This window comes from Leopardus geoffroyi, chromosome X (assembly GCF_018350155.1).
Source record: "Leopardus geoffroyi isolate Oge1 chromosome X, O.geoffroyi_Oge1_pat1.0, whole genome shotgun sequence".
In the NCBI taxonomy this organism is placed as follows: domain Eukaryota; kingdom Metazoa; phylum Chordata; class Mammalia; order Carnivora; family Felidae; genus Leopardus; species Leopardus geoffroyi.
The window spans coordinates 128,821,540-128,930,408 of NC_059343.1; the positions used below are offsets into that span (position 1 = coordinate 128,821,540).

Genomic DNA, 108,869 nt, shown 5'->3' on the forward strand with positions numbered 1-108,869 from the left:
TTCTAATTTAATTATTGGACAATTCTTATATATATATATATATATAAGGAGAAAAGAATTCCTTTTCTCCTTCTTATTTCTTCCCTTCTCTAGTCTGGTATTCTGGTTGTTGGCTTGTTTAAGCAGACATATATAATCTATTCTTTTTATACATATTCTATGTCTCCTTTATTTTCCTCTCTCTCTCTCTGATTTAAGCCATGTAGTTTCTCTGCCTGGTCAATTCTCTTTTCTTTTCTTTTCCCTGCCCCTGTCATTTCTCTCTTGGTAAGGGATAAGGCCTCTTTCATCAACACCACCGTCACCCCGTTGTTTTTTGTAGATGGTGTTTTTGGGTTTTCTGGTTTGTTTGCGGGTTGGTTTTTTTTTGTTTGTTTCATTGTTTCGTTTTGTTTGTTTTTGGCTTTTGTTTGTGTTTTTTTGTTTGTTTTCTTTCCAGGGTTACTTCAATGAACAAATCAAAGCACAGCTGGTGGAGGGTCCAAACATCACTACAAGTAGGGAGATAAAGCAACCAAAGTCACAACAACAAAGAGCAAGTAACACACTCCAAAAAACACCTCCTGAAGGGTCAGGCCCTGGGCAGTGCATGACTCCTCTCTAATATAGTAGTGCTCGCAGGTGCAGGACACACAATGAGCTTTTAAAACACATAAGGGACAGAAAAGTAGCCAAAATGATGAAAAGAATAATTCTACTCGAAAGAAGTTCTGGGAAGAAATGACAGCTAAAGAATTGATCAAAACAGATACAAACAATATAACTGAACAAGAATTTAGCATAATAGCCATAAGATTAATTGCTGGGCTTGAAAAAAGCTTGGAAGACAGCAGGGAATATATTGCTGCAGAGATCAAGGAACCAAAAAATAGTCATGATAAATTTAAAAATGCTGTAATTGAGGTGCAAAATAAACTAGAGGTGGTGATAGTGAGGATTTAAGAGGCAGCGGGGATAATAAGTGAAATAGAAAATTAAATTATGGAAAAAGATGAAGCTGAGAAAAAGAGAGATAAAAAAATTCTAGACCATGAGGGGAGAATTAGAGAACTGAGTCAATGAAATGTAATAACCGTATCATAGGAGTTCCAGAAGAAGAAGAGAGAGAGAAAGGGGCTGAAGGTGTACTTGAACAAATCATAGCTGAGAACTTCCACAATCTGGGGAAGGAAGCAGACATTAAAATCCAGGAGACACAGAGAACTCCTTTCAGACATAACAGGAATCAATCTTTTGCACGACAATATCATAGTGAAACTGGCAAAATACAAAGATAAAGAGAGAAATCTGAAAGCAGCTAGGGACAAATGGGCCTTAACCTACAAGGATAGACATAACAGGAGTAGCAGACCTATCTACTGGAACTTGACAGGCCAGAAGGGAGTGTCAGGAAATATTCAATGTGCTGAATGGCAAAATATGAAGGCAAGAATCCTTTATCCAGCAAGCTTGTCATTCAGAATAGGAGAGATAAAGGTTTTCTCAGACAAACAAAAACTGAAGGAGTTCATCACCACTAAAGCAGCCCTACAAGAGATCCTAAGGGGGACTCTGTGAGTGGAATGTTGCAAAGACCACAAATGACCAGAGACATCACTACAAGCATGAAAGCTACAGATAACCCAATGACTCTAAATCCATAGCTTTCAATAATAACACTGAATGTAAATGGACTAAATTGCTCCAATCAAAAGACATAGGGTATCAGAATGGATAAAAAGACAAGACCCATCTATTTGCTGTCTACAAGAGACCCATTTTAGACCTGAGGACACCTTCAGATTGAAAGTAAGGGGATGGAGAACCATCTATCATGCTACTCAAAGTCAAAAGAAAGCTGGAGTGGCCATGCTTATATCAGACAAGCTGGATTTTAAACTAAAGGCTGTTGGGGCGCCTGGGTGGCGCAGTCGGTTAAGCATCCGACTTCAGCCAGGTCACGATCTTGCAGTCTGTGAGTTCGAGCCCTGCGTCAGGCTCTGGGCTGATGGCTCAGAGCCTGGAGCCTGTTTCCGATTCTGTGTCTCCCTCTCTCTCTGCCCCTCCCCCGTTCATGCTCTGTCTCTCTCTGTCCCAAAAGTAAATAAACGTTGGAAAAAAAAATTTTTTTTAAATAAATAAACTAAAGGCTGTAATAATAAATGGAGAAGGGCATTATATCATAATTATGGGGTATATCCATAAAGAAGAGCTAAAAATTACAAATGTTTATGCACCCAATGCTAACAATTATAAATGTTTTTTCACCCAATTTGGAAGCACCAAATATATAAAACAATCAAAAACATAAGCAATCTTATTGGTAAGAATATGGTAGTTGCAGGAGACTTTAATACTCCACTTACAACAATGGACAGATCATCTAGGCAGAAAATCAATAAAGAAACAATGGCCCTGGATGATACACTGGACCAGATGGACTTGGTGTATATATTCAAAACTTTTCATCCTAAAGCAGCAGAATACACATTCTTCTCTGGTGCACATGGAATATTCTCCAAGATAGATCACATTTTGGGTCACAAAACAGCCTTCAATAAATATAAAATAATTGAGATCATACCATGCACACTTTCAGATCACAATGCTATGAAGCCTGACATCAACCACAGGAAAAAGTTTGGAAAACCTCCAAATGCATGGAGGTTAAAGAACATCTTACTAAACAATGAATGGGTCAACCAGGCAATTAAAGAAGAAATTAAGAAATATATGAAAATAAATGAAAAAGAAAACATGACAGTCAAACCCTTTGGGATGCAGCAAAGGCAGTTCTTAGAGGAAAATACATTGCAGTCTGGGCCTATCTCAAGCAACGAGAAAAATCCCAAATACAAAATCTAACAGCACACCTAAAGGCATTAGAAGCAAAACAGCAAAGAAATCCCAAGGTCAGCAGAAGAAGAGAAATAATAAATATCAGAGCAGAAATAAACAATACAGAATAAAAAAAACAGTAGAACAGATCAATTAAACTAAGAGCTGTTTTTTTTAAATAAATAAATAAACAAAATTGATAAACTCCTATCCAGACTTTTCAAAAAGGAAAGAGATAGGACCCAAATAGATAAAATCACAAACTAAAATGGACTTATCACAACCAATCCTTCAGAAATACAAACTATTATCAGAGAATACTATGGAAAATTATATGCCAACAAACAGGACAATCTGGAAGAAATGGACAAATTCCTACACACCCACACACTACTGAAACTCAAACAGGAAGAAATAGAAAACAGACCCACAACTAGTGGAAGAAATTGAATCAGTTATCAAATATCTCCCAACAAATAAGAGCCCTGGGCCAGATGGCTTCCCAGGGGAATTCTACCAGACATTTAAAGCAGAGTTAATACCCATCCTTCTCAAGCTGTTCCAAAAAATAGAAACGGAAGGAAACCTTCCAGACTCATTCTATGAAGCCAGCATTACTTTGATTCCCAAACCAGACAGAGACCCCACAAAAAGGAGAATTACAGGCCAATATCTCTGATGAACATGGATGCAAAGATTCTCAATAAAATACTAGAAAATTGAATTCAGCAGCATATAAAAATAATTATTCACCATGATCAAGTGGGATTCATTCCTGGGCTGCAGGGCTGGTTCAATATTCACAAATCAATCAGTGTGACACATCACATTAATAAAAGAAAGGATAAGAACCATATGATCCTGTCAATAGATGCAGAAAAAGCATTTGACAAAATACAGCATCCTTTCTTAAAAAACCCTCAAGAAAGTCAGGATAGAAGGAACATACCTAAACATCATAAAAGCCATATATGAAAAGCCCACATCTAATATCATCCTCAATGGGGAAAAACTGAAAGCTTTCCCCCTGATATCAGGAACACGACAGGGATGTCCACTCTCACCACTGTTGTTTAACATAGTGTTGGAAGTCCTAGCATCAGCAATCAGACAACAAAATGAAATCAAAGGCATCAAAATTGGCAAAGAAGAAAAACTTTCACTTTTCATAGACGACATGATACTCTACATGGAAAACCCAAAAGACTCCACCAAAAGGCTGCTGGAACTGATACATGAATTCAGCAAAGTCACAGGGTACAAAATCAATGCATAGAAATCGGTTGCATTTCCAGACACCAATAATGAAGCAACAGAAAGAGAAATTAAGAAACTGATCCAATTTACAACTGCACCAAGGACCATAAAGTACCTAGGAATAAACCTAACTTAAGATGTAAAAGATCTGTATGCTGAAAACTATAGAAAGCTTATGAAGGAAATTGAAGGAGACACAAAGAAATAGAAAAACATTCCATGCTCATGGATTGGAAGAATATTGTTAAAATGTCAATACTACCCAAAGCAGTCTACACATTCAGTGCAGTCCCAATAAAAATTGCACCAGCATTCTTCTCAAAGCTAGAACAAACAATCCAAAAATTTGTATGGAACCACAAAGGACCCCAAATAGCCAAAGTAATGCTGAAAAAAGAAAAACAAAGGAGGAGGTATCACAATCCCAGACGTTAGATTCTATTACAAAACTGTAATCATCAAGAAAGTATGGTTTTAGCACAAAAACAGACCAATGGAATGGAATAAAGAACGCAAAATTGGACCCACAAATATATGGCCAACTAATCTTTGACAAAACAGGAAAGAGTATCCAATAGAAAAAAGACAGTCCCTTTAGCAAATGGTGCTGGGAGAGCTGGACAGCAACATGCAGAAGAATGAAACTAGACCACTTTCTTAGACCATACACACACACAAAAAAAAAACTCAAAATGGATGAAAGGCCTGAATGTGAGACAGGAAACCATCAAAACCCTAGAGGAGAAAGCAGGCAACAATCTTTTTTACCTCAGCCGCAGCAATTTCTTGCTCAACACATCTCCAAATTCAAGGGAATTAAAAGCAAAAATGAACTATTTGGACCTCATCAAGATAAAAAGCTTCTGTACTGCAAAGGAAACAATCAACAAAACTAAAAGGCAACTGATGGAATGGGAAAAGATATTTGCAAATGACCTTTTGGAAAAGAGTTACTATCCAAAATCTATAAAGAACTCATCAAACTCAACACCTGGAAAACAAATAATCTAGTGAAGAAATGAGCAGAAGACATGAATAGACATTTTTCCAAAGAATACATCCAGATGGCCAGAAGACACATGAAAATATGCTCAACATCACTCATCATCAGGAAAGTAAGAATCAAAACCACACTGAGATACCACCTTGCACCAGTCAGAATGGCTAAAATTAACAACTCAGGAAACGACAGATGCTGGCAAGGATGCGGAGAAACGGGAATCTTCTTGCACTGTTGGTGGGAATGCAAACTATTGCATCCACTCTGGTAAGCAGTGTGGAGGTTCCTCAAAAAATTAAAAATAGAGCTACCCTATGACCCAGCAATATCACTACTAGGAATTTATCCAAAGGATACAGGAGTGCTGATTCATAGGGGCACAATGTACTCCACTGTTTATAGCAGCACTTTCAACAATAGCCAAATTATGGAAAGAGCCTAAATGTCCATCAACTGATGAATGGATAAAGAAGATGTAGTTTATATATACAACGGAGTACTACTTGGCAATGAGAAAGAATGAAATCCTGCCATTTGCAGCTATGTGGATGGAACTGGAAGGTATCATGCTAAGTGAAATAACCCAGTCAGAGAAAGACATATGTCATATGTTTTCATTCATATGTGGATCTTGAAAAACTTAACAGAAGACCATGGGGGAAGGGAAGGGGAAAAAATAGTTACAGAGAGGGAGGGAAGCAAACCGTAAGAGACTCTTAAATATAGAGAACAAACTGAGGATTGACAGGGGTGAGTGGGGGAGAGGGAAAATGGATGATGGGCATTGAGGAAGGCACTTGTTGGGATGAGCACTGGGTGTTGTATGTAAGCAATGAACCATAGGAATCTACCCCCAAAACCAAGAGCACACTGTACATACTGTATGTTAGCCAATTTGAAAATAAATTATATTTTAAAAAGACAAATAAATAAATAAATACATAAATAAATAAAGGATGAATGAATGAATGGGTTAACTGGGAAATTAAAGAAGGAAAAAAAAAACATGGAAGCAACTGAAAGTGAAAACACAACAGTCCAAAGCCTTGGGGTGCAACAAAAGCAGCCATAAGAGGGAAGTACATACCAGTATAAGCCTACTTCAAGAAGGAAGAAAATTCCCAAACACAAAACCAAACTTACACCTAAAGGAGTTAGAAGAGGAAATTTTCTAGGAAATTTCCAAGAATTTTTCAGGAAATTTTAATTCAAAGAAGAATTAATAGTCTATTAACTCTATTCTTCTCAAACTCTTTCAAAAAAATGGAAATGGAAGGAAAACTTCCAAACTCATCCTACAAGGTCAGCATTACCTTGATTCCAAAACCACACAAAGACCCCACTAAAAAGGAGAATTATAGGCCAATCTGCCTGATGAACATGGGTGCAAAAATTCTCAACCAAGATACTAGCAAACTGAACCCAGAAGTATATTAAAAAATTATTCACCATGGTCAAGTGGTATTTATTCCTGGGCCGCAAGGAATAAAAGATGGTTCAATATTCATAAAATCAATCAACATAAATCACCACATTAATAAAAGAAAGGATAAGAACAAAATGATCCTCTCAATAGATGCAGAAAAAGCATTTGATAAAGTAAAGCATGCATTCTTGATAAAAACCCTCAACAAAGTAAGGATACAGGGAACATGCCTCAACATCATAAAGGCCACACACAAAAGACCACAGCTAATGTCATTCTCAGTGAGGAAAAAGAGCTTTCCCTCTATGGTCAGGAACAAGACAGGGATGTCGCCTCTCACCATTGCTACTTAATATAGTACTGAAAGTCCTAGCCTCAGCAGACAACAAAAGAAATAAAAGGCATCCAAATTGGCAAGGAAGAAGTCAAACATTCACTTTTTGCAAATGACATGATACTCTATGTAGAAAACCTGAAAGAATCCACCAAAATATTGGTAGAACTGATACACAAATTCAGCAAAATCACAGGACACAAAAATCAATGTGCAAAAATCTGTTGCATTTCTTTCTATACACAAATAATGAAGCAGCAGGAAGATTAATCAAGGAACAGATCCCATTTACAATTGAACCAAAACCCATAAGATATCTAGGCATAAACCTAACCAAAGAGTCTAAAGACTTGTACTCTGAAAACTATAGAACACTTATGAAAGACGTTGAATATGACACAAAGAAATTGAGCATATTCCATGCTTATGGATTGGAAGAAAACATATTGTTAAAATGTCAATACTACCCAAAGCAATCTACACATTTAATGCAATCCTTGTCAAAATACTAGCCACATTTTTCACAGAGCTGGAACAAACAATCCTAAAATTTGTGTGGAACCAGAAAAGACTCCGAATAGCCAAAGCAATCCTGAAACAGAAAAGCAAAGTTGGAGGCATCACAATTTTGGACTTCAAGTTATATTACAAAGCTGTATTGATCAAGACAGTATGATACTGGAGCAAAAACGGACACAAAGATCAGTGGAACAGAAAAGCGAACCCAAAAATGGACCCACAACCATATAATCAATGAATCTTCAACAAAACAGGAAAAAGTATCCAATGGAAAAAAGACAGTCTCTTTAACAAATGGCGTTGTGGGGGCGCCTGGGTGGCGCAGTCGGTTAAGCGTCCGACTTCAGCCAGGTCACGATCTCGCGGTCCGTGAGTTCGAGCCCCGCGTCAGGCTGTGGGCTGATGGCTCAGACCCTGGAGCCTGCTTCCGATTCTGTGTCTCCCTCTCTCTCTGCCCCTCCCCCGTTCATGCTCTGTCTCTCTCTGTCCCAAAAATAAATAAACGTTGAAAAACAAAAACAAAACAAAACAAAAAAAAAAACAAATGGCGTTGTGAAAGGACAGCAGCATGCGGAAGAATGAACCTGGACCACTTTCTTACACCATACACAACAATAAACTCAAAATGACTGAAAGACCTAAATTTGAGACAGGAAACCACCAAACATCAAAATACTAGAGGAGAACCTCTTTTACATCAGCCATGACAACTTCTTACTAGACACATCTCCAGAGGCCAGGGAAACAAAAACAATGAACTTTTTGAGCCTCGTCAAAATAAAAAGCTTCTGCACATTGAAGGAAATAATCAAGAAAACGAAATGGCAACCTATGAAATTGGAGAAGATATTTGCAAATGACATATCTGATGAAGAGTTAGTATCCAAAATCAATAACTTATCAAACTCAACACCCAAGAAACAAATAATCCAGTTAAGAATTGGGCAGAAGACATGAATAGACATTTTTTCCAAAGAAGACATCCAGATGGCTAACAGATACATGAAAGGATGTTCAACATCACTCATCATCAGAGAAATACAAATCAAAACCATGATGAGTTACTACTTCACACCTGGCAGATGGCTAAAATTAACAACACAGGAAACAACCGATTTGACAAGGATGCAGAGAAAGGGGAACTCTCTTGCACTGTTGGTGGGAATGCAAACTGGTGCAGCCAGTCTGAAAACAGTATGTAGGTTCCTCAAAAGTTAGAACTACCGTAAAACCCAGAAATTGCACTAGGTATTTGCCCAAAGGATAAAAAATACAGATGTGAAGGCACATGCCCCCCAATGTTTATAGCAGCATTATGTACAATAGGCAAACTATGAGAGAGCCCAAATGTCCATCAACTGATGAATGGATAAAGAAGATGTGGGGTGTGTGTGTGTGTGTGTGTGTGTGTGTGTATAACAGAATGTTACTCAGCCATCAAAAACTGAAATCTTGCCATTTGCAATGACACAGATGGAGCTAGAGTGTAGTATGCTAAGGGAAAGAAATAAGTTAGAGGAAGACAAATACCATATGATTTCACTCATATATGGAATTTAATAAACAAAGCAGATGAACATAGGGGAAGGGGGAGGGAAAAAAGAGGGAAAAATACCATAAGAAACTCTTAATTATAGAGAAGAAACTGAGGGTTAATCGAGGGAAGGTGGCAGGGAATGGGCTAAAGGGTTATGGGTATTAAGGAAGACAGTTGTGATGAGTATAGGGTGTCTGCTGTATGTAAGTGATGAATCACTAAATTCTACTTTTTAAAAAAATTTTTTTTAACGTTTATTTATTTTTGAGACAGAGAGAGACAGAGAATGAACAGGGGAGGGTCAGAGAGAGAGGAAGACACAGAATCCGAAGCAGGCTCCAGGCTCTGAGCTGTCAGCACAGAACCCTACGTGGGGCTTGAACTCACGGACCGTGAGATCATGACCTGAGCCGAAGTCGGACGCTTAACCAAGCGAGCCACCCAGGTGCCCCGCTAAGTTCTACTTCTGAAACCAATATTACACTAACTAGAATTTAAATAAAAACTTGAAACAAAGAAGAAGAAATGTGACCTGGAAACTTTCAATAAAGGGCATTGTCTCAGCTATGTTTTGTTTCTTCAAAATGAAAAGACACAGAAAAAGTTTTAAAAAATGTATATGTATACCATACTGAAACCAGTGAAAGATACTGAAATGACCACACAACCTCTGCAAATATCATCCTTAAACCATGGTTGAGACATAATCGAAAACAAAAACAAAAACAGGGATTTTAATCTAATTCAACATAATTCTGAAAAAATCTTTCTATCTAAAGTTGCATGATTGGCTCTGAATGAGATGGCTCAAAGAAAGGCAAAAGGTGGTGGGAGACAATCATTCGTTATGACAGACAGGGATAGCTAAACAGAAAAAAAGAAGGGCCAAGATCAAATGTACAAGAAGTTTGGCCACAACAAAACAATAATCAGCTATTTGAACCTAGGTAACAAGTCAGGAATGGTAGAATTTTGTTTGTTTTTTTAGACTAAGGCAACTCTAAACAACCCATTTAACTTTTCCCCAGGCCTCCTCTAGGTTTCAACTGAAGTATTCCATCCCTAATCAGACATTTACAGAAAAAAATCATGGCTATTTATTTGGCTATTAACAGAGAAAGAAGTGGCACAAAATAACTCTTTCTTTGTGCTTCAAACCCTTGACTGTAAGGCCAAATGTTGCCACAATCCATATGTTTCCTTCCGAATTAGTGGATATGGCTTACATCAGATAATGGTTCCTCCTTGCTTAACTCTGCTAGTACCTATCTTTCCTAGCCTTGAGATAGATAAAGAAATTGGATTGCTTCTTAGAGTATCTTGAAGGTTGTAACAAAAATAATAGCAGCATTAGACTTTACTACAGTATTCTACATTAGAAGCAGGTCTGTTACTGACTGCTCCATCTTTTTAAGAATAAAAATGAGGTGGGGTGGTGGTGGTGGTGGTGGTGGCGGTGGTGATGGTTGATCTATGAGTCAATTTGAATTCAGTGAGGAAAACTGAATCAAGACAATTAAAGAAGCAGGGGGTTTAATACAGGATTTAAGCTTATACAAGTGTCTAAAAAACTGGGAAGGGAAGATCTGGAAGGGAGGCGCAAGGGAACCAGAGGAATAGTACTAAGCGTTTCTACTTGAAGCATTAGCACTAGTGGGCAGGTTGAAGCTTGCTGGAAAACCTGAGAATCCCTACATATCTTTTTGACAAAGCAACTGTGTGAAGAGGATGGTGTGGAAAGATTTATGGAAGCTACAGCCTCAGGAAGCTTGATGTGAAGTACTTGGCTTGGGGTCCCATTTGGTCAGCAGGATCAGCAGACAGGAGGATGAAGTGGATATGGACTGGAAGAGAATGAGAAAAAGCTGGGGCACACCAGGCACTTTATCATCTTTGTGTCTGACTGCCCTGACCTTCAGAAAGTATTGGCCTCTACTTCCTTTCTGCTTTCCAAGTCTCACATGAGTTCATTTCACTGGCAAAATATAATCCTAAAAGTATATAGGTAAAGAAGTTTCTATAAAGTTCCCAGCTTCTGGGAAGATCAGTGGTTCCAGTTAGGACAGCTAATTTCCTCCTAGATTCATTTGTAATATCAATTCAACTGCTTTACCTTATGGAGAAAGACCTTTTGGGCAAGTTAAAACATTCTTTTGGTTAGGGTACATTGTGCAAAATTATGCTGGATTCATGCTGCTTATTAAACCAAAACATTACCTAAATCTGAGCTATGTTGTGATTTTTTACATCTCTTTTCCAAAGAGAAGGAAAACAATGGCAATACTCTATATGAGAAAATTCATATGCACAGGCTGACACCCTGATATACCTTTTTATTCCCATTCCAATTTTGTAACAGCATAAAGAAAAAATTTAAAGGTCTCATGCACACAGACAGAACATTAAATTCAGTAGTGCCCCTTACAGATTTCACTTCTAGGCAAGATGGAGTAACAGGAGGACTGTAATTATCCTCTGTTTTGAAATAACCCCACAGAGGAAAATAATATATATATGAAACAACAGTTTTTAAGACACTGGACTCTAGGCAATGTAAGGCAGTGATACTTCAAAGAGGTGAACACAGCAACTGCCAGACAATTATACAGTGAGGAGGAACCCAGGAAGAGCCTGGAAGATTCCCTAAGTAGAGACGTGACTGAGATTTTCATGGAGATCAAGACACATAGTCTTTGTAGACTTGGGTATTGGAGAGGAGAGCCCTGGAGAGAGGACTCTAGAGATCTTAGGAAACTACTCAAATGCCTGAGAAAGAATCCACAAAAGATTACAGTGAACAGTATCCTACACTCACACAGGGCAAGGGATTTTTCCTGTACCTACCAGACAGACTGGAAAATCTCATGATTCACAGGCGATTTGGAAGAATACTCAGAAGGGTCTTGCCTAGACCAGGATTTCTCACCCTTGGCACTGTTGGCATTTGAGGCTAAATATTCAGGATTAAGGTTTAGGTTTGGGCTGGGTGGGGTAGTGGGTTAGGGGTTAGGTTCTGGGTTTCCTTTCTATTTCCCCATTCTTTATACTGAGTTCCCCATAATAAATGTCACACAAATGTCACAATAGAGTATGCATTTCAAAGCCTTAGCAAAGAAATCAAATATTTCAAGAAACTTTGATATGAAAAGAGATATTTCTTCATTTTACTGTCAGAACCCCTCAGTGATTTCTTTTTTCCAGCTCTCTCCCAGTTTATTTCCTATCACAGTTAAAGATCATAGCTACCTCCTGCTTCACTGCAATTTTAGTGCCAAAAAGTAGAATTTGTCTTTTCTTCACTTTCCCTTCCCTTCCCACTAACCTCCCCCAAATGCTTTGGGGACTCAAGATTTACTTATGTTAGGGATTAGGGTTAGAGGATCAGGATTGGTGACCAGAAGTCTGGGTTAGAGGTATAGGTCAGGGGTTAGGGAGTTACATTTAGAGGTTAGAGGATTAGGGTCAGTGGGTTAGGGTTAGGATTATAGTTAGTCATAACTAGCCTTCTTCCCCCTTCTCTCTCTCCATCTCTCTGGGCCTCCGGGATGGACAGAACTCACCCAGGGTCACACATGAGGCAGGGATTGGGCTGGGCCATTGGCTGTATTCTCCCTAGTACTGGGCTCTTTTAGAAGAAAAATGAAATGCCTGTCTGGACACTGCCTATTTCAAATATAACACAACCTCAAGTGTTGTAGAAGGGTCAAGGATTGTAGAAGGCCTCAAAAGTCATGCAGGGTTTCCTCCTACCCTCCCTCCAAGAAAGGGTGCTGCTGCCACACTCTGGGCATCTCCAGGTTCCAGTACAGCCTTAACACATGAGGGCACTAAGTAGACATGTTGATTTATACAGGACAGAGTGCAGCAAACTTCCAGCCCCCACATGCAGACTTCTTGAGGGCTGGTGGGGCCATCCTGGGACTGGCTGGGTCCTTCATCCCATATGAGTAGGCAGCAGTACTCAGGCTTCAGACAGGACAGTATTTGGTCTCTGGCCATCCAGGCAGGCATCTGTGGTCCTCCAGCTTGGGCCAGCCAGGGTCTTGACAACCGCCATGGCCAATTACTGAGCGGCTGTGCTCCCGGCAATTTAACAGGCCCATGGGCAGTGTAGACAGCCCTTCAAGATATTTCCATTCCTAAATCTGTGAGGTTGAGAAAAACACCTCCTCTATCCTTCTCAGGCCTTCTAGCCTGCCAAGAGAGATAATAATCCTTCAAATGCTGAATGTGGCCCTGACCACAACAGCCATAAAGCAGAATGGCCCTGCAGTCCTTTGGCCTCCCGATTGTAATGTAAACCTTTAACATGCATACTCATTAAGAATCAAGGATATGGGAGCAATTGTGTCTCCCAGTGAGCAGTTTCTCACTGAAGCTGCATGGTCTCAGAGAACCACTTGCATGACCCAGGGCCTGTGGCCTGCCAAGTGTGGATTTGTGTTGTGGAATAGTCCTTGGGTTTCCCACTGCTTCACTGAGCAATAATTTCCTTACCATCCTCACATTTGATCTCTGGTCTTAGTAAAGGAGAGAGAAGAGACTGTAAAATGGGCCACTTTGTTTTTTGACGATGGGTGATTAATGTGGCTGGGGAGCAGTTGTGACTCCTGGGCTCCCTCCTCCCAGGGACACAACTGAGGTCTGTGTGCCTTCCAGTATCTGATGTGAGGACCCAATGCCCAAGGCAGGAGCCTTGAGTTTGTCACCAACAGTAAAGTTGCTTTTTCAGCAAGTGGAAGAGTGTCTTGCCATTGTGGGAGGACAAGAGCACTGGATGGGCAGCTGCAGCCCCTGACTCTAAATGAAACCCTTTCTTCCTTGGTCTTCAGATTCTACAACCGTGCAGTGGGCCCTTAAGGGTGTGGAATCTGTTGCTTTCCTTGCCCCAACATCTGTTCTCATGCCTAAGTCCAGCACTATGGCTTTCCTTTAGGAACTGTATCTCCCCCTGCCTCCCATCCAAGCAGCTCCAGAGGGCAGCCCCCAGATTCCACCCACCTTGAAGATGGGCATAGTATCCAAATCTAGCCAAACCCATGCTCCAGCCTTTGGGTGCTCTGATAGATTCAAGGATGAGAATGTGGCCAAAGACATTTAAAGCCATGACTTTTCATGGAACCCAAGGGAAAAAGAATCCCTTTCCAGTAGAATGGACAGTGAGTGAGTGTCAGCGTGGAGTTGCTGGAGGCCCCAGATGCAGTGAGAGAGACTGTGCCTGTGAATGGCACCTCCCCAAAGGCACTTAGCAGGATGGAGAGTTTTGAGCCCCTGGGTCTGCCAGATCCAAATGAGACTGTGAGCCCCTGGATCTGCCAAATCCAAATCCACTCTTGCCACTTGCAAGCATTAATTTTTTCCACCATTTAAAAATATTAACTTATTTTACTGCAGTTAAGTGTGTCCAGTCCCTTGCAATCCAAAATCTTGACACATGGGGATCAACAGTCCCTGAGACTCCCTGTGCACAGTGGCCATAGCTGGGGAGAGGACAGTAGGTGGCATTAGGTCTCAAGGGGACTTCCATTACAGCTCTGTTCCTGTTCCTTCTCTGTCCCTGGAGAGGAAAACTCCAGAAAAGTGGAAGGAGAACCAGCAAGGGGAAGAAAGAGGTCCCTGGATGGTTAATTGGTCTGCTTGTTTCTTCCTTATGTTAGGGAACATATACATTTTGTAAACATGTATATTTACTATGAATCCACCCATTTCCTCTAGGTGTCCAGTGTGATGCAATACATTTCTTTTATTTGACCTTTAATATCTACTCTCTTTATAGTTTTCTACAGAATTGTCACAATTAACGAATAAATGTTGATATGTTATTATTTACTAAAGTCCATACTTGATTCAGGTTCCCTCTGCTCTACATTTTCCTGCTCCAGGATCCCATGCAGGGAACCACATGACATGTGGTCATCATGTCTCTTTAGGCTCTTCTTGGCTGTGACAGTCCCTCAGACTTGTCTTGTTTCAGTGACCTTGGAAGTTTCTAGGAGATCTGCTCAGGTATTTGGTAGAAAGTCCCACAGTGGGATTTAGATGGTGTTTTCCTCATGATTAGACTGGGGTTATGGGTTTTGAGGAAGCAGATCACAGAGGTAAAGTGCTCTGTCATCACTTTATATCAAGGGAATACACTCTAGAGGCCACTTACCACTGTGTTCACTATGGTCACCTGGCTGAGGCAGTGTTTTTCAGACTTCTTCACCATGAATTACTCTTTCCCATGTGTGTATGATGAGTCTTCTTGAGCAGGAATACACTATGTGGAGCCTATACTGTAGGAGAGGGGAGTTAGCTTTGCCTCCTTGATGGATGGCTGAATGTCTACACCTATTACATGGAATTTTATAGGAGAGGTCTATTCAACCCATTTGTAAAACAAACCTGTGTAATCTGTTGATAAAAATGCAACTGAGTAATTTAAAAGATCCCATTGGCTTCATCGAACAATTAATGAAGCAGGCAGCATCCCATCTAGCAAACAAAAAGGAACTCCTTTGAGCTACAGGGAAGGAAAGGTTTTTAAAGGCAGTGGGAGAATTGAAAAAAGGAAATTATTAGCAAAGGATGCATTGTTTTAGGCAAGGCCACCATCCTAAGGGAACCAGAAGAGGCTATTCAGTACATTTTCCAGGTTACCTGGGGCATGTGTGTGAAACTGCAGTTAGTTTAGATAGTACATCTTGGTTTGCTGACCTGGGTCTCTGAACATAAGTGAGTCCACTTTGAGGCCTGTGGTTTGTTTTTTAACTAACCATTTATTTTTACCAGTGTGGACACCTGGGTAGTCACTTTAAGCTGTTGTATACTCCAGCAGTATAGTGTTTGCTCCTTGGTTCATTCCTGCTTAGCCACTGAGAGCACTTTCCATTGGCTCATGTTTTCATTTGACATATTTTCATCTTTGTGGGGTTTTCCTTGGTACTTCCTTACTTTCTAATATTCAAGATTATCATGGCTCCTATATTGTCTCAGTCTTGGTGTCAGCAATTTCTTCAAGGAGCCCTTGTTCCTTTCATTAGGGACTGGTATGAAAAAAAACTTAAATGTGGGAACTAAATGTGCTCAGTGGACAATGCAAAGAAATGTATGCATGCATTCTAACCTATATATACACACCTAATTATAAAGGTTTCTATGTGGAACTGTCTGTACCTATATTAAATTAAAGATGAGTTTATACTGATGTCCCCAAACTCTCCATCATCACATGGACATTGTGATTTTCTGCCTTTGCTAGTCTGTAACTCCCCACTCCTGTGGTGAGATACCTGGCTCCCACCGCCTGCCATTTCTATAATTCATTGCTCCTTTCCAGATTACAGATGTGGGATTTTCAGACCCACCCAGATGGGAAAAAATCTTATAGAGCCCACTGTTTATGTTAAGTACATTTTTCCTTTAGTTTAGAGATTCCATTAATTTCTGAAGTTACTTAGGTCAGAACATTTTGCCACACAATCTATGTTACAGCAAATACTCAGCGCCCAGGAAGAGACAAGCAACAAGCACTCGGGCAATCAGAAAAGACTGTTCGTTTCACACTGGTGCCAGCCCTGCAGAGTCACCTCGAAAGACTGAGCATCTGGCTCAGGTTTTACTGATCTTTTATACATATGTGCTTCTGGGTTGGATAGGACTGGTATAGTCAAACTTCTGGTTCCTGGATGCTGGCTGATGCAAAAGGCAAGTAAAACTGCAGAAGCCGAAAGCATGTAAGGGGAGTATCCGGCCTTGGACATCTGGCTGGCCCTTTTTATTTTGCGTTTATCAGCTTTCCTCCTCATTCCCCACTCTTGATTCTCAAGTTGTTGTAGTAGTCTTAGAGAAAATCAGTTTGTGAGGGCCAGGGAAACCTTTGCTGCCACGGGAGGTGGGGCGAAGACCGTTCTGTCTTCTTCCTGCTAGACAGGGATGTCGAAGGGAGGAATGTGACAACTAGGGTTTTTCACCATTTAAAGGACAATAGCTACAGCTAGAATGGTCCAACTGGAGCATCAGCTGGAGTATTATAGCTTCCAGGCTAGAAGAAACAAATCTGGTTAGCATATTAAGAATATAAGGACCAAACAGGAGAGCTATGAAAAGTATTAGGAGAGGACCAGCTAAAGGGAGGAGCCAGGATGCCCAGTTTTATATATTGCTCCAAGAGTTCCATAAGTCTGCTAATTTCTGCTTCCGTTTGTTGATTTGTTTTCTAACCCAGTGGTGTAAGGTGGTTAAGGTAGAGCCAAGGGCCCACAACTGTTGCCTTAGGGTTAGATTGTCTACTTTTATTTATATCCCACCCTTATGCCCTTGATAATGGGGGGAGGGTACCCATAAAGGATTTTATAAAGGGAGAACCCCATCTGCTGCTTTAGCTTCCCATTTGTAGCTGAAGTCTGCATTTCTGAAGGTCCCTTGTCTTTTCCTGCCTAATGTTAACTATTTCTCTATCCATATTTCCCCCTGGAAGAGGGCCCGTAATTGCTGTTAGGGAACAGGGATGATAACCTTTCTGGCTTCTTTAGGCTGATAAGGGATGGTGTTGGGGGGTACAGCAGTTAGAGTCTACCCAAGGGTCAGTCGAGAGGCCCACGGTATGGTTCTACAGGAAGGCTGGCAGGCATGAGGTGGCATAAACATTAGCAGACACAAAGAGAAAAACATAAAAATTATACTGACCAAAAAGATGGCAACTTAAGATAATGTTCTTAGGGGCTCCTGGGTGGCTAAGTTGGTTGGGTGTCTGACTTTGGCTCAGGTCATGATATCATGTTTCATGAGTTTGAGCCCCACGTCAGACTCTGTGCTGACAGCCTAGAGCCTGGAGTCTGCTTCGGATTCTGTGTCTCTCTCTCTCTCTGCCCCTTCCCTGTTCATGTTTCTCTCTCTCTCTCTCTCTCTCTCTCTCTCTCTCTCTCAAATATAAATAAACATTTAAAAATATTAAAAAAGATAATGTTCCTAGTTCCCAAACCAGTCAAACAATCTAGGAGGGACCCTAACTTTGTCCAATTATGCCCAAATGTCATCTATCAGTTCTAAGACTCTGTGAGAATTACTGGTTATATTAAAACAACATATGTCAGGGAATCTGTCATATCCCAGGTGATGGACAAGCAGTAAGTAATCAATGATGGCCCTATTCTCCAAGAGTTTGGCCCTAACTTTATTTAATTTTTTTAAAGCATCTAATGCTTGTGAGGTGTTATTTATAGCTTTGCTGAGTATAAGCAGACAGTTTGTTTTCTTTTGAGGTGTAAAACTTTTCCAGGAGCTGGGAGTCCTAATTAGAGAAAGAGTCAAGGCAGTCATTTATCATATCTTAGAGGTTGATACTATGTGGTGAACTGTCCTTGACAAATTTTTTAGTAAACATCCTTTGCGCTATTGGATAAGTTTTATCCCTCCCTAAATGAAGGGCCTGAGGCAGTGTTTTAATGATTTTTTTAGCTCTGTTAGCTCAGCAACAGTAATTACCCTTGCTCTGTTCATAAACATCCCAAGGGCTGGAGTCAGTATCCATTAGTTAGACCCCAGTTTATTTCCTTGGGAGAGTAGGTGGGATTGAGTCTCCTTTAATAGTTGATATAGTGGCACAAAAACAGACACATAGACCAATGGAATAGAATAGAAACCCCAGAACTAGACCCACAAACGTATGGTCAACTAATCTTTGACAAAGCAGGAAAGAACATCCAATGGAAAAAGTCTCTTTAACAAATGGTGCTGGGAGAACTGGACAGCAACATGCAGAAGATTGAAACTAGACCACTTTCTCACACCATTCACAAAAATAAACTCAAAATGGATAAAGGACCTGAATGTGAGACCGGAAACCATCAAAACCCTAGAGGAGAAAGCCGGAAAAGACCTCTCTGACCTCAGCCGTAGCAATCTCTTACTTGACACATCCCCAAAGGCAAGGGAATTAAAAGCAAAAATGAACTACTGGGACCTTATGAAGATAAAAAGTTTCTGCACTACAAAGAAAACAACCAATAAAACTAAAAGGCAACTAACGGGGGGTGCCTGGGTGGCTCAGTCGGTTAAGCGTCCGACTTCTGCTCAGGTCATGATCTCATGGTCTGAGAGTTCGGGTCCCGCGTCGGGCTCTGTGCTGACAGCTCAGAGCCTGGAGCCTGCTTCAGATTCTGTGTCTTCCTCTCTCTCTGACCCTCCCCTGTTCATTCTCTGTCTCTCTCTGTCTCAAAAATAAATAAATGTTTAAAAAAAATAAAAATAAAAGGCAACCAATGGAATGGGAAAAGATATTTGCAAATGACATATCGGACAAAGGGCTAGTATCCAAAATCTATAAAGAGCTCACCAAACTCCACACCCGAAAAACAAATAACCCAGTGAAGAAATGGGCAGAAAACATGAATAGACACTTCTCTAAAGAAGACATCCAGATGGCCATCAGGCACATGAAAAGATGCTCAACGTCGCTCCTCATCAGGGAAATACAAATCAAAACCACACTCAGATATCACCTCACGCCAGTCAGGGTGGCCAAAATGAACAAATCAGGAGACTATAGATGCTGGCGAGGATGTGGAGAAACAGGAACCCTCTTGCACTGTTGGTGGGAATGCAAATTGGTGCAGCCACCCTGGAAAACAGTGTGGAGGTTCCTCAAAAAATTAAAAATAGACCTACCCTATGACCCAGCAATAGCACTGCTAGGAATTTACCCAAGGGATACAGGAGTACTGATGCATAGGGGCACTTGTACCCCAATGTTCATAGCAGCACTCTCAACAATAGCCAAATTATGGAAAGAGCCTAAATGTCCATCAACTGATGAATGGATAAAGAAATTGTGGTTTATATACACAATGGAGTACTACATGGCAATGGGAAAGAACGAAATATGGCCCTTTGTAGCAACGTGGATGGAACTGAAGAGTGTGATGCTAAGTGAAATAAGCCATACAGAGAAAGACAGATACCATATGTTTTCACTCTTATGTGGATCCTGAGAAACTTAACAGAAACCCATGGGGGAGGGGAGGGGAAAAAAAAAAAAAAGAGGTTAGAGTGGGAGAGAGCCAAAGCATAAGAGACTCTTAAAAACTGAGAACAAACTGAGGGTTGATGGGGGTGGGAGGGAGGGGAGGGTGGGTGATGGGTATTGAGGAGGGCACCTTTTGGGATGAGCACTGGGTGTTGTATGGAAACCAATTTGACAATAAATTTCATATATTGAAAAAAAATAAAAAATAAAAAAATAAAAAATAAATGAAAAAAATAATAATAAAAAAATAAACGTCTGGTAGAACTCCCCTGGGGGGGGGGGGGTCGGAAATAGTTGATATAGCAGGAGAGCTATTTTCTGAACCCTGGTATCCACAGCCTACAATATCCAGTAATTTCCCAACTCACATAATTGTTTATCTGTCCTGGAGTTTGTAGCACTATAGTCTCTAATTTAGTTATAATGTCCTTTTTTGCAAGGGAGTAAGGCTCTCTGTCATTATGAGGAATGAATGAGAAAAAATTAGGTTTTCCCTCATACATCCCAGGGGCTGAGAAAAATATTTAGTTAGAAGTTTTCCAGAGATGCCTCTAATTGTAATTCTGGCATTTGGACAGTTGGCCTGGAGTGGAAAGGGGGTCAGAAAAGGTGGCTCCAGTATCAAGAAGAAACTGAACCGGCTTCCTAGTTACCTGAATTTTCCAGAGTTACCTGAGGCTCTGGGCTTCCAATAGACAATTGGTTCTGGGAGCCATCCCGAAGAGCCCAGACCCCATCAATCCCTTCCAGGGACACTGGTTTTCTGAGCCCTTGCAGATAGAGGTCCCTGGGGGCATTCAGGCTTCTGGTGATTGTCTCCACACAAGGAGCATGGCTTACAGGGCTTTGACTTCGTTGTCTCTTCTGAGGGCAGTCTTATTTCCAGGGCCCTCTATGGCCACATACATGGCATTTGGTGCCGGGACCTCTGGAAGTCTAGTATTACATAGTACTGACATGGTACATAAGGCCATGACCAAGGCCTCAAGATTCTTTTTTTTTTTTAAATCTTGGTTGTAATATACCCAATTGGTAGCTCGTAAGAGCTCCTTCAGTGTCCCTTCCAGACCAACAGCCAATTTTTGCATTTCCTCTGAATATCTTGGGCTGAGTGACAACTTTGTCCTTTAAAATCATCTCAGCCTTAGAGGTGTCGGGGGAGATACCCATATATTTAATGAGAGATTCCCTCAACGTCTCCAGGAAGGCCATCAGGCTCTCATTTTGTGTTTGTAAAATAGTGGCTAATTTAGCATACTTTAAGGGCTTAATCTTAGATTTCTTTAATTTTTCCAAAACATAAGCTTGGAGGTGGAGCAATATCATTCCCCATTGGGATGGTCATGGTCCCAATTAGGATCTTGGGGTGGAACTGCCTGAGCTCCAGTAGTAGGGAGCTGAAAGTTCCCTATAGGACCTCCAGTCCCATGGTAATTAATGAGTTGCTCATCTCCATATCTCTTAGCTGCTACCTGAACCCCACATTTTTCTGTCTTAAGAGTCTGATTTAACAAAAGCATTATATTTTTCCAGGTCAACTTAAAAACATACGCAATATTCTGAAAAGCCTGTACATTTTTATCCGATCAGAAAATTTACCTAGATCTCTTTTTATCTGTCTTAAATCTTATAATGTAATGGTTTCCCCTTCTGGCATTCTAGCTTCTTGTAAGGGAAACATGCCTGGATAAGGTGGGTAGCAGGGAGCAGAGTTGAATTTTTTTATATAGATTGAGGACCCGAGGAGGAGGAGGTCGAGGCGGAAGACTTTCCGTCCTCCTTCTCTAGGTCTGCTTTGGACACAGGTAAGGGGCCCTTAATTGTTTCCCCTCTTGATTGCTGGGCTTTAGAAAGGTTTGCCATTAAATCAGGATCCACCTGACATTGCTTACATATATTTTGATTTAAGGCCCCAAAACAATGAACATAGGGAGATTCTCCCCATTTTTCTTTACATTTGCAAAACAAGTTCGATTGTAGGATAGTATTATCATTGATATTTTCCTTCTGAAGCCATGTTTTCTCCTCCAATTTGTATTGGGGCCGAGGCTTTGTGCAATAGGAAATGAATCATAATGCATTCCAAAGGAATAATGGCCTTGGTTGGGGAATTATACATCTATAAGAAAAAGGAAGAAAGGCATCCCTTATCTCAATTTCCTATAGCTGGCCAGGAGAAACCTGAGCTTCTGACCCCGTGTTTTGGCTGGCTATGTGACTGGCAGCCAAGAGCCCTGTCAGTCTTGTGAGGTGCTGGGAGTAGCCACTCTTACCCAGGCTTGACCTTACCCCTGAGAGCTGACCTTTTCTTCCCCAATTTCTCCTACCCCTCCGTTTCCTGCCTGCAGGACCTTGGGGGTATGGACTGTGACCAAGCGAGACTTCCCTGGTTGTCATAGAATGCACTAATTTTATTTTTGCCCAACAGGAACTTACATATTGATCACCCACCATTGAGGGAGGGGATTAAAGGGCCAAAGTCAAGGTCTATTTCCCTGCCTTTTTTAGCAATGCCCACACACATATGTTCCAGCCATGTGGATATCAATTTTGGCATACAACGGGCTAAGTTTAGTAAGATGGCTCCCATATATCTCAGTAAAAGCCCTTTATATATCATCCATTCCTCATATGGCAGAGGCATCCATTCTCTGCTAAACAGAAACAACACAAATTTGGAGAATTTGGAGGCCGACACCAAAGGTATTGCTATTATTTTCCAAGCCTTTGGATCAAAGGAGGAGGAATTGAATCTTAACACAGTGCAATTTACAATCCATTTATTTTTTTAAAAATTTTTAATGTTTATTTATTTTTGAGAAGGGGAGGAGGGGAGGACATAGAGGGAGACACAGAATCCAAAGCAGGTTCCAGGCTCTGAGCTGTCAGCACAGAGCCCGATGCAGGGCTCGAACTCACGAACCGTGAGATCATGACTTGATCTGAAGTCGGATGCTCAACTGACTGAGCCACCCAGGTGCCCCGAAAATCCAATTATTTTAACTTTAGCCCATCCTGACTACACATAAAATTCCTTTCCAAAGATTTCCCCACATAGACCTTCTACGACTTTCCTTTCCATTTAGATTTTCTCCCAAGCCATTTCTTTTAAAATAACCAGTCTCATTTAGGACAAGATTACTTTCTTTTACCTTCAACAAAAATATATTTCAATTTTTTAAATCTTTATTTCATATCTCCTACTTCTCTACAGAGTTCCTTTTCTTATTTCCATCAGTATTAACTACATTTAGCAGAATTTTAACTCTTAGAAATCTTAGTCTCCACTGAAAACTAAGTAGTAACCATTTGTGAACTCTACGTTACAGCAGAATCTCTTTAGATGACAAACTTATGAATCTATTAAGCATGTTTCCTCACATATCCAAATATCCTTTGTTTCTCTGCAACAAGTCAGAAGCACAAACCTACATTTAGTAATTAGTAATTAGCCTCTTATCTCGCCTGATATCCAATTAATTCAATCTCAATTCTCAATTTATCATGCAAGCAAAACTTTAACGTTTTAGGTTACCAAAAACTTTGAAAGCTATCGTAAAAATTACCCATGAAAACTTTGAGACAGACAAAATTAACCATCATTATAAGTCACCTTTTTTGCTGACAAATTGTAACAGAGATAACAAGACCTTATTTGACCTTCAGAAAACATTAGGTAGAAAAAAATTTTATGGGGGCGCCTGGGTGGCTCAGTCAGTTAAGCATCTGACTTCGGCTCAGGTTATTATCTCACAGCTTGTGGTTTTGAGTCCCATGTTGAGCTCTGTGCTGACAGCTCAGAGCCTGGAGCCTGCTTCGGATTCTGTGCCTCCCTCTTTCTCTCTGCCCCTCCCCCGCTCACACTCTGTCTCACCCTCAAAAAATAAACATTAAAATTTTTTTTAAATAAAAAAAGTTTTATTTACTTAATGATAACTTTAAAGACATGTCTATCTTAAACCAACAAACTTAATACGTTTAAATATCAAATCCCTTTCAATATCAAATATGTTCCATCTGTGTTCATTTAACACAGATGTTCATTTAAAACACAGATGTTCGGGGTGCCTGGGTGGCTCAGTCGGTTAAGGGTCTGACTTCAGCTCAGGTCATGATCTCACAGTCCATGAGTGAGAGCCCTATGTCGGGTTTTGTGCTGACAGCTCAGAGCCTGGAGCCTGCTTTGGATTCTGTGTCTCCCTCTCTCTCTGCCCCTCCTCTGCTCATGCTCTGTCTCTCTTTGTCTCAAAAATAAATAAAAACATTTAAAAACATTAAAACACAGATGTTCAATCTGTGTTCATTCATTAATTTGTTCCCAATTGTCTATTTCTACCTGGGGCACCAGTGGGGAAACTTGAAACGGGTTAGGGTTGAAGTTAGGGATAGGTGTAGGGTTAGGGTAGGTGTAGGGTTAGGGTTAGGGTTAGGTATAGGTTAAGGCTGCCGGTCAGGCTTAGATTTTGGCTTCCAGAGCCAGCCTCTTGTGTGGGCCACTCTTCAGCAGGGCGTCAGGAGCCCCGTCGTGCAAATCCAATTGAGCTTTGGAAATGACATGGTGATTTTCCACATTCCCTCAGATTGATCATGCACGCTACTGGGACCCATGTACATGGTGTTTTCAGAGTTAGGAATGGGTCCTCATCAGGAGACAGCCTTAGCTTCAGTGAGGGTTCGGTCCAGAGACGTCACCAGGGATGAAATGACTCCAGTCTCATGATTTCCCTCGAGGGCTGAAGTGAGGGCCCATGAAGGGTGCAGGTCAAGTGTAGGTAAGGGATAGAGTTAGGGTTAGGGTGAGGGTTAGTTAGGGTTAGGGTTACAGTTAGGGTTAGGTTTAGGTTCAAGGAGGCTCCAGGCTCTGAACCCAGAGCAGTGCAGTTGTCTCCCTGAAGGGCTGAGTGGACTGCACAAGGGAGGGTGCCTGTCAGGATTAGTCCTTGTGTTCCAAAGCCGAACAAATGTATGTGCCACTTTTTGGGTAGGGTCAGGAATCCTCTCCTGCAGCTGCAGTCACGCTTGGGAAATGACATGATGTTCCACGTTCCATGCCGAGTATTTCTACACTGATTCTAGAACCCGTGTGTTTGTTTTTGTCAGACTTTGGAATTGGGTCCCCATGGGGAGAGAGCCTTAGCTAGGGTTAGGGTTTGGTCCAGGGACATCGCCAGGGCCGAAGCGACATCAGTTTCGTGATCTCTCTTGAGGGCTGAAGTGAGGGCATATGGGAGGGTACGGATCAAGTGTAGGGTTAGGGTTTGAGACAGGGTTAGGGTTAGGGTGAGGGTTATGGTTAGGGTTACAGTTAGGGTTAGGGTTGGGTCCCAGGAGGCTCCAGCTGCTGAACCCAGGGCAGTGCAGTTGTCTCCCCGACGGGCTGAGTGGAGTACACATGGGAAGGTCCCGGTCAGGATTAGTCTTTGGGTTCCAAGGCCACACAAATATATGGGCCACTGGTCGGGTTGGCAACAGGAATCCTCTTGGGCAGCTTCTGCCGGGCCTTGGAAATGACATGTTGATGTTCCAGGTTCTGTGCCAAGTGATCCTGCACCGCTCTTGGACCCCATGTGCATGGTATTGTCAGATTTTGGTTGGGTCCCCATGAGGTGAGAGCCTTAGCTAGGTTAGGGTTTGGTCCAGGAATGCCGCCAGGGCCGAAGCTACTCTAGGCTGGTGATCTCCCTGGAGGGCTGAAATGAGGGCCCATGGGATGGTGCAGGTCAAGCATAGGTTTAGGTTTGGAGATAGGGTTAGGTTTCGGTTGAGGGTTATGGTTAGGGTTTCAGTTATATTTAGGGTTAGGTCCCAGGAGGCTCCAGGGACTGAACCTACAACAGTGCAGTTGTTGACCAAAAGGGCTGAGTGGAGTGCATAAGGGAGGGTGCCTGTCCGGATTAGTTTTTGGGTTCCAGGCCAGACAAATGTATGGGCAACCCTCCAAGGCAGGATGTGGGATCCCCCAGGGCAGTACTAGACCTGCAAGGTAGAATTCCGGACCCCCCAAAAAGGTCTCAGACCCCCAAGGCAAGATGTGGGAAACCTGGAGGAGCACTTGGACCCCCCAAGGCAGTATGTAGGACCCCCCAAGGGGTGCCTTCACACCCCTAAGCAGGGTGTGGGAACCCTGGGGGAGCACTCTGAGCCTCAAGTCTGATGTGTGCCCCCCGCGGCCTCACTCGGACCCCAAGGCAGGATGTGGAGACCCCCCCCCCCGGGGCAGCACTCGGACCCCCAATGCAGGATGTGGGACCGCTGAGGGAGCACTCCTATCTCCAAGGCTGGATGTGGGACCCCCGAGGGAGCTCCTCTAACCCCAAGGCTGGATGTGTACCCCCGCGGCCTCACTCGGACCCCCGCGGCAGGATTTGGAGGCACCCCCACCCCCGGGGCAGCCTCGTACCTCCTGGCAGTATGTGGGACCTCTGGGGGAGCAGTCAGGCCTCCAGGACCAAACCACCGGTCCCGCTCAGAAGCCGGATAGGGACAGGTGTGGGGAAGCGCCCGCCCAGGGTCGGATGCCCGCGCCTGCCCCGCTGGTGGCACTACCGATGCGGGCATACACCCCGAGCAGGATCCGCGGAAGCGAAGCTAATCCCCGGCGGCGGCGTAGTTCCAAATTTTGCCTGCCCAGGACCACTCGCGTCAATCAAGCGGCGACGAGCATGTTAAGTCCGGCGGCCAATGGGGAGTTCGCATGGGAACACGCCCCACCCCAAGCCCCGCCCCATAGCGTTCCGGTGAGCGCGGGAAGTAGGCCCTGCGGGCCGCCATCCGCCCGGGGGCCCGGCTGTCTCGCGTGGTTCTTTGCCACCGGGCTCCGAGACCCGCGCCGCCGCTGCTGTTCTGCCCTGAGCGCGCGCTCGCCACCTTCGGGCCCGGGGGCCTCAAGGGGCGAGGGGGCGGAGGACGGGGCCCACCGGCTGATGGCCCGAGAAGCCGAACGGGAGAGGTGGAGGAACCAGAAGATGCCGAGGACGAGGAAGAAGAGGAGGAGGAGCTGCTGAGGAGGGACCCTTTGCTGCCGGTGGGGACCCAGTGTGTGTGCCTGGTTCACCCTGAGGTCAAGTGGGGACCCGGGAAGCCGCAGCGGACCCGAGGTGCGCAGGAACTGCGCCGCGGGCGGAGCCGGGGACTCAGAGGCGGGGCTTCCAGGGGGCGGAGACTCGGGAGAATCGGGCTGGAGCTCAGTGGGGGTTCGGGGCTTGGGGGGCGTGGTTGTAGGCGCTTGAACTCCGGAGTGGAGGCTGGGGGCGGGGCTTTCAGGGCTGGCGCTGGGGGCGGAGATTGGGATGGGCGGGGCTTCCAAGTCCAGAGCTCCGGGGTGGCGCTCTGGGGGCGGAGAGTGGGAGGGGCGGGGCATCGGGGGCGGAGACTCGGAGGGCTTGGGCTGAGGGGGCGGGGCGCCAAGCGCAGCACTGAAATGCCAGCACCCATCCCCCTTAAACCTGCTGGAGGCAGCACCAGCTCCCCGCTGCCTGGCCCTATCCCCTCTCAGCCTGCTTCCTGGTTAAGCCCTCCTCTCCCCTGCATTGTGTGTTGTGTCCTACCCGTTCTTTTGTAAAGAATCTAACAAAAGTCTAGAGCCAGTGTGCCCCGTCTGTGTGTGTTTGTGAGTGTGTGTGTGTGAGACGGATCCTTAAGTACCTTACTGTGCAGCATTTTCGTTTATGTAACCACTGAATACGAAAGATTGCGCAAGAAGACGGTTATAGTACATGCACTTTATACCCGGAACCGCAAACCCTTGTCTGCCTGCCCTCTCCAGGGCAGCTGCCTGGGACCACCACCGTTCCCCCCAGTAGCTAACAGCCAGTGCTGTGCCTGTGCTGATGGAGGCTCGGGGCACAGCATGCACTCACGGCAGAGAGCTACCTCCTGGGCCCACGTGCTTCGGGTGGGCGAAAACGTGGTTCGAGGGTCTCAGCAGGGCGATCCTGAATGGCTTGGGAAGACCAGACCCCACAGTGGAAAGGGGCAGGCACAGAGATGTGAGGACAGTCTCCAGAGAGGGGTCCTCCAGGGAGCACGGCCTGTGACCCCCGGCAGGCTGGCTGGGTGGCTTTGGGGAGGTGGGGGCACTTACAGTGGAGTCCCTGGGTGTCTAACACACACTGATGTGGGCTGTAAGTGCTGGGGTTGTCACGAGTACTCTGCATTGAGCAGGAGGGTGACCTGATACAGTGGGTTCTTTTAATTCCCCTCTTCCCCTTAGACCTTTATTAACATGTCATTCGTGGGGCGCCTGGGTGGCGCAGTCGGTTAAGCGTCCGACTTCAGCCAGGTCACGATCTCGCGGTCCGTGAGTTCGAGCCCCGCGTCAGGCTCTGGGCTGATGGCTCAGAGCCTGGAGCCTGTTTCTGATTCTGTGTCTCCCTCTCTCTCTGCCCCTCCCCCGTTCATGCTCTGTCTCTCTCTGTCCCAAAAATAAATAAACGTTGAAAAAAAAAAAATTAACATGTCATTCGTACAATTAGCCGTCTGCTGGGCACAGTTCAGTAGCATTTAGCACATTGCAGCCAGCCCCTCTGTGTGGTTCATATCACCACAGGAGGCCCTGTCCCCTTAATACCAGCCACTTTGCATCGCATCCCCATCCCGTCCCTCACAGCCACGAATCTGCTCTCTGTTCCTGTGAACTTTCCTGTTCAAGAACATTCCATCTCAGTGCTATGTTCCTTGTTTTCTCTTTTAAATCCTTTTAGAGTAGTGTTAGTTGCACAGGAAACTTGAGAAGACAGTACGGAGGGTTCCCCGTACCTCCTGTCCCACCTGGTTAGCCTCGTGTGTTACCAGCATCCACACCAGAGCAGGACACGTATTACGATCCAGGAACCTACGTGAACATGGAATCACCCAGAGTCCATGGTTTACAGTACGATTCACTCTCAGTGTTTCACGCTCTGTGGGTCTAGACAATGTACAATGTTACGGGTCCATCATTACAGGATTCTGCAGAGGGTTTCACTGCCCCTCCTGTTCATGCTTCACCCCACCCCCTTCCTGGCAACTGCAGATATTTTTACTATGTGCCTCGTTCTGCCTTTTCCAGAACATCATAGGGTTAGAACCATCCACTACGCAGCCTTTTCAGACCGGCTCCTGTCGCTCAATCACATGCATCTAAGGCTCCTGCGTGAGTTTCTGTGGCCGTACAGCTCATTTGTTTCTGGTGGTGCTAAGACCCTATTGTCTGGATGGCCCCCAGTGTATTTATTCATCCACCTGCGGAGGGACATCAAGGTTGCTTCCAAGCTGCTGTAAACATCCACGTGCAGCTTTGTGTGGACCTAAGTTTCTGTTCACTTGTGTAAATACCAGGGAGCATTCTGCTGGACCCTCTGGTAAGAGCACATTTGGTTTTATAAGAAAGCACCAAACTGCTTTGCCAGCGGCTGCACCACTTTGGGTTCCCATCGGCGACGAAGGAGGGTTCTTGCTGCACCCGTGTCACCAGTGTCAGGTGTTGTCCGCGTTCTGCGTCTGGGCCAGCCTCACAGGTGTGCGTGGCTCTCGAGGTAACGTGCATTCATTTCCCCAACCACATATGGTACAGAGCGTCTCTCCCCAGCTTCTGTGGTCAAGTGTGTGTTAGGTCTTCAGCCCAGCTTTTGTTTTTTTATATTTTTGTTATAAATTTTTTTAAAGTTTATTTCTCAGAGAGCGGGAGCGGGAGAGGTGAAGAGAGAGGGGGCAGAGGGCCCCAAGCCAACTCCCACTGACAGCCCCGCGCAGAGCTCGATCTCACAAACCATAAGATTGTGACCTGAGCCAAAGTCAGACCCTCAACCGACCGAGCCACTGAGGCGTCCTGTTTGACCCAGCTTTTGATCAAGTTTTTTTTTTTTTATTTTTTTTTTAAACGTTTATTCATCTTTGAGAGACAGAGACAGAGCATGAGCAGGGAAGGGGCAGAGAGAGAGAGACACAGAATCCAAAGCAGGCTCCAGGCTCTGAGCTCTCAGCACAGAGCCCGATGCGGGACTCGAACTCACAAGCCGCGAGATCATGCCCTGAGCCGAAGTTGGACACTCGACCCACTGAGCCACCCAGGGGCCCCTTAAAATACATTTTTTAATGTTTATTCACTTTTTGAGAGACAGAGACAGAGTGCCAGCAGGGCAAGGACAGAAGGAGAGAGACACACAGAATCCGAAGCAGGCTCCGGGCTCCGAGCTGTCAGCACAGAGCCCGACGTGGGGCTCGAAGTCACGAACCGCGAGATCATGACCTGAGCCAAGGTCAGACGCTCGACCAACTGAGCCCTCAGGCGCCCCTCAAGTTCTTCTTTTATTGCTAAGTTTTAAGAGTTCTTCTGGATAATAGCCCTTTCACAGATGTTTTTTACAAATATTTTCTTCTAGTTTGTGGCTTGACTTTTCAGTTTCTCTACGTCATTCACAGTCGGAATTTCTTCATCACGACTCTTGTCCTGTCTTCAAGCTTAGAGATTCATTCCTTGGCCTTGCCCGGCCCACTCATAAGCCTATTAGCGGATTCTTCCTTTTCCTTGGAGTGTTTGTGACAGCCAGCATTTCTGTTTGGCTCTTTCTTCAAATTTCCATCTGTCTGCTTACGTTGCCCATCTGTCCTTGCTTGCCGGCTCCTTTATCTGTCAGAGCCCTTAGCATATGAATCATAGTTGTTGTAAGTTCCTGGTCCGATAATTCCAGCATTCCTGCCATATTCCACTGGCTCTGACGCTGCTCTGTGTCTTTACATCACGTTTGTCACCTGTCAGTACACCCTGTAATTTTCTCCTAATGGCCGGATGTGATAGATGGGGTACAAGGAAGTGGTGTCAACTGGTCTTCAGTGGTGTGGTGCCGAGGTGTGAGGCAGGGGAGGGGAGGTGTGGGGCGGGGGTGGGGAGCTGTGGTGCAGGGGTAGGGAGTTGTGGTGCAGGGGTGGGGAGGTGAGGGGTGGGGGAAGCCTCCGTAGTCCTGCGAGCAGGGCCCAGTTGTGAGTGAGCCCGTGCATGTGAACTGTGAATACACAAGTGTCCTGAGGTTTCATCCCCACCTGGTGGATCCCCGAGCATTAGCGTTGGGGGTCCCACGTGGCACTTCGACCAGACCCCCAGGCCGGTGGCTGTGGGAGTGGCCACAGGAGCAGGACCGCCAGGGGGGTTGTGGGAAGCTGCACGGTGATCCATGGTTGAGTGGGGACGTGGCCCCCCACGGAGGTCAGGAAAGACCGCGTCTGTGGGGGTTGCCGATGCCCCACGTGTGACGGTTAAGGAGGGAAGTCAGGGGACCCCACCCAGAGGGGCGAGGTGAGGAGGACCAGCGGGGTCCCTCAGGGGAACCTGAGGACTCTGTGCTCCAAGGCGGCCGCCGGGAGAGGGCGGACCGCACTGGGGCACAGCGGGCGCTTAGGACAAGTGTCACAGGGGTGGGACCCAGCACGCTGGCCTCCGTGTCACAGAGCCCCGAGCCCCCCTCGGCCCTGTCGGCAGCAGCCAGGACTCCAAGCCCCAGGACCCACCGGCACCAGCGCCCCACTCCCTGCCTAAGCGGGGGCTCACAGCCCACCCTGCAGGCGATGAATGTAGCCAGTTCCTGGGCTCCGTCCCGAGACCCGCTGTCCGCTGGGTCACGACAGACCGCGGGGGCCTCACCGAGCCCACGTCCCGTTATCTGCCCAGCCCCCGGCGTCCAGCGTGAGCGGGGGCCGCAACGGTCTGGGGCTGGAGGCACACAGCCGTGTTTCGGACCAGGCGCCTGCCTGGGTGCTGCGTCCGGACCTCTGTGCCGCCGTGCGGGCAGCCATCCGAGCTGGGGAGCACGGGGCCCCGGGGCTGACCTCGCAGGGGTGTGTCCCTCACCCTGGCCCCGTGTCTCCCCGAAGCTGACCGGCAGGTGGTGGAGGCGGAATCTCTGGTCCACACGCTGGACGGCTGGTCGGTGGTGGAAAGGATGGTGGTGCCCGCCAGAACAGCCGACGGGAAGGTCGCGTTCGGCAGAGGGACCCTGCGGCACCTGACAGGTGGGCCCTGCTCCTTGGCTCTCTTCCTCCTGGAGCAGGAACGGTGGGGCTCGCCGTCTGGGCCGAGTAGAGGCGTCCTCACGGGAACTTGGACCAGACGTCAAAAATGCCTCCGTGCCCCAATCGCAATCTGAACTGTGCCCGATGGGGCCGTCGGGGCAATTTAGAGTCCGGTGGAAACCGGCCCCGGGACCCCAGCCCGGCCCTCCCCGCAGACAGGGTGCTGTGTGTGAACCCTGCCTTCCAGGGACCCCCGGGGGTGTCACACTTCAGAGCGGCGAGCCCTGCGGATACGCTGAGGGGGTGCTCACCGCCCGGCTCTGTCACCACAGGTCATGGAGCCATTCAGACCCCGTGGGGTCGTGTCACCTGAGTGTGCAAGACCCCCGACCCCCGAAGGGACCCCGGTCCTCCCCTCCCCTGCCTCACACACCCGACTTCCCAAATACGCACTCAGGGAGTCGAGGGGTACCCGGTGACCACAGCCAGCCTGAGCCCAGGGTCGGCCCCACGACAGACCCCATGGAGCCCTGACGTCCGACCGAACCTTCTCTTTTCCTCAGAGAAAATCAGAGCGTTGCCAGAAATCACCGCGGTCTTTCTGAATGTGGAGAGGATGGCCCCGCCCACCAAGGTACGCGGGAGTCTCAGGGCGCTTCCCACGCTCCGGGCTGAGGGAATCGGGTCGGACGGAGGAGGCCCTGGGATTGCCGACGCCGTCTCGGAGGCCCCCTTCACCCGAGACACCGCTGCAGATGCCCTCACTCCCTCCCTCCGTTTCCAGAAAGAACTGGAGGCCGCCTGGGGCGTGCAGGTGTTTGACCGATTCACCGTTGTTCTTTCCATTTTCCGCTGCAACGCCCGGACGAAGGAGGCCCGGCTGCAGGTGGCGCTGGCTGAGCTCCCCCTTCTCAGGTTCGGGGCACACCCCAGCTCTCGCGGCTCGCGTAGTCGCGTGTCCGACCCGTTGCCTGGGGTGCGGTGAAGACGGAAGGCAGGGCTGGCCGTGCCCTCCCGGACGAGGCCTGTCAGGCTCCTGTCCAAGCAGCGTGCCTACCCGGACAGGTCACCCCGCTGTGGGGCCCCCCCCCTTCCGTGACGGTGAAGATCCAGGCAGGAGGAAAGACCCCCTGCCTCGCTCTCTCCACCCAGAGTTCTCATCTCACCCTCGCGTCTGTGTGCTGTCACCTGGTGCGCTCCCCCTAGATGGGCACGGACGTGTCACCCCGTCTACTGAGACGCCCCCTTTCCACGGCAGGTCCCACCTGAGTAGCAGCACCGCCTGCCTGGATGGGCGGGGAGGAGGCTCACGCTACATCATGGGGTCAGGTAATGTAAGGTCTTGTCACCGCGTGCTCAGAAGGGGGTATGCCACGGCAGCCACCCTTAGGAAGGGGACAGCAGCGCTGAAAGATCCCAGTGGGGCTGCATGTGACCTTGTGCATGGTCCCGTTCACACAAACTAGGATATCTACGTGGTCTGCTGGGGTGGCTGCAATGAAGGACCACAAGCCAGAGCCTTAAAACCTCAGGAATCTACTCTGTCAGCTCTGGAGACCAGAAGTCTGAGATCTGGGGGGTGGGGTGGGGGCAGGGCCGCTGAGATCGGGTCGGGGGGGGGGGGGGCAGGGCCACTGAGATCCAAGTGGGCAGGGCTGTGTTCCCTCCAGAGGCTCCAGGGGAGGGTCCTTCCTGCCTCTTGCAGCTTCTGGGGCTCCAGGCGTCCCTGGGCGCGTGGCTGCGTCCCTCCCACATGGGTCTTCACGTCTTCACACGGCTTCTCCTCTGTCTTCTCTTATGTTATGCAGACATTTGTCTTTGGATTTAGGGCCACGCTGATCCAGGATGACCCCCTCAGATCCCTGTCCAGTTATATGCGCCCAGACCATATTCCGAAATGAGTTCCCGTTCACAGGTCCCAGGGGTCAGGATGTAGATGTGTCTTTGGGGCACCGCTCAGGTGGCTCTGGATATCATGGGGGCTGTCCTTCTGAGGCTCTCCCTTACTCCCAAATAAAGGGGAGCCCAGGTGACCTCAGAGGGCAGAAGTCCGGAGGCGAGGCCACCCTCCACTGGGTGAAGCCATCTGTCAGACAGGAAGGTGCCCAGGGCAGTGTGGAAGAGCAGGCCGGCGGGGGGGGGGGAGGGTCCCAGCGGCAGAATGCCTGTCCACAACGCACACGGGGACCCGCGTGGCTCACCCTGCTCTTACGTCTCTGCGAGTGTGCTCACCGACTCGCCGTGTTGGGTGTTTGCAGGAGAATCGCTCGTGCAGGTGCAACGGCGCCTGCTGAAGGACAAGGAGCTGAAGATTCGGAAGGCCCTGGACAGACTTCGGGAGAAAAGGCGTCTCCTGGGAAGGCAGCGCAGACGGCGGGAGTTTCCTGTGGTCTCCATGGTGGGATACACAAACTGCGGTGAGAGAAGTTCTGGGGGCTTCTGGGGGGTCCACCGTCCCCCCACCACCCTGCTAGTGCATTTGGGGAGAAACCGCTCACAAATGCAACAAGGCCCTGGGATTCAGAGGGCCGATGGATGATGAGAACAGGTGGAAAGCATGGCTCATGTCCCCGGGGCATTTGCAGGGCCCACGGTGGGTGCCCCATCAGGTCACTAGCGTGGTCATCGAGTGCTGGACAGCGGACTGCACTCCCCTCTCTTACAGGTGTGTTGAGACTCAGAGAGACAGAAGGGTGACGGTGTTAAGACCATTCATGGTGGGCAGGCCCCTAGAAGGATAAAAGTGGTTCAGACTGTGCGCAGTAGGACCTCACCACAGGGCTCGTGGTTTAGCTTAACGTGTGCGCTCAGCGCGATCGTCTGCAGGACACGCAACCTCGGGTCTCCTTCGTCCCGAAGCCCTGAGCTCACGGCTGTGCTCGGTAAAGGGAGACAACGGCAGGTGCGACTTCCTCACCGTCGGGGTCCGGTCCGCCAGCGGGTGCCGGGCTGCACGAGGTCCACTCCCCTGCCAGCGTGAGGTCCCCACCAGCCTCACGCCACCAGCTCCCTGTCCTCAAGGAGGGAGGGAACTTCCCACAAAACCTGGAACAGAAAGTGCGGGGGCACCGCAGCTGCAGAGAATCCCTCTTGGGTAGATACAGGCTCTCACCCTGTGGGAAACGGCGAGTGCGCCCGCACGGCGGCGTCAGCACCGAGCTTCTGGAGCTCCGCCGAGGCTACCGAACTCAGTACTACTAGGTTATGCCCACGGCCCATGGCTCACCAGCACAGAGGAGTCTGTGCCCCGGGACCTGTGTGGTGAGGGCACCTGTGTGTCCAGGTGGGGCCGCCCTACCGGGTCATCTCCTCATTCACCTGTGGGGCGGGCTGAAGCCAGTGGCCACCAGTAATGTCCATGAGCTGGCGTGGTGCTGGCGTGGCCCTGAACACAGGTGTCAGGCACACACACGGGCGCATTCTTGCAGGAAGGCTGAGTGGAGGGGACGTCCTCTGGGGCCATTGCAGACACATACAGCTCCTACCTGTCTACACCGCCACACTCCATTAACGCTGTCACCCCCGTCTACCCCCCCCCCACATACACACACCGATTTCACCACCACCCCATCTACACAGATGTCCAGTCCAACTTATACAACTCCAACTCCGCCAACACCCCCGTCTACACAGATGCCCAGCCTACCTCACAGTGTACCTGCCCCACTCCATCATCACTCCATCTACACAGATGCCCAGTCCACGTTATACACATACCCCAACTCCACCAACACCCCTGTCTATACAGACGCCCAGCCTACTTCATACACAGTGTACCTGACCCACTCCATCATCACTCCGTCTACACTGACATCTGGTCCGCCTTATACACATACCCTAACTCCACCAACACCCCCGTCTACACAGAGGCCCAGCCTACCTCACACATAGTGTACCTGCCCCACTCCATCATCACTCTGTCTACACAGACGCCCAGCCTACCTCACACACAGTGTACCCACCCCACTCCATCATCACTCCGTCTACACAGACGTCCGGTGCACCTTATACACATACCTCAATTCTACCACCAGCACTCTGTCTACACAGACACCCAGCCCACCTCACAGACAACACACATGCCCCATAGGCACCACGGCCCCTGTCTACACCATCACCTTTCTGCCATGCAGATACCTACTGCATCTCAGACTTGCGGAGAACCTGCCTCGTCTATGTGGACGCCAATCACGTGTCACCCACACGTGTACAAATGTGACGACTGTGTCTATACTATCCTCATGTGCACGGGTGCCCTCACCCCCTCAGCCATCACCACCCTGTCCGCACCACCGCTGTCCTGCATACAGGCACTCGTACCCTGGGCCCTGGCCCTCTGGGCCGCAAGCGTGACGGAGAACAGCAGGTTCTTTGACCACACAGGGCGGAGACTAGGAGCTCAGAGACCTTACAACGCATGGCCGCCCCTCGGCCAGATGCACGTGGGTTCGACTGCTACCGAGGTGGGACACGTGTGAGGGGGCCTCACACAGTGCGTCCACTGTGACCCACCTTCCAGGAAAAACCACGCTGATCAAAGCCCTGACGGGTGATAACACCATCCGGCCCCAGGATCGGCTGTTTGCGACACTGGACGTCACAGCCCACGCGGGGTGGCTGCCCTCCCGCGTGGCCGTCATCTACATGGACACCGTCGGCTTCCTCTCCCAGCTGCCCCACGGCCTGATCGAGTCCTTCTCCGCCACCCTGGAAGATGTGGCTCATTCAGTGAGTGTGGGATGATCCCAGAGGCCAAATTACCTAAAACACCTGTGTAACCTGGGGCCCGGTCCCTTCACACGACACAGCCTTGGGGACCGGGTCCCCTCACACGTGACACAACATAGGGATCTGGTACCTTCACACACGACATAACCCTGGGTAGCAGGTCCCTTCATACATGACACAACTTGGGGGGCAGGATTCCCTCATGCACAATACAACGTGGGGGCGAAGTCCCTCAAGCATGACACAACTTGGGGCCAGATCCCCTCACATGTGACACAACCTTGGGACTGGGTGCCCTCACACACAACACAACGTGGGGGCTGGGACCCCTCACACGACACAACATGGGGGCCAGGTCCCCTCACACACGACACAACCCGGGGCCGGGTCTCTGGACACACACACCCTCAGGAAGGTGGCGCCTAAGCCACCCTGAGACTGAGCCCTGTCCGGTGACCCCTTTGAAGACTAATTCACAGAAGGAGGTGGAGCCGCTGTCCAGGCGACCAGGCGCCTGCCCCTCAGCCCTCAGGTCACCTGTGTGCACAGCTGTGGCCGCGGGGACTCAGGGCATGCTCTCTGTGGTCTTGCCCCCAAACCGCGAACCGTGGTGTAAACAGGAGAATGAACCAGGCCGACCTCAGCTACAGGGCGTCCCACAAAATGCCTGCACGGTGCTCAACGTGGTCAGGGCTCAGAGGGGCTAAGGACAGGTGACCGGCAATGTGACAAGTGTCCTGGGTGGTGTCCAGAATGGAAAGGGAGAGGCCAGTGACTCGGGACAGAGCCTGGAATGTCGTCACAAGTGCACCCCGGGGTTACCCCCAGCTTGTGACACACGCCATGACTAATGTTGGCTGTGGCAGCAAGGTGAGGGCCACGTGTCCACTCTGCCATATTTCCAGAAAATCTAGAACATTTCTGAAGTAAAACATATTTCTTTAATTTTAAGCGCATCTAAAACCTGGAAGTGAACATTCTGGAATGTGGGCGGTGCCTGTTCCCAGGGGCAGAATTACAGGCAGCTCTTTCTTCTTGCTGCATTTTCCAAATTCTTTTTCATTTGTCTTGGGAGAGAGGGAGAGAGAGGATCCCAAGCGGGCTCCACGCTGTCGGGCCCGAGCCCGAGGTGGGGCTTGAACCCACCAACCGTGAGGTCATGACCCCAGCCAAAACGGCTGCACCAGTCAGATGCCCGCGTTTTCCCAATTGTGCATCGGTCACCTACCTGTAAAGTTACTTAAACGTAGGAAGAGGCGTCCTTTAAAATTTGGAGTAACACAGACTCAGGCTTCCGCGGATGATGAACAAGGCACCCGGGGGGGGTCGGGGGCCTACCTGAGCCCACAGGTAGGTGCCTGCCGTCTTCGTGCGGGAGCCGCCCAGGGCCCCGCCCAGGGCCCCCCGATCACATGGAGGGCGGTGGCCTGGCCACGGCTGGACCCCTGATCAAAGGACACTGCATGGGCCCCGGCCAGCTCTGGTCTCAGGGAGCCCCCGCCCCCTTCCACCGCGACCAGGGCAGGGGACAGCGAGGGGGCCGGGCCGGCTCCCACTCCCACCCCACCGTGCGGTGCCCGTGAGAGCCCCCGGCCGGCGCGGATCCTCCTGTGTGACCCCCGGAACCCCGTCCCCAGCACGGGGCCCGTCTGCTCCCCAGGATCTGGTCGTGCACGTGAGAGACGTGAGCCGCCCCGAGACGGAGCTGCAGAAAGCCAGCGTCCCGGCCGCCCTGCGGGGCCTGCGCCTGTCCGCCTCGCTGCTGGACTCCGTGCTGGAAGTTCATAGCAAGGTCGACCTGGTGCCCGGGTGAGTGGACCCCAGCCTGCCCCCCTCCCCCCGGACCTCATTCCCGCAGGTACTGGTGACGCGGCCCGGTGATCTGTGACGTCCGCCGCCCCTCACCGACCCCGCCTCTCACCGCCCCCCGCCCCGCCCCGCCGGCTTTCCACGGAGCGCCCCCTGCTGGTCGCGGGAGGGAAAGGGGCGGTCCCCAGCGCCTTTGTCCCGGCTGCCTTCCCTCAGGTGCCTGAACTCAAGACAATCGCGATGCCATCGGAGGGGCGGCGTGTTCCGAACCCCTCACCCCCACAGGCCCCCTGTGTCACCGCAGCCGTGTTCCGGGGGTCGCATGTTCTGAACCCCTCATCCCCACAGCCCCCCCCCCCCCCCGTGTCACCGCAGCCTTATGGTTTTCTCCGTCCCTGTGTCCCTGTCCAGCGGGGGTCGCGCCCTCTCCTGGGACCGTCTGACACAGTCACAGTTCAGGCCCCGTGGGCGGGGGGGGGGGTGGTTCTTGGGGACCCCCGCTGGTGTTCCCCGGGCTGAGTGGGTCTGCCCGCCGCCCCGACGCAGGTACAGCCCGGCAGGATCCCAGGCCGTGGCCATGTCCGCCCTCTTGGGACACGGGCTCCCGGAGCTGAGAGCCCGGCTGGAGGACGCCGTCCTGAGAGCCACAGGGAGACAGGTCCTCACGCTCCGAGTCCGGCTGGCGGGGGCACAGCTGAGGTGCGTGGGGCAGGCCAAGCAGGTGCACGAAAGGCCGGGCAGGGCACCAGCACGCGGGGCAGGTGCGGGGTGTCTGACGCGCCTGCAGCGAATCTGGGTTAATGACTTGGCCTGCGGGGCACGCGGCCGTCCTTGAGCTGACAGGCACGCGGCTGGGCGGGGGAGTTGGTTGCCAGTAGGTCCCCCACCAGTGACAGCAAGGCGGTGTGCGGTTGGGGGACAAGGGCTCTGCGGGGACGGGACTCTTCGGGGACAGGGGACGGGGCTCCCGGGGTAGCGTTCTGTGGGACGGCGCTCTGCCTGGGACCAGTTCCTGGGAACATAGCCCTTTGGGGTCCTCGCCCGCCTCACAGACGTGTCCCTTGCTCACTTCCTCAGCTGGCTGCACCAGGAGGCGACGGTGCAGGACGTGGACGTGATCCCTGATGCAGGGGCGGCCAATGTCAGCGTCGTCATCAGCAGCTCTGCCTACAGCAAGTTCCGGAAGCTCTTCCTGGAGTCAGCCAACCAGTGAGGGAAGGGAGGCTGTGTGGCCTCAGCACCGCCTTGGGGCATCCTGCCCGCCCCCTCAGGTGCCTTGCTCCTGCTGGGCCCGAAAGGCTGGTGGCCGCCCCCTTGCGGCCAGAAGTCAGAGGTCAGGTCTCGGGTGACTCCGCGGGGACGAGCTTGTGACCTGAGCGTGGGTTGCCTTCCACGCTGTTCCAGCTACAGGAATATTAAAAGCTCTGCTCTTGCGTCTGTAAACCAGCCTTGCTGAGTCTTCCAAGGGCCGGCCGCCAGGCACACGGTCCTGCCAGTGTGGCGGGGGTGGGAGGAGCCACTTGGGGCTTCCCGGGCGCTGGTCCCCATAAACTCAGGGCTGCCAGACCTCCCTGTTCCCCACCGCAGTGTCCCGACAACGAGGACTGTCTCCCGACGACCCTGAGGCCTCCAAGGGCACACACAGGTCAAGGAGAAACAAGGGGCCGGGGCAGTGTGGATGATGGGGCAGTGTAGACAGGACAAGGTGTGGACAGGGCAGCCCAGCCCATCCTGAAACCAGGATACTGGCCAACCCGGGGATTCGCTCGTACGGGGACCCCGAAAAGACCACAGTGGGCAGGGGAGTGTGCCGCATGGGCCGCCCCCAGCCCCCAAGGTCCCGCCCGGTCTGCCCGCCCCTGGTGTGTGCCCACTCTTCCCTGAGGCCCCGCAGCCTGGCTCTCTGCCTGGGACCCACACCAGGGCCACCCTCTTCCAACCCCCCGACTCTGTTCTCACCACTGCAGCACCTCCCCGTGCAGGAGACACAAGGAAGGGGTGCGGGTGGGTCAGACCTCTGGTCCCTCACTCCTCACAGCCACCCACCCCAGTGTCCACACCCCAGGGTCCCAGAGGCCCCACCCCAAGGCCCAGAGTCACAGGGTCCCGACGCCCAACTGCATGCTTACAGGCATGATGAGGAGGTGGCTGGCACTCAGGGGGGCGGGGGCCTGCATGGGAGGGTTGGGGGAGGGGTTCGGGGGCCCAGGAGGGAGGATCAGGGGCATGGGGGGAGGGACCCCGGACAGAGGGCGTCGGTCTTCCCACTGAAGGGACCAGGTACAAGACCGCCCCCCCCGCCACGAGCACCCAGGCTTCTTCCCCAGGACCCCTCTGTCCACGGATGGGCCTCTCCCCTCCCAAGGCCCGGTCCACTGTGCCGCGAGCAGCTGGGCCCTGAGAACATGCCCATGTGCTGGGAGGCAGGCAGTCACCCCAAGAAGGGGGCCCAGGCACGGCCGACCCCCTGAGGTGCCCACACCCCGATTCTGACATAGGAAGGGCCAAGTAACGGGTTTGAGTGACCCAGAGACACTGTCACCTGATGGTACTTCACTCCGCCAACGTTTATTCAGCAGCCACAGGGCAGTGCGCACACCCGAAACCACACGGCCTCCTTTCCCATGGGTTCGTGGTCCACACACGGAGCTACCACAGCACCTGCCAGGCACATCCTTCTGACAGAGTGCGTCCCTCAAATACACAAGGCTCAGACACTCATCTTTAAGTATGGGCAGGGGGACGCCTCTGTGGCTCAGTCAGCCACATATCCGACTTCAGCTTAGGTCATGATCTCACGACTCGTGGGTTCGAGCCCCAGGTCAGCTCTGCTGACAGCTCGGAGCCTGGAGCCTGCTTCAGATAAATAAGCATTTTTTAAAATTTAAATAAATTAGGGGCGCCTGGGTGGCTCATTCGATTCAGTGTCCAACTTTGGCTCAGGTCATGATCTTGTGGTTTTTGAGTTCGAGCTCCACGTCGGGCTCTGTGCTGGCAGCTCAGAGCCTGGAGCCTGTTTCAGATTCTGTGACTCCCTCTCTCTCTGCCCCTCCCCTGCTGTACTCTGTCTCTCACTCAAAACAAAACATTAAAAATTTTTAAATGAATTTAAATAAACTAATAAAAATTAAGTATGGGTGGGGAGGGGCATCTGGCTGGCTGTGGATGGACCATGCAACTATTGATCTTGGGTTCCCAGGTTCAAGCCCCATGTGGTGGTCTGTAGAGATCAAAAAAAAAATAACATTTTTTTTTTAAATTTATTTTAAGTTTATTCATTTTGAGACAGAAAGCAAGCAGGGAGGGGCAGAGAGACAGAAAGAATCCAAACCAGGCTTCGCGTCTCAGTGCAAGATCATGACCTGAGCGAAAATCAAGAGTCGGACGCTTAACCGACTGAGCCACCCAGGCGCCTCTTTTGTTTTGTTATTTATAGAGACCCACCAGCTTTCTTTGGGTTAGTGTTTTCTATTTACTTTCACTCCTTCTGTCTGTCTTTCTTTCTCTCCCTCTCTCTTTCTTTCTTTCTTTCTCTTCTTTCTTTCTCTCTCTCTCTCTCTCTTTCTTCCTTTCTTTCTTTCTGAGAGAGAGGGAGAGAGAGAGGGAGAACACAAGCTGAGGAGGGGGCAGAGAGAGAATCTCAAGCAGGGTCCACTCTCCGTGCAGAGACCAACACAAGGTCAGTCCCACAATCCTGGGATCATGACCTGAGCCAAAATCAAAAGTCTGATGCTTAACTGAGCCACCCAGGAGCCCCAAAATAACATCTTTTAAAAAAGAATAAAGTACGAGGGGTGCCTGGGTGGCTTAGTCTGTTGAGCGTCCGACTTCAGCTCAGGTCATGATCTCATGGTTCCTGAGTTGGAGCCCCTTGTCGGGTTCTGTGCTGACAGCTCTCGGAGCCTGGAGCCTGCTTGGGATTCTGTGTCTCCCTCTCTCTCTGCCTCTCCCCCGCTCATGCTCTCTCTCTCTCTCTCTCAAAATAAATAAATGTAAAGAAAAAAATTTTTTTAAAGACTGTAGAACAAAATAAATAAAATAAAAAATAACAAAATGAAGTAAAATAAAATTAAATGAAGTTAAATTAAGTTAAAATTAAATAGGGATGCCTGGGTGGCTCAGGGTGGCTCAGTCGGTTAAGCAGCTGACTTCAGCTGGGGTCATGATCTCACGGTTCGTGGGTTCGAGCCCCACGTCAGGCTCTGTGCTGACAGCTCAGAGCCTGGAGCCTGCTTCGGATTCTGTGTCTCCCTCTGCCTCTGCCCCTCCCCTGCTGGCACTGTGTCTCTTGCTCTCTGAAAAATAAATAAAACATTTAAAAAAATGAATAAAGTACAGAACCTTTGCTTCATGTCCACATGAAGAGACTTAAAATACCAGAAAACTGAAAGGTTTGACCCAGGAATTTAAGTTATAAAGCAACAATAAAGTGCAGCCCAGCGAGGCAGGTGAAGAAACCTCCCCGTGACCCGGGAACCTGCTCCTTCAATACCGGGGCCCTCCACACCGTGTTGCCCAGATGTGTCTGTCACTTGAATGACAGAAACAGAAATCCACGAATGAGGCGGACACAAACGTTCCGGACACAAACGGAAGGTACTCGTGGGCCGGACGTGGCCAGGAACTACGGCCACGGGGCGTTCAGAGGACGCAGCATCTTGTCCGGCGCCGTCCCCTGCGGGCTTCGAGCTTCCAGCTCCTGGGCCTCGGCCGCTCCTGGAATGATGGCATCCGCATACCGAAAAACACAAGCGGATGTTCTGGAAAATGACCCCTTGGACCTGAAGAGAACACACTCCAACACGGAGGAAAGCGTCGTCTTCAATACTACCCTGAGAAAGCCTAATGTCCTCCTCCATCGGAGGCAGAATGCTCCGGAACACGAGACACACAGGAACCCCAGGGAGCCCTTCTAGGGTAGAGGAACACCCACACACCATCGGGGTTCACCGTTGGGCTGAGAAGCTGAAAGGGGCCAGCACCGTCAAGGTCGTGTGCGCAGCGCGGGACTTGTGACATTGCGTCCACGCGGCTGGATCCCCGGGTACCCGGGAAGCGGAGCAATGCTGTCCTGCCCCTCATGGGGAGCACGGCCTCATGCACACCCTCGGGGTTTTCACTCCCAGAGGCGGCCAGCAAGTATGTTGCCCCAGGGGTTGGGGTGTGCTGCCCTTGGGCCGCAAGGAAAACCCGTTTGGGGCAGAAAATTGCCAGAGGCCACGCAGTTTCCCTGGGAAAGGCAGACGTGACAGCGGGACAACCGGCGCCCCTCCCCCCCCCGTGGTTCTTCCTAGACACAGCATGTTGCACAAACCTAAAGTGCCCTGCCAGGCTGCCGGCCCCACTTTTCCAACCACATCCCCTCACTTCCTGTGTCTGCGCCCCAGGTTGGTCATTCTCGCTGTGTTTCCCACGTTTTCGTTATGACCGTGTCCGTTAAGGTGATCTCTGCCCGGTGGCAGGGACTCACCGACAGCTCAAGGGTATGGTTAGCATTTTTTTTTTTTTTTTTGAGCGATACGGTATGTTTCAGTGAAGGCAACGAGCACTGTTTTTCTGGACACCACGCGATCGGTGCGTGGTTAATAGACTACTTCGTCAACACACAACTGTTGTATGTCCCGGGAAACCAAACAATTCATCTGACGCACTTTATTGCAGTTTCGCTGGACCGAAACCCACAGTATCTCTGGCGCGTGCCCGTGTCGGCTCAGGGGTCAGCTCGAAGCCTATGCATGTGGGCTTGGCGAGCGCGGGCTGGATGATGGCGTTGCTTTGCTCGCATAGAGCGTGTGCTCCCGAGCCCGTGGTTGCCGTCTCTGATTAGGAACCCGCTAACCCTGAGGGGGGGAGCCGCAAGGCCCCCAGACGCCAGAGCACGACGAACAGAGAAAAGAACAAAATAGAGTTCGCATCTTGGGCAAATAGAGACAGACAGACGGACAGACAGACCCTAAGAAACCACAGAACAAGGATGTTGGAAAACTGACCACTGCCCAACGTGGTCCTGGGAGAAGAATGGCACGTGTGCCAGAGAGGGGAAACCCCAGCACCACTTGGCCTAATTTCCGGGGATGCCTGAAGGTGGCCTCCTGGCGGGCCCCAGGATGCCACGGCAGCGCCCAGGGTGGACACCCAGCTGCCCGTCACGCGTGCGGGCCCACACTGGCTCGAAGAGAGCGCCAGGGAGGCGTCTGGAAAGTGAGGGAGTGAGTGCCAAACACCTCCTTCGAGGGCCCTCTGCTCCTTCCATCCCTGTCGGAAAAGCCAGAGTAGAAGCAGCCCCAGGAACCGTGGCCTGGGGACAAGCAAACGTGCGGTGGTTTCATCGGAAACAACAGTATCTCTTCCCCGTTTTAGTGGTTTTCTCCGTGGATGGGACATGCCCAGTCCTACCCCACAGACGCGGTACTTTTGGGTTTTATGCAGCTCCGGGAAAGTGTCATACGTCATCCTGCTGCCGCCACAGCCCCAGGCGAGGAGATGCCCCACAGCAGCCACGGCACCCACCAACGGCAGCCACGCTGCAGCTAAACCTGAAGAAACAGATCCCAGGTTCCGGGTCCTTCTTCCTCTGAGGATTTGAGCACACGTCTCTGATCACCAGCGTGTTCTTTCCACTCCTGCCCCCAGGAGCCGTCAGGCTGGGTGTCACCCGCAGGGGCGCTCCGTGGATGGGGGAAGGTGTGACCCTGCCCCGCATCCCACCTGCCCCCCCCCACCTGCGCCCGTGCTCCGTGTCAGCATCGCAGCAGCTTGTCGTTGAGCCTGATGACATCGCTGACAAAACGTGTCCGCCCCGATGAAGTCCCCCGCGATGATGTTGGTGCACCGCACGCCCGGCCCAGGGCACTGCTCACGCACCCACGCGCGCAGGTACGGCAGGTTGGGAGCGTCATCTTCTCCAAGGACTCGGACGGGTGCGCCAGGATGTACGTCAGGTTCTCCCGTCAGGTTGATGCCCGCCACGAACAGCCCGCCTGGAACAGGAAGGAGAGGAAGCCGGTGCCACGGCCGTCAGGCTCCCCCGCCCTCGTGTCCACACGCTTCTGAGCAGACTCTCAGAGCCGCGTGCAGATTAAGGGTTCCGACGGCGGGGGACACACGTGTCCACATCAGTGCCAGACTCCTGCCACCCAGCATGGGACAGATAATGTCCGCAGGGATGTGCGTGTCTTAATTCCCGTGAGTGTGGGCGGAATAACGTCCCCAGAGATGACCATGCCCCGACCCCCCCACATGACGGACACACTAATGTCCCCACAGACGTCCACCCCTTGGACCCTGAGCGGGCGGACACACGAATGTCCCCAAGATGTCCCACGTGCTGGATGGAATAATGTCCCCAGCGACGTGCACGTCCCACCCGTGTGGTGGACACAATAACCACTATTTGTCACAGCGGCAAATGGACACTCACACACCGCGTGTCAGCCAGTAGATTTCGGGGGGGGGGGGTGGCCCAGAATCCTCATACACATCGCAGAATCTCTGGGAGGGGCTCAGCACCTGTGTGGTTTGGAACCCCTGGACAAAGGTCTGAGAGCCCCCCACCCCCACCACAGGCGAGTTGGCCGGCGGCCACGTGTCAGACGTTCGGTGTCTCCCGCCGACGGTTTTCCTTCTAGCCCTCAGAGTGCACGCTTGTCAACCAGAGAAACACGAGAGCGCGAGATACACATACCCACGTCACACCCTGCTTCTCGGGGGGCCTTGGGGCCGGGCCTTATGTTCATCTGAAACAGGTTTGTGAGCACACAGAGGCGTGACAGTGCGAGCAGGAGGCATGCTCGGAGTGTGTGGGTTGCGTGGGGAGCGCGCGTGTGTGTGTGTGTGTTAGCCTGTGTGTGTGTGAGAGCGCGTGTGGGTGCGTGTAGAACGTGTGGGTCGTCTAGAGCATGCATGTGGGTACGTGTAGAGGACGTGTGGATGCTTGTGGAGCGCATGTGGGTCGGGCACCGCCCGTGTGGGTGCGTGTGCAGCACGCGTGGAGAGTCTGTACCGCGCCGTGTGGGCGCGAGCACAGCACACTGCCCACGACGCGTGTCGCACAGCTGCAGAGCAGAGTTGGGGCAGGCTGTAGACCCGAGTCTCCGCACCTCGCTACCGATACCACAGGTGTGTGTCCCACGTACGTACACACACGTCGATGTCTCGTGGATGTGCGTACGTGCGTGTGTATGTGACGTGGGGAATTAAAGCAAAAAGGAAACGCAGACACAAGGGAATCTCTTACAACCTGCGGCCCACTGACGGTCACTGGACGGCACTCGCCGAGTCCGGGATTTCTCCGGGAACGTCCTCTGTCCTAACGTTCAGGCTTCTCTAGAGAGGGAAAAACACCGGTAGCCTGACGCCAGCCGCCAGTCTGGGCCTCCAGATCCCCGAGGATCCCTGATCTTCCTTAGCATACGAAGGTCCTTCTGGGCGCTTCCCTTGACCTCACCTCCCCCAGCTCACACGAGTGTATAACCACCTCTCCTCCATCCCAGAGCAGCACTTCCCACCCACGGCCCGGTCCCTGCGCTTTAATAAAGCCACCCGTAGCACCAAAAACGTCTCGAGAATGCTTGCTGGGCTGCCGGCTCTGAACCCCAACATTTTCCACATCAGCCCGGACCTAAGCGGCTCTGGCAGGATGTGTCTGGCCCAGGCCAGCAAACTCCCTTGCGATAGTTATGTAGACAGGCGTCGCCTCCCGATGGCACCCAGGCCATCCTAGCAAAGGGGACGCTGACCCTGTCTGTTCCTCGTCAAATAGATGCAGGGGGGCTTCTCCGAAGTCATTTCCGTCATTTCCCGGACTAACGGCCGCGATCATCGGAGCCAGCTGTGGTTAGTCTGCCTCGGGACGGGGACTTTTCTGGAATGTTCCCAAGCAGCTGTGAAAACAGCACGCGTCCACTGTGGTGGAAAACCCCACGGTGTCTCCTCATCTGTCCGAGCCTACGAGGCTTAGAATCCATCGGGAACCCCATTCTCTGCCTTCTGGGGTGTCTCTCCTCTTTTGCCCTCTCCTCCTTATTTTGCACCACCTTGGGTGGTCCAGTTCCTGGCCCACCACCGGTTCCTGGCCCACCACCAGTTCCTGGCCCAGCTCGGAGCCCGGGCTCCCCCTCCCCTCCCCGCAAGGAGCAAACTAACCCTAACCCTAACCCTAACCCTAACCCTAACCCTAACCCTAACCCTCACAGCACCCACTTCAGAGGGTCCCCTGCCCGCGTCCTGGAAAAACTGACAGTGGGGAACAAGCTGATTGACTTTCAAAATGGACACAAACGGAATATAATTCGGTATTTAAACTAATTTAAATTTGTCAGTTTACTTAAGATGCACCTGTCTTTAAGACTCATGAGCCTTAAATACCACGCTGCTATTCTATTCGGGCTCACTAAAGGTGAGGTCAGGTCGAGTTCTCTCTGTCACAACTAGTCAGCAAAAAGACGACTTAAAATGCTTGATTTTTGTCTCAGTTTTCACGCGTGCTTGTTAAAGATAGCTTTCAAAGTCTGTAGTGACCTGAGACCCTTTAAAGCTTTGCTGCGATGATAAATTGGACTGAATTCCTTGGACATCCAGACCTTTCCCTAATAGGACGTGGCACTGAAGCATGGATTGATTACTGAACGTAGGTTTGTGGCTTTTCGGGCTTTTTATTGCAGAGGAACTAAGAGGCATTTAAATCTGCTGGAAAACATGCTTTGTGCTTAAATTTTTTCATTTAATTTTGTGCTTTAAATTTTAGATTCATAAATCTGCCATCTAGAGACTTCTGGCTTAACAGTTTAACAAATGGTTACCAGTTTAATTTCCACTGGAGACTAAGGTTTCTAACACGAAAAATTCTGCTAAATGGGGCACCCGGGTGGCTTAGTCGTTAAAGCGTCTGGCTTCCGCTCAGGTCATGATCGCGTGGTTCGTGGGTTCAAGCCCCACATTGGCTCACTGCTCTCAGCACAGAGCCTGGAGCCGGCTTCACATCCTCTATCTTCCTCTCACTCTGTCCCTCCCCCCACTCACAGTCATTCTCAAAACTAAAAAAACATTTTTGAAAATGCTGCTAAATGTAATTAACCTTGATGGAAATAAGGGAAACAACACTGGATGAAAAAAAAAGGTGTAGAAGGTTTATGAAGGGAAATCTTTGGAAAGGAATTTTGTATGTGGTCAGGACTAAAGTTGAAATGAGTGGATTTTTTTATGTTTATCTATTTTGAGAGAGAGAGAGACGCTCCACACTGTCAGCGCAGAGCCCGATGTGGGGCTCAAACTCACAAACTGTGAGATCATGACCTGAGTTGAAACCAAGAGTTTGAGATTCTTAACCAGCTGAGCCACCCTGGTGCCCCATAATGAGTGGATTTTAAAAGTACACTGGTATAAGTTTGAAATTCTGATTTCTCTGTTATAAAAAAGGACGTTTTTTTTTTATTGTTAGCCTGCTTTTGATAAGAACATGTAAACAAAGGTTTTTTTTTTTTTTTTTTTTTTTTTCTATGTTACCTGCTAAGAAAGCCAGTTTCTACATTTTCTGTTTATCAGGTCCTTTGATTACTTAAATCTCAGTGTTAAAAGAGCTAAATTTTGCTAATAACTGTATAACCCCTACAAAACTTGTTGCCTTTGGAATCTTTTATTGCCTCCTTGGTTAAATAAATAACTTTGTGATGGTAGGTAATCCTATTAAGGCGTGTGCTTTGTAACTTCTTTAAGTCTTTTTTAAACAAACTTCCCCAAGATTTAAATTGTAAATAAAGTCTTTTTGACCAATTAGGATTTGCTTCTTTGGTACATTAGGTGACTCAGGAAGCATCATTAAACAAATAATAGGTCTTAGGGCAAATGCTAGAACTATTCTGGAGACTATGCAATTCCTAAAGTGTTTTTTTTTTTTTTTAAGTTTATTTTCTTTTTGCACCAGCGAGCTTGAGCAGGGGAGGTCGAAATCAAGAGTTTGACACTCATCCGACCGAAATGACTTAGCCACCTAGGTGCCCCAAAATTCCTAAAGTTTTAACGTTTGTTTATGAGGCCCATCGCTTGATAATCTGATTACTGACTTGTTCTGTGTCACAGAAATAGCCGAATTTCCCTGCCAGCTACGTTGTAATCTCTCACCAGATCTTTAACCGTGTCCATTTCTGAGTCTTTCCTCATTTATCGTTATTCTCTTGTGACAATGGTTTCATCTGCAAGGAATTCGTAAAAAAGGTTTTGACAAATACAGGTTTTTTGACATGGGTAAAATCCTAAAACTGAAATTGGTAAAAATTCCCACAACTAAACCAAAAATGTTTTCTTTTCCAGATTAAGGAAACTTTCTCTTGAGAGATCTATGAGTTACAGGAATATGATAAAGTTTTAAATTGGGAACAGACTAAAGCTTCTAACTTTTCTTCTCCCTGAACCCTCTGAAATTCACAAACCCTCAGTGAGTCTTCTTTCTTTCCTGGCAATTAGAATCATTTACATAAGTTCGATAAGAACCCGTTCTTGTCACAGGACGCCATTGGGACCATTGGTTATTTTACCAAGGCTTTGACGGAATGTCCTATTTGCGAGTTGACCTGTGTAGACTCACAGATGACCAGACAGCTCTAAGGAACTAAGGTTGACTTTACGAAACGCGGAGCCATCGAGCCCCTGGGAAAAACGTCGGCCGGGTTACCTGCTCACAGAGCTCCCAGCAGCCGCCTCACCAGGCGAGTACAGGTCACTTCCTGGCAGGTGCAGGAACCTCAGGATATTTTGGGGACCTCGTGACGAGGAGTTGGCCCCATTTCTCCAGGTACAGCAGGCAGGTCTGACGGAAGTACTTGGCTTGGCTTCTGGCCTGGAGAGGCTAAGCTTGGCTCAGTTGAGAGATTCCTTACGAAATTTGCAAAGCAAATTTTGAAAAATCTGTATGGCTTATCACTATTCCTGCTGAGGTGATGTAAATAATTAGGCCAAGTTTATTAGCACTGGATTCGGTTTACAAACAGATGAGTCTTGACTTGGCTACTTCTCCAAATGAGGGTAATTGCAGGGAAAAATTATGTTTCAACAACACGTCTTTGTAGATACTATTTTTTTATTTTTTTAGTTTTTTTTGGGGTTTTGGTTTTGTTTGTTTTTATTTTTACCTCTAGATTGAGAGAGAGAGTTGGGGAGGGGGCACAGGGAGAGAGACTGAGTTCGAGCCCCGCGTCGGGCTCTGTGCTGTGCCGACAGCTCAGAGCCTGGAGCCTGTTTTGGATTCTGTGTCTCCCTCCCTCTGACCCTCCCCCATTCATGCTCTGTCTCTCTCGGTCTCAAAAATAAATAAACGTTTAAAAAATTTAAAAAAAAAACCCAAAGATTTAAAAGTCAACATTGTTCAGGGGGAAAGATGTGGGAAACAGAGGCAGAGATGCGTATTAAATGTCCTTATAACCTGCGGCCACTGGCGAACTCTTGACACCCTCAGAGTGAAACATCTCTCCAGCAACTCCCTACCCTCTTGAAGTTCATGCGTTGCTAGAGGGGAAATGACCTTAGCTTGACAATAGCCAGGCCTCCAGCCTCCCGAGTCCTCGTTAGCATATGAAAGTCCTTCTGGAACTTCCTTCCCTTCACCTCCCCCACCTCCCAAGTATCAGTCACCCCTCACAACCCCGTTCCGCCCACAGTCCTGTCCCCCCCGCTGTAATAAAAGCACCTGTTTGCACCCAAGATAGCGCAACAATCCGTTCTTTCTTGGCCATCGGCTCAGAACCCCAACACTTCAAACCGCGTCGTGTGTATGGACTTATCTGTACCTCTGTGCATCCGTGCACACATGTACACGTACCCACGTAAGACACGTGCGCACACAGCCACACACGTGTCCATACATGTGACGCGCGCACACACACACGCCACATGACTTCTAAAGTTCTTCCCCAAGAGCCAAAAGCAAACCTGTGGGCGATAACGTGTGTGTGAGCCCTGCAGGTGCCATGTGTGACCGACCCACACTGCTCACCTGGGCGGCCACACCTCTTCATGTGCTCCAGGTAGTGGATGAGCTCCTGGGGTTTCACCTGGTCCCCCCACCAGTAGGGGATCCCAGGCCACAGCTCCCTGTGCCGGCTCACGACACTCGCCTCCTCGTAGGACAGAATGACCTGCTGGCCGCGTGTCCACAGCTGGTTCAATGTCGGCACCTCCTGGAGAGGAAGGAGGAGTAGCGGGTACCTGAGAGAGACTGGTCGGGGAGTGTGAGAGACTGATGGTGGAGGATGGGGGTGAGAGACTGATGGTGGAGGATTGAGTGTGTGAGAGAGACTGATGGTGGAGGATGAGGGTGTCTGAGAGAGACTGATGGTGGAGAGAGGGTGAGAAAGACTGATGGTGGAAGATGGGGGTGAGAGACTGATGGTGGAGGATGGGGGTGAGAGACTGATGGTGGAGGATTGGGGAGTGAAACAGACTGATGGTGGAGGATGAGGGTGTCTGAGAGAAACTGATGGTGGAGAGAGGGTGAGAAAGACTGATGGTGGAAGATGGGGGTGAGAGACTGATGGTGGAGGATTGGCGAGTGAAACAGACTGGTGGTGGAGAACAGGGTGAGAGAGACTGATGGTGGAGGATCGGGGTGTGTGAGAGACTGATGGTGGAGGATGAGGGTGAGAGACTGATGGTGGAGGATGGGGGTGAGAGACTGATGGTGGAGGATGAGGGTGAGAGACTGATGGTGGAGGATGGGGTGGTGAGAGACTGATGGTGGAGGATGAGGGTGAGAGACTGATGGTGGAGGATGGGGGTGAGAGACTGATGGTGGAGGATTGGGGAGTGAAACAGACTGATGGTGGAGGATGAGGGTGTCTGAGAGAAACTGATGGTGGAGAGAGGGTGAGAAAGACTGATGGTGGAAGATGGGGGTGAGAGACTGATGGTGGAGGATCAGGGAGTGTGAGAGACACTGATGGTGGAGGATCGGGGTGTCTGAGAGCAACGGTGGTCGGTTATCAGGGTGTCTGAGAGACGCAGGGATGTGGCATCATTGGGGTGCCTGTAGTAGGGACATGAGCGGGGGGGCAGGCAGCATCTACAACTGCTCCTTGGCCTCTGGAATATCGGGGACCCAGACAGAAGTGTTACCAACAGCACCCTGAGCTCACGCTGACCCCCCAGAGGCCCTGCCCCTCGAATAGCCAGGTGTGTCAGGAAGGTCAAGCACGTGTTACTACAAGGACCAGTGCTCGAAGGACCAGTGATTTTGTACGTGGACCTCCCACCCTCTTCCGTCTCCCCTCTGTGACGTTCCCTCTGGAGACTCAGCCTGGCGGTCTGTCCCCTAACAGCTGCTCCTGCCACCTTCCCTCAGAAGCCCCGAGCACCTGGGTGCCCTGGGTCACAGCAGCCCACTGTCTTGTTTTGGCCCCAGACCAGGCTCATAGGACGAACTTGGAGAAACGCCCAACAAAGTGATGTAAAATGGACCCCAAATGGATATGGAGTTAACTTTTCAGCTTCCCGGAGACCCAGGGAGGGTCACTCCAGCCGTCGCCAGCAAATGGCACCAATTATCTGGATCACAAAGACCAGGTGTGTTGTGGGCTCAACCGTGTCCCCTCTGAATTCTTAAGTTGAAGTCCTCACCCCGATACCCCAGAACGTGACTGTATTTGGAGGTGGGGTCTTGAAGTAGATAACGGAGGTAAAATCAGATCATTAGGATGAGCCCTGATCCAATAGGACTGGAGAAGGGCGGGTAAAGACACAGACATGCACAGAGGGACGACCACGTGAGGACACAGGGGGAAGACGGGTCTACGTGCCCGGGAGACAGGCCTCGGCCCTGCCTGGACCTCACACTCCCAGCCTCGTCCCCGCCTGGACCTCGCACTCCCAGGTTGTGTATGTGGCACAGTGGTGCCAGGGCACTCTGTGGGCGGGGGGTGGGCCGTGGTCTTTCTCCTTGGGCGCATCACAGAGAGCACTCCAGCAGCGCCCCCACCCCCAGCACCGGAATTATCTCACCATCATGCACAGCAGAACCAAGCAGGCAGGGGAGTCTACAATCATACTCCTGCCCCCCACCTGCGCCAAAGGGGCCCTTCCTACCCCTCGGGGACACAGCATGTCCCCAAAGATGTTGTTGATACAGGCCACTAGGTACTCATGCAGGTTGTCCGTAAGGCCATCGAAGTCCCTGCAGGCCAGGATGACCACCTCCCTGGGGGTGGCTCTCCAGCCCACTCTGAGATCTCCTTGAGGGTGTCCTGCGAGGAGGAGAGAGAGGAGCTCAGTCGGGACTGTCCTGAGAGGGGCCAGGGAGCTGAGGACACTCCCACAGGCCCAAGGGCCTTCCGCAAACAGAACCCACTGGGCAAACGGGCCTGGGTCCTGGGCCAACAAATAGCCAATGCAGCCTCACCAACAACCGCCGGGCCGCCAGCCATTATGCTCTGGGAGAAGCATACGCTTGCTTGCATGTGTGTGTGTGTGTGTGGCCACGTGTGTGCACGCTCACTGCACAGGAGTGTATGTGTCTGCGTGTGTGTGTGTGTGTGTGTGTGGGGCCACGTGTGTGCATGCTCACTGAACAGGGAGGGGTGTGTGTGTGTGTGTGTGTGACCACCTGTGTGCACCCTCACTGCACAGGGCACCGTGTGTGCAAAGGTGTGGAGTCTGCAAGTGCAGGGAACACGCAAAGCCCGGCAAGTGGCATGTGGAGTGAGGTCCCGGAATGGTGTCACCCGGCCCCAGGCGTCCTGGATGGCAGGGGGGAGTCAGGCTGAGCGGGACGGTGACTCCTCCTATTCGGACTTCAGAGCCACTCAGGTATGTGGTGAGGAGACAGTGCAAGACGCCCCAGGCCCAACCAAAGGCAGGAAGACAAGCGGCCCCAGGTTTGCAAAACCCAGGAGGTCAAGAGTCGTAACCTCTGGACTGCCGGACCCCACAAGGATGCGCATCACCGCATGCAGTCCTCCCTGCCACAGCCCTCCAGCACCCCAGCCTCCTGCGCCCCCCCTCGCCCGCCGCCCCTTGGCGACCTCCCTTTCCTCCTCGCATTCCCCTTCTCCCCCGCGCCCTCCCCCGCGCCCCCCCTCCCAACCCCGTGACCCCCTGCACCCCCCACACCTCCACCAGCGCAGTCGAGTACACCATCCCCCCTCCCCCCGCACCTCCACCAGCGCAGTCGAGTACACCATGTGCACGAAGTGCAGGTTCTTCTCCGAACCCTCCGGCATGTGCTCGCGACCCGCAGGTCCAGGTACCGCACCCCGGCGTCCAGCTGCTCCGTGACACCCAGCACCTGTGGACAGAGCTCCGTCGTCGCTGCTGGGGGCCGTGGGGCTCCCGCCTCGGCTCACGGCCCCCCCCCCCCCAGGGCTCAGGGTCCGGCCGGAGATGCCCCCCCTCTGGGCCACGCTGTCTGAGGTCGAATCAAGAGCTGTTCTAGGTGCCGGCTGCGGTCCGGACGCCGCGCACGCCTGGCACTCGGGCACATGCTTTCGGGTGACACTGGCCACGGTGAGCCACAGACGGAGGCCTGGGGAGGCCCTGTCCTGCCGTCCACGCCCCCTCGGCGCTGCCCGCAGGGTCCCGCCTCCCCCTCGCCCGGGGCAGGCACCGGGAAGGAACGCTCTCTGGGCCTCAGCAGCCCTGAGCCAGGCCCCCAGGGCCGCACCTGCACCCTTGGCGGTCAGGACGCGCGAGGAGGGTCAGCGGAGGTGGGCACCGTCCCCACGCCACAAACAGCAGAAGGACAGGCAGGAAGGAATCCAATCCAGAGAGGGTAAAGGAGGGAAAGGCCGCACCCTCCCACACAACGTGACAATGGAAAAAGCGAGAGTGAAGTAATTTGGTACATCCTTGCGGCCCCTGCAGGGAGCCAGGGTCCCTCCTGTGAGCCCCCCTGTGGAAACATGCAGCACTCGGGCTCAGGAGGCTACCTAGAGGCTTTCGTGTCCCCTACTGTGTGTGGGGGGGGGGCGAGGTCCAGCCAGGTGCGCCCCCCTCTCCCCCCACCGTGCAGAACCACCTGCGAGGGGCCTTGACGCCCAGGTCGGCCCTCGCTCAGGGACCCCAAGCTCTCTGCAGGAGCAGACTCCGGGGGAGAGGAAAGCACCCAGCTGGCTACTCCCTGGGGCACAGGCTTGTGCCTCAGGTGGGCTGAGGTCGTGGACGGACAGGACTGAGAAGTGCACATTTTCTCCCGTAAAACACCCCTTCAGATGCGTATGGTGTATTTTCAGAATGTAAAATAGGTGCTCGTGGGGTCAGTTAGTAAAGCCGCGGGATCTGAGGAGGTCGTCACAGGACGCACGCGCGGTCTGACCGCCCAGGACGGATCCCTGCCTACACCTGGGGACGCAACAGGGGGGCTGCGGCCGAGAACCTCCCTGGAGCTGGATGGGGCGTTCCTGCCCCTTCCCCTCGGTGTGTGAGCTACAAACTTAACATGATGCCCTCCCGGTGCGTCTTCCCCGAACGGTGTGCATTAGCGATGGCACCGTGTGACCTGGGGCGTTTCTGCAGCAAACTCACGGTGTGCACACCTTCCCGGCTGTGGACGCACCCCATATGCTTTCCTGTGGCCGGTGCTTATGAACCAGCGGTTCTGGTTATTTCCTCAACCGATTCCCTGGAGGCACCCAGACTTTACAACAGCATACCCCCACCCCAGACCTCCTCATGGCCCCCAGCACCATGAGACCCCAGCACCACGGGGACCCAGCACCATGAGACCCCAGCACTGTAGGGCCCAGCACAAGGAGACCCCAGCACTGAGAGACCCAGCACTGTGGGGACCCAGCACTGTCCAGGACCCCAGCACTGCTGGGACCCATCACCACTCAGGACCCTAGCACCACGGGACCCCCCCACCATGTAGGACCCAGCTCTGTGGGGACCCAGCACCATGAAACCCCAGCACCGCAGGACCCAGCACCATTCAGGACCCCAGCATCACAGGCCCCCAGCACAATGAGGACACCAGCACTGAGAGACCCAACACTGTGGGGACCCCAAACGTGGGGACCCAGCACCGTAGGGACCAGCACCCAGGATGCTAGCACTGTGGGGACCCAGCACCCAGGACCCCAGCACTGTGTGCCCCCAGCACCGTGGGACCCCAGCACCGTCGGGACCATCAACCACTCAGGACTCCAGCATCACAGGCCCCCAGCACCATGAGACTGCAGCACCAGAGACCCCAGCAATGGGACCCATAACCACCCAAGACCCCAGCACCATCCAGGACCCCTGCACTGCTGGGCCCATCACCACTCAGGACCCTAGCACCACGGGAACCCACCACCACGTAGGACCCAGCACCACGGGACCCAGCACCATAAGACCCAGCATTGAGAGACCCAACACTCTGGGGTCCCCAGAAACCGTGGGACCCAGCACCCAGGATCCCAGCACTGCGGGACCCCAGCACTTGCTGGGACCCATCACCACTCAGGACCCTAGACCATGGGACCCCCCACCATGTAGGACTCAGCACCACGGGGACCCAGCTCTGTGGGACCCCAGCACCGTCCAGGACCCCACCACTACGGGACCCATCACCACTCAGGACCCAGCAGCACAGGCCCCCAGCACCATGAGACTGCGCACACGGAGACCCCAGCAATGGGACCCATAACCACCCAGGACCCCAGTACTGCTGGGACTCATCACTACTCAGGACCTTAGCACCACGGGACCCACCACCATGTAGGACTCAGCACCACGAGGACCCAGCTCTGGGGGGACCCAGCACCATGAAACCCCAGCACCGCAAGACCCATCACCACTCAAGACCCCAGCATCACAGGCCCCCAGCACCATGGGACCAGAACCACCCAGGACCCCAGCACCACGGGGACCCAGCTCGGTGGGACCCCAGCATCTTGGGACCCCCAGCACTGCGGGACCCCATCTCCGGGACGGCAGCGAACCCGCTGACCCCTCCCGCAGGGCTCTGTGGTGACATTTCAGGCTGGCCAGTGCAAGCACCTCACACAAGTAGGGAATCTGGTTTCTCCACATTCCAGACAGGCAGGTCTCCAGAAGGATTCCTGCTGCCCTTGTGACTTTGAATTCCTCTGCTGCGCAGCGATTACAAAGCACAGAGCCCGGGACTGGGGCCTCCGGGAACCCGGAGTTTCCAATGCACACGTCCAGGGAGCAGAGAATCGGACCCCTGAGCCCCCCACAAGCGGCGGTGGGGGGCTGGGCTGCTCCCCAGGTGGGTCCTGTGTTGCTGCCAGAACCTGGAACCATCACGTGCCTCTCCTCCCTCACTGACACTGTGTCAGTGATGGCCATACTGCCAGCTGCCTGCCCCCCCCAACCCTGAGTCTGCTGTCACACCCCCCCCCCCACCGGGATGCCCCAGGTCACCTTGGGTCTGCTCTCCCCACCCCCCACCGAGACCCTCCGGGTCACCCCACCCCACCCACCAGGATGCCCTGGGTCTCCCTGAGTCTGCTCTCCCCATCCCCCACCAGGACGCCCCAGGTCACCCTGGGTCTGCTCTCCCACACCCACCCCCCACCGGGATGCCCCAGGTCACCCTGGGTCTGCTCTCCCCACCCCTCCACCGGGACCCTCCGGGTCACCCCACCCCCCACCAGGATGCCCTGGGTCTCCCTGAGTCTGCTCTCCCCGCCCCCCACCAGGACACCCGGGTCACCCTGGGTCTGCTCTCCCCATGGGTCACCCTGGGTCTGCTCTCCCCACCCCCCACCGGGACCCTCCGGGTCACCCCACCCCCCACCAGGATGCCCTGGGTCTCCCTGAGTCTGCTCTCCCCGCCCCCCACCAGGACACCCGGGTCACCCTGGGTCTGCTCTCCCCACCCCCCACCGGGATGCCCCGGGTCACCCTGGGTCTGCTCTCCCCATTCCCCAGCAGGATGTCATGGGTCACCCTGGGTCTGCTCTCCCCACCCCCCACCGGGACCCTCCGGGTCACCCCACCCCACCCCAGGATGCCCTGGGTCTCCCTGAGTCTGCTCTCCCCATCCCCCACCAGGACGCCCCAGGTCACCCTGGGTCTGCTCTAGCCACCCTCCACCGGGTCCCTGTGGGTCACCCCACCCCCCACCGGGATGCCCCAGGTCACCCTCAGACTGCACGTCACCCGGACCTTCCTCTCCATGTACACCCTACCCCAGGACGACCCCCCCACCCCAGTGCTCACAATGCCCTCAGACCCCCAGGAGCAGAGGCCTGCAGGGAGTTTGAGCAAACCCCAATCAGACAGGAGACTGACCCCTCCCAGGATGTGGGGACCCGGCCCCTCCCTGTCCCTCCCTGAGCATTCAGGGCAGAAACCTGTCATTGTGGGTTCTTTCTCCTCCTTTTCAAACGTGTGCCCGTCTCTAAAACAGGCTTCTGGACAACGGCACGGCCCAGAGGAGGTTCCCCAGGACTGGGGGCTCTGAAGTGGGATTCCGTGAGGGCCTGCCTCCAGCCAGCAAAACACCTCACAAAGACATGGGGACGTGCATTGTTTATGGCTGCTGGGCTGGGTTGGCCGGACGTCTGTTTTCAATAGTGTTTGCCCTGCCAGGGAGGGCACCCACCCGGCAGATGGCCCTGATCGGCCGGCCCCAGGGCCGCGCGCCCCTCACCTGGGTGGTGGACCACTTGAGCACGATGGGGCGTGTGATGCAGGGAAGGACCTTGCCCAGCAGCTGCAGCAGCCGGACTGGCTCTGTGCAATGGGCGACTTCTTGTCCAAGCAGTACGTCATGGTGTCGTGACTCCCTGCAAGCAAACCCGAGGGGACTTTGCACCCGGGATCCCCCTCCGCCGGGCGCCCCATGAGCCCCCTCCACCGGGCGCCCCGTGCCCGGCGGTGGGTACTGCCCCAAAACTCATGCCCACCGTGCCGATGGGACAGGGTCGTCCAGGACCAGGGTGGCCCTAAACCTGGGTGTCCTTTTAAGGGACACAAGAGGAGAGACACAGACACAGAGGAGATGCCACATGACACCACGCGGTTCCTCGCGGGGAACACCGCCCCTGGTTTCGGGGACCTTCCTGTGCCAAGTGATCCTCATCCAGCAGAGCCACCAACGTGCCCCCCTGACCTGGAGAAACACCCCCATGTCCGTCTGCACTGACGTCCGTGAAGGTTTTCCAGAAACTCTTGAAGAAGAAAGGGGCACGTTTACTGGGTGCGAACGTTCGCGTGTTGTACAGGGACGTCCGTGTAAATAAGCACAAATACGTATAAATAAGCGAAGCTGCCGGAATCGCTGAGACCCGGTGCTGCCGATTCCACAGATCAACGCATCAGAGCGCTGACTTCAAAGACGGACGCAGTTTCACGCATCTCAGGTGTTATAACGGGGGCGTTCTGCTCGCTGGACAAAATCAGTGAGCACCGAGATCAGGAGAGATTCCTGGGCCCTGTGTCCCATCCAGCGGAACCCACGATGTTTACGGGCTTAGCTGGAAAAACGAAGCCGTCCTGCTCTGTCGGAATGTGCCAGGAAATCTTTCTGAGGACAATCCCGAACGCAAACGTATGAAAGGAGAAGACGTATGAAAGGAGAAGACGGAGGCTGGAGGCAGCAGAGAAAAGAGAAAGGGATTCCCCCTGGGGCTTCCGGAAGGAGCCGGGCCTGTGGGCACTGAAAGGTCACACCCGTGCAGATTTCTGGCCCTGTGAGTTCACACAGCTCTTTGGAACCACACAGATTGTGGCCCTTTGTTACAGCGGCCCCAGGACACTTTCACAGCCACCTGGACATGGCGCCTTGGGGACTAGGGGCCCTTTCCCCTGTGGTGCTGGGGCGTCCCCTACCGCCCACAGCTGCCCCCGCTCCCCGGATCTGACCTCTAAGGGAGCTAAACTCCCACACGCTCCCCAGAGGCCACCTGCTTCTGCGAGGCATGGAGGGGAGGGGACGGGCCTGAAGAAGAGCATGCCCTGGGCCCTTGGTGGCTGTTGGTCCCAGAAGAGTTCCCTGCAGATCCCCTGGAACCACCCGGAAACCGCCTCCCACAAGGAAAATGGCCCCAGGGCAAACTGGAAGCCCTGTGATGTGATCACCAGGGAGTGAGAGCAGTGACACCTCTCTCCTGGAGCACGTGGGTGTGGCCAGGGGTTCCTGACACCGATGACGGGGGCGTGGCCATAGGGCGTGACATGAAGGCAGAGGGCAGTGCGAGGGCTCCCCTCCCACCACCTGGTCAAGAGTCCAAGACTCAGGATGCACCTGGAAAAGCTTGCGATGGGGAAGTGGACGGTCCCCACGCCCAGTGACAGTCCTCACTTACATACACTCCTATACGAATGTCAGCGGAGGGCACACAGCCAGTAAGACGATACTGCGGCTCCATAGTTGCGGATACAGAAAATGCAGACAATATTATGCTAAGTGAAAACGTAGATCAAAAATTGGACAGTTGGGCCTTCTTTTCGTTTCTAGTATATATCCTTATATATAAAAATGGATTACCCCTATATGTAAATAGATTCACATATATATTATAATATAGAACTATAAACTGCAGGCCAATCTATATACGTCACAGAGAATGTAATTTTTTTTTAACTTACACGTTTGCATTTGTCTGCAATTATTATGTATTGGCTATATGAGTTTTTTGTGGCTCCCTTACAAAGTGGGAGGCTTCAAAGAACAAAAATTAATTGTATCCCAGCTCTGGCGGCCAGAAGTCTGATATCCAGGCAGGGCAGGACCACTGAGACCCAAGGGGGCGGGACCCAAGTCCCTCCAGAGGCTCCAGCAGACGGTCCTTCCTGCCTCTTCCAGCTTCTGGGGCTCCAGGGGTCCCTGGGCTCGTGGGCCCGTCCTCCTCATCTCTGCCTCTGCCTTCTCGTGGCTTCTCCTCTGTGTCTGTGTCTCCCCTTCTGTCTCCTACAAGGACACCTGCCATTGGATTCAGGGCCACCCTGACCCAGGATGGGCTCATCTCAGATCCTTCACTTACTCACATCGGCAAACGCCCTATTTCCACAAAAGGCCCCGTTCTGAGGCTATGCGGGACGTGAATTTGTAGGCACTGGTCAGTGCCTAGTATCGGGTTTGTGTGGTCACCCCTCGGGCCCAGCGGGGACACAGCCTGACCCCCAGGGACTCTCGTCTGTGAAGTCATTCGGGTGTTGGGACTCGGGCCACTGTGGGAGTCCAGCTGACAAACAACAGACAGCCATCTGGGAAATAACCAGACTGGGTCCTGCCCCATCAAGAGAAACTGCATTCGAATCAAGGATTGAAACGTTTTTGAGAAGTCTTCGTAAAATCCCAAAGGAAAGCACTAGGACAGGGTGAAAACGTGGCTCAATCTGAGAAACTACAAAAATGTACCCAGGTGAGACACCTGCTTATTTTTGAGGGAGGATCTCCAGATACCACACGTGCACGGACGTGGAGACACGGAGTGGGTCCACTACAGCCCTTCGTTTTTGCAAAAACGAAAGGCTGGTAATGCCCACATGCTCATCAGTGGGGAGCGGCGGCCACTGGTCCCGGGGCCACTGGAGCCGCAAGGGCCCAGACGGAGCCCAGCAGGACTCAGGGCCACCAGGCCTGGCAGGCGTCCCGGAGAGAGGGGTTCTGTCCCCAGGAGGGGGGGTTCTGTCCCCAGAGGGGGGGGTTCTGTTCCCAGAGGGGGGGCTCTGTCCCCAGAGGGGGGTTCTGTTCCCAGAGAGGGGGGGTTCTGTTCCCAGAGGGGGGGTTCTGTCCCCAGAGGGAGGGTTCTGTTCCTAAAGGGGAGGGTTCTGTCCCCAGGGAGGGGGTTCTGTCCCCAGGAGGGGGTTCTTTCCCCAGAGAGGGGATTCTGTTCTCAGAGGGGAGGGTTCTGTCCCCAGAGGGGGAGTTCTGTCTCTGCTGCTCCTCTGCCCTCAGCCCCTCTCTCCCTCCCCTGCACTGCCAGCCCTCTTCGACTGGGCCTGACCTGCCAGCCAGCTGCGCTGGCCACACCAGACCTAGGGTCCCACAGGTCCCGTGATAGGGATGGCTCACGGCCAGCTGGCGGCTCGAGGTGCCCCGCAGGAACGCAGTGCTCGGTCCTTACAGCTGAAGGGCTAGCGGGTTCCCTACACAGAGGGACAGACTGGCGGGGGAGCAGTAGCCCAAATCCCTATGCCATCACATCTCCCCTCAGCCACACTCCCTGGGACTGTGCACGTGCCTGCTGGGCCACATCAGAATGAAGGAGACGGAGAAGGGAAGACGGTCATTTGGTGCATGTGTGTGCATGTGGTGTGTGTGTGCATGTGTGTCTGTGTGTACATGTGTGTGTATGTGTATGTGTGCCTGTATCATGTGTACGTGGGTGTGTCTGTATCACATCCATGCGTGTGTGTGTCTGTATTGTGTGCACGTGTGTGTATATGTGTGACTACATTGTGTGCGTGTGTGCACACATGCGTGTCTGTATTGTATGCGTGTGTGTGCCTATATTGTGTGCACGTGTGTGCCTGTACTGTGTGCATGCATGTGTGTCCATATTGTGTGCATATGTGTGTGCCTGTACTGTGTGCATGCATGTGTACACATGTGTCTGTCTTATGTGCATGTGTGTCCGTATTGTGTGCATGCGTGCGTGTCTATGTACATGCGTGTGCATGTGTGCACACGCGTACCTGTTTCTGTGTGCATGTGTATGTGTGTCTATCTTGTGTCCATACGTGTGTGCGTGCATGTGTGCTATATTGTGTGCATGCGTGTGTGCCTGTACTGTGTGCATGTGTGTTCATGCATGAGTCTCTGTGTTGTGTGCGTGCTTGTGTGTGCCTATATTGCGTGCATGTGTGCATGGTTCCTGCGGTTTCCGTGCACTCAGGCCCCACCCCATGGCCGGCCGCGCCCCTGGGGGACGCAGAAGCCCTCACCTGGGATGGACAGGTGGTGCAGAGGCACATCCCAGAGCAGGGGGCACAGCGCCGACATCCAGTCTGCATTTGTACCGCAGCTCTGGAAGTTGCCAGAAGCGCTTACCTGTCCACCCATCAGGGGCCACTCGGTGCGACCTGAGGAAGGAAACAAAGTTTTGCTGACATAAACCAAAGGGCCCAGAGCCACTCTCCTGGGGGGCGCTGGCGAAGCGTGCATCCTACCCCCTGCTGGTGCCCCCTGCTCCAGTCTTGCGCTAATCCCTCCACCACCACCGCCCCCCTCGCCGCGCAGAGGGGCTCACACGCCAGTCGGCCAGGTCTGTGGGTGTAGGGCTTCAATCCTGGGGGTGGTGGTACCTTGGGGGCCCAGGTCAGCACCCTGCCCTCTGCCTCCCTGGGTTGGGGTGCTGGGCTGTGGTGCAGGGAATCTGAGATCTGTTCCCACGGAAGCCAGCGCTCCCTTAGAAGCAATGGGGAGACGTCTGGGGCTAGGGGAGAGGAGGGAAGGTCTCCTGGTCCTTAACCTATGGCCCTGGCCACTGTCTTCCCAGCATCTGCCAGGTGATGAACACGCATGGGGTGTAATTTACTCTCAGGATAAGCCAACGAGGTGGGCACAGGACATCGCCTGCCCAGGAAGGGAGCCCCAAAGACAGGAGCCCATCCTGGGTTGAGCTGTGACCCGCCACCAGATTCCCACGTGGCCCCTTCCCCCAGCACGTCCCCAGCCGTGGAAACTCTGTATGTACAGTGAGGGGGTCAGACTTGGCTTCCCTGGAAATAAGCCATTTCACCCTAAGGGTTATTTTGAGCGGAAGGAGACTGAAGAAAAGCAGAAACAAGAAAAACTCTCCTCCCTCCTCGTCTAACCCTAACCCTAACCCTAACCTTCGCCTGCAAGCAGGTATAAATTTCCCTCTGTGCAGCCGTCCCCTTCCATCCCCTGTACCCGGAAGGGGAGGGCACCCCCCTTAGGTCTGCACAACTAGCCTCAAGGAGTAACACTGACCCTGCCCTTAGCCTCCCCCAGCCAGCTACCTTCTCAGGATTTAGGGTCCTTACAACCCCCAGCCCTTTCACCCTGGCTTGTCAGTTCCACACAAATTCATCAACCTTTGGTGAAATGGCAGATAAGGCCTAACGTCCAACTGTCTCCCTGGGTCCACTCCTCTTCTGGGAAGGCCTCTACAAACATTCAGAATAAACCCTGTCCCCTGTCCATCTGTCTTCTGGCATTTCACTTATTTATTTATTTATAACGTAAGCTGTGCACCCGACATGGGGCTTGAACCAATGACTCCGGGGTCCAGAGGGCATGCTCCACTGACTGAGCCAGCCAGATGCTCCCCTCTGTTGTCATCTTATCTAATTTTATTTTTAACTTAATTTAATTTATTTATTTTGAGAGAGAGAGAGAGAGAGAGAGAGAGAGAGAGAATCACAAGCAGGATTCACACTGTTAGCGCAGAGCCTGATGCGAGGCTCAAACTCACAAACCAGGAAATTGTGACATAAGCTGATGCTCAATCGACTGAGCCACATAGGGGCCCCTCTTTGCCATTTTAAAATATATTTTTTTTTAATTTTTATTTATTTTTGATACAGAGAGAGACAGAGCATGAGCAGGGGAGGGGCAGAGAGAGAGGAGACACAGAATCTGAAGCAAGCTCCAGGCTCTGAGCTGTCAGCACAGAGCCTGATGGGGGGGCTTGAACTCACAGACTGTGAGATCATGACCTGAGCTGAAGTCGGATGCTTAACCGACTGAGCCACCCAGGCACCCCCCTCTTTGTCATTTTAATTTGCAGGTCTTGGTCCCAGAATCTAAGAGGTTAGAAAAAATTTGTTCCTTGTCTACACTGTGTTGAGTGCACCAACAGCCAACAGTACAGTATTGATTCTCATTCTGCCTCAGCAGACAAAAGCCCAATCCCTAACCCTAACCCTACCTCCGTCCATAAGAGGGTCCTAGAGCTAGCACCCCTGCCATCCATCTTCCCTCATGGTGTGTCCCAGGGCTCTCCCAGCTCACACCCAGTCCATCAGTGTCCCTGCAGGAGTGAGTGTGGGACCCCGGCCCTCCTGGGGGGGCAGCAAGCATCCAGGTGGTCTGGGGCTGACCTATGCACACAGGAGACATTCCTCAAGGCACTGTGCCATCCAGGGGCAGATGGGCCACCGCCTGCCCTCCGGCCATGCAGGTGTCTGGAAAGTGGGCAGATCAGGGACCGTGTAGCCCCAGCCTCAGGAACCCCTATATGTGTCAGCTGGACCTCATCTGGGAGTGTGGTCAGCCCCAGCTAGGACACACAGAGCAGGGGCTGTGGCTACGCCTCTCCCAGCTGCCACCCAGGGGGCCTCATCACACCCAACTGAGCCCTCCCCAGTCCCATCCCAGCAGGGCCCACGTCTCAATGGCCCCAGGAAGAGGCGCCTTGGGTGAACCCTGAGATCTGCCAGGGGCTCACCATTTTGCTTCCAAGGAAAACCACTCTGTGAGTTTCAGCTGACAGGTAACGAAACACACACCCCAGAATGTGCCCCTGGGGCATTAGGGTTCCTACCAGCTGGTGGGAGCAGCAGACCCCAGAGAAACTGCCCAACGGGGCACTAGTTTGTCTGCGTGAAGGCAGTTTCCATGTAGATGTGAAATGTCCACCTGAAGAGATGCCTCTGCCCCGCACCTGGGAGAGCTCCTCGGCGCCCCAGCCCCCCGAGTCCCCTCCTCTGAGCCCAGCCCCTGGGGAAGGTCGTGGGAGCACCAGCACCCCGAGTCCTCTCTGGAGCCCAGCCCCAGGGGAAGGTCCTGGGAGCACCAGAACTCCCAGTCCCCTCCGCCAAGCCCAGCCCCTGCGAGAGGTCCTGGGAGCACCAGCACCCCGAGCCCCCTCTGCTAAGCCCAGCCCCTGAGAGACATCCTGGGAGCCCCAGCACCCCGAGTCCCCTCCGCCAAGCCCAGCCCCTGGGAGGGGTCTGGGATCCCCAGCACCCCGAGTCCCCTCCACCGAGCCCAGCCCCAGGGAAGGTCCTGGGAGCAACAGCACCCCATGTCCCCTCCGCCGAGCCCAGCCCCTGGAAGGGGTCTGGGAGCACGAGTACCCCGAGTCCCCTCCGCTGAGCCCAGCCCCTGGGAGAGGTCTGGGATCCCCAGCACCCCGAGTCCCCTCTGCTGAGCCCAGCCCCTGGGAGAGGTCTGGGATCCCCAGCACCCCGAGTCCCTTCCGGTGAGCCCAGCCCCTGGGAAGGTCCTGGGAGTACCAGCACTCCGAGTCCCCTCTGCCGAGCCCAGCCCCTGGGAGAGGTCTGGGAGTACCAGCACCCCGAGTCCCCTCTGCCGCTGAGCCCAGCCCCTGGGAGAGGTCCTGGGAGCACCAACACCCCAGGTCCCCTCCGCTGAGCCCAGCCCCTGGGAGAGGTCCTGGGAGCACCAGCACCCCGTGTCCTCTCCCGAGCCCAGCCCCTCGACAGTTGGACGGCCTCCACCCTCTCTGATCACATCAAGGCACGGCTCAGGGGTGCCCTGGGAAGGAGGGGGGTGATTATACAAAACCCGGGTGAGGGCAGGTTTGCAGGCTCCCGGCCCAAGCAGGTGAGACACAGCAGCCTCCCACTCGTGAGCCTTCGGGGAGGTGGCTCCGTGCCCACGCGGCGCATCCGGAAGTGGTGGCTGGCGACAGGCACACTCAGGAAATAGCTCTTAGGTGAATAAAAGGACGGACGTGCCGCCGGCAAACCCGCGTGACATTCTGTCCCCGTTCACGGGCCCCCAACGCTCCCCAACCCGCCTGCGCACACGCAGGCTCTGCCCCAGCCCCAAGGACCCGCGATGACACCTGGGGCGCTAAGTCCTGCGCCAGCGGCAGAGCAGGGTCTGAGGACGCACCGGCATCTGCCGCCCTCACCACCCCGGAGCGGGTCAGCGCTGACCACGGCGAGTTCCCGCGGCCGCGGAGCCCGGAGTCGAGCCTGTGGCGGCCCCTCCTGCTAACCCTTCCCGTCCGGTCCGGAGGACGTGCCGTGCCCCTCCTCCGCCCCAGGCCCGGGACCCCCCCGCTGTCCCCACCTGTCTCCACTGTCCCCGCAGGAACCGCGACTCGCCCGGAGGCGCTCACCGCGCGCCGCAGACTCTCCAGCGGACTTTCCGGCGAGGCCTGAGCCCAGGACGCGCCCCGCCCGAGCCCCAGGCCGGGACCCCCCGCCCCCATCCCCACCTGTCCCCACTGTCCCCGCAGGGACCCGCGACTCGCCCGGAGGCACTCACCGCGCGCCGCAGACTCGCCAGCGGACTTTCCGGCGAGGCGCCCACCTTCAGCCGCGGAGTCCAGCACTTCCTAAAATACTCTGGCCTCGCCATTGGACGCCGGGAACCCCCGCCCCCGCGAGGAGGAGGGGCCGCCTCCAGACAGTCACGCCCAACCCCACACGGGCCCCAGGCTGCACCCCCCACGTCCTAGCAGGACCCTTGCGGGGAGAGCACGGGCGTGGTGGGAGCGGGGGAGTGCCCCACACGTCCTGGGCAGCCCCACCTGCAGGGTCCAGACCCTCCCAGAGGACGGGAAGGTGCCCTGAGGGGACCCGCGGGGTCAGCGGTGGTCAGGGACAGGAGGGTGTCCTGAGCATGACCACCGGGTCAGTACTAGGAGGGAGGGCGCCCTGAAGGCATCCTGAGTGTGACCACGGGGTCAGGGTCAGGGGACAGGATGGGAGGACATCCTGAGAGCCTGGCCGTGCTTTGGCTGCGGTCTGTTCCTGTCACTCTGGACCCCAGGCCCAGAGCAAACAGGACTTTCATCAGAGCTTGAATGGCCTCATGTCCTCGGCGCCTGTGATCTCTGAGGACGTTGGTCTGCAAACCGACCGCGTCCTTTACTGAAGTGTGTGGCCCTCTGGCCTGAGTGGCTCTTGTCCCGGTCCCGGCCGGGCCAGGGCGTGTGGCCTCCGTCCGCGTCAGCGGAGGCGCATCCCAGGGCACGTGCACACCTGCAGACCCACCCACCCTGACGCTGACCCCGGTGACCCGGAGCCTCGTCCCGTCGGCTCCTGGGCGCGGGGCGCTCCGCACGTGCGCCTGGTGCAGGCTCTGCCCTGCCTGCCCGAGACCAGCCGGGACCCAGAGCGCGCACAGGACAGCCCAACGTGTGCAGCGGAACCCCGCGCAACTGCCCCCTGCGCCCTCCGCCGCAGCGCAGTCCGGCCACTGGGGCCGGGAGGCAGGGCGCTGCCTCAGGGGCTCTCCGCCAGCAGCCCCGCGGCGTCTCTTTCCGCGCCCTCTCCCCGCGGTCCCTGCCTCCTCCTCCTGCCACCCTCCCCCTTCTTTCCCCTCCTTCCCTCCGCCCTCTCTTCTCCCCTCCCCTCCTTCCCCCTCCCTCCCTTCGCCTCCCTCATCTTCCCCTCCCCCTTCCTCTCTTCTCCTCTCCCCCTCCTCCTCGTCCCTCCTCCTTTCTTCCCCACTTCCCTCCTCTCTCTCCTCTCCCCTCCCCCTCCCTTCCCCTCCTCCACTTTCTCCCTTCCTCCCTCCTTGGAGACCCAGCTCCTGGCCGGCAGCTCCCTGACTGGCCCCCTGGGCCCCGCCCTCCACAGCCCGGGGCCCCACGTACCGCCTGTGAAAGGGGGCTCTGAGCTCCTGGGGCCTGGGCAGCGGCCGCCACTGGGGCTCCCCGCTGCCTGCGGAACAGACCCTCCCTCCCCGTCTGTCCGGGCTTCCTGAGGCTGGCCTCCACTCGCCTTCCTGCCTCAGGTGGGGAGACCCAGGGCCCCGAAGTTGTCCAGATCCCCAGAACGTGTGACTGTCAGGCTCCACTGCAGACAGGACTCCAGGTCTCTGCACAGCTGAGCTCAAAGCAGGGGGCGGGTGTGCGTGCAGTCCCAGGGGCTGTGCTGGGCCCGCGGGCCCAGGACTGGGCGGGACCCTCGACAAGCACTCCAGCCTGGCTGGCTTTGCCAAAGTTGGGGGGGGGGGCGGGTAGGGGCGCAAGGGAACCCAACACCGGCGCATTCGCACCCCAGTGTGGACGTGCCTACTATCTGAGCCTGGACCCCACTGTGGACGTCCCTGCACCCGGGTCCCCTCCCGGACCCCACTGTGGACATCCCTGCACCCCGGTCCCGAGTACCCCCCCCCCGACCCCACTTGGACGTCCCTGCGCCCGGGTCCCCCCCCCACCCCAAGTGGACGTCCCTGCACCTTGATGTCCTATACCAGACAGGCCAGGGGGACATTCATCACTGAAATAAGCGCCCCCCTCCCCACGTCCCTATGTCCAAAAAGATCCCTTCCACAGACTCTGGGGGTCAGGATACGGCCATGTCTCTGTGGGGACACTGCCAGCAAGAGGCGTACTAGGGGAGGGTGTGCTCGCAACACAAGAGCAGAGGTGAGTGATGCTGGGCTGTGTCTCAGCCAACACTACGGGTAGATGCACCAAGGCCCCTTGGAGGGGACACAGGCAGGGCCACCCCAAGAGTGCTGCCCATTGGGGATGCAGCACCTTGTGCTCTGTCAAGTTGGGGTCACCCCCTCCCCCAGAGGCCACCCCCCACACACACCTGTGCTCAGCCAGGTTGGGGTCACCCCCTCCCCCAGAGGCCACGACCACCCTCACACCTGTGCTCAGCCAGGTTGGGGTCACCCCCTCCCCCAGAGGCCACCCCCCCCACACACACCTGTGCTCAGCCAGGTTGGGGTCACCCCCTCCCCCCAGAGGCCACCCCCACCCTCACACCTGTGCTCAGCCAGGACCCGCAGTCCCCGTCCCCTGTGTCTGCACCCTCCCTAAGACCCTCAAACAATGTCTGGGACCCACACCTGCCTCGAGGTGAAGAACAGAGTATGTGCTGGGGCAGCTGCTGTGGGCTGGTGGCCACAGGGTCCTCGTGTGCAGCCCTGTCCACCTCCAGACGCAGAGGACAGCAGCGTGGGCCACACCCCGTGTCTACAGTGGCCGTGTGTGCACGGGGTGGGGGGGGGACTCAGGTGTTCCTTGCAGGGAGCTCCTGCTGGACAGCCTCTGGGGCACCAGCACTGACCACCTGTCCCCACAGGAAACACCAGACACCTGAAAGTGACAGTATCAGAACCTGTCCGGACTCCCTTCTCCCACTGTTGTGCACACACACGTGTTCACATGCGCGTGCGCACACACATGCGTTCACACCCATTTCAGTTTCTACCTCCTGTTGGACCACAACTGGAAGTTTCACACGGTTAGCAAAATACACACAACCTAAAATTTACCATCAGTGACATTTACACATTCAGTGTTGTGCAGTGACCACCTGTGCAGTTCCAGAAGGTTCTCAGTCACCAAAGGACACCCCACGCATCAGTGTCCTTGCCCATCTCCCCAGTTCCCTGATCCCCCAGCCCTGTGACCCCCAGCTCTTTGTGACCCAGCCCTGTGACACCCACCCTGTGACCCCAGCCCATGACATCACCCCCAGCCTTGTGACACCTACCATGTGACCTCCACCCTGCAACCCCCAGCCCTATGACCCCCAGCCCTTTGTGACCCAGCCCTGTGACACCCACCCTGTGACCCCCAGCCCATGACATCACCCCCAACCTTGTGACACCCACCATGTGACCTCCACCCTGTAACCCCCAGCCCATGACATCCACCATGTGACCTCTACCCCCTAACCCCCACTGAATGACCCCCAGCCTTATGACACTCCCAGCCCTGTGCCCCTGACCTTGTGACATCCCCCCCAGCCCTGTGCCCCCACCTTGTAATATCACCTCCATACTGAGACCCTCACCCAGTGACCCCCACCCCATGACATCACCCCCAGCCCCGTGACATCCACCATGTGACCTCCACCCTGTGACCCCCAGCCCTTCGTGACCCAGCCCTGTGACACCCACTCTGTGACCCCCAGCCCATGACATCCACCATGTGACCTCTACCCCCTAACCCCCACTGAATGACCCCCAGCCTCATGACACTCCCAGCCCTGTGCCCCTGACCTTGTGACATCCCCCCCAGCCCTGTGCCCCCACCTTGTAATATCACCTCCATCCTGAGACCCTCACCCAGTGACCCCCACCCCATGACATCACCCCCAGCCCCGTGACATCCACCATGTGACTCTGCCCCATAACCCCCACTCAGTGACCCCCAGCCTCATGATACCCCCGGTCTGATGCGCCCCATCGTGGGACATCTCCCCCCATCCCGAGACCCCAGCCCCCAGCGCTGTAACCCCTCTCCCCCTCCGTCTGCTCTGTGTAGGATTTTCATAAAGACCATGTTGTGCACACAGCCGACCCTCCCAGGGGTTAAACCCGTGCATATAAGACGCGTCTCTGGCGCCAGGTCACCGCGATCTTTTCCTCGGGTACTTTTCCTGACGCGCACACACTTTCTAGCAAGAACATACGGTAAAGACACAAGTTACAACGCTTGTAAACCGGTGTTTGCTCATTTGACAGATTCCTCGGCATTCTTCCGTGCGAATCCTTCAGGCAACGACTTATTCTTGAATCCCTGCAAACGACACTCACGGGCTGTGTTCCAGGACGTCTGCCCAATGGCAGGGGCCCCGTTCCAAGTGTTTCAGGAATTCCAGACTGTCCACTGGGAGGTACAGGAAGTTCCTCATGACCTCCTCACCCTGCCTCCTGTCCCCTGTCCCCCCCACCCCAATGCTCTCTGGGGTCTGTCCCTTTCCTCCCCTCTATGGGGTCTGTCCCTTGTCCTCCCTGCTCTGGGGTCTGTCCCCTGTCCTCCCCACTATGGGGTCTGTCTCCTATCCTCCCCACTCTTGGGTCTGTCCCTGTTCCCCTCTCTCTGGGGTCTGTCCCTGTCCCCCTCTCTTTGGGGTGTGTCCCCTCTCCTTCCCACTCTGGGGTCTGTCCCTGTCTCCCTCTCTCTGGGGTCTGTCCCCTGTCCCCCTCTCTCCAGGCTCTGTCCCCTGTCCTTCCCCCTATGGGGTCTGTCCCCTGTGCTCCCCCCTGTGGGGTCTCTCCCCTGGCCCCCATCTCTTTGGGGTCTGTCCCCTGTCCTCCCCCCTATGGGGTCTGTCCCTGTCCTCCCCCCTATGGGGTCTGTCCCTTGTCCTCCCCGCTCTGGGGTCTGTCCCTGTTCCCCTTTCTCTGGGGTCTGTCCCTGTGCCCCTCTCTTTGGGGTCTGTCCCCTCTCCTCCCCACTCTGTGGTCTGTCCCTGTCTCCCTCTCTCTGGGGTCTGTCCCCTGTCCTCCCCGTTCTGGGTTCTGTCCCCTGTCCTCCCCATTCTGGGGTCTGTCCCTGTCCCCCTCTCTTTGGGGTCTGTCCCCTGTCCTCCCCCCATGGGGTCTGTGCTCTGTCCTCCCGCTCTGGGGTCTGTCCCTGTTCCCATCTCTCTGGGGTCTGTCCCTGTCCCCCTCTCTTTGGGGTCTGTCCCCTGTCCTCCCTGCTCTGGGGTCTGTTCCCTGTCTTCCCTGTTCTGGGGTCTGTCCCTGTCCCCCTCTGTCTGGGGTCTGTTCCCTGTCCCCGTCTCTCCAGGCTCTGTCCCCTGTCCTTCCCCCTATGGGGTCTGTGCCCTGTCCTCCCCGCTCTGGGGTCTGTCCCTCTCCCCCTTTCTCTGGGGTCTGTCCCCTGTCCTCCCCGTTCTGGTTCTGGGGTCTGTCCCTGTCCCCCTCTCTTTGGGGTCTGGCCCCTGTCCTCCCTGCTCTGGGGTCTGTCCCCTGTCCTCCCCGCTCTGGGGTCTGTCCTTGTCCCCCTCTCTCTGGGGTCTGTCCCCTGGCCCCCCTCTCTTTGGGGTCTGTCCCCTGTCCTCCCCCCATGGGGTCTGTCCCCTGTCCTCCCCGCTCTGGGGTCTGTCCCTCTCCCCCTCTCTCTGGGGTCTGTCCCCTGTCCTCCCCGTTCTGGTTCTGGGGTCTGTCCCTGTCCCCCTCTCTTTGGGGTCTGTCCCCTGTCCTCCCCGCTCTGGGGTCTGTCCCTGTCCCCCTGTCTCCAGGGTCTGTCCCCTGGTGCCCCTCACTTTGGGCTCTGTCCCCCTGCTCTCTGGGATCTGTCCCCTTGCCCTCCTGTGTCTCCTAGTCACTGTCCCATATTGCTACCTTTCCTCCACACCTTTTCAGTGTGTCATCTGTCTGTCATATTAAAGCCTCCTGCTCAGGTCACTTCTTCCGATCATCAATGTCTTTCATCTGCCTGTGCAGTGAGAACTTCAGTCACCCCGTGCTTGTGCTCCTGTCCCGGGTCTGGGTCCTCATCATTTGTGTCTTGGGCTCAGCAGAGACACCGAGACCGAGAGCTGAGTCCCCTAGGAGCCTGATGAGAGAGTGTATCACTGTCCATCCTGGGGCTTGTTGTGGTTGCTGTTCTCCCATGTGTGGATCTCACACAGCGACCCCCAACCAGTGCTGCTGGGGCCAGGCTGCAGTGGTTCCCACACCTGGATGGGCTCCCCCGTTCTGGACAAAGAACAGTGAGATCAGTTTGCTTGGTTTCAAAATGGCTTCTTGCAAAATATCTGAGATCCAATCATTATTTTATTTTTTAATATTTATTTTTTACTTTTGAGAGAGACAGAGAGGGAGAGAGAATGAGTGGGGGAAGGGCAGAGAGAGAGGGAGACACAGAATCTGAAGCAGGCTCCAGACTCTAAGCTGTTAGCACAGAGCCCCACGTGGGGCTCGAACCCATGAACCGTGAGATCATGCCCTGAGCCAAAGTCAGACGTTTGACCGACTGAGCCACCCAGACGCCCCGTTTATTTATTTATTTGTTTGTTTGTTTATTTATTTTCATCATTTTTTTTAAGAGAGAGAGAGGTCCTAGTGGGTGAGGGACAGAGAGAGAGAATTCCAAGCAGGCTCCACAGTGAGCTCAAAGCCTGCACTCATGAACCTTGAGATTATGACTTGAGCCTAAATCAAGAGTCAGACACTTAACCCATTGAGCAATTCAGGTGCACCAGTATTTTTTATTTTTTTAGAAACCAATTAGTTTATTTTTTAAAAATTTTTTAATGTTTGTTTCTTTTTGAGAGAGACAGAGCGTGAGCGGGGGAGGGGCAGAGAGCGAGGGAGACACAGAATCCGAAGCAGGTTCCGGGCTCCGAGCTGTCAGCACAGAGCCTGATGCAGGGGTTGACCCCACGAACCTTGAGATCGTGACTGGAACTGAAGTCGGACACTCCAGTGGCTGAGTCCCCAGGCGCCCCGAGACCAGTTACTTTAACCCCTCCTCACAGAGCATGTGGGGGCTCCAGGTATGCATATTTCAGACTCTGCAGCACAACCTTGTCTCTCCTTGTGCTCGAGACCAGTCCAACTCCAGCCACCTGCCCCAGGAATTGCCCTCCCCGAGGGCAGAGCCTGCCTCATCCTGTCTCCTCACTGCCCGGATGGATGGGTGCCCACAGGTCTCTCCCTGTTGGTGTCTGTCTCTGTCTCTCTTCTCTCTGTGTGTCTCTGTCTCATCTGTATCTCTCTGTCTCTGGCACACGCTCCTACAGGTGCACAACCAGGAACAGGACTCACACCCCGTCCCCCACTCCTGGGTCATGATCCCGGGTCTTCAGATCCAGACAGACCCCAGTCTGCAGGGATGGCAGCCCTCCAGCACCACCTGTGATCCAAACCCAGAGCTCTGGGACCGCAAGAGTTGAGCAGAGAGGGAACAGGCTTGGGGCAGAAGCCACGAGCACCCCAGCAGTGTGGGATGTCACCTCAGCCTGTGCTCCTGGGAAACCACAGTGATTAAACAAATCTGCAGATGAAAGACCTGAATGGAGACAGGAAACCATCCAAACCCTAGAGGAGAAAGCAGGAAAAAACCTCTTTGACCTCAGCTGCAGCAATTTCTTACTTGACACATCCCCAAAGGGAAGGGAATTCAAAGCAAAAATGAACTATTGGGACCTCATGAAGAGAAAAAGCTTCTGCACTGCAAAGGAAACAATCAACAAAACTCAAAGGCAACCAACGGAATGGGAAAAGATATTTGCTAATGACATATCAGACAAAGGGCTAGTATCCAAAATCTATAAAGAGCTCACCAAACTCCACACCCAAAAAACAAATAACCCAGGGGCGCCTGGGTGGCGCAGTCGGTTGGGCGTCCGACTTCAGCCAGGTCACGATCTCGCGGTCCGTGGGTTCGAGCCCCGCGTCAGGCTCTGGGCTGATGGCTCAGAGCCTGGAGCCTGTTTCCGATTCTGTGTCTCCCTCTCTCTCTGCCCCTCCCCCGTTCGTGCACTGTCTCTCTCTGTCCCAAGGATGGATAAACGTTGAAAAAAGAAAGAAAAAAAAAAAAAAAAACAAATAACCCAGTGAAGAAATGGGCAGAAAACATGAATAGACACTTCTCTAAAGAAGACATCCAGATGGCCATCAGGCACATGAAAAGATGCTCTACGTTGCTCCTCATCAGGGAAATGCAAATCAAAACCACACTGAGATACTACCTCACGCCAGTCAGAGTGGCTAAAAAGAACAAATCAGGAGACTATAGAAGCTGGAGAGGATGTGGAGAAACGGGAACCCTCTTGCACTGTTGGTGGGAGTGCAAACTGGTGCAGCCACTCTGGAAAACAGTGTGGAGGTTCCTCAAAAAATTAAAAATAGATCTACCCTATGACCCAGCCATAGCACTGCTATGAATTCACCCAAGGGATACGGGAGTACTGATGCATAGGGGCACTTGTACCCCAATGTTCATAGCAGCACTTTCAACAATAGCCAAACTGTGGAAAGAGCCTAAATGTCCATCAACTGATGAATGGATAAAGAAATTGTGGTTTATATACACAATGGAATACTACTTGGCAATGAGAAAGAATGAAATACGGCCTTTTGTAGCCACGTGGATGGAACTGGACGGTGTTATGCTAAGTGAAATAAGCCATACAGAGAAAGACAGATACCCTATGTTTTCACTCTTATGTGGATCCTGAGAAACTTAACAGAAACCCATGGGGGAGGGGAAGGAAAAAAGGTTAGAGAGGGAGGGAGCCAAACATTAAGAGATTCTTAAAGACTGAGAATAAACTGAGGGTTGATGGGGGGTTGGAGGAGAGGGTAGGTGATGGGCATGGGAGAGGGCACCTGCTGGGATGAGCCCTGGGTGTTGTATGGAAACCAATTTGACAATACGTTATATTCATAAAAGAAAAAAAAAAAGGAATCTCCAGAAAACATCTTTACTGTGGGTGGAAAGGACGCTGGAGTCTGAAAACCCAGGACTTTGCACGGTGACCTTACGTGGAGACAGGGTCTGAGCAGAGGCAATCACGTGAAGTGAGGTCATTAGGTTGGACCATAATCCAACAGCACTGGTGTCCCTGTAGAAAGGGAATTCGCACGCACACACACACTCAGACACACGTAGAACGTCGTGTGAAGATTTGACTGAACCCACAGCAGTGCAGTTGTCTCCCCGAAGGGAGGACACCCGTGACTGGAATTGCCACAAGCCAAGTTCCAGAAGCTGGGACAGACGCCTGGAGCCAACCGTTCAAAGGGGACCCAGACTTGCAACCCCAGAACAGGCCATCACTTGGGCATAAGTTCTCCGTCCTCCTAATCTGCCTAAAAGCAGGGTACACATTTCCCTTTGTGAGGTTGGTGTGGACGTCCACACCCTGTCCTGTGCTGGGACGAGGAGAGAGACCCTTATCACACAGAGGGGCCACTGACACCGAGAGGACACTGCATGAAGGGACCTCACTAGAATAACCTGTACCTGCCATTGAATTCCCCATTTCCTGGTCACGACCCCACAATCTATCTCTCCTTAAAGCCCAAACCCTGTTTTCTTTGTTAAAAGGATACATAAACCCCTGAGTGTAACTACTTCTTTGAGTATCAGTTCTCGTCTGTGGAGACCTCTCTGCATGTCAGTGTTCATACAAATTGCGTTATTTTTTTCCTCTTAATCTATTTTTTTTTACTTTAATTCACAGGCCTCCATGACAGAACATAACAGGGTAGAAGGAAAGTCTTTCCTCTCCAATATGTCCACAAAGCGTTGAGAGGGAGTCAGGCCCTGCCGACGACTTGATGTGGGACTCCTGGCCCCTGGAACTGAGGGACGACAGACACATTTCTGATGTTTCAGCTACCTGTTTGTGTTTATTAATTTTGGCAGCCTCAGTGAAGTCACGCCACTGTCCTCAAAGACTCAGATGAGACCCCTGAAGACGCTGTTTCCTCGGACAACGCTGCTGGGCCCTCCGCTTCTCTCCTCCGTCCCATCGGTGGCCCGCTAAGTGTCCGTCCCCAGTGATCCTTCAGGATAAGTGCTAGTCAGCTTGCCTCCTGTCATCGGGCCTCTGGACTTTGCCTGCATCCACCTGAGCCCCCAGACGGCCCTCCTGTGGGCCCATCTGGAGAGCCGGCTATAGGCAAGGACAGACGTTCCTTGGCCGGCTGTCGGGCACACGGCACGCTCTCCCCACCCAGGCGGTCCAGCCCTTTTGCTCCTAACGCTGGAGACGCCTGCAGACCAGTGGCCCCAGCGTGCTGCCTGTCCCTCCGTTCTGCGTGTACTGGATGGACCTTCACACGTCAAACCTCACCGCACTGATCTCATCCCTGTGTCATCCATTCAAACACCCAGGAAATCACAGCGAGGCTCTGTGGCTCGTTCTGAGGGACCACGGGTGCACAGTCGGATGGTCACCCGCTTGGGTCACGTCACCCGCCTGGGTCACGTCACCTGCCTGGATCACATCACCCACTTGGATCATGGTCACTCACCTGGAACTTAATCCCATCTGCAAAGACCCTTTTCCAAATAAGGTCCTGAACCACAGCTTCCAGAATTAGCAGGTGCACACATATTTCGGGGTGTGGGGTCACTGTTCAAGACACTTCAACACCTAAAAGGGTGTGTATTTTACTTTCTGTAACTTGTGAAAGGATTTACGGCTTATGTAATCTTTTGGAACTTACTTTTCCCTTGAAGTTGCCTTCCTAAGATTCATCTTTTTTTTTTTTTAAGTTTATTTATTTTGAGAGAGAGAGAGAACAAGGAGGGGAGGGGCAGAGAGAGAAGGAGGCAGAGAATCCCAAGCAGACTCCACACTGTCATCACAGAGCTCGATGAAGGGCTTGATCACATGAACTGTGAGATCATGACCTGACTCAAAATCGAGAGTCAGATGCTTAACCAGCTGAGCCCCCCAGGTGCCCCCTCAGATTCGTCCTTCTTGTGAGGCATCAGCAGGGCATTCGCTCTGGCTGGGGCACACTCGCCATGCGACCCGCCTGCCAGGTCTCCATGTTACAAAAAAAAAAAAAAAAAAAATTCCTGGGCTCTCGGGTAGTTAAGTCTGTCAAGTGACTGACTCTTGATTTCGGCTCAGGTCATGATGTCATGGTTCGTGAGGTCGAGCCCCACATCAGGCTCTGCACTGGCAGCACAGAACCTGCTTGGGATTGTCTCTCTGCCCTTTCCCTGCTTGTGCACGCACCCCCCCCCAAAATACATAAATAAACTTAAAACACAACTGATTAAAAAAAAATTCTCCACTCAACGTATAAAATATAGAGATCCGTATTTTCTTCATTTTTGTATTATATATGTATATTTCTGTATTGTACGTGTGTGTATATACAACATACAATGTACGTGTATACTATATATATATATATTTCTGCATTGTATGTGTGTATTTACAATATACAATGCATGTATACATATATATATTTCTGTATTGTACATGTGTGTATATACAATATACAATGCATGTATATATATATATTTCTATGTTGTACTTGTGTGCATATACAATATACAATGTATGTATACATATATATATTTCTGAATTATATGTGTGTGTATATACAATATACAATGCATGTATATATATATATATTTCTGTATTGTACGTGTGTGTATATACAATATACAATGCATGTGTATATATATATATATATATATATATATATATATATACACATATATATTTCTGTATTGTACGTGTGTATACCCAGTCTCTACATGGTCGGCACTTAATTCCTGTAGAGCTGATTTCTCCGTAGAGGGAGCTGGAGAAGTCCACTTTGATCCTCTTTTTTATGAATAATATGCTGCCTCTCCCTCCCCCTGTTATACAATTAACACCTTTATTGTTTGTAGCAGTTTTAGGTTTGAAGAAAAATTGGACAGGAAGCCCACAGAGTTCCTGTGACGTCTCCAACCGTCCCAGTGACCTCCCACCGCCCCCTTCTCAGTCCCGGGATCCCAAACATCACATAGGGCAGAGCCTTTGTTACACCCTATCAGGTGATGTTGCTACAATGTTATTAACTGGACTCCACCCAGTGTAGGCGGGCTCATCCTGGTGGGTTTACACACATTTACACGGACAGGACTCTGCCACCACAGGACAGAGCAGAGCAGGGTCTCGGTTCTGCCTCCCCTCTGCCTCCCACCCTGACCCCACCATGACAGTTCTGTCCCTTCCATGGTCATTTGTGCATTTGACAGCGGGTCATGTTGCCGGGGCCACACGGGGGGGGGGCAGCCTTCCAGAGTGGTTTCCTCCTGTTCTGTTTCCACTTGAAATTATATTTTCATTCCTCACCGCTCAGATATTGTTAGATACTCTTTTTTTCCTACAGACTTTTATGCCTAAAAGTCTTTTATTGGTCACGCCAGCATCCCCATGCTTACAAATGGTTAAAAATTTCTTGTATGTATTACAACCATAAAGCTCTAAGAGCTACCTTTTCCCCTGAATTAGCATCATAATTATGAGTAGTTGCAACATGTTAACATAGTAGTAAATATGTTTTGGTATGTCATATACTGTTTATACCAGTAGATAAAATGTATCTGAACTGCATCTTTGTATAGGACGAATGAAACGTCCCCTTTCTTCCCACATGTATATGAAGGAGGACCACAATTTATTGCTAGAAATAGAAAAGGTTTGGGGGCACCTAGCTAGCTCAGTCACAGGAGCATGTGACTCCTGATCTCAAGTATGTGAGTGCAAGCCCCACGTGGGGGTATAGATTTCTTCAATGAATAAATAAAACTTAAAAAAAAAAAACATGGGGTGCCTAGGTGGCTCAGTCGCTTGAGTATCTGACTCTTTTTTTTTTTTTTTGTCTGCCTCACTTTTTTCTTTTTTTTTTCAATATATGAAATTTATTGTCAAATTGGTTTCCATACAACACCCAGTGCTCATCCCAAAAGGTGCCCTCCTCAATACCCATCACCCACCCTCCCCAAGTATCTGACTCTTGATTTCAGGTCAGGTCACGATCCCGGGGTTGTGGGATCGAGTCCTGCACTGGGTTCCATGCTCAGTGTGCATGCAGCCTGCTTGGGATTCTCTCTTTCCCTCTGTCCCTCCCTTGCTCTCTCTTTTCAAAAAAAAAAAAAAAAAACCTTGAAAAAAACAGAAAAGATTCAATAATAGATATATTCATACTTTTTATTTATTTAAACGTTATTTATTTTGATAGAGACAGACACACCCAGAGGGCACAGGGGAGGGGCAGAGACAGAAGGAGAGAGAATCACAAGCAGACCATGCGATGCCAGCATGGACCCCGACACCGGGCTGGATCGCACGAACCATAACCGTGGGACCATGACCTGAGCTGAAATCAAGTCGGCTGAGCCGCCCAGGTGCCTTCCTAGTTTCTACTTTTAGCCATTAGCATTGAGCCCCTGTGTTTACATGAGAGTAGAAGTTTTGTTATAAAAGTATCAGTTACTCTTTCAAGTCCGCCCTACTGACAAGCCCAAGTGTTACACAAAAGGTTGGGTAATCAGTCCGCTGAGTGATCTGCTTCTCTGCCAGTTGTGTTGAAAGTAAACAATGGCAAGCGTTCAAAAGGATGTGGGATTCACTCAGAGGAGGGTCCCCTTTCCGAGGGTCTGGGAAGCCGGCCAGCGGGCTTCCTCAGTGCTTAGCAACTGAGAAGCTGGGTTTTGCCAGCCAGTCTAGGACCTAGACATTCTTTTGCGTGTGCCATCTTTAAAAATAATCTCTACACCCACGGTGGGGCTCGAGCTCCCAACCCTGAGATCGAGTCACCAGCCAGGAGCCCCTAGAAATGCTTGTGTCCTGATGTGTTCAAAAGACTCGGGAGATTGGGGTACGGTTATTCTGCCTTTGCTCCTGTGGTATTTTACTTTCATAAAGGCTCCTACCGGTGAGATCTGAGATCCACGTGTCTGGGTCATTCTGCTTCTGGAAAATTGGTGTATCTGCCCCTCCCTCCCAGCCCCTGCAACCAGCCTGGTCAGGCCCCCTGACAGCCACAGGCCCCTTTCAGTTTTCGCTGCAAGAAAAGTGTGTGCTATTGTGGCAAAGGCAAGCTCACGGCACCAAGAGAGGCGACCTTCAGGGCAGTTTCTAGAAGCCCGCCGGCGAGATCCAAAGGGGGAGAAAACGAGTATCAGAATAACTCTCTGCATGTGCAATGCTGTGTCACTACCTGCAACTCTTTGAACAGCAACTTCCGAGCACACTTCAAGCCCGCGGCTTGATACGTGTTGAAATGTGCGCACACCGGGGAACGGTTCCTGCCATCGAGATAAGGACCTACCCCTCATCCGAAGACCAGCCTCCGGCCCCTGCCCTCGCTCATCTGCAGACAACTGCTTTCTCCCACACACATGCCTGCGCGTCTGGTAAATGCATATCACTTACCAGTGTGTCTGGAGCTGGGCTTTTCAGAGTCCGGGATAAGTGATAAGAACACGTAACAATTGCAAACGTTTTCACCGGGTTTATCATAGCCTTTAACGCAACAGAAGCTGTGCCCTGGGGGTGAGGGCGGGGACGGCCTGGAGCAGCAGACAGAATATTCTGTATTTACCGCGAAACGTGCCTACACCGCGTTAATAGGAAAAGCACGAACACTTTGCAAGATTCTGTGAGGGTCAGCTACACCCGGATCGGCATCTTAGGGCAGGAGTAGGTCCGAGAAGCTCTGCCCTAACAAAGCCGGTCTGTCGGCCAGAGGCACAGCCAGCTCACCGTCACTCTGTCACCACCTGCAGCCCCGTGGGTGTGACCGTTGACAGCCCGTTTCCGTCCCGACCCTCTCGAGGCTCCTTCCATCCAGCTCGGGAAGCACACGAAGATGAACAGTGTGGGAAGCCGAACAGAATCGCTGTGCTTAAGGCTGTGAAATGCTGCACGGCTAAGACACATTTCAGATGTGCTGCTCACGTGGGGTCTCGCCCGGACGCAGTGACTCCTGGCGTTGCCGGAGGGCGGACGCCGTCTTGGGTCCCACGTACAGCTGAGTTCATGATGAACCGTGAACACCACCTGCTCTCGTTTTTGTTTCAATGTTTATTTATTTTTGAGAGAGAGAGAGACAGACAGACAGTGTGCCCGAGAGGGCAGGGCAAGAGCGAAAAGGGGACGCAGGGTCCCAAGCAGGCTCTGCACTGACAGCCAAGAGCCTGACGCGGGGCTCAAACCCACCAACCACGAGATCGCTGAGCCCCCCGCGCGTCTCTCTGCTGTAACCCTTAACAGAAACTGGCCCAGGCTGGGTAAGGCAGGAAACCTTTTCTTATGGACTGAATTGTGTCCCCTGAATGTCCGCATGTTCAAGTCCTCAGCCCCAGGACCCCAGAAGGTCCTTGAAAGAGATAACTTGGCTTAGTCAGCAGGGGGTCCCCAACCCAACATGACTTGGGTGCTTCGTTCTGAATAATTAACTCACGATGACCACACTTTCTGCCTCGTGGAGAAAAGATGAATTATTTCTCTTACGAATTATAAGAAAGCGGGAACACACGGGAGGAAACGATTACAGTAAACGTAAAGAGAGAGAGTATCGAGAAGAACAGAGAAGGGTTAATCCACCAAATCGGGTGCTCACGACATCCAACCTCTCGGCTGGGGAAGCCCCACAGTGAACAGCCAGCTGGAGTCCCGATTGGGTGTCCTGGCAGACTGTCCCCCCTCGGAGGAGGCCTCCCACCACCCCTTCCCGCCAGGGCAACACATACACCCGGCTTGTGTGATCCACGGTTAGTCATCAAGTCGGCCTCGGTGCGGTCCCCAGCGAGCTGGTTTTTCTGTCTCTCGAATGGTACTCACAATCTTAGGGACGGGCGTCTGCACAGTCCTCTCCCCTCCCTGATCCATCCCAGGGGGCCAGCCTGGTCTGGCTCAAGGAGGAACGTGAGTCGCTTTCATGCCTCTTGGTGTCAGGAACAGAAGGGCCGTTCTGACCGTGAGGCCAGAGGCGGAGCACAAGCCAGCTAAGCCCCCGTGAGGGTGTGTGGGCGGCTCTGGGCAGAAATGCTTAACAGGTCACACGAACAAGTTGTACACAGAGCATCCTTATAAGCAGATCAGGACACAGACACGCGCAGAGGGCCAGCCACATGAGGACACAGGGAGAAGACGGGGTCTACTTGGCCGCTCGGCGTGTGGGGCTTTGTTATAGTGCAGCCCGAGCAGAGACGTCTTGCATTTATGGCATCTTGAGGACTTCAAGTCTGTGGGGAAGAGGGCTGCATGGGGGGTTTGCTCTGCAAATGAGCTGCCAGGCAGGCCACTTTCAGGAGCACCCAAGAATTGGAGGGTCTGTGCAGGGATTCCCTCCAAACCACTACCCTCTCCTGCGCCTTGGACAGAGGACACGGGAGTCCCAGTTTGGAGACCTCTGGTCCCAGCTGCGTTCTCTACATGGAATTGTAGATCCTGGGTCCACACCAAAGTTGGGTGTTCTGCTCGTGAACCACGCTAGTGCCCTGAGCTAGCTGCCAGGCATCCTGGGATAGAGAGAGCCCTGCCGAGCTCACCTTTCCTGGGAAAGGACCAGCACACAATTCTGGGCAACAATCTAACTTTGATCTCCTGATGAACACACAGGATTTCTGAATGGCTTTAAGATGCGCTTAATTTGGCAGGTATGTAACCACGGTGTGATTCTAGGAACGGTTGTTCTCATTTTTATTCAGAACCTTATTGAGAACATTTTGGAAAATCGTATCTCCAGTGATTACGTGGCTCGGAGGTTTTGAATTGCCAGTGAATGCACCAGGATTGCTGTAACCATGGTGATTTAGATTGTATACAGACATGCCCATTTGTCCTTGTTTGAAAGCATCATAAAGGTTGATGGGGCACCTGGGTGGCTCAGTCCGTTGAGCGTCTGACTCTCGGTTTCGGCTCAGGTCAGGGTCTGTCAGTTCATGGGATCAAGTCCCGACTTGGGCTCTGCACTGACAGCCTAGAGCCTGCTTGGGGTTCCCTCTCTCTCTGCCCCTTCCCGCCTCGTAGGCTCACTCTCTCTCAGATAAGTAAACATAAAAAAAATGTTGAATCGAGTTGAAGCCTATCTCTTTTCTTAAGTTTCAGCATGTGATTGATTACTGGTTACGTCTTTAGCGTAGTGGAGGGCAAGCTCTGACATATTAAATTACAGGTTATTTTATTAAAATGTATTTACCTTTCATTCTCCTTTATAGTATAATTATAGCTGCATAATAGACACACATTATAAGTGAGTTACACATGCAGAGACACTATGTTACCTCTACATTTGATTTCAGAAAGGGAGGGGAGGGTTACAAAATATTTGATACAAAGGGGGTGGGAATCTGTTGACAGACCCACAATGAGACACCGCCTCACGCCCACCGAGGAATCGAAACACAGGCGATAACCAGGTGCAAAATGGAACCTCCAAACAAGGCTGGTGGGGATGCAAAATGGTATAGCCATTTTGGAAAACCGTCTGGAAGTCCCTCCAGATGCCAAGCAGGGAGCCACCCCGTGGACCAGCGATTCCAGTCTCCCGTACGTGCCCGCTTGTTCACGGCAGCACGGTTCACGAGCACCAGAAAAGTGAAAACGGCCCACATGACCATCAACGGGTGAATGGATAACAAACAGAATGTGGTGTGTGCACACTGGAATATCACTCAGCCACAAACGGGAGTGAAGCGTTGACACCTGGTGCCACGTGGATGGACCTTGAACGTGCACTTGGTGAGACAAGCCAGATGAGGACACCAGATGGAAACCCTTCTTCCCATGGAGGAAGTCACGCGTTTCCCTTTCACAAAATGTCCAGATCAGGAAAACCTAGAGCGAGAGGGGAAACCAGTGGGTGCCAAGGGCTGGGGGAAGGAGGTATGGGGAGACGCTGTTTGATGGGCACAGGTTTCCTTCTGGGGTGAAGGCGATGTTCTAAAACGGACCCTGGGGATGGTGGTTGCGACTCTACCGATGTTGTGACCACACTGACAACCACTGTCTTGTACCCTGGGTGGTCTGCATGGTGTGTGAATGCATCTCAATAAAGCTGTTTGCAGAAGAGAATCTGGTGGGTAGAGAAGCACGGCCTCAGGTGATCCTAGGAATTCTAGCTCCTGTGCCAGAATTGGGTTTGGCCGCCATCTTGGCCAGTAGGTCGTGGAGACATTCTGCGGGGACCCCCACGGGAAGGGTTTCCACGGAGAAATTAAGATTCACAGGAGGTTCGGACTTTGCTATGCTACAACACGAGGCTGCTAATACAGATTATCACACGGATGTATTGTCACATAAATACCTATAAATATCAATGTATTAATACGTTGGCCAACCCAGACACCGGTTTAGAAATATTGTATCGTGTGAAAGAAAAAAAGGTTCACAGGAGGAAACAGACTGAACAAGCATCAGTGTTGTCCACGGTGTGTGATGCCTGGAGCTGCAGCAGCCACTTAGGGACCCTGAGGAGACTAGGCTGGGATAAAGCTCCACTGACCGAAGAAAAAAGACGAAAGACGGAAGGAGCCTGAGCCTTCCGTGCTGTTATCCAGAGGCCAGGCTAACAGCTCGGCTTTCACACCTGCCGCGTCTCTGAACAGAGAGCCAGGAAAGTCCCCTCTTTTGCCACTGGCAGCCCCAAAGTAAGGCCATTGTCACTTGAGAGGATGTGTACACCTGGAAAAGGAGACGCGAAGGTGAGCCCCCTGGAGAAATCCAGTGTTCATCACGGAGCAGGTGCCTTGGGGGGGGGGGACGGACCACAGAGCAGCCTCAGGAGCTGGTGTTGTCCCACCAGCTCCCACCCCCTGCCCCTCACCCCACCTGCCCCTGACACCCACTGAGTCCCCACCCCCACCTGGTCCCTGATATCGCCCCCATCCGGGCTCAGCCTCACCCGCCCCCACCTCCCCAACGTTGCCCCCTCCTGCCCCCCGCCCCCGCCCCCAGGCCTTCCCGCCCGGCCTCCAGCTGTGGTCTTTGTCCCCCCAGGAAGCTAACCCAGCCGGGAAGGCTCCCTACCCAGATCGGAGTCAGAAACTCTTGTAACCGGCGGAGGAGCTGTGCTCACACTGTTTGCGACCGAACCCTGTGGTTCGGCCAAGACATCCCCGTTCCTCCTGGGCGCCGGGAGACTGGGGGCGCCAAGCGGCGTGCCCATGTGACCAGCCCCCAGCCCAGGCTCCGCGTCGCTGAGGGGGGGAAGCCCACCTGTTTTCACCCTTCCTTGCGGGGGGAGGGGCAGGCTCTGTGAGACCCCCGGGGAAGGAGGGAGCCTTAGGGCACCAGCACCCGGATTCCTCCCGGTCCCAAAGTCGGATCGGCCACGCGTCCGCGGCGCGCACTGACTCACGCATGCAGCCCTCTACCGAGTCCTGGGATCCTGCCAGCACGGCTCCGCCGGGGGTGGGGGTGGGGGGCAGGAGGGGTGTTGTGTGACCTCGGGGACCCCCCGCACGCCTCCCCTCTCTCTCTGCTAGATGCAGGAACCACTTCCCCTTGCCGTCTGGGGAGCATTTCCAGTGTTTGAAGGCTGAGCCCCTGTCTCGATGCCCCCACCCCCTACCCTGAACATGCAAACCGCCCAGAGCTGGTCGGTCCCCAGGCCTGGAATCCTTCCTTTCCCCATGTCCTAAGGAAGGAACTGGAAGTTTGCACAGCAGAGGTCTCAGCAGTCGGCTCCGCTCTCCCCACGCGGTCACGTCTGCCATGGAAAACATGCTTGTGAGCTCTCCTGGCCCCCTCTGCGCCATGTGGACGGCCCTTCCCACCTGCCGGAGGGCACTGGGTTCCGGGGCTGTCCACGCAACGCCCCCGCGGGGTGGCTGAGGCCTCACCAAGGCACACACTGAGCCACGGCTCCTGCCGTACGTGCCAGCTGGAGCCCGAGAGCTAAAACGGGGAGAAGAGATGGCGCTTTGGAAGCAGCACGTTGGCCACAGTGGGCCCCCTGGCCCGTGTCCTGGCGTCGCTGTTCACGGACACACGGTTCCTCGTCGTCTCTTCCCACTCAGGACGTTCCCAATCCTGTGCTTCGCCCTGGCCACACCCAGGCGTCAGGGACGCCATAGGCTGCGAAGGAGGCCTAGCGTGGTGGAGGCCCGGCTGGTCGCCCCGCTCCCAGGAGCCCAGACACAGCGCACGAGGGGGGCCGCGCAGTGAGATCCTGAGGGTTCCAGGTCCGGGACGCTCACGCCAGAAAAATCTGCCACTGCTCACTGGAGTCTCACCCAGTGCGAGACCCGGCACCCACACTGCAGCCTGAGGTCTGCAGGAGACGCCCGCTGTGGTTCCTGAAAAGTCTGCTCAGCACTCGTTTCGGCCCTGTGCTCAGCAAGGGACAGTTGCCAATGCCTGCCATCACGGCCCCACGCCCAGGCTGGGAGACACTAATAACAGGTACACAGCACAGAGCAGGGCCTTGGTGTCGTTCGCACCTGGGGGCTGGGGGCTGGCGGGAGTGGGCCTGGCCCTCTGCGCCCCTCCCCACCCCCTCTGACGGCCCCTTGGCAAAACCTGACTCTCAGGACTTACTTGCAAACACCTTCCCTTGGGGCATCTGGGTGGCTCTGTTGGTTACCGACTTTGGCTGAGGTCATGATCTCGCCGCTCTGCTCGTGGGGTCAAGCCCAGCGTCAGGCTCTCTGCTGTCACCACAGGGCCTGCTTTGGATCTTCTGTCCCCTCTCTCTGTCCCTCCCGGGCTTGCACTCTCTCCCTCTCAAAATAAATAAACATTAAAAAAAAAAAAGAAAAAAAGAAAAAGAAAAAGGCCTTCCTTCAATGGGATTCGGTGTCCAGTCCTACCATTGGGGTCGCCCTGCAGCAGGTTCTGTATTTCCCATCACCAGGAGCTGCTCTGGGGCACGACTCGGGGAGGCCCCACTGGGCCCCCGCAAGGCCCCCAGCTGCTCCGGGATGAGTCCGCCACGGCCGTGGTGCAGAGGGCTTCGCGCTGTGTGGCTTTCCTCCTCCGGCAGCTGCACAGACCCGCGCTGCATAGAGAGGGGCCGCTCTGGGCTGCCTTGCCTGCTGCCCCAGGGGCTCCGGGGCGCGTGACTCTGCCCACCACCCCTCCTCCCCTCTTCCTTACTCCTTGTGAGGACCGGGTCTTCTCGAAGCGCCCTCTGACTCACCAGCTGGTTGAGATGATTCAGAAAACGAACCAGAGAAGCCTCCCCACTCTGTCCTGATGCCCCACACCTGTTCCTGGCTGGGGCAGGAAGGCTCATTTCTCCGCCTGCGACCCCTGGTTGGCCTACCGGGGCGGCGAGAATTGGAGAATTGGCCTACGGGGCAGCCTCCCCCAGCCAAGACAGCCTTCCTGGGAGCGGGGCACAGGTGTCCCTGCAAGAGAGGTTTGTGTAAATACCCCCTTCAAAGGAAGGGCACCTGTAGGCACGCCTGATCTGGCCGGTGGCTTCGGGGCTGGGCTGCTGGGAGAGAACAAGGGGTCACGGCCTGGCAGTTTGCCTGGTCTGAGTGGCCTTTGCCGGATGGGGTCTTCTATCAAATGGCTGGGTTGCAGCCGCGAAGGAAGAGACGGTGTGGCACGGCCCCCCGTGTGAAATTCACGCCAGGTGGAGGTGAGGAAGCAGGAGAAGAAGGCCCCGGGGTGAGGAAGGAGGGGCTGGCCTGGGTAAATCAAAAGCTTGCAGAAGATCGTGGGCATGAAACCAGGCCCTGTGGCCTCAAGGGGCCAAACTAGGCCGGTCCGCTTTTGTTGACTGATTTGCTTTTGTGTGACTTTTTGGTTACGTGTTTCCCCATATTGAAGGTTGTCGCACGTAATCTGTGTGGTGCGGCCTGTGGAGTGGGGAGCTGGGGCTGGGCAGACGTACTGGGCTCAGCTACCAGCCAGGCGGCCCCTGGTGGGGCCCAGCGGCTTTCCGGTGGGGACGCTCCCTGCCTGGGTGCCTGCTGGCCTCCCATGAGGAAGTCCCCTCCCTCGTGCCGTTTGTCCACCTCCAATCAGCTTCTGACAGCGTGGCAGGTGTCCCAGTGGGGTTTTTGTCACTGGGACGACCGGACTCTTGGTTACCACCGAGAGCAGTGGCATGGAAGGTTTCGAACCGGGAGATTGTCTGCGATGCTTCTGACCCCACGCGTACAGGGCGCCAAACCCTTGGGAGGCCAGTAGGCAGTCTGCACACTTAGGGGCTCAGGGCTCCAGACTTGACCCCTCCACGGTCTGGAGTCCAGCCCCTGCTGTGGGACCTGTGGGGGCCCCCTGCTGACTCTCTGGCTTCCATAGTCCATCTGCCTTTTAGGGGACCCATGCCCCCGGGAGCCTACAGAGCAGGGGCCGTGTGTGTGAGCCTCCCTGCAGCTTACTGTAACAACGTCCACAAGCTGGTGTTGAAAACAGCAGAAAGGTAACCTCTCTCAGCTCTGGGGCCGGAAGTCTGAGATCCAGGCGGAGCAGGGCCGTTCTCCCTCTGGCGGCTCCGGAGGGTGGGGGTGGGGGTCCTTCCAGCTTCTCCAGCTTCTGGTGGTTGCTGGCAATCCTTGGCTTCTAGACCTCACTCCAGTCTCTGGCTCTGCCATCCCATCGGCTTTGTCCCCGCAGGTTCTCTTTCCCCTTTTCCCCTTCTTACAAAGCACACCCGTCACTGAATTAGGGCCCACCCTACTCCAGTGGGACCTCAACTTGGTCACATCTGCAAGGACCCTAACCCAAGTGAGGACATGTTCACAGGTACTGGGGGTTAGGATGGGAGCGTATCTTTTGGGGGGAATACAATTCAACCCCACACAGGGTCTGTGAAGTCCTTGGCGTGCGTTCGCAAAGGTAGGGTGCAGAATTGGCTCTGAGAGGCGCTGTTAGGACACCGTGGTCTCCGACTCTACGTGGTACCTTCTCTCTGCGACCTCCTGGCAAGTTCTCCTGGTTACTAAGCACAGTTCACCGTCACTCCTGAAGCCAGGTGACTTCCCACGAGGCCACTTCACAGCCTCGGCGAAACCCTCCTTGACTTGAGCTCGTGAGCTGCAGAATCCGGGGCGTTCTTGCCTTTCGCCCTTTGGGAGGCGGGCTGTGGGCTGACACAAGATATGTTCAAGGTGTCCCATGCGGCCACAATCTGAGGGACGACCATGTTTTTAACATTCTAGTCGTAGCGTGCACGTGGGAATGACGCAGGGGGCGGGAAGATGTCTTAGGCCATAAACTGTAGAACTGTAGAGCCAGGAGTGGCCTCAGGAAGTGTCCACTTGAACTGTATGCAAGTTCTTTCTGATCAAGGACCTGTATGCTATGCTTTTTTCCACCAGGGACCCTGTATTTTGAAGTATTGTGAATTTATTAAAGTTTTTAATTCTAGTTTCCATACTGAAGAACAAAGCTAACCTGCCTTAAAAACTTTTAAAAAATGTTTATTTTTGAGGCAGAGAGAGAGCCCAAGTGGGGGAGGGGCAGAGGGAGAGGGAGACACAGAATCGGAAGCAGGCTCCAGGTCCCAAGCTGTATGCAGAGAACCCAGTGCTGGGCTCAAACCCATGAACTGTGCCATCGTGACCTGAGCTGAGGTCGGATGCTTAACCGATTGCACCACGCAGGCACCCCCCCCCCGAAAAATTTTAATTGTAGTAAAGAACACAGAATACAAAAATTATCCTCTGAACAATTTTTCAGCCTACGGTTCAGGAGTGAGTAACTGTATTCCATTTTGTGTAACGGATCTCTAGGACTTTTTCATCTTACAAAACTGAAACTCTGTGTCTGTTCAACAACTCCCCCCCCCCCCCCCCTCCCCCACGCCTGGCTCCTGGCCTCTCCTTCCCGTGAATTCCATATAAACGGAGTCATGCTGTTTGTCCTTTTGTGACTCCCTTCATTTACTCATCATGTCCTCAAGGGTCATCCATGTTGTAACATGACAGGATTTCTTCTTTTTTTAACTTTATTTTTTTTAATTTACATCCAAATTAGACTACAGTGCAACAATGATTTCAGGAGTACATTCCTTACCCATTTAGCCCATCCCCCTCTCCCACAACCCCTCCAGTAACCCTCAGTTTGTTCTCTATATTTATGAGCCTCTTCTGTTTTGTCCCCCTCCCCGTTTTTATATTTTTGTTTCCCTTCCCTTAAGTTCATCAGTTTTGTCTCTTAAAGTCCTCATATGAGTGAAGTCATAGGATTTTTGTCTTTCTCTAATTTCACTTAGCATAATACCCTCTGGTTCCATCCACGTGGTTGCAAATGGCAAGATTTCTTTTTTTTTTTTGATTGCCGGCAATACTCCATTGTACATATGTACCACATCTTTATCCATTCATCCGTCGACGGACATTTGGGCTCTTTCTATACTTTGGCTATTGTGGATAGTGCTGCCATAAACATGGGGGTGCACGTGTCCCTTCGAAACAACACACCTGTATCCCGTGGATAAATGCCTAGTAGTGCAATTGCTGGGTCGTAGGGTAGTTCTATTTTTAGTTTTTGGAGGAACCTCCATACTGTTTTCCGGAGAGGCTGCACCAGCTTGCGTTCCTATGGATTTCTTTCTGTTTTGTGACTGAATAATACTTCATTGTATATGCCACATCTTCTGTGCCCATTTTCCCAGAGGCATCTTGTTGCATCCACACGACTCCTGAAACAGAATGCTACGAGCACCAGTGACAGTCACAACAAAGTTTATTGCAATGAGAGGCAAGGCAAACCGACCGATCGGGACCGACACTCTTCACCAGAGTGCGGTCTCGAACAGCTGGGGTACAGAGTTTTTATAGCCGACCACATCGTCTTATCACCTGGGAGCAGAACAAAGGAATAGTTCCCAGGTGGAAACAGTTCAAACAAGCCCTTGCCCCAATCCAACCAAACACTAATCCATCCCTTGATTGATAGGGTAAGGCTGTTGTCTCTTTTTTAATTTTTTTTTCAACGTTTATTTATTTTTGGGACACAGAGAGACAGAGCATGAACGGGGGAGGGGCAGAGAGAGAGGGAGACACAGAATCAGAAACAGGCTCCAGGCTCTGAGCCATCAGCCCAGAGCCCGACGCAGGGCTCGAACTCATGGACCGCGAGATCATGACCTGGCTGAAGTCGCATGCTCAACCGACTGCGCCACCCAGGCGCCCCTGTTGTCTCTTAACCTATAGTGTTAAAGCTGTTATTTCTTAAGGCTATGGGTTAGCCCTACACTACAATTTAACCCTTACAATCTGGGCTGTTTCCACCTGTCGGCTGTTGTGAATGATGTTGCCATGAGCACAGGCATCCAAATATCTAAGATCCTCCTTTCAGTTCTTTTGGTTATGTGCACAGAAGTGAGATCACTGGGTCAAAGGGTAGTTCTATTTTTAGTTTATCAAGGAACCTCCATACCGTTTTCCATGGTGGCTGCACCATTTTTCATTCCCACCCACGGTGCGTGAGGGTTTCGATTTCTCCACATCCTCATCAATGCTTCTTGTTTTCTGTGTTGATAGTGGCCTTCCTAGTGGGTGTGAGGCGGTATCTCCTTGTGCTTCCCATGTGTGTTTAATGACCAGAGATGCTGAGCATCCTTTCATATGTCTGTTGGCCATCTTTGTGTCGTCTTGGAGAAATGTGTGTTCAGGTCTACCTGTTAAGTAGCTTGCTCGCTTTTATCGTAGGAGTTCTCTGTGTATTCTGCACACCAACCCTTGTCAGAAGTAGGACTTGGGATTGGTTTTTACTCCAGGTCTCCTGTTCACTCTGTGGATGCCTTTGTGCAGAAGCTTTTAAGTTGGTAGTCCCACGTGTGTATGTTTGCTTTGGTTGCCTGTGCTTATGTGGCCTTTGAATGACTTGAGACACGGGGCGCCTGGGTGGCGCAGTCGGTGAAGCGTCCGACTTCAGCCAGGTCACGATCTCGCGGTCCGGGAGTTCGAGCCCCGCGTCGGGCTCTGGACTGATGGCTCAGAGCCTGGAGCCTGCTTCTGATTCTGTGTCTCCCTCTCTCTCTGCCCCCCCCCCCGTTCATGCTCTGTCTCTCTCTGTCCCAAAAATAAATAGATAAACGTTGAATGACTTGAGACAAAGAGCAGGTGTTCTTGCACCAGTCCGTCAAGTTCCTCCCAGAGCAAAGGCACAGACCTATTAGCGAGCAGAGAATGTCTCCGTAGCAAGCATAAACAGAAGACTTCTGTCGAGAAGTTTCAATGTTTGGACACAATGACAGACTTTCCCAAAGGCAACACTATGGTACAAAGAATTCCTGTATCATGTGCATTCACAGTGCCCAAATGTTAGCGTTTACGTGAGCTGCGTCCAGGATCCGAGCAAAGAGGACGGAACACACTTTTCGTGGGAATTAGTTTCCTATGGTTGCGGTCACAAACGAAATCAGCTGGTTGGCTTACAACTACCGAAGTCTACCCTCCTCCAGTTCTGGAGACCAGAAGGCTGAGATCCAGGAGGGGCAGGACCACACTCCCTCCAGAGGCTCCAGGAGAGGGTCCTTCCTGCCTCTTGCAGCTTCTGTGGCTCCTGGGCTTGTGGCCGTGTCCCTTCCAACTCTACCTCTGTCTTCACGTGGCTTCTCGGGAGCATGTCCCCCCCTCTGTACCCGTGTCCCCTCCTCTGTCTCTTCTGAGGACACCTGTCACTGGACTTAGAGCCACCCTGACCCAGGAGAGTGTCAGCTCAAAATCCTTCACTGCAAAGAACCCTTTCCCAAATAAGGTCCTGTTCACATGTTCTGGGAGAAACCCCTTCTGGAGGTCACCATTCAGTCCACTATCTGTGTTAAGATAATTCTTTCATCCTGGATGAGTCAGGTCTTCTATGGACTGGTGTTGACGGCAGTATTATTGGGGTGTGGGTATAGGGACACTGAAAAATCTCTGATGCAAGGAACCCAAGTCCTGGCTCCATCACAAGGCGGGCTCTTCGACCATGAGAACAGTTACCCCATCCTTTTCATGGGGGCCGAGTGCAGAATTCGTCACCTTGTAACGCCGGTTCTTACGGGATTTTATGATGAATAACCTCATGTAGCCAATAATTGCAGGTCTGGAGTAATTGATCGCTGGAACATAATGACAGCACTGTCACTGTAGGCTCTGCAAGACCGAAATAGGAATGCTGTTAATGGGGAAGGCTTGGGCAATTCAGAAAGTTGGTTGCCAAGGGAACCGAGCAGGTTTGTCAGGGTTGTCAAGGAAACTTCTCCTCCACGGGGAAGGCGGAGGTGGGCGGGACCTGAACTGAGGGATTAGCCTTTCAAAGGGGCCCCTGCTTTCAAGCCCCATTCACCTGAGTGAGGCTCTCTGAGTACCCTTCTAGTGTGGGCTGTGGCTTGGGGAAGTGAGTTCCATTAAGCCTTATTTTTTTGTCACAATCGTGGAGGGGTTTGCAAAGCCCCTCTGTGTTTAGGGCAACAGATGTTACCACAGCAGAGCGTCCCAACACATCAGGGATGAGAGATTCAGGCCACGTCTTCGTCATGTGACTCTCAGGCCGGTCAAGCCTTGTCCATGTGGCTTCTCCCTCCTCCTTCTGGACGGAGGGTTCCCGCCAGTAGTGGGTGGGGCTGTTTGGGTGACCGTGCAGGAGCCAGACCCCTTGTCCTGAGACCCTCCCGGATCCGACTACATCCCCTTGGGAACACCCAGAGAGGTGGAGTCCGCACTGCAAGGTGGGGGATAGGCCGGGAAGCACAGTGCAGATATGAGCAGGAAAAAGGCAGGAAGACGGCTTCTGGCAAGGAGCCTCTGCCACAGTGGGGTCGCCAGGCTCCTGGGTCTCAGTCTCCGGGTCCGTATACGATGTGAATTACACGTCACTACGGACTCTGCTGTTTCCTTGTTTTGGAAGTCCCATAGGAGGTGGCTCACATCGCTTGTTAAGCTATGGACGCAGTCACAGCAAAGTTCTGTGGTTCAGTCTGGAGGTGCCGATGTAGGCGCAGAAAATTGGCAACAACGAAACCACCTTGTGGGAATGTGGAGAGGGTGCATTAAACCTGAATGTGGTTGTGTTATGCCTAAAATCTCTTCTATTGCTTTTTTTTTTTTTTAAATACCTATTACAAGCTTTTGTGCGTTATTAGAGAATTCAACTAACACAATTACCGTGGGGCCCTTGCTGGGCTTTGCGGATGCTGGAGTAGCAGGTAACTTGGTGCATGTCCCTCGTGTTTGTGCCCCAGAGGAGCACAGTCACCCCTCAGTGTGTATTTAGGGTACTTGTAACGTTGCTGCCTTGAAATGTGCGCTCAGGTGAACATATTTAAAAAATAATTTTTTTTAAGTTTATTTGAGAGAGAGAGAAGAAGGAGAGGAGAAGCAGAGAGAGAGAATCCCAAGCATTCTCTGCACTGTCAGCACAGAGCCCGATGCGGGGCTCAAAGCCATGAACCGTGAGACCGTGAACTGAGCCTAAATCAAGAGTTGAGGGGCGCCTGGGTGGCTCAGTCAGTTGAGCGCCTGACTTTAGCTCAGGTAATGATCTCGTGGTCCAGGAGTTCGAGCCCCGCGTCGGGCTCTGTGCTGACAGCTCGGAGCCTGAATCCTGCTTCGGATTCTGTGTCTCCCTCTCTCTCTGCTCCTCCCCAGCTCATACTCTGTCTCTCTCTCTGTCAAAAATAAATAAACATATGGGGCGCCTGGGTGGCGCAGTCGGTTAAGCGTCCGACTTCAGCCAGGTCATGATCTCGCGGTCCGTGGGTTCGAGCCCTGCGTCGGGCTCTGGGCTGATGGCTCAGAGCCTGGAGCCTGTTTCCGATTCTGTGTCTCCCTCTCTCTCTGCCCCTCCCCCGTTCATGCTCTGTCTCTCTCTGTCCCAAAAATAAATAAACGTTGAAAAAAAACATAAACATGAAAAAAATTAAGAAAAAAAAGAGTTGGATGCTTACTTGACCGAGCCCCCCAGGTGCCCCTCAGGTGAACATATATGTAATGAGAGCTTTCTCAGTGACTGGGAGTGAACCTGGTGACGTGTTTGTTGCTCTGGTGATTCTCGCCTCTGCCTCTCCAAGATGCTGTGAGTAGAGCAGCCATGTTCACATCCAGACGGTGTCATTTAAAAAATGCTAACAAGCAGGGGCGCCTGGGTGGCTTACTCGGTTAAGCGTCCGACTTCGGCTCAGGTCATGATCTCACGCTTTGTGAGCTCGAGCTCCGCATAGAGCTTTGTGCTGACAGCTCAGAGCCTGGAGCCTGCTTCAGATTCTGTGTTTGCCTCTCTTCCTGCCCCTCCCCCACTCACGCTCTGTCTCTCTCAAAAATAGACGTTAAAAAATTAAAAAATACTAAGCAAATCCACTGTAATCACAGATGCCTGGTAGGGAATGGCCAATCCTGCATCTGACATGAGCCGCACACTTACGGTTCCAAAGTGCCGGTGAGTGTTGGTAACAAGGGGACGTGCTCCCACTGTGGTCCGAGTGACGTTAAATGCCCTCAGTGCCACCTAGAGATACTATGGTGTCACCTTTGTGTTCTCCAGCAGCCTTGGAGCCAGGGGCCACAAGATGTGACGAATCCTTTACAAACACCACCTTGTGCAGCATGGGCTTGCCACGACCCAGGTCTAAATGATGCAGCAGAGTCGGCCTCTGCCTTCACTCTTCTTGGGGATGTTGGTGAGACCAAAAGATGTGGACAGCCCCCAGGTGCCACTTCAGGGCCTGGTCCCCAAAGGGAGAGTCCTGGTCAGGGGCCAGGCACCCAGAAAGTGGTCGGGGAGGGGGGACGACAGTGGCCACTCAGGGGCGGGGCGCTCACTTGGACTCAGATGTAGAATGTGTCTGGACGTCCCTGGTGGGTACAGGCCAGGAACCGGCTCCTGGTGCCTGGGAGGCCAGAAAGGGTGTTTGAAATGAATGAATGTGGATGATAATCCAGAGCACAAGGGGAGGGCGCCGTGGTGGCTGGGAGGCATGGCCCGACGAGGCGGAGAAGTCCGTGCCGCTCATGCACCAGGCTTTTTCTGATTGTCACTCTTGAGCCCGTCTGGCAGCCCAGCACCTCATCCCGACGGACCACTGGCCCTGGGGAAACAAGATTTTCCTTGCTCGAAGGCTGAAATGATTCTGCCTCACGTACAGATGGCACAGGGAGTTTGAGTCAGCGTGCAGACGTGGTTGGGAGTCTGGTTTTGCCATTTACCAGCGTGTGATGCAGGACACCCACTTCCCTCTTGGGGCCTCAGTTGCTACACCATGAGCAAACGGTGTATAAGGATGTCCCAGTCCAAGGACTGCTGTGACGCTCCCATGTGACCATTGACGCAAAGGACCTGCTACATAGAAGGTGCTCACAGCGTCAGGCAGATGCTGCATCCAGACCATGAGGGTCCGGAGCCAGGTCCCTGCGTCCCTCAACGATCCTGTCCCTGGGGTCCCTGTGACTTGTGTACCAGGGGAACAAGTGGCAGGTCCTGTCAGTTCTGAGACCTGATATTTTCACGGCATGCTCGCGCTGCCATAGCAAATACCCCAGACTGGGCGGCTTAGACCATAGGGATTCATTTCTCAGGGTTCTGGAGGCTGGGAGTCTGAGATCCAGGCAGGGCTGAGGCTGGTTCCTGCAGAGCCCTCTCTCCTGGGTGTGTAGATATCATCTTTATCCCGGTCCTCTTGTGGTCGTCCCTCTGCGTATGTCTGTCTCCTCATCTTCTAGGACTCCAGTCCTTTGGGATCAGGGCCAATTCTAATGACCTCATTTTGATTTAATTACCTCTTTCAAGACCCTATATCCAAATACATCCGCATTCTGAGGTGCTGGGGGTGGGGATAGGACTTGAACATATGGATTTTGAGGGACATCATTTAGCCTGTAACATCCTGCCTAGAAACATGTGCTCTGGTCCCTCCTTCCATCAAGTCCCATGGGTGCGATGCAGTGGCCAAGGGAAACACCACATGGACAGTGGTTTGATCCCAGCTGGGGAACCTGTCTTTGAACTCTTTGCAGCATAGGAGCCAGCCCCCTGCTGGGGCGAGTAGTTTGAGGTGTCAGTCTGTGTCATCTGACCACTGGAATGCCCAGGTGATCCGCCCCAGGAAGTGCTCCCTGTTGGGAAACCTGGGAGTCAACAGCGTCAGTTGAGGGTGTCGGGGGCTCTCAGGAGCAGGTGCCTCTTCCAAAACACACCCCAGCAAGTATCGAGAAACCTTTGGGTGGAGTTACAGGTGGACAAGTGTCATGGTGTCATTTGTGTTCCAGAAAGATCCCCTCGGGGGTAGATGTGAGCTGCACCGAGGAGCAGGGAACCTCGTCTGGGCCCCATGCAGGAGTCGGGCCCAAGACTGGGGCTTGGGGCAGGGCTGTGCTGCATGTGGGAATTAGTGTCGGGACTGGAGACCAACTTGGGGCGTAGAGCTGCAGATGTTACTGGGACACAAGGAGAGTGGGGAGACTAGGATGGCCCCGTGTACTTGGGCTCAGCAACTAGCGTGTAGAGCGCATCCGAGATCAGTCCTGGGAGCTGGCCGTTTGTCTGAAGTCGAGACTGTGGTTCTTGGTTGCATAGATGTATCCATCTGGGGGGGAGGAGAAAGGTCGTGTTGGAGGCGCCAGGGCGATGACGTTCTGGTGGGGGCAGGCGGGTCGGGAGCGGACCCTGTGTGGCTGACTGTAGGCCTGATGGAAGCAGCTGTGAGGCACAGACGCGAACAGCTGTCCGTTGCTGCAGCTTTATGATCTAGCCAGAAAGCCCAGGTCCCCGAGCACAGCCCCCCTGTCGTCTGGTCGGGGTGGGCGAGCAGTCTATTGTCAACGCGTTTGCCATCAGGGACTGATTAGCTGCAGCGGGAGGTCTGCGCAGTGTGCAATCCCCACGCCGGCTGCGGGCACCATGGTTACGGCATCGGACCCCGTGACTGCTTCCGAGAAGGCCCGCTGCTCACTGCGGCTAACAGGAGGGGCTCCGGGGGCCCCAGCTGAGCCCGGCCCCCTGTCCACCCTCCGCCAGGCCAGTTCTTTGCACACGGCCTGCTTCCGTGTCCCCCAAAGTAACCAGCACGTTCGCCCCTCTTTCCCAGGTGCAGCGAGGCCTCTGGCAAGGGTTGGGGAGAATCCTAGACTTCAGACACAAGACTGCTGGGAGTCAGTGTCCTGCCCTACCCCCCCCCCCCAGGACTCCTGTGGGACAGACGAGTCAGGGCTGTTTTCGGGGTGCTGCGTGGAGGTCCTTAGGGGGAACACTTAGGGCCCACTTTCCAGAAAGATGGCAGAAGGGGGGACTGATGTGAGTGCGTGATGTGAGAGAGAAATGTTGGCGCCACCCACACAAAGGGTGGGCTTTCAAGCACAGACTCCCCCTCCCCGGGGGGTGTGCGGGAGCTGGGAGCCCCGAGCTGGAGGACTGTCCCCGGGCGGCTGTAGCACCGACCTGCGCCGGGGCGTCTCCGTCACGTCCGCTCTGCATGCGGCCTCTCCGGGGTGCACACTGGCTTCCTGTCGCTCGGCGCTCCGCGGTCTTCCATCGCCAGCCTGGGCACCTGCCACTCCATCCCTCTGCGTCACTTCCTGTCCTGTTGCTAGGCGCTCCGCGGTCTTCCATCGCCAGCCTGGGCACCTGTCACTCCATTCCTCTGCGTCACTTCCCGTCCTATCGCTCGGCGCTCCGCGGTCTTCCGTCGCCAGCTTCGGCACCAGTCGTCCATCTTCGCTCGCTCTCGTCACTGCGTCACTTCCCGTCCTGTGTCTCGGCGCTCTGCAGCCTTCCGTCACTAGCTTCGGCACCTGTCACTCCATTGCTCTGCGTCACTTCCTGTCCTGTTGCTAGGCGCTCCGCGGTCTTCCATCAGCAGCCTGGGCACCTGTCACTCCATTGCTCTGCGTCACTTCCTGTCCTGTCGGCACCTGTCGCTCCGTCCCTCTGCGTCACTTCCGTCCTATCGATCGGCGATCTTCCATCACCAGCTTCGGCACCTGTCGTGTATCTCCGTCTGTTCCCGTGTCTCCGTTCGTTGCGCTGCGTCACTTCCTGTCCGTCTCCCTTCAAGTTGCCCGATCTCGTCCGGCGGCCCTTTGGCGCCCTCCATCCGGGCTTGGACCGCTCGGCGCCATGTATCCCCGCCCACCACCGCTCGGCACCGCCCATCACCACTCGGGTCCCTCCGTCCACGGTTCCTGTGTGTGTGTGTCTGTCTGTCTGTGTCTCTCTGTGTCTGTCTCTCTCTCTCTCTCTCTCTCTCTCTCTCTGTCCTTGGTCCCTGGCGCCTCCCTCTGGCCCTTCGTCCAGGCTCGGCTCCCTCCGTGCGCACTTCGGGTGGCCTTGGCCCTTGTTCTCTGTGACTGCGCTGTCCTGCCAGCTCTCCTCCCTGGGCACGCGGGTGTTGTCGCGGGTGTGCACGGACTCCCGCACATGCGTGGCACGCGGCCACCCCGCCTTCCTGCCCCCTGTGCGTGCACGCAGGCAGCGGGGCAGGAGTGGGTCGGGGCTCGCGGCACCGTCCCTGAAGCAGGGCTGGTCAGCCTGCGCAGTCGCACGGAGCACCGTGTCCCGCGTCACTTCTTGACCCAGGGCCCCCTTGGAAAGGCCTTTCCCACTACAACGGTGTAAACCCTGATGCCCTCCACTTCTTGGACAACTGCTACTGTTCTTCCTTGTACACCTGCAGTCCTGCCGCAGAGCGTGTACGCGTGATATACGCGGTTGTACATCCGCGGCTCTGATGGGGCCTGTGTACACGTGATATACGGGGTTGTACATCTGTGGTCCCGCACGGGTGTGTGTACATGCGAGATACCCTGCTAACCTGTGGTTGTACACTCGCGGTCCTGCCAGAGCGCGTGTACACGTGACCTATGCGGTTGTCCATCTACGGTCCTGCCGGAGAGCGTGCACGTGGGAGATATCCGGTTGTACATCCACAGTCCTGGTGGAACGCGTGTAACGTGAGACCCACCACTAACCTGCGGTTGTAGATCCGTGGTTCGGCCGGAGCGCGTGTACGAGGCTCACCTGTGGTTGTACATCCGCGGTCCTGCTGGAGTGTGAGAGGCCGGCTACGCAGCTCACCTCCCTAATTTTCTCTCTAGCATTCTTAGATATCTCTTCCTATTTGCAATATTATCTCATTTTTATGCTAAAACCATGTATGTTTTTAGCTCTGTCTGCTGTATTTTCCTTCTTCTGTGAATCTGTGGATACCATGCCGAGGCACGTGGTTTCTCACACTTGTGGGCTGTCGGTCCTGATCCATCTGACAAGTCCTAGGTTAACTGGTGGCGATTTCTTAGCGGCACACGAACCCTGCAACGCGTGGTAGTGTCCTGGATGCAGTGAGGTGCTCTTAACTGTGGTTGTAAATTTGCTTTACTGCCTGCGAGGCCTCGTCACATCTCACTGCCCATTTTTTGTTCCTGCCATTCCTTTGGGTGTTTCCTAGGTATTATTATTCATTTTTCTCTGAGATTACGATCAAATTATGACATTCTGAAAATAAATCTGACTGGGGTTTTTATTAACATTGCGTTAATCTAATTAAGAAGTGACATTTATATGAAATCTTACCATGAAAAACACTGTCTTCACAAGGAAACAATGTGTGTATGTGTGTTCCTTCAGAGGGTGTTAAGGAAACTGTCCTTTCTACGTGTTCTGTACATATTTACTGGACGTCTACTATGGGGCAGGCCCTGTCCTAGCACTGGGGATACAGGATAAACCTAGCAGACAAGATATCTGCACTCAGATCTTTGCCTACCTTCACAGCATCAAGACACTGTTCTCCTGTTGTCTGCTGGCTGGTTTTACCTTTCACATTTATTTAAGTTGATTTACTTATTCAGAGAGAGAGAACGAGTGGGGAAGGGGCAGAGAGAAAGGGAGACGGAGAATCCCAAGCAGGCTCCACGCTGTCGGTGCAGATCCCGACGTGGGGCTCGATCCCACAAACCATGAGATCGTGACTGCAGCCAAAACCAGGAGTTGGTCACCCAATTGACTGAACCACCCAGGCAGCCCTACCTTTCGCATTCAGATCCACAAATCACATTTTTATTAATCATTTTACTCCATGTAGATGTTCAGTTGATTAAACACCACTTCCTGAAAAAGCTACTTTTCTTCAGTGCTCAACAGTGGTTAACACTGTAATAAATCAAGTGCTCATATATGTTTGGTTCTAGACCTATTTCAACAGTAGATCAACTTTACTTTCCCTCAGACTCGATCAGGAGTTGGCGAGAAGGAAGGGAGCCAAGAATGACTCCACAGTTTGATCCTGAGAAACGAGTGGCAGGTGTCCATAGAGAGGAAGGCACTGGCAGGAACAGATTGGAGGCTTAAACTAGACGTGGGGGACTTGAGGCATCTCTCAGACACCAAAGTGAAGAGGTCGGGTAGGCAGGTGCATATAACGCAATCAAACTCTATCTCTGAGAACCATTACCTTTACGAAATCTCTATGTAACGTTTTGCTTGGCGTTCTTTTGGTGAATAACCACATCGCTGTTTCTTTTCATGTCATTGGTAATAGTTGGCAATTTAATCCATTTTAAGTGTCTAATTTTGTGGCATTAATTACGTCCGTAGTGTTTTACATCCCTCACCATTATTTCCAAAACTTTTTCACTGCCCCCAGCAAAACTGTCCCTATTAAGCAATTACTCTCAAGTCCTCCCTCCCCAACCCCTGGCCACCTCTGATGTCCTTTCTGTCTCCATGAAGTAGCTTTTCCTAGATATTTCATATAAATTGAAGCGTATAATCCATTTCGTGTCTGGCTTCTCTCACTGAGTATGTTTTTCAGGTTTCTCCATGTATGTATCTCATACCTTCATCATTCTTTAGGGCTGAATAATTGTCCACTGCATGTACATAGCACAACTTGTTTATCCATTCACGTACTGTGAACACTGGGTGAATCACAATGCTCTGAATGTTCACATACAAGTATCTACTTGAGTTCCTGTTTGCAATCCTTGTGGGTACATCCCCAGGAAGGTAACTGTAAGGTCATGTGGAAAATCTAACTTTTTGAGGAAAACCCAAACTGTTTTCCACACTGCCTGCATCATTTTACCTTGTTACTAGGAATGTATATGGTTTCAGTTTCTCCATATTCCAATACAGGTTTATTCTCTCCTAACTCATTTTATATTTTTGTTGTTGACATTTTTAACACTATAGTCCTTTTGTCACTGTTTTCCTGTGACTAATGACCAATGATAAGCATCTTTATGTGCTTATTGGCCCTTTGTATAGATCTTCTTTGAAGAAACGTCTGTTGGTCTTTTGCCCAGTTTCATATTGAATTGTCTTTTGGGGCGCCTGGGTGGCTCAGTCGGTTAAGTGTCCAACTGAGGTCATGATCTCACGGTTCATGAGTTCAAGCCCCGTGTCAGGCTCTCTGCTGTCAGTGAGGACTCCACTTCAGATCCTGTGTCCCCCTCTCTCTGCCCCTCCCCCGCTTGGGTACGTGTGCTCTCTAAAATATTAATAAAATAACATAGGGGCGCCTGGGTAGTTCGGTTGGTTAAGCGTCTGACTTCGGCTCACGTCATGATCTTGTGGTTCGTGACTTTGGGCCCGCGTCAGGCTCTGAGCTGACAGCTCAGAGCCTGGAGCCTGCTTCAGATTCTGTGTCCCGCTCTCTCTCTGCCCCTCCCCTGCTTGTGCTCTCTCTTTCTCTCTGAAAAGTAAATAAGCATTAAAAAAAATTATTTTTGTTGTATTGTAGGCGTTTTTATATATTCTGGACATGCTCCGTATCTGCCTTATCAGATAGATTATGTCCAAATATTTCTCCCTGTTTTTTCTTTTTGAGATTTAAAAAAAAATTTTTAAATTTTTTATTTTTTCACTTTATTTTTGAGAGAGAGGGAGGGAGGGAGGGAAAGCAGGGGAGGGGCAGAGAGAATCCTGCACTGTCAGCACAGAACCCTGTGTGGGGCTCGAACTTACAAACCGAGAGATCATGACCTGAGCCAAAAATCAAGACTGAGCTTAGCCAACTGAGCCACCCTGGGGCCCCAAGATTTTCTTCTTAAGGAATCTCTACACCCAACATGGGGCTCGAACTCACGACCCTGAGATCAAGAGGCCTACGCTCCACCAACTGAGCCAGCCACATGCTGCTTTGTATTGCTAAAATCTCCTGACCGTGTCCTTTGTAGCAAAGTATTTAATTTTAGTAAGTTGAATCTATTTTTCCTTTCGCTGCCTCTGCGTTTGGTGCCATATTTAAGAAAGCTGCCCAATTCAAGGTCATGAAAGTCTTTCCTATGCTTTCTTCTCACGGTTTTGTAGTTGTGGCTCCGAAATGTAGGCCTTTGATCCATTTTGAGTAAGTATTTGTATGGTGTAAATTGTCAGAATCAACTGGCCATAACTCGAGGTTTTTTTTTCTGGGCTGTCAATTCTCTATTTTAAAAAATAACTTGGGGGCACCTGGGGGGGCTCAGTTGGTTGAGCCTCTGACTTCGGCTCAGGTCATGATCTCACGGTTTGTGGGTTCAAGCCCCGCGTCAGGCTCTGTGCTGACAGCTCAGAGCCTGGATCCTGCTTTGGATTCTGTGTCTCCCTCTCTGTCTGCTCCTCCCTCGCTCATACTCTGTCTCTCTCTCAAAAATAACATAAAAAAATAATAAAAAAGAACTTGGTTGAACCATAATCTACATACAATATACATAATTTAAGTGTCCAGTTTTGATATCTGACCAATTTTTTTTAAAGCTTAAGATTTTTATTTTGAGAGAGACACAGCGCAGGTGGGGAGAGACAGAGAGAGTGGGAGAGAGATTCCCAAGCAGGCCCCGTGCTGCCAGCACAGAACCTGTGGGGCTCAAATTCCCGAACCTGTGAGATCATGACCTGAAATGCAACCAAGAGTCAGCTGCTCAGCCGACTGAGCCCCCCCAGGCACCCCGATATCTGAAAAATATAACTACAATGAAAATACAGAATACTTCTGTCACCACAGTCTTCTCCCCTCCACCCCCCTTCCCCCCACCGACCCTGACCTTCCCAATTATCCCCAGCACCACCGGGCAAACAGTGCTCTGTTTTCTGTCACTGAAGGTTAGATTTATCTTATCCAGAGTTTCATACATGTTGAATTATATATATTCTTTTCTGTCTGGCTTTTGCACAACATATCAATTTTGATACTCGTGGATATTATGTGTATCAGAAGTCCATTTTTAATAGATGTGTAATATTACACTGTAGAGATATATTAGTTGATGTTTGTGTTTTTTTTTTTTCCAAGTTTGGCTATTATGAATAAAACTGCTGTAAACATTTACGTACACATGCGTGTGCACATATATTTCATTTGTTTTGGCAACCCTAAAAGTAGGATTGCGAGTTCATTTCCTTTTTTAACTTTCATTTTTTTTATGAGAGAGAGAGGGCACGCGTGCGTGTGTGCATGCACGAGCAGGGGAGGGGCAGAGCCAGAATCCCAAGTAGGCCCTGTGCTGTCAGCTTAGAGCCCGACGCGGGGCTCGATCTCACAAATCACGAATCAGGACCCGAATCGAAACAAAGAGTCAGACACTTAACCAACTGGGCCATCCGGGCGCCCCCTGTATTTTAACTTTTAAAAGAAACTGATGAAAGTGGTTTTGCAAAGCGTGAGCACTGCTCCCGTGAGCAGCGTAGGAGAGTCCCCACTGCTCCGAAGCCTTGCCATGTGGCACGTCTGTCTTTTTCACTGTAGTCATTCACGTGGGTGTTTAGTGGGATCTCGTGGTTTTAATTTAGATTTCTCCGGCGACTAATACGTTGAGCATTTCTGTGTGCTTACTGGGCAACCGTGTATTTTTTGGGAAGTGTCTTCCCATCATCTTGGGGACTTGTTTGTGTTATTGTGGAAACAGTTCTGTGTATATTCCGTATTGTGAAGTATGCATCTCCACTGTGCGTGCACATCCGGACACACACAGGGCATGTTTTATCCCACGTTTCTCCTACGTGTTTGATTCTATGATGATGTACGTGACCCATTTGGAATTTATGTCGTGCACTGTGTGAAGCAAGGATCAACGTTATTTTTTTGGCCGTATGGATGTCCACTTTCCCCGTCACTTTCTGTTGAAAGGACCGTGTTTTCCCACATCGGACTGTCCTGGAGCCTTCGTCACACAGGAGTTGATCCTGTAAGTGTGGGTCAGTCCCAGGTTCTCTGTCCGTCTCCACTGATCTGTGTAGGGCACTCGAGTGGCTCTGCACCATGTCCACAAAGGGCAGGCTGAAGCGGAGTCGGAGACAGGTCTTGGCATAATGCGTGGCGGTCCTTCTAGAAGGTGACCCACCTACTCCAGACAGGTGGCCCAGTGCGGAGCTCTGACGTCGTTCCCCCTGTCTGTTCCGCAGAAGGCTCGCTGTCCTGGGGAGGCTGATGGGTCCGTGTGTCATCCGCCTCCCTAGGACGGGACCTCCCACGGAGCAGCCACCCCTTCGCTGCAGTGCTGTCTCTAGTAAGGGACGGTCTTGGAACCTGCTGTCCAAACGGAGCCTTAGTTGCTGGTCAGAGTCCACTTGGTGAGGCTGAGTGCAAGCGCATTAGAACAGACGGTGAGAGGGGCGCCTGGGTGGCGCAGTCGGTTAAGCGTCCGACTTCAGCCAGGTCACGATCTCGCGGTCCGTGAGTTCGAGCCCCGCGTCGGGCTCTGGGCTGATGGCTCAGAGCCTGGAGCCTGTTTCCGATTCTGTGTCTCCCTCTCTCTGACCCTCCCCCGTTCATTCTCTGTCTCTCTCTGTCCCAAAAAATAAATAAACGTTGAAAAAAAAAAAAAAAAAGAACAGACGGTGAGTTCGGGGCGCCTGGGTGGGCTCAGTTGGTTAGGCGACCGACTTAGGCTCAGGTCATGATCTCCCAGTTTGTGAGTTCGAGCTCCGCGTGGGGCTCTGTGCTGACAGTTCGGAGCCTGGAGCCTCTGCTTCGGATTCTGTGTCTCCCTCTCTCCCTGCCCCTCTCCGGCTCACGCTCTGTGTCTGTCTCTCAGTGGTAAATCAATGTTAAAAAAACAAAACAAAAACAGACAGCGCAGACCGGCACGTGTGGTGTGGGCTCCCTCTCTGTGCTCCAATGTCTCCGTCTCCCTCAGCCTCGGACACCCCAGGAGGGGGTGCCCTGCTGCTGTACCTGACCCTGCACATGGAGGCTTGCCCCCCCTCCCCCCCCCACTGCCCTGCACTGGCTGTGTTCCCAGCCGAGCAGGAAAGCTCTAGTAGCCGCCACCGTGATGCCTCAAGTGCATATGGCGAACGTTTTCTTTTTGTAATTTTTTGGGTAAAGAGCATCTGAATCCAGCTTTAACTCATGGTCTAGAACTAGCAATAAGGAGACGAAGTTAATGTGAACTCGTGAGGCCTCTGAGCTGGGCCCAGCGCAGTGCTGTGGAGACGCAGACCGGAAACGGCGCGTCCATGTCTAGGTGGTGAGTGCCCACGTGGTGCCATGGGAGTCTGTCCCGTCCGTGGCCTGAAGCCGTGTCCCCTACAGCGTTCCCAGGTTTTCACTCTGGGCGTGTGGCCTGGGCACCATCCCTGCTAAAACACCCTACAAGGCCCAAGTGTCCTGCTGGTCGTACACGAGAGGGACCCAGCCTCCAGCGCCGGCACAGCCAGTCCCACCTTGCAGGGTTGACCGATTGCTCACGACTGTTCCAGACTCTTCCAGTGCGAGAGGCACGTGCACCAGCGGAGCTCGGCTCCCCAGGGAGCACATTCAGGATGGGGACTCGGGGCTCTCCCACAGCAGTTCCCCAGAAGGGGCCTTCCCGTTGGGAGAGAATGTGTGTGACGCTGGGGAGGGGACAAGGAACTCTGGCGTGGCTTTAGGAATCCAAACTCGGGCCCTGGGGGGCTCGGTCGGCAGGCGTCTGACTCTGGATGTCAACTCAGGCCATGATCTCCTAGTCTGTGGGTTCGAGTCCCGTGGCGGAGTCTAAGGTGACAGCACAGAGCCTGCTTGGTTCTCCGCCACCCTGAACCCATGTGTGTCTCTCTCTTCCAAAACAAAACAAAACAAAACAAACATTTAGAAGAAATAACAAACTCTGCGATTAATTAACCTGTGTCCTGCTCTGTGCCACAGCGTCCCCTGAGAAGGTGGGTGTCTGCAGCCCACAGTCAACAGACCACGCAGGGGTGGGAGAGTAAGCAGGCACTTCCCTTACCTCCTGTGAATCCCTGCTGCGTCTGCGCGGTCCTGGACACTGAGGGCGGCGGTCACGGTATCTGTGCCTCAGCCAGTGGACGGGGTATGTTCTAGGAGGGGATAAGGTGGGACCCCCCCCTCCCCAGGGTCTCCTGAGCACAGGGGATGCGGGACCCGGGACCCTGGTTAGTGGCAGGATGTGAGAAAAGGGTAAAGTGGTTGGTACGTGGTCATCGTGTGACTGGCGGGAGAAGAAACAGTTGACATGTGGGGGTGAGTGCTGGGGACAGGGCCGTGATCCTCCCCTGCCTTTCACCTGTGGGACACCTGGCCCAATCTATCCTCTCAGGATTTTCTAGCATCCTCGTCAGCTTCCTGGAACCCTTGCTGTACAGACCACA

The 108,869-nt window shown here is 52.7% G+C and overlaps 1 protein-coding gene and 1 pseudogene across 1 annotated transcript; one reads left to right on the forward strand and one right to left on the reverse strand.

Moving 5' to 3' along the window:
* The first annotated feature begins 26,132 nt into the window (after positions 1–26,132).
* On the forward strand, positions 26,133–39,863 carry LOC123594487 (putative GTP-binding protein 6). The gene is made up of 11 exons (XM_045471213.1): positions 26,133–26,558; positions 26,653–26,995; positions 31,746–31,883; positions 32,447–32,517; positions 32,668–32,798; positions 33,142–33,212; positions 34,142–34,300; positions 36,403–36,611; positions 38,272–38,420; positions 38,967–39,119; positions 39,498–39,863. The coding sequence occupies exons 1-11, from the start codon at positions 26,133–26,135 to the stop codon at positions 39,631–39,633; spliced, it is 1,986 nt and encodes a 661-aa protein (XP_045327169.1). The 3' UTR covers positions 39,634–39,863.
* Positions 39,864–45,063: 5,200 nt separating this feature from the next.
* Positions 45,064–68,114, reverse strand: LOC123594591 (annotated as a pseudogene).
* Between the last annotated feature and the right edge of the window lie 40,755 nt (positions 68,115–108,869).

Bases quoted from the DNA above. Each gene is read 5' to 3' on its own strand.
- LOC123594487 (XM_045471213.1), top strand. From the start codon at position 26,133: ATGCAGGATGTGGGACCGCTGAGGGAGCACTCCTATCTCCAAGGCTGG. The intron at 32,799-33,141 runs GTTCGGGGCACA...TTTCCACGGCAG, and splicing joins GCTGAGCTCCCCCTTCTCAG to GTCCCACCTGAGTAGCAGCA. The intron at 34,301-36,402 runs GTGAGAGAAGTT...CCCACCTTCCAG, and splicing joins GGTGGGATACACAAACTGCG to GAAAAACCACGCTGATCAAA.